Source organism: Pieris napi, chromosome 20 (assembly GCF_905475465.1).
Source record: "Pieris napi chromosome 20, ilPieNapi1.2, whole genome shotgun sequence".
Lineage (NCBI taxonomy): Eukaryota > Metazoa > Arthropoda > Insecta > Lepidoptera > Pieridae > Pieris > Pieris napi.
Window position 1 is genome coordinate 1,709,335 of NC_062253.1, and position 135,171 is coordinate 1,844,505.

The 135,171-nt window shown below is 34.6% G+C and overlaps 7 protein-coding genes, 1 long non-coding RNA gene and 1 other non-coding gene across 14 annotated transcripts; 7 read left to right on the forward strand and 2 right to left on the reverse strand.

Annotated features, from left to right (window-relative positions):
- The first annotated feature begins 22,197 nt into the window (after window positions 1-22,197).
- LOC125059661 (zinc finger protein 433-like) lies at window positions 22,198-41,555 on the forward strand. Its single transcript, XM_047664180.1, has 15 exons — window positions 22,198-22,435; window positions 22,742-22,873; window positions 23,150-23,491; window positions 23,956-24,078; window positions 25,114-25,241; window positions 27,105-27,179; window positions 27,781-27,913; window positions 32,438-32,559; window positions 32,781-32,850; window positions 33,488-33,510; window positions 33,685-33,772; window positions 35,222-35,344; window positions 37,954-38,064; window positions 39,341-39,456; window positions 41,267-41,555. Exons 1-15 carry the CDS (start codon window positions 22,325-22,327, stop codon window positions 41,391-41,393), a joined length of 1,824 nt encoding a protein of 607 aa, XP_047520136.1. The 5' UTR covers window positions 22,198-22,324; the 3' UTR covers window positions 41,394-41,555.
- A 546-nt stretch (window positions 41,556-42,101) lies between these two features.
- On the reverse strand, window positions 42,102-45,715 carry LOC125059662 (PSME3-interacting protein). Its single transcript, XM_047664181.1, has 7 exons — window positions 45,486-45,715; window positions 45,130-45,228; window positions 44,867-44,987; window positions 44,053-44,167; window positions 43,376-43,461; window positions 43,035-43,155; window positions 42,102-42,599 (listed from the first exon to the last, which is right to left on the reverse strand). Exons 1-7 carry the CDS (start codon window positions 45,580-45,582, stop codon window positions 42,519-42,521), a joined length of 720 nt encoding a protein of 239 aa, XP_047520137.1. The 5' UTR covers window positions 45,583-45,715; the 3' UTR covers window positions 42,102-42,518.
- A 570-nt stretch (window positions 45,716-46,285) lies between these two features.
- On the reverse strand, window positions 46,286-46,939 carry LOC125059664. The gene is made up of 2 exons (XR_007118706.1): window positions 46,670-46,939; window positions 46,286-46,576 (listed from the first exon to the last, which is right to left on the reverse strand). It is a non-coding gene; the product is annotated as an uncharacterized LOC125059664 (long non-coding RNA).
- Window positions 46,940-47,068: 129 nt separating this feature from the next.
- LOC125059663 (guanine nucleotide exchange factor MSS4 homolog) lies at window positions 47,069-48,280 on the forward strand. Its single transcript, XM_047664182.1, has 2 exons — window positions 47,069-47,389; window positions 47,624-48,280. Exons 1-2 carry the CDS (start codon window positions 47,255-47,257, stop codon window positions 47,858-47,860), a joined length of 372 nt encoding a protein of 123 aa, XP_047520138.1. The 5' UTR covers window positions 47,069-47,254; the 3' UTR covers window positions 47,861-48,280.
- Window positions 48,281-48,827: 547 nt separating this feature from the next.
- Trnav-aac lies at window positions 48,828-48,900 on the forward strand. Its single transcript has one exon. It is a non-coding gene; the product is annotated as a tRNA-Val (tRNA).
- A 13,558-nt stretch (window positions 48,901-62,458) lies between these two features.
- On the forward strand, window positions 62,459-79,666 carry LOC125059914 (myosin tail region-interacting protein MTI1-like). 4 transcript variants are annotated; one of them, XM_047664608.1, is made up of 6 exons: window positions 62,459-62,540; window positions 62,736-62,771; window positions 75,749-75,824; window positions 76,689-76,715; window positions 77,529-77,615; window positions 77,853-79,666. In XM_047664608.1, exons 3-6 carry the CDS (start codon window positions 75,752-75,754, stop codon window positions 79,400-79,402), a joined length of 1,737 nt encoding a protein of 578 aa, XP_047520564.1. In that variant the 5' UTR covers window positions 62,459-62,540; window positions 62,736-62,771; window positions 75,749-75,751; the 3' UTR covers window positions 79,403-79,666. The 4 variants fall into 4 exon arrangements, with proteins under 4 accessions (XP_047520564.1, XP_047520567.1, XP_047520566.1 ...); XM_047664611.1 differs by lacking the exon at window positions 77,529-77,615 and having other exon boundaries at window positions 62,519-62,540; XM_047664610.1 differs by lacking the exon at window positions 76,689-76,715 and having other exon boundaries at window positions 62,526-62,540.
- Window positions 79,667-83,770: 4,104 nt separating this feature from the next.
- LOC125059864 (facilitated trehalose transporter Tret1-like) lies at window positions 83,771-90,632 on the forward strand. The gene is made up of 8 exons (XM_047664506.1): window positions 83,771-83,949; window positions 84,629-84,858; window positions 86,112-86,432; window positions 87,045-87,171; window positions 87,504-87,578; window positions 88,113-88,330; window positions 89,515-89,697; window positions 90,362-90,632. Exons 1-8 carry the CDS (start codon window positions 83,892-83,894, stop codon window positions 90,584-90,586), a joined length of 1,437 nt encoding a protein of 478 aa, XP_047520462.1. The 5' UTR covers window positions 83,771-83,891; the 3' UTR covers window positions 90,587-90,632.
- A 1,769-nt stretch (window positions 90,633-92,401) lies between these two features.
- On the forward strand, window positions 92,402-111,880 carry LOC125059863 (facilitated trehalose transporter Tret1-like). 3 transcript variants are annotated; one of them, XM_047664504.1, is made up of 11 exons: window positions 92,402-92,445; window positions 99,221-99,284; window positions 103,983-104,215; window positions 104,613-104,766; window positions 107,236-107,405; window positions 107,948-108,071; window positions 108,720-108,809; window positions 109,194-109,252; window positions 109,835-109,993; window positions 110,608-110,790; window positions 111,497-111,880. In XM_047664504.1, the coding sequence occupies exons 2-11, from the start codon at window positions 99,248-99,250 to the stop codon at window positions 111,725-111,727; spliced, it is 1,440 nt and encodes a 479-aa protein (XP_047520460.1). In that variant the 5' UTR covers window positions 92,402-92,445; window positions 99,221-99,247; the 3' UTR covers window positions 111,728-111,880. The 3 variants fall into 3 exon arrangements, with proteins under 3 accessions (XP_047520460.1, XP_047520461.1, XP_047520459.1); XM_047664505.1 differs by lacking the exon at window positions 92,402-92,445 and adding an exon at window positions 95,040-95,062; XM_047664503.1 differs by lacking the exon at window positions 92,402-92,445 and adding an exon at window positions 98,365-98,455.
- A 4,731-nt stretch (window positions 111,881-116,611) lies between these two features.
- LOC125059866 (facilitated trehalose transporter Tret1-like) lies at window positions 116,612-129,884 on the forward strand. The gene is made up of 10 exons (XM_047664507.1): window positions 116,612-116,738; window positions 120,569-120,801; window positions 121,828-121,981; window positions 123,169-123,338; window positions 124,253-124,373; window positions 125,277-125,363; window positions 126,353-126,411; window positions 126,957-127,115; window positions 128,687-128,869; window positions 129,641-129,884. Exons 1-10 carry the CDS (start codon window positions 116,702-116,704, stop codon window positions 129,869-129,871), a joined length of 1,434 nt encoding a protein of 477 aa, XP_047520463.1. The 5' UTR covers window positions 116,612-116,701; the 3' UTR covers window positions 129,872-129,884.
- Window positions 129,885-135,171: the final 5,287 nt, after the last annotated feature.

The following is a 135,171-nucleotide window of genomic DNA, read 5'->3' on the forward strand; positions in this document are numbered from 1 at the left end:
TTTAAATGTGTAAAGGTTATGTCAATCAAAGACAATACAATGTTGCTCAGTTCAACATTAACTTTTCAGAGTGTTATTTATCGCAAGGCTACACTATATTTTTCTTGCCGTGTATAATATAAAAACCGAAAATTTCGCTTCAAAATAGTGAAGATATTATACATTATTTATGTAATAGAAGCTACTAAGCTGAAAACGACTGGATGCGATGCGCATTTTACTACCGAAATTTCGTTTTAAATGTTAAAATTTAAATGGACGGATTTTCTTGGTTTTCGAATTGATGTATTTTTCTCCCAACCGAATAACCACTAAAATTAGAGACAATTTAGGAAAAAATCGAATAAAAGAAAAAACATCCAATTCATGTTTATGTGTTTCGTACATCTCAAAATGTAAAATGTTTATCGATACGGTATAATATATTAGAAAAGAATATGCTTTATATACCAGTGGAGCTACAACCTTTTTAGGCCTGGGCCTCAGATTTGTATCTGTTTTATGATGATTTGTCAATATAATAGGCAAGTAGGTGATCAGCCTTCTGTGCCTGACACACGCCGCGCCGTCGGTCTAAGGCAAGCTGGTTTCCTCACGATGTTCCCTTCACCGTTCGAGCGAATGTTAACTGCGCACATAGACAGAAAGTCCATTGGTGCACAGCCGGGGATCGAACCTACGACCTCAGGTATGAGAGTCACACGCTGAAGCCACTAGGCCAACACTGCTCATAATATACGGATAATTGCGCATTACATTTTAAAAATATAGAATAATGTGAGTAATGAAAAACGATTGACATAATATATATTGGTTGTGTAACTAAGGAAAATTTATCAAGCTACATAAATATACAACAAATTTGCTTGCAAATGCTTAAGAAAGCAGTAAACTTAATATTTATTTTGTATTAATTGTATTACTTTCATAAATTAAGTTCCGCTAATCTGTAACACAAGATTGACTTTTATGCGGTACGAAGTTCGCCGGTGCGGACGCTAATTTATTAGAGATACGAAAAAAATAAATTAATAAATTAATTAACTAATAACGAGAATTACGAGTATATGACCACGTGTATGTATAGAAAATTACTTACGTCATTACAATATATACTAATGATAAAAAAAAAAAAATTTTTCTTTGCTACTGAGGCGCAAACTAGCTGCTGTGGTCTCTGGCAGAATGACCAGCGCTGTGGAACTTTCTGCTCCTAAGCATAATGCTGAGCCAGGGCCAATAACAACCACAGTACACACACATTGCACACTTGAAGCGAACCGAATGGCAAAAGGGAATTTTTAATTTTTATTTTTTTTATTGTTTTTTATATGTCTTTTTTTATTTTTTCTTTGAGTATTGTTATTTTGTGTGTGTTGTCGTATGTAATAAATGTTATGTCTAAATGTCTGTCTAAAAATATGAAAAAAAAAAACAGTTTCGTTAATTTAATAATATAAGTTATAGTCCTTTTCATGAAAGAAGTCCCCCAGACGCGGCGCTGCAATCGCATAATGTAATGTTCCCATTTATGAGTAAAAAATTTACCAATTTTATTTACATTTAGCAGATTGAATTTATCAAAATATAATATTATTTGCTGCATACTTCGATGAAACAATATTTCTGTTATGTAAAAAGTATATTTTTATTTACTTATATTAGCGGTGTTCCAACTACTTACAGGGAAAAGATGAAAAAATAGGGTAAAGAAAAGCAATACAATTTTTTATTCAGTTTTATTGCATAATTGTTGGGTTACAATTTTTTTCGAAGTAGACGCCGCTATTATACCTTCGTTTGTAATTTTTGTTACAGTTTTCTCTGACACACCTGCAATTAAATTATGAACAATTAAAAATAATAGTAACTTTAAGTTTATAATGCTTATGTAATATGTAATATATGTTTTAATTTCAGTTACCTAGTTTCATCACGTTATGTATTTATTCAATTTTGTCGCAAAAACGAATTTATATCATAAAAGTCCCATCAATAAAGCAAAAAATTATTAAATGGCAACTCTAAAAAGTACCTCTTATGGCGGCAACTCTCTTCCGAACATTGTTTAGTGGTATTAAAACACCTTGATTCTTATGTTCCGCTTCACAGAACTCTTTCACCTTTAATATCATTTCTCGAGCCGAACTTTTTACAACTTTTGGCATAGTAATCAATCTTTAAAATGCACTAAGCTAGTTAAAAATTCACAAAAATCTACCACAACAAACGAACTTGATAACATCGACGAATGACAACATTGCCGACCTGTCAAATTTAGTTCCAAAAATCACCGCGGGACTTCTTTCATGAAAAGCACTATACATACGTAATGTGTATAAATGTCAAACAGCAACAGTAGCAATGTCAACTACAACAGATCAAAATAATTTCATAAAAATATAGAAATTAAGTGTAACTGCTTAATTAAAATTAATTACTCAGAATTCATATCTTAATGAAATTACAAAGTGAGATATTTATGGCGTCCATATTTCAGTGTTGAAATAATTTTATTAATTGTGAATGTTATAAATGGCTAAAGTTGTAGGATTGTATTGATTTTAAACAAATTTATTTCATTAAGGGAAACACAAATTATATTTATTATGCTTATTTTATTGTGTTTTATGTACAGCTTACGTTATGGTAGCTTAGTGGTTTAAGCGCACGACTTTCATCCCAGATGTCGTAGGTTCGAAGCCCGGCTGCGCAAATTTAACACTCGCACGTACGGTGAAGGATAACATTGTGAGGAAACCGGAATGCCTTAAACCCAATGTTCGTGTCTCAGGAGGCCGATCACCTACTTGCCTATGAACTGAATCACGAACAGCCTTGCGATTCTGCTGCTTGCGTAAATAACTGGTTTACGACTGATGTGAGCGCGACCGCCGCTGTGAAAACCGCTGTGAGTTCGAAAAGTGAGTTACAGAATCGCAAGGCTGATACAGAAATCTGAGAAACAGACCTAAAAGTTTGTAGTACTGTTTTTCTCTTGCGATTAAGGTTCTATTTTTGAGATGACATAACAAAACGAGTTGAGCATGACGTACATGCGAGGGGTACAGCAAGTTCCCCTGTACATCGAGAGCAAACAACGTAATGGCGAGAGAATATTGAAGTGTTTACTACAGCGGTTAATAAATGGACTACCCAGCCTAACGTTAACCAACCTAAAAAGTAAATTAAAATTTCTATGCATTTGTCACGCTCCTAAACAAGACTTCTATGGTTAAATTTATACAAACCACAGCGGTTTTCTAATGTAACATATCATGATTACAATATAGTAAATATTACTAGCTGATCCGGCAAACATCGTTTTGCCATGTATATTTTTTTGTAAAATAGGGGTTGATCGCAGAGGGGTGAAAAAAGTAGGGGTTGTATGTATTTTTTAATGCTGTATTATAAAAAAATAGAAATTAAAAATTTTGTCTAAAAAATATAAAAAAAAGTTTAGGGGTGGACTACCCCTAACATTTAGGGGGATGAAATGTGTTTTTTTAATATTTTTATTACTCTTTAATGTTAATATTCTACGGTTTCGATATTTGTAAATATGTGAGGAACATGTATACTAACTTTTTTAGTATAGTAGTTTATTCTAAGAGTACATTGTCTTCACATATAATTATTTAACAAATGTAACAAAATATTGTAAACCTATTTTAAAAGAGTAAGTGTGGAGTTTCTTGCCCATTCTTCTCCACACGAAACTACCTTTTGGAAGGGGCAACTAGAATCATCTTTATATTTTTTTTTTGACGTTCAAAAGTGCCATTTTAGATGGTCTAATTGAAATAAACGATTTGACTTTGACTTTGAAAAATAGATGTTGGCCGATTCTCATAGATACCGGATAAGCACAAAAAATTTCATCAAAATCGGTCAAGCCGTTTCGGAGGAGTATGGCAACGAAAACTGTGACACGAGAATTTTATATATATTAGATTCTGTACAATAAATAAATTAAAAAAATAATAATTTATTGAATTATTATTGTATCTAATAAAGCATAAAAGTTATGTTTCATCTATATAAAAATATGTTGAACTTAGAAGATAGCAAATTTAAATATAGTCCGCGCTGTGTGGGTGTAAAATTTTCATCGTTTCCTGATGTTATGGTAAAACTTAGATATTGCTATTTGTAGCTCAGAGCTATTTTATGAAGATAAACTTTGAAAGTGTAATATAACGTAATGAGTATTTGCATTCCTCATAGATGCTAGGATGGATTTTCGCCTTGTGCTTTTTTATTATGTAAAATATAAAATAATATTTTGTTCATTTAACATACATTACAATCAAATATACGTTTTTATAATTTTCTTAACCTTTTGCAGGTTAACATAGAGCGAGTTTGCTTATCTTGCCAAAGCCACAAATTATTTAAAGAGATCTATTAGGTATGAGGGTGTGCAATTGTTTAATCAGTTGCCGTCTAAGGTTCGTAACATTAGCGTGATTAATCAGTTCAAAAGGGCATTAAAGATACACATTAGAATGAACCCATTAGACTAAAATTGGGCTAGCTGATGGCGACGTGTATCTCGTTCGTATTTACTTAATATTAAATTTCTCATGTAAATAAAAAAAATATTTTTGTAATGAGAAATAAAGTTCTTTAAACATTAAACATTAACATATATTACTTTTTTTTTTAAATTATTTATTTATTCCAATCTCAATCAAAAGATGTCTGTAAATCCAATCCTCTTTACTAGCTATTTCCTTTTCATACCGAACAACTTAATCTACTCCCAGGTCTTCCCAAAGACATACCACCAACAGGTAAAAAGAGCTCACTTTTCCCTCAAAGTCCGGCAACGCATCTACTAGAAACGGCTGTCCATAGGTTACGGTTGCTGGCCGTTATGACTCGTAAGTTTGCCCCCGTGTCTTATAAACAAGACCAAGTTATTTGTCATTTAACTTCTGACTAAACCAGTGATTCCCAATGTGGTCGATATCGACCCCTAGGGGTCTATGACAACCTGCAAGGGGTCTACGTCAGCGAAAAAAAATTTGGGGGTCCATGAAATGAAAATGGGGGTCCACGATAGTGGATCTCAACACATACTGATAGTACCTATTTACTTACATCATACTATCTTATAATATCAAAACATATATATACATTACAAAGAAACAGATACACAATTTTATGTTGAGTAGTTTTAATTTAAATTCAATTATTAAATGTATAAATTAACATGTGTTTTTACTTTAAGTTTTTAACACTAAACTTCACTACAGTTAGAAATTTACAGGAAATCAATATCAGGTAAGTAAACATGGCAAGGGGTCTACGACACAAAAAAGTTTGGGGAACTCTGGACTAAACAAATGTTGCATCAATCTTGATGATCAGTTCCTGCATCTTATCATTGAAGACATGGATATATTATTGGAATGGAAAATGGCTTTAAAAGAAGTTGGCAGTTTTCCGTATACCGTACCTGTACATCGCTCTATGGTCATAAATAGAACCACAGAACCGTAAAACAGTTCATTTGCTACAAAGGAAATGTAGAATCGATCATATCGGCTTTGGCACAAAGTTCATCACACCTGGCTTGTTTCAGCTATTTTTCAGTCAATAAACATTTAAACACTTTGCATACATAGCTATAAACAAACAGTTTACTTAATAGAAGGAACAACACATAAAAAGAACAATAAAAACAATAACTAACCTTAACGTCTAATAACTATAATATATTATTAAAAAGAGTCTCTTTAGGCAAGGTTCCGAAGATACTGGCAGCGTTCCCCCTTTGAATAGCCAGACTAATTCTTTGTCCGAGGTAGCTGCCAGGTTTTTGGTCTCCCATGATGTCGACTAACCTTTTTGCTATTTCCTTAAAAAGCCTTATAGCGTTAAAACCCCACGGACCAAGGATCTAGACACCGAATGGGACAAAATGGGGCCATGTTTTCTCCGAATATGATTTAATTAATTATCGCGATTAAATAATTTGCATTAATCTCGTACAAGAGTTTTCTCAGAGTGTTACAGAAAATTAATAGTCATAGTATCAATAAAAATAAATAAATCAGTGTCGCTGCAACCTTTTTAGGTCTGGGTCTCAGATTTCTGTTTCATGATCACTTGTCAATCTAATCGGCCAATAAGATCAGCCTCCTGACAACAGCAGTCGACTTTTTGGGTCTAAAGCAAGCCGGTTTCCTAACGATGTTTTCCTTTAAAGTTTAAGCGAATTTTAAACACGCACTTAGATAGAAAGTCCATTGGTGCACAGCAGGGGCAGCATTCCTACAACAATTAATACGTTTATGTACTATTATTTTTGAGAGCTTTGCTTACTTTTGCTGACAAGAGTATGGCCGTTTCTCCACTGCTCCGGTCCGGCAAACGTTAATTACCGATCCGATTTAGAAACTCACAACAGTACTTACGTACTTCTCCACTACTCCGGCATCCGGTTTTTAACGATCCAATAACTTGCTAGATCGGAACGCGGTGTTTTATCGGTCCAAGTATCCAAGAGGTTATAAATTATTATTCACAGGTTTATTTATAGTTTGTTTTATTTGTAAGAATCTGGATAACCTGGACCAACCCAAATTATGTTGCTATTTATTTATATTTTTATACCATATTATTAGTGAACGATTTATTAATTAGATTATAATATTTTAAGATAGACAATATAAAAAAAGTAATAAACTTGCCAGGACAATAAAATATTCAGAATTTAGAACGTTTTATTAATAAATTAAGGTATATGGGTTTTAGTTAATATAAGTGTTGCATGATAAATATACAAGTATCGATTATTGTCGGATCGGATAGAGTGGAGAAGCGCAATCCGGCCTTCCGATATTTCTCTCGTGACTCATTCCGGTATCCGACGCCGGACCGCAGCAGTGGAGAAAGGGCCTAAGGGGGGGATAAATCTGCTTATGTAATACCTGAACGGCCCCATAGGCTAAAGATATTGTAAATGTGTGTATTATTTATAAGCAAGAAAACGAAAATTTCCAATTTATTATTTACAAAAATATTTTTTCAATTCCCTAGGGCAGCTACCCTCCTTAAACCCTCCGGCCACGCCCTTGCAAACTGTGTATCTAAGTTCGGTGTCTAAAAGAGGTAGAGTGCACAATAAACTACAGCAAACTTTTATAAAATATTTGACTCTGCAACTGTACTAAATCAAACTTAATGTCCATTACTTGCAAAGCTTTTTAAAATTGTTAACATTATTGCTGAAATATCGAGTTCATAACCCTCTCTTCCGTGAAAGCAATTTCTTTGGTTTTTATTGTTTTAAATGATTGCAGGTTCGTGCAGTTTTGTTTAGTTGTGTATATTAATACCGTTTTATTAAAGCATTAGCAGCTATTAGATTTAAATAAATGATCTTGAAACAAACTCCAGTTCAAAGAATTTGTATAACTCAAAACTTAGGGATTAAAAAGAGTGGCGGGAAGTTTTTTGCCAGTTCTTCTTGCCCGCTCTACGCCCTTGACTTGCGATCTGGAAGTAAATGTAAATTTTAAATTTCTTCTTTTTGACGTTCAAAGTGTACTTGGTTACCTATATGAATTAGGATATTTGAGTTTGAGTCTGATTAAGAAATCTTAGGCCCAGATCTAAAGAGGTTGTAGTGCCTTTTTAGGTCTTGGCCTCAGATGTTTGTATCTGTTTCATGATCATTTATTAATCTAATCGGCAAGCGATCAGCCTCCAGTACCTGACACATGCCGGGTCTAAGTTTACCGTTTGATCAAATGAAAGCGCACATAGAAAGAAAGTCCATTGGTGCACAGCCAAGGATCGAACCTACGACCTCAGGTATGAGAGTCGCACGCTGAAGCCACAAGGCCAACACTGCTCAGCGAATAAGTTAACCGATTTATAATTAATTGTTGTCGAATTTATGGTCCAAATACACGCCCACACTTTAAAGGCACCTTGCCTTTAAAAAGGCATTATATTTAAGAACCCATAAATAAGTTACAGGTTTTTGTTAGTCCAGCGTCGCAACCCTATTACCCCTAATGTTAAAAGCCGTTGTTTTAAACGATTAAAGACAGTTGACATTTAGTTTCATTGTATTTAATTTATTAAAACAGGCCTCCAACAATCGTCGAACTTACTCAAGCATTAAATTATTTTATCGTTGTAATTCAATAAAGTATCAAAAATAACTATGTAATCAAATTTTATTGAATAAAATTATTATTTTTGATACTTTATTCTAACAATTAAGGTACTTTTTACTAAGTATGAGAGCTTATAAGCTCAGACATGAATCATTAAACAAATTAAGCTTTTGTTTCCGTATCTCCAAATAAGTTGTTATCATTGTTATGAACAGATAGGATATCCAATTTATTACAATATTGCTTTGCAAGGTTAAATAAAGGATTTAGGAAATTTATTAATCAAAGCATGATGAAATGGGCTTTAATAGATTTGGGTTGATTTTGTAGTGTGAGATAATGGTGGAACCTATCTTCCTAATAGAAAACTAATACTAGATACCTAAACGACATTATACGCCGCTCTCTTGCCTCCGTCAATGTTCCAGCAATTTTGGAGCCAACAGGCATCGCAAGAGACGATGGCAAGCGGCCAGATGGAATGTCTTTGATCCCTTGGAAAATGGGACGGGCTTTAGTATGGGATGCTACCTGTGTAGACACCTTTGCCCCGTCTCATCTCCTTCGGACAAGCCAAAAAGCTGGCGCGGCCGCAGAGCAGGGAGAAAATAACAAACGGCACAAATATAAGAGTCTTTCCTCCAACTTCAATTTTGTTCCCTTTGGAGTAGAGACTCTTGGGCCGTGGGGTTCAAGTGCACAGGCGCTTATTAAAGATTTAAGTTGGCGCCTGGTAGATAGTACCGGTGACCGCAGAGCTGGCACTTTCTTGGCTCAAAGAATAAGTCTCGCAATACAGCGAGGAAATGCTGCCAGCGTTAAAGGTACACTGCCACAGGGACCGAACTTTTTAAATTTGTTTTAATTTTCATGTTATTTATTTTTAATTATTTTTATTATTACTTTATAGGTTATGAAAATTGTAAATACTGTATTTGTGTAAATAAATAAAATTATTAAAAGATATATACTAGATACCTACTTGTGGAATTTGATTCTCGGCGAAACTATATTAATGTTGAAAGAACTTTATTTCTTATTACAAAAATAATGTATTTTATTTACATGAGAAACTAAATATGTATAAACGAACGAGATACACGTCGCCATCAGCCATCGCAATTTTAGTCTAGGCTCATTCTGATATGTATCTTTAATGCCGTTTTGAATTGGTTAAACGCGCTAATATTACGAATTTTAGACGGTAATTGATTAAATAATTGCACACCCTCATACTCAAAAGACTTTTTCAAATAATTTGTACGCGACTTCGGCAAGTTAAGCAAACTCGCTCGACGAGTATTGCGTGTTTTTTTTTTTTAAATGATAACTTACTATGGATAGAGTTATTAAATTTTTTTTAATTAAGTTACAGTTTTTTTAATTAACATATAGTTGTTTAATCGTCATAATTTTGGTTTATTGGTAGATTTTAGACTGTGTATCAAAATATTGAAGAATTGTATCAAAATAGTACTTTTATTAATTTATTTTCTAGAGTTTGTATGTTAGAAATTTTGTTTTTGCATGCTGTACCCCGTATTTCAATTAGATATATGAAATGTGACTTGATTAATCAATTATAAATTAAATGACGTACAGATTGCGGAATGCATTTTGATATTGACCAAAATCTGCCTATTAGTGATTTTAGTTTAGTAATTATGTGTGATATTGATATATATATATATATATGTGATAATGATATTACTAAGTAATAAGCGTATATACAGATAGACAGTAGAAATAAACAGACAAACATAACAGTTGATTATGTATGCTAGTCAAAACTTAAACCATTTCCTGAATACAGTCCTCGAATCTAATACATTCCAGGGCCGTAATAATACTGGAGCGGACTTCTAAATACCACTTTCAATAATATTAAATTAGGGTCGCAGTGTTCAAACACCCACCTACCTTTTTTATATAACATACAAACGGGCAGGAGGCTCTCTGATGTTAAGTGAAACCGCCGCCCATAGACACTCTGAGGGATCACAAGTGCGTTTCTGGCTTTTATAGGCAACCAAATAGTCACGTAAATCTATTGATACGTCTGCTTTTGTTGAAGTTTACGTTTTAATTGCTTATAATGTACCTATGGATGGTGCTGGCCATTTAGCTGCGCTATCGCCGGCTATTGTTGTTTTCGCGCGACGCGAGTTCATATACGTAGTTATATAACTAAATATTAATTATTTACATTTTGAACTCTGCCACATGAAAAAGGTTTTATTTAAGTAATTTGAAGTCAAACATAGTTAGTTAGTAACAATAGTTTAGTTGAATAAGAACATTATATTAACAATCAAATATATAATTTTCTTCCACATTAAAAATTGTACTTTGTGTTTGTTTTTACCAATGTATCAGTGTGCAGAGCGTTGGCAAGCTTTTTCTTAATCAAAAAAAAAGTGTAATACTAATATATTTAACATAACCTTTTTGCTATACTCATACAAGACGGCGTTAGCAAGCTCCCGCTTACTCTCGCAGCTTAATAATTTACTCGACTGTTCGCCGGAAAGCGGCTTATTTCTGATGCGGTGGCAGTGTACATCAAAAGCTTATATAGAGATGGTTAATGTTTAGCAAGAAGTCTTTCCTTTAACATTAAATCCTTTGGTAATTCTCGACAATAAAGGTGATGGTTAAAATGAACACCTAAAGACGAAACGACGTATTTTGTTTGTTTGTGATTGGTCGCCTAGAACCAGAAACTATCGCATAAAAAAATCGTACGATATTCTGAAGGACTCTAAGTCGAATTTATGCGGAAATACGTAAGTTGGTTGCCGCGCACCACCGCTATGTCCACACACACGCTATGCCTTAACAAACGCACAGTTGTGGAACGACGGACGTCGAGGTGATGCGGGTGGTATTTCGTACTCTGCCGCGACGTCAAGGTGACACGGAGAAAGTCTTTTTCGAGCAGCAAGCTTCTTTATATTACAGGGGCCAACGGGCAGAAGGGTTAAGTGATAAGTGATACCGCCGCCCATGGACACTCACATTTCGAGAAAGCTCGCAAATACCGGCTTTTTTTTGGTATCTAGTGCGCGGCCGAAACTGCTTAAAAAATCGGTTGTCTGTAAAGTCGATTTACTGACGATAGTTGAACGTGACAACGTCATAAAAAAATATTGATGGGATGGTTGCATTTAAAAAAAAAATAAAAAAATTGTTTGATAGATATTTTGTATGGATATAGAGGAGGTAAATGGAAATCACAATTGAATTGATCAAGTTACATTTATTTGTACGCATAAATACAATTATGTCAATTTTAAATGGAACGCCTCAGAGCGAGGTAACGCCTCAGAGCGAGGTAACGCCTCAGAGCGAGGTAACGTCTCAGAGTGAGGTAACGCCTCAGAGCGAGGTAACGCCTCAGAGCGAGGTAACGCCTCAGAGCGAGGTAACGCCTCAGAGTGAGGTAACGCCTCAGAGCGAGGTAATGCCTCAGAGTGAGGTAACGCCGCATGAGACATGTTTTTTCGTGCGTGCAGCCGGCTCCATCGAATTATAAGACGTTGTCTCGTCAAAAACGGTCAATTGTGGAACAACGCACGTCGATTATATTACTCGTAACAATAATGATAACGTATCTTCTAAATTATTTAAGTCCGAGTCCCTATCTGTATAATAATGGTATGACATGAAATCACAGCGAAGTTGTGACATGAACTGTCGCATTTCCAATATTACAAGGTAATGTTGAAGATTAATATCTGCGTTAGTGAGAATTCTAAGAACATAGCATCGATAACTATGACGAAAATTTTTAGATCACTGTTTCCCAACGTTGGGCCGTCGCCCCACAGGGGGCTACTAGATCAACACTCCCCTAGGAGGCCCGCTATTATTACGGATCGAATAGGTCTATTATTTTTATTAGCCATATCACAAACAGACGTAACATACAAGACGACTTATTGGTCTAGTGGTTAGCACCCCTGACTGCGAATCCATGGGGCCGGGTTCGATCCCCGGTTGAGATGAACATCGATGTGATGAGCATTTTGGTGTTGTGCTTAGGTCCTGGGTGTTTAAATATGTATTTATATGTCTATCTATCTTTCTATATATATAAAAAGAAAATGGTGTTCGTTTGAGGCTCTTTCACGCTTAAACCACTGATCGTATCGACATGAAACTACCACCATTCGATGCGAAATTTTTCCTAGATGGTTTATGGCTATTTATTTTTTTAATTCCAACGTTCCTTCATTTTTTTATTTCAGTTTTACGTTTATGAAAATTTTTCCCGCTAATAAAAACAAAAGAGGCTTCCTAGAACCGCAAAACGTCAACATCTGTTAAAAACTCGATTTTCGAAATATTTCAATTTTCTTAGCGGGAAGTTAAAAAGAAGAATAATAAAAATATGAAAAAAAATAAAATAATGAAACATAAAATTTATTTTAATTCGTCTAGCAAAGCGGGCGCGAAACGGCTAGTCTATAATATATCCGTTGCCTAGTACCCATAACACAAGCTTCACCAGCTTAGCATGGGACTAGGTCAATTGGTGTGAATTGTCTTTTAAAAAAAAAATAAAAAAAATAGTAGACTTGTATCAGGGCTGTATCTAATCATACCTTTTTCACGTGACGCGTGAATCGTATTTCCTCTAAATGAGGTAGACATTTTGTTGAATCCATTAACATTTACATTACAGAGAAATAAAGGAATAATAAGAACACGCATTGCGACGGCCTCGAATAATAAGCTAATCAAAATACGGAATGTGGGCATTTTGTATGCCTTGATAAGTTTTTGCTGGATTCTTGTTCCTTGTGACAGCTCGTAACTATTATTAACATATTTGTGGAAATGTAATTTCAAAGGAAAGAAAGAAAGTTTTGCATACGGTAATTAAAATAGAGCAGTGTTGGCCTAGTCGCTTCAGCGTGCGACTCTCATACCTGAAGTCGTAGGTTCGATCCCCGATGTGTGCATTTAACATTCGCTCGAACGGTGAAGGAAAACATCGTGAGAAACCGACATGTCTTAGACCTAAAAAGTCGACGGCGTGTGTCAGGCACTGGAGGCTGATCACCTACTTGCCTATTAGATTTAAAAATGATCATGAAACAGATTCAGAAATCTGAGGCCAAGACTTAAAGAGGTTGTAGTGCCACTGATTTATTATTTATTTATTTAATTAAAATAGGCAGTTGTTATTATTTTTCAATCAACAATAAACTTGTAACTTAGGTATTTGTTGGTGTTACCAATTTATTATTTTTAGGTTGACGGAACATTTTAAATAACAAAGATACTTTTAAGAGGACATAAAACATCAATGCATCTAAATTCCTAACTAAGATAAGAGTTTCCACTTGTCTTCCAGTTGATAAATGTATTTTTATTCATATACATGACTTACACTTCACAAAAAAACCAAAGACAAAACATTCACAGACTAAGCTTGTAATTGAAATTATGATGTCCCATAGTCAACAGCAAAATGGCGTAATAATTGTTTGTTTCTGAAAAAATAACAGACTTGCAATTATGAAGTATTTCCGAACATCCAATTCTTAAGACACCGGCAACGCACTCGCGAGCATTGAGGCGCTGGCATTGAGAGTGTCTACGGGCGGAGCGGTACCACTTTACATCAGATGAGCCCGTGTTTCATAAAAAAAGCGTTTCGATTCTTAAAAAACTTGCACACCTTCTGGCAGTGAAGTATCCAAGGATATCAAATGAGCCTCTTGTCTAGTAGTCCCCTATTCTATAAAATAATCATTAGTTTAATTGGTACCTTATTTAAACCGCTTTACTGATTCTTTAATCAGCGTAAATAACTCCCAAATAATTGGGAAACTGGTTCCCTATTGATTAATCCCTTCTCGTCCTGCGGTTAGACCATTTCAATATAAATGAAGCACTATTCAAGTAAATAAATTTATTCTAAAATGCCATTCATGCTCTTCTTCATGGCAGCTGTTTTTTTTATTTGACAGAAAGAGACGAAAGAGTACTGAACGAACGAACTGAGACGAATGAAACGTGGCGGTAAAGTTTTTACGGATGAATATTAGCGTCACGAAGATATGCAGCGTTTTTCTCGAAGAAAAGGGAGAGAGCGATTGACACACAGTGAGAAAGGGCGAACGTAGCATGAAGCATATAGCTATGGAGCGAGAGTAGGGAGCAAGCAAGTTAGAAAGATCGAGAGAGAGAGTGAGATAGAGCGATCGTCGTATCACTGATACGTGCCGCGAAAGCCAGCATTATTTTACCGAAACTACGTTGCATATGGCGGGATCATTTTTATATTATGTAAATAATATACCGTTAATATATTGGTTGGATTTTTGAAATAGGCTTTAGAGTTTATTATTATTAAAATCACTTTTTATAATTCCATCCCCTTTCAAAGGGCCTTCAATTTTGAACGCCGACTGAACAATGACTTCTGAAGATTCTTCAAATTGCGGACGTTCCAAGGTACTGCTTAAGGTCTGCTAGGGTTTAATAATTGCCTCAGCCATAATGATATCCTGGGAAACAATAGCGGGTTTCCTTTGGCGTCCACAATATAGAAGTCACAGATTTAATAGCAATATTTAGACATGAAAAAGGGTTATTAGAGCCCTCTCCTACATTATATTCGCGTTAAATTGCGATCTTCGACCTTGGTTTTGAAAGCTTCCGGCCTTTGAGAAGTGGAGCGATATTGGCGTTTCAATGCTTATTCTATCCTAACTATACAAAGTTATTGTTTGACCTATAATTATAAGGAACACGCATATATAACATGTTGGTCTGTCTCTGTTTTGGTTTGTTTACATGTAAATAAACATTACATGTGTATGATCTCTATATATAAAAATGAAACCCGTTTTCCGTTGTCACGACATAACATGAAAACGGCTTGACCGATTTGTCTGATTCTTTTTTTATAATATTCCTTGAAGTACGAGGATGGTTCTTACAGAGAGAAAAATTAAAAAAAATTGAGTGAAAAAGTCTAAAAACAACACTTTTCTATATTCAAACAAATATTCATACAAAATATTCGTAATAATATTTAAAGGCAATTTGAACTTTAATACCACCTTATTATCATAAAGTTCAAGACGTGTTAGTGGAGGGGTTCCGGGAAGGTAAATTTTTATTTTTTGACATAATGTATTTGTTGTATTATCAACTTTCTTTTTTTTATCTTACTAGCTAGACCGTTGTCCCGAATAGCAGGATGAGTATTTAAAAAAAAAATCGAATGTTAGGCGGTACGATGTTTGCCAGGCCAGCTAGTCTAAAATAAAAATGTTATTACAAAAAAAAAAAACATATCAAAATCAAAAATATTCTCTGAAAATCTATCAAGACTTATATACCTATAATATATGAATGATTATGACCAAATTTTGTATTATGCCTCTTAGTTTGTTGTTTATGAATTCAAAGCATTGATGTGGATATTAGGTACTATTCAAATCTCTTAGATCAAATCCTAGTTTACCATATCATAAATATAAGAGTATTTTTGGGATATTAGGAGGTTTCGCAAGAGTTTCTGTATAAGACTTATATTCATTTTTTGAAACCATAGCAAACAAATCTAATAAATGAGATATGATTAAGCTATTTTGAGAATTTTAATCTACAATCGCAAATACGATAATGACGTTAATATGATTTTAAAATTAAATTCAGAATAAGTCCGCGGCCATATAAAATTGTAATCAAGCATGACTTGTTATTTTAGAGTTAATCAAGTAAAAAATACCTGAAGGAAATTAATTGGGTTTTGGCGTTGCGGCAACTCGATCAATGTCAGGTCTGAGTGCTAAGCTTTTGAAATTTATTGAAGTTCGTGCTAATTAATGAGGAACTTTAATTAGAATATCATCCACTCCGGTTATTTATTATTTCGGTGTACATTATTAATCTATTGTCTATGGAGATTTTTTGGCCGACTGCTAATGTAGTAGGTCTTTAGGTGAGCGTAACATTATTTTATAATAACAATAAGTAGTAGAATTAATTTTCACGATTCGTATCTTTAAGTTCATAATATGTATAATAACTTAAAAGATTGTTAAGAGAATATTTTATATTCTTCATTTCACGCCATCTGCTGGAACGTAAATAAATCAATAGGTATCTGGTCTAAATATGTAATTATAATATGTATATATTTTCATTCTAATATACACAAAAAGCGGCGAAAAAAACAAACTTTCTCTCCAATTTATATTTATTTTTTTTTTTTTTTTTTTTTTTTATATTATGGCAACAGCTTCAACTTTATGCCAGTTTCAAGTAAAAGGTTGGGAAACTACACGCGAAAAAAAAATAAACAAAGACATCAAAAGGAAATAAAGGGATAAGCTGGTTAAAAATAAAATATGTACATAAACATATTACATCTTAATATTATTATAGATTATGAAAGAAGATAATACATTATAATACAATAAAGGATAAAGCAAAAGGCAGGAGATTTTAGTCGGAAACGGAACATGAAGTGATTGTAAAGAATTCAGAAAGGAGGTACGGTCATATTGGGAACAAGAAAAGAAAATATGGTCAAGGTCACCAATATCTTCTCCACACTCACAAATATTACTATCAATAATACGAAGCCTTGCTAAATGATGAGGTGTACAAACATGTCCTAAACGCATTCTGGAAATGATAGAAGTGACAGTTTTAGAACTTTTAACCTCAAAGAACCATGGTCTACTGGGGATCCTGGGTTGAATTTCAGCATAATGTTTGCCTTTGAACTTGCTGCTTCTCAACCAAACATCATTCCATGACTCCCAAAGATGGGTTTTCGGAAGAGCAGCTAAATCATGACAATAATTAATGTATGGGACTATGTCTCCATCCTTTATAGCTTCTTTAGCAAGCTCATCGGCTTTCTCGTTTCCTTTAATTCCACTGTGACTTGGAATCCATGCAAAGATAACGGTGTAATTTCTTTGAGAACATATTAAAAGCTTATCACGTATTTCGCAAATAATAGGATAACAAAGTTTCATTTGGAAAGGAAATTTTTCAAGAGATTGTAGTGCACTTTTTGAGTCTGAAAATATGATTGTACTTTTAGATTTTAATAAAATAACTAGTTCTAAAGCTTTTAAAAGAGCAAAACACTCTCCAGTAAAAACCGAGGATTCAGGAGGAAGTTTAATCTTTTGAATTATTTTATGTTGCCAATGAATTAGACCAACTCCAACACAATCATCAACAGAGATTTTAGAGGCATCTGTAAAAATATAATCCCAACCTTCCCAATTTTGTTCCTCAACGCTACTCATGAAACGAATATTTGTTTCCAGAATATCTTGCTTACGGACGCCTATATTATATCTTATATCCGGATCAAGAATTAAAGAATTGAATTGTGTCATAAATATGGGTAATGATGGAGATCGATGAATGCGGCTGTGTAATGTTAAAAATTTACGAAAGCTTATTATTAGACATGGTAATGATTTGTGACGCCAGTAACGGGATGTATAAATAATATTGTTCAATTCATGCAGCCTTCCATGTAGAGGGTGGTTAGAAAACTGCATAGATTTGAACAAGAATCGATCACTTAAAAATTGCCTTCTTAATTTTAAAGGAGGATCGCAGCATTCTACTTGTAAAGCATTGGATGGGCTTGATTTCATTACTCCTGTCACAATTCGCAAAGCTTTTGACTGAATGACATCGAGTTTTTGACTTCCCAAGACACTTCCTCCATCTAAGAGAAATGTGCCATAATCTAAAACAGATCTTATAAGAGCGTTATACACAAGTTTCATAGAAAACGGATGAGCACCCCACCATACACCTGAAAGGCATTTCATGATGTTAAGCAGCTGTGCACATTTCATAACAACATGTTCATAATGGGCAAGTCCAGACAATTTTGAATCCAATATAACTCCTAAAAATTTAATTTTTGTTTGGAGTGGCAAAGATTGACCATTAAAGGTCACATTTATTATAGGAGTTGTGCGTTTTTTGGAAAATACGACTATAGAACTTTTGGAAACTGATAGATCTAGGTCATTTTTAACTAACCAGATATTAAGACAATTAAGTGAACTAGACATGGAATTGCAAGCATTAACCACAGATTTATCAACGGAATAAAAAAGAAGATCATCTGCATATTGTAGCACATTTATATGGGAATTTATAGATAATTCTAAATCATACGTGTAAATATTATATAAAAGTGGGCTTAGTACCGAACCTTGGGGAAGGCCTTTAAAAACTGTACGCTTTAACTCGGTAATATTACCATCTTTCTGAACGATTAATGATATGTATCTACATGATAGTAAATTGATGATAAAACGTATTAATAACGTAGGAACCTGTAGCTCTAATAATTTGCGTTGTAGAATAGAAATGTTCACATTATCATAGGCGGCAGAGATGTCCAAAAAGGCAGCAACAATATCTTCATCACGCGAAAAAGCTATGCGAATATCTGTGGTCAATATAGCTAAATTGTCTATTGTAGATTTTGACTTCCGAAAACCGTATTGACTATTGGCTATTAAATTATTGTTTTCTATAAACCATTCCAAACGATTCTTCACAAGATGTTCAGCAATTTTAGTTAAAACGGAGGACAACGCAATAGGCCTATATGAGGCAACATCATTGGTAGGTTTGTTAGGTTTTTTAATCGCTATAACTTCTTGAGACTTCCATGTTTCAGGAATATTACCTGTGACCATGACGGAGTTTATTAAATTTAAAAAATACATTAAGGCAGTATCACCAAGATGAGATAAAAATGAGTACATAATACCATCCTGACCAGGAGATGAATCTTTAACATGTGAAAGCACACCTTTCAATTCATGTAATGAAAAAGGAGAGTTTAAAGAGGAAGTGTCATCTATCAAAGACGATTCCAAAGGAAAGTAGATCGATTCAGCAGCTGATGGAGGAGCTAATCTGTCTAAAAAGGCATTTGTTAAAAAAGGGGGAAGTGAAGACGATGATAAAGATTCTTTGAAAGCAGATCGAAAACGTTTAATACTTGTCCAAACTTCTGAAGGGCACGTAGAAGGAGATAAAGAAGTACAAAAATTTTTCCAGCCTGCCTGCTTTTTATCTCTGAGGAATTTACGTGTGGTACTAATAACTTCATTGAGAATATCTAAATTTTCATTGGACATGTCCTCAGCATAGACTCTCTCAGCTTCCTTTCTTCTGCTTACAGCAACCATACATTCTCTATCCCACCATGGAGGAAAAGGAATCTTATTAGACGGATTTCGTTTGACAGAAAAAATCTGATCGGCAGATTCTATTAAACATGTAGCCAAAGCTTTAGAGGAATTGGTCTCACCACCGCTAACTAATTCAGGCAAATCATTTATTTTAGATTCGACCAGGATTTTAAATGCAAGCCAATCAGCATTATTTAATTTATATTTCACACGAGGTTGTCGTTTTTGATAAGGAGAGCGTCTAATAGGTGAGGATATGATAATCGGGAAATGATCACTGCCAAAAGTAGATGATGAAGTGTACCAAGAACGAGAAGAAGCAAGATCTGGAGTACAAATTGATAAGTCAACCGCGCTAAGCTTTTCATTAGGCTTTGTACGTCTGGTTGGTGAGCCAGTATTAAGTAAACACAAATTATGTAAATCTAATATTTCAACTAAACGTACACCATTGGAGTCAGTAGTGCCACAACCAAACATTTGGTGATGAGAGTTAAAGTCACCCAATAGAAGGAATGGACGACTAAGTGAAGAAAGTAAATTATTAACGCTATTGAGAATAACAAAAGAGGAACGAGCTAGGTAAATGGAAACTATAGAAATATTATCAATTTTTATGCCGACAATATTAATGGCATCATTAGAGATTAATGAAGAAAACGCTATTTCAGAAAAATTAATTGAGTTCCTGACAAGTAACGCTACGCCACCATGGCCATCAAATCTATCATCACGCAAGCAGGTATATCCTGGGATCCTTAATAGGTACCCTGGCTTCAACCACGTTTCAGATAACGCAACAACAACGGGAGAATGTTTATTTATCAAGTATATCAAATCATGTTTCTTTGGAACAACACTCCTGCAATTCCATTGAATTATCTTGGAATCCATTATTTTTAATAACATTAACTGATTTAATTTTTTCATTAATAGAGGCAACGTGGGACGGTTTCAATAAGTTTGAGTTTATTAAACTAGTTAATAATGCTAGTATCATTTCTAATACATCAGATTTTTCTTCTTCTTTATTTTTGTGTCCAACCAGAGCACTGCCATTTTTAGGCTCTGGAACTTGGAAATCTTTTAAAACATTATAATGAGCAACACGATCATAACCATGTTGTGGTTTACGAGGAGAGCGAGGTTTTAAGAATATTGTCTTTTTATTTGAGGCATTAGTAGAATTATTACGAGATACAGACTTCGCTGCGGAAGAATATACGGGTTTTGGTACTTCCGGAATTGTTGAACTTAATGCATCTGCGTATGAAGGCTTAATAGAAGAAAAATATTTACTGGCTTCGGCATAAGACATGCAGCTCTGAGCCATTTTAACTTTGATTTCTGTCTGTCTCACAAATTCTGGACATGACTTATCTATCGCTGAATGGGACCCTTCGACTTCACACATTACACAGTACAGAGGATCTTTATCTGACCTGTCACATGATACACCTGCATGTTGACCTCCACAGTTATAACATATTGGAGTCTTAGAACGACATTGAACTTTGGTATGACCATAACGGCAGCATTTATAGCATTGTATGGTAGGATAAATATATATTTCTACTGGAAGAGCATTATAGCACATGAAAACCCTTTTTGGTAAAACTTGCCCATCAAATGTTATTACAACTGATTCAGAGGGTTTCCAAGAAACCAAGTCATTAATTTTTACCTTGCGATTCAAACGTCTTATTTTAAGTATTTTGCCGCAGCCTATAGGTACGGATACATTTTGTTGAACTTCCTCTACACTCCAATCTACTGGGACCCCGCGAACTAGACCCATTCTTGTTACGCTGAAAGTGGGAATGAAGGCTTTTAACTTTTTCGTTTCCAAAAGATTGCAGTTAAGAAAATTATTGGCGTCTTTATAATCGGAAAAGCCAACTACGCACCTGTTTCTTCCTATACGCTTTACACTTCCGGGAATAATATTATTAAATTTGTTCTGCTTTAAAAAATTGCCAAATGTTATTGGATGGAGAATGGTCCCGTCGTCAGGTGAACTTTGAATACGTTGAACATGTATAAAATAAGGGGAAACATCGGTAGAAACATATTCAGTACGGCCAATCGAACGGGGGTCCGTATTGGTTACTGAAGTTGTGGTGTTGTTTGAATTTCCCGCGTTAGAGTCTTGAGAGATATTTGAATTTTCCGTGTAAGATGTTGATGGTCGAGAGGGTGTGCTATGTGAATTATTATTATTTTGCAAGTGTGGAGATGACGTGGATTGAGATATAGGTTTTGAAGTAACCTTTTTAATTAAAATTGACTCATCTTCTACATTGCATAAGCTTTCGCACTGACAGTAATCACCGCTAGAACCACTACCTTTCTTTTTCTTAATTTTCGTACATTGCCGACAAAGGCGCAAATAACGTGTTCGTTTACGACTTCCTTCACCTGTTTGAGATGATACCGAACAATCGGTATCCATTTTGTCAAATTCATCTTGTGAACCAACAGATACATTTGATCCCACAGGGAGATTCAAGCCAACAAGGCCATCATCCCCCCGACCTAGATCGGGGGGCTTGTTCATACAATATTTACAGAAATTACAAAAACTTACCGACTACACGATGACACTATACACAAATATGATATAAAGATTACATATAATACAAAAATTAAAACTACCAGCTTATCCTCTGCGTTTTAACTAGTAAAATTAAATTAAATATTCAACACCGTGAAAAATACGTCTACCATGAACGAAGTTTCCCGCGCTTTTCCATATTTATTTAATTTAACTATATTTGTTTCAAGTTTAATCGTTAACGTCAAACTGTGTCAATTGTCAAAATAAGCTTCAGCACTCAGCAGATTCGTGTTTTTGCGGTTGTTGAAAATGTTGTTTATTTTTATGGCTATCATTTGAATTATGTTTATAAATCTAGTTAAACAAACTATGGCATCATTCTGAGATTGTACATACAAATAAATAAAATGTCAGACACACCAATAATTTGCAGAATCTGTTTAAGTACAGATGTAAAAGTATACCATTACGATAAATTCAAATTAAAATCGTATTACGAAGAATTTTTAAGATTAAACGTAAGTAGCTATCATATGTCTTTTTAAACTATTTACTACTTTGATATTAAAGGTTAGCTTAGGGATTTTGTACCTAGAAAAAATTACTAAGAATATTAAGTTAATTTAGATATTAAGAATTATTAGTACTCAAAGTCTCTAAGTAAAATATAACTTATGAAATTTCTAATATTTCTATTTTTGCTTAAGATACTCATAAGTAATATAAGTGTACAAGTAATAAATGTTGTTGTTTATTTTCTAATTCCTATGTATATTTGTTTATTATCCACTGTCTTAATTTAAATATGTACTTTCTGTTTGCAGTCATATGATACAGATAGATTGCCACAATACTTTTGCTATGAATGTGCATCATTGTTGCACAAGTTTCACAAATTCAAAGAGAAATGCTTAACTGGAAGAAGAATTCTTCAAGAAATGTTGTGGAGAGATTCTGTAAGCCATTTCTGACCATTTGAGATGAAAAAATAATTTTAAATTGATTCATATTGATGAAGTTGTTTTTGAATAGCTAAAGAACTTTGAGTACTGTCAAAGAGTGTTTAAAGTAAATATTAATATTTTTGTTGTAACGGTTTGAAAACAAAATTAAATAATGTTGATTTTTAGGCATTAAGATAACATAAAATTATATTCTTTTTAATTAAAGCAATTTCAATAAAAATAAAAAAAACATTTACAGGTAATTAATATAGAACATTATTTTTTCAGATATCATATGACTCTGTTTTAAAAATAAATAGACAACTTTTACAACTTTCTTCTCCACTGCAAATATGTAGTGATACAAACATTTTAACATATATTTTCAATGAATTTGAAAATATTGAGGATAACAAAGACAATATAGAGAAAGTAATTGTAGATAAAATAGAGGATAACACAGATAATGAATTGGATTTCAACTATGATTTTACTACAGACTATGATAAAGATTTCACAGATGTCAAAAGCGAAGATGAAAAAGGGAAAAAGGAGGAAATTAAGAGGCTTAGGATTTATAATAATGTCAATTGGAAGTTAGTATCAATGTCTGAAGATGAAGCCATTAAGGTTTGTTAAATTTAATTGATTTTTTCATAACTTATTAATTTATATTTAATTACATCATAAACATACAAACTAATAAAGTTACATGCACAGGTTACAATAAAAAAGAAGAAAGGTCCTGAGTTATATTCTGGTCAATAGAATATTTGTTGTGTTAAGATCAATAAATTTGTCCTACTAATTCTTGTGAGAATTAATTTGGTCTAAATTTTGCCTACAAAAAATTTCTGCTAAAATAAGCTGTTTTTAGGTGTAATTAGATTCTTAGAAATCTGAATAGAAATCATCAGATTTTATATTTAGAGAACTTTATTTAATATATTACGAAGATATCCAATTAAAACATTTTTATATTTCTGTTTTTATTATTAATTAATTGCTTTCCAATGGAAACCAGTTGCACTGTGAAGATTTTGTTGTTTTATAATGTGCAATGAACTGCAAATAGAGAAACATTTAATTTGCAGGCATTTCATGCTCGGGGAAGTGATAAAAAATATCTAGCAGCACCGTTCAAGTGCAAAGATTGCTTTAAGGGTTTCTCTAAAGAGGAAATGATGAAGCGGCACCGACAACTCCGACATAATACGGTAGTAATGTTTATTTTTAGTTATGTACCTATATATTTTGTTCATCAATGTAATCTGTTTTGGCTTTGTATGTTGTCTGTGTGTTTTCTTTTATAATATGGATATGTGTTAGCTGTAAGATTACTAATAAATAATAATATTGATATAATAATAATTTTAAGGTAAATTCTTAACATTATTTATTTATTAAGAATAACCTTACAACTTATTTAAATCAAAATGCCAATTAAGGAATGGACCAGAAGGTTTGAAAAATATATTTTTAAACTTCTTCCAGCCTTTAATGAATAAGATGACTGTTCTATCTTATGATAGTAATAATAATAGTGAAGTTGTATAAATAAAGTAGTAAGTAGTTGTACATAAAAGTAAAAAATGCGAGTTGTTTCTTTTTTTTAATATTTTGATATAGAAATTTCGACATGGCATCCAAGGCTGATAAAATAAATAAATCAGTGGCGCTACGACATGTTTTAAGGCTGGGCCTCAGATTTCTGTATATGTTTCATAATCATTGTCAATCTAGTAGGCAAGCAAGAATAAGCTCCTGTGCCTGACACACGCCGTCGACTTTTTAGGTCTCTGGTAACCTCACCGTTAAATGCGCGCACAATAGTTCATTGGGGCACAGCCGGGGATCGAACGTACGATTTCAGTGATGAGAGTCTCACGCTGAAGCTACTAGGCCAACACTTCTTTAAGGCTAAGGCAACTTATAAAGAACAATTATCAGTTAAATATTAGTTTTTGAACGGATTAACTATAGTACAAAATACCATCCGTATCACCTCGACGTCCGTCGTTCCACAACTGAGCGTTTTTAAAGCAGTTTTTGCGCACCACCGCTATATACTATACCCAACTCAGAGATTCATACTCATAAGAACGAAATCCCGTCTCTTAACCACTGATCCGTCTCTTTTCATTACAATGCAACAGAAAGAGACGAAATACAATGATAACAGTGATTTTGTTTTTATTAATGGAGGGAATTGCTCGAAGTTTTTTCAAAATACTTTTTTAATTTAATTTCAGTCTAAAGGCAAGTTGGAATGTCGTTTTTGTCGTATGAACTTCAAATTTGGCTGTCACGTGCGACGGCATATGCGTGACCACCTCAATACATATGAGTGCTTGAGATGTCATCTCGTGTTTATGTCCGAGTGAGTATTAAAAATAATCACTTATTTTACATTATATATTTTAATTTTTTTTTTACAATTAAAAAAAAGCATTGCTTTGGGCCTATCTGATTAGGCTAATTCGCTGATGTGCTAGTTTTTGTAACATTTATTACCATAATTGTCATATTTTTAGAATAGATAGCGTGTGTACTGTAGATATAACATTATGTATACAGTTGTTGTAATACAGTCGTTGTTTGTAATTCTTCCTAGAAAGATATTAGAGCGACTCATGGCCACGTGTAATACCTTTTTAGAATCCCTATTAAATGCGCCAAAACTTGTAGTACAGGGTCACTTTTCGGTAGAGTAATTTTTTTTTACAGTGGGGTCCAAAGTAAAGAAAGTTTATGATTTGAAAAAATGTTATATCGTATCACTTAATATTATCTTGAACACACTCAATAAACAACTATAAATAGTATGTCTAACGCAAGAACTCATCAGTACCAATCTAGTGGATATTGTGAGAAAGATACAGGATGTAGATATTTTCGAATTTTAAGAAGAATTAGTAAAAAAAAGTCAATTTTCATATAAAAACCAAAAATAAATCATAACTCTGCAGGGGTTGACCTTAGAGACCTCCCGTAGAACAATTTTTTGCCGCTGATGACCTCATCTATCCCCTATTTGCGTTTGATCCACGACTTTTTGGCCACCCTGTATATGGTGAACTTTAATAAATATAAAAAGTGCGTGCGTATAAAGTACCTACACAATACACAACATGTCAGAAGTGAAACTTCTTTGGCAAACTAATTTTTAACTCTTGTTCATATTTATACAAATCTAAGAACTTTAGATTTCCGAGACTTAGAGGGAGGGAATAAGGAAAATATTGTTAGGAATTTGACTGTCATTAAATTATTAAAAGTGTCGAAAATGACTACCTACAAATTATAAATTTTAATTTTTTTAATTTTTTCTTCGATAATAAAATACGTGGCATTTTAATTTACAATTCGTCATTCCAGATTTCAATAAATTATTTTGCATAAAATATAATTTACTAATACATATTTCATAAATTCTCTTGACGGAATTTTAATTTTAAAAATAGAATTTCTATAACCACCCTTCTTAATCTCAATCGGTCTCTCCCTTTCGACAAAAACGCTGCACATCCCGTGACGTTCCGTAAAAATTTTATCCTCATGCGCCTAAAAAAGTTTCACTTCAATAATACGTATCTAAATATAATATATGAAGTCAAAGCGTACAATCTCTGCATGGTTTGCATGCACTCATGGTCATTTTTATGATCACTCGCGTGTACGGTGAAAAAAAATATTTATTTATTTATTTATTTATTGCATTTTAGGAAGATTTACAGTATTTTAACAGAAGGTAAATTATGATTACAATAAATTAAAGTCAGTACTAATTACAAATCTCCACCTATAGATAATCCATAAATACCTTAAGGAGATAGGAGGAATAAGATTAACATTTATGAATTTATAATACTATGAAACAATTAAAGAACTTAAGTAAATAAAAAATTAAAAATAATTAAGTATGAGTATTCTAATGGAAATAGCTGTATGTGAGTGTGCGTCTCACAGAGTCAATGGAAGAACAGAAAAGATCGATGTCAAACTGGGTTGAATATTGGTTGTAGGTCTGTACACTTCGAATCATGAATGTATTTTTCCTATAGTTGGTATTAAGTGGAGGAATTTTGAAAAGAGCGCGGTGTCTGAACCATAATATCCTGAGGGAACCGGCATTAGGCACAGAAGGCCTATCAAAAATATTACAAAAATGGGCTAAGTTGTAGCGCACACACACATGATTTTGTTTATTCAACTGCCGTAAATGCAAGAAATATGATTTCAGATCGTCTGCGTTACATCACGAAGGGTCTCATACTGGGAATATCAAGACCTGCACTCTCTGCGGGGAAGAATTCAAGTAAGTGATCAGAAAAAAAATCAGTGGCGCTGCCTTTTGAGGCCTGGGCCTCAGATTTCTGTATCTGTTTCATGATCATTTGTAATCGATCAGCCTCCTGTGCCTGACTCATGTCAACGTTTAATAGTTTCGAAAACACGAACACAGGAATCAAAAAGGTTTCAAAAAATATTTCGTAATTAATTTGACGGATGGTCATTTTACACACGGACTTTTGACATATGGATATTTGACAGACCGTTTTTTGACAACTTCTTAGAGTAACTAACTTCACTTCACGGTCATTTTCGATTATTTCAATAATTTCATATTATTCTAAGCAAAGCAAATAAATAAAGCTTTGATTTACAACCATAATCTTTATATATGTATATGTTATCTGTGTGTGTAAAAAACTACTCCTAAAAAACAGCCGGACCGATTTTGATGAAATGTATGTGTAAGTTAATTGGTTTAGATTTACAATTAGTTAATTCTTTTAAGTTTACATTGTTTTGTATTTAAAACAAGATAACGTCTGTCCTGTCAGCTATTTATAAAATGTCTAGTCTTTTAGTTAAATTTTATTTATGCATTTTGTATAGTTAATTATATTTTTCAGGCACCCATCGACGTATTACTCCCACTTGCGCACGCACAGGAGTCAACACATCTGTACGATATGCGGCTCTTCGTTTGTCAGTGAAATTGGTCTTCAACAACACAAGCGCGTGAAGCATTGGGCGGGGCATACTGTAAGTGATAAGTTATCACTGATAACGTTTATTTTCTATATGTAAGCGGGGTACGCGACCCTTTATTTTTGTCAGTTCTTGGCGATTTAAGAGTGGTGGATTGTTCTCTGACAGTTCTTGGCGATTTAAGAGTGGTGGATAGTTCTCTGAAAGTTCTTGGCGATTTAAGAGTGGTGGATAGTTCTCTGAAAGTTCTTGGCGATTTAAGAGTGGTGGATAGTTTTTTGACAGTTCTTGGCGATTTAAGAGTGGTGGATTGTTCTCTGACAGTTCTTGGCGATTTAAGAGTGGTCGATAGTTCTCTGACAGTTCTTGGCGATTTAAGAGTGGTCGATAGTTCTCTGACAGTTCTTGGCGATTTAAGAGTGGTGGATAGTTTTTTGACAGTTCTTGGCGATTTAAGAGTGGTCGATAGTTCTCTGACAGTTCTTGGCGATTTAAGAGTGGTCTATAGTTCTCTGACAGTTCTTGGCGATTTCAGAGTGGTGGATAGTTTTTTGACAGTTCTTGGCGATTTAAGAGTGGTGGATTGTTCTCTGACAGTTCTTGGCGATTTAAGAGTGGTCGATAGTTCTCTGACAGTTCTTGGCGATTTAAGAGTGGTGGATAGTTTTTTGACAGTTCTTGGCGATTTAAGAGTGATCGATAGTTCTCTGACAGTTCTTGGCGATTTAAGAGTGGTCGATAGTTCTCTGACAGTTCTTGGCGATTTAAGAGTGATCGATAGTTCTCTGACAGTTCTTGGCGATTTAAGAGTGGTCGATAGTTCTCTGACAGTTCTTGGCGATTTAAGAGTGGTGGATAGTTTTTTGACAGTTCTTGGCGATTTAAGAGTGGTCGATAGTTCTCTGACAGTTCTTGGCGATTTAAGAGTGGTCTATAGTTCTCTGACAGTTCTTGGCGATTTCAGAGTGGTGGATAGTTTTTTGACAGTTCTTGGCGATTTAAGAGTGGTGGATAGTTTTTTGACAGTTCTTGGCGATTTAAGAGTGGTGGATAGTTTTTTGACAGATCTTGGCGATTTAAGAGTGGTCAATAGTTCTCTGACAGTTCTTGGCGATTTAAGAGTGGTCGATAGTTCTCTGACAGTTCTTGGCGATTTAAGAGTGGTGGATAGTTCTCTGAAAGTTCTTGGCGATTTAAGAGTGGTCTATAGTTCTCTGACAGTTCTTGGCGATTTAAGAGTGGTGGATTGTTCTCTGACAGTTCTTGGCGATTTAAGAGTGGTCGATAGTTCTCTGACAGTTCTTGGCGATTTAAGAGTGGTGGATAGTTTTTTGACAGTTCTTGGCGATTTAAGAGTGATCGATAGTTCTCTGACAGTTCTTGGCGATTTAAGAGTGGTCGATAGTTCTCTGACAGTTCTTGGCGATTTAAGAGTGGTGGATAGTTTTTTGACAGTTCTTGGCGATTTAAGAGTGGTCGATAGTTCTCTGACAGTTCTTGGCGATTTAAGAGTGGTCTATAGTTCTCTGACAGTTCTTGGCGATTTCAGAGTGGTGGATAGTTTTTTGACAGTTCTTGGCGATTTAAGAGTGGTGGATAGTTTTTTGACAGATCTTGGCGATTTAAGAGTGGTCGATAGTTCTCTGACAGTTCTTGGCGATTTAAGAGTGGTCGATAGTTCTCTGACAGTTCTTGGCGATTTAAGAGTGGTGGATAGTTCTCTGAAAGTTCTTGGCGATTTAAGAGTGGTCTATAGTTCTCTGACAGTTCGTGGCGATTTAAGAGTGGTGGATAGTTTTTTGACAGATCTTGGCGATTTAAGAGTGGTCCATTATTTTTCTGACAGTTCTTGGTGATTTAAGAGTGGTGGATAGTTTTTTGACAGTTCTTGGCGATTTAAGAGTGGTCGATAGTTCTGACAGTTCGTGGCGATTTAAGAGTGGTGGATAGTTTTTAGACAGTTCTTGGCGATTTAAGAGTGGTGGATAGTTTTTTGACAGTTCTTGGCGATTTAAGAGTGGTCGATAGTTCTCTGACAGTTCTTGGCGATTTAAGAGTGGTCTATAGTTCTCTGACAGTTCTTGGCGAATTAAGAGTGGTCGATAGTTCTCTGACAGTTCTTGGCGATTTCAGAGTGGTGGATAGTTTTTTGACAGTTCTTGGCGATTTAAGAGTGGTGGATTGTTCTCTGACAGTTCTTGGCGATTTAAGAGTGGTCGATAGTTCTCTGACAGTTCTTGGCGATTTAAGAGTGGTGGATAGTTTTTTGACAGTTCTTGGCGATTTAAGAGTGATCGATAGTTCTCTGACAGTTCTTGGCGATTTAAGAGTGGTCGATAGTTCTCTGACAGTTCTTGGCGATTTAAGAGTGGTGGATAGTTTTTTGACAGTTCTTGGCGATTTAAGAGTGGTGGATTGTTCTCTGACAGTTCTTGGCGATTTAAGAGTGGTCGATAGTTCTCTGACAGTTCTTGGCGATTTCAGAGTGGTGGATAGTTTTTTGACAGTTCTTGGCGATTTAAGAGTGGTGGATTGTTCTCTGACAGTTCTTGGCGATTTAAGAGTGGTCGATAGTTCTCTGACAGTTCTTGGCGATTTAAGAGTGGTGGATAGTTTTTTGACAGTTCTTGGCGATTTAAGAGTGATCGATAGTTCTCTGACAGTTCTTGGCGATTTCAGAGTGGTGGATAGTTTTTTGACAGTTCTTGGCGATTTAAGAGTGGTGGATAGTTTTTTGACAGATCTTGGCGATTTAAGAGTGGTCGATAGTTCTCTGACAGTTCTTGGCGATTTAAGAGTGGTCGATAGTTCTCTGACAGTTCTTGGCGATTTAAGAGTGGTGGATAGTTCTCTGAAAGTTCTTGGCGATTTAAGAGTGGTCTATAGTTCTCTGACAGTTCGTGGCGATTTAAGAGTGGTGGATAGTTTTTTGACAGATCTTGGCGATTTAAGAGTGGTCCATTATTTTTTTGACAGTTCTTGGCGATTTAAGAGTGGTCGATAGTTCTCTGACAGTTCGTGGCGATTTAAGAGTGGTGGATAGTTTTTTGACAGTTCTTGGCGATTTAAGAGTGATCGATAGTTCTCTGACAGTTCTTGGCGATTTAAGAGTGGTCGATAGTTCTCTGACAGTTCTTGGCGATTTAAGAGTGGTGGATAGTTTTTTGACAGTTCTTGGCGATTTAAGAGTGGTGGATTGTTCTCTGACAGTTCTTGGCGATTTAAGAGTGGTCGATAGTTCTCTGACAGTTCTTGGCGATTTCAGAGTGGTGGATAGTTTTTTGACAGTTCTTGGCGATTTAAGAGTGGTGGATTGTTCTCTGACAGTTCTTGGCGATTTAAGAGTGGTCGATAGTTCTCTGACAGTTCTTGGCGATTTAAGAGTGGTGGATAGTTTTTTGACAGTTCTTGGCGATTTAAGAGTGATCGATAGTTCTCTGACAGTTCTTGGCGATTTCAGAGTGGTGGATAGTTTTTTGACAGTTCTTGGCGATTTAAGAGTGGTGGATAGTTTTTTGACAGATCTTGGCGATTTAAGAGTGGTCGATAGTTCTCTGACAGTTCTTGGCGATTTAAGAGTGGTCGATAGTTCTCTGACAGTTCTTGGCGATTTAAGAGTGGTGGATAGTTCTCTGAAAGTTCTTGGCGATTTAAGAGTGGTCTATAGTTCTCTGACAGTTCGTGGCGATTTAAGAGTGGTGGATAGTTTTTTGACAGATCTTGGCGATTTAAGAGTGGTCCATTATTTTTTTGACAGTTCTTGGCGATTTAAGAGTGGTCGATAGTTCTCTGACAGTTCGTGGCGATTTAAGAGTGGTGGATAGTTTTTTGACAGTTCTTGGCGATTTAAGAGTGGTGGATAGTTTTTTGACAGTTCTTGGCGATTTAAGAGTGGTGGATAGTTTTTTGACAGTTCTTGGCGATTTAAGAGTGGTCGATAGTTCTCTGACAGTTCTTGGCGATTTAAGAGTGGTGGATAGTTTTTTGACAGTTCTTGGCGATTTAAGAGTGGTGGATAGTTTTTTGACAGTTCTTGGCGATTTAAGAGTGGTGGATAGTTTTTTGACAGTTCTTGGCGATTTAAGAGTGGTCGATAGTTCTCTGACAGTTCTTGGCGATTTAAGAGTGGTGGATAGTTTTTTGACAGTTCTTGGCGATTTAAGAGTGGTCGATAGTTCTCTGACAGTTCTTGGCGATTTAAGAGTGGTGGATAGTTTTTTGACAGTTCTTGGCGATTTAAGAGTGGTCGATAGTTCTCTGACAGTTCTTGGCGATTTAAGAGTAGTCGATAGTCCTCTGACTGTTCTTGGCGATTTAAGAGTGGTGGATTGTTCTTTGACAGTTCTTGGCGATTTAAGAGTGGTGGATTGTTCTTTGACAGTTCTTGGCGATTTAAGAGTGGTGGATAGGTTTTTGACAGTTCTTGGCGATTTAAAATAGTGGCGGTGATTTACGTGTCAGTTTTTAAAGTTCATGCTACCTAAGAATAAATGAATAATAAACATTTCAGCTGAATAACATTTTAGTTGCTTCATTAAATAATTGAACTCACTAAATCGTTTTCTATGACAATTTTAGGAATCTCCAGAAGATGACGAATCCGCGAACACCTTCTGCGCGAAATGCAATAAGCATTTTGAAACGCGGATGGCTTTTGAAGAACACCTTTTCCACTCAGCCATGCATACGGATAGTCAGCAGTGAGTTCAGCTTTTGAGATGGTATAGTTTTAGAGTTATTAGTGTCTAGTGAATGCTGGTGAGCTCTCTGGGAGTGTCAAAAGTCAAAAATTATTTATTCATTTAGGTAACACTATGTACACTTATGAACGTTTAAAAACCTTGCTCAAAGTTAAGGAATATATGAAAATAATACTCGAATTGGTCCAGCAGTCTTGTATGTGCATATGTATGTCTTTCAGAAACGACGCGGAGAACAAAACAGAGGTTGGCTCAACAAGAAAAATACTCGGGAAGAAAATGCAGGCCAAGGTATTGTTTTATATTCTCAAAATCTTATGTTTTACATGGCATAGTCGTGGGACCATACACTGACTCTTTCACTCACAGGCAACCACACTGACTCTTTCACTCACAGGCAACCATACTCACTCATTCACTCACATGCACACATACACTGTCTCTTTCACTCACAGGCAACCACACTCACTCATTCCCTCACATGCATCCATACACTGACTCTTTCACTTACAGGCAACCACACTGGCTCTTTCACTCACAGGCAACCACACTCACTCCTTCACTCACATGCTCACATACACTGATTCTTTCACTCACAGGCAACCACACTCACTCTTTCACTCACATGCAACCACTCACAGGCATCTACACAGTCACCCACCCACTTACTTATTCGCTAATATGCATCCACACACGCAATCATTCTCTAATATGCACTCATGTCAGGCGCGTGAGCACGTGAGTAACTCACGTGTGTTAGGCGTGTTACGCGTCACGTAATGTTCTTGAAAAAAAAATTTTATTACAGGCATTCTTTACTTAAAAGGGTTCCCAAATCTTACACATATGAATAAACCTTTTTTTTTAAACCATAAGTCAAGTTCTTGTTACATATTGTATTATTTATCGGACTATATATTTTTTTCAGATTACGAGTCAATTAAAAAATCGGTAAGTCAGTAGAAGTAACTCGTTTGTAACATACAAACTATGTGTAAAAGCTTACGAAAGTATTTTCGTCTCTTTCTATCTTGTGTGTTTTCGCTGTATTGAAACAGAGATGAATTATAATCTTTGCTGACTGGTAACCATGGCAACTGCCCAATAAGGCCACACCTTTTACAGAAAACCGGATGAGATAAAATTTAAACCTATGAAGAGAAGATGGCGTCGGATGAGGAAACAGTTCAGAAAACCTACAACTTGTCATCAGGTGAGTTATTGGCGCTTTAATTTGGTTTAACTGTATATTGAATAATTAAAGGTATATATTCTATTTTTATATATTAAGGGCAAAAGTGCAGAAGGCTGATTTTAAGTGATACCGCCGCCCATACACTCACAATGCCAAAAGGATCGTAAGTGCGTTGCCGGTCTTTTAAGAATTGGCACGCTTTTCTTAGTCCAATTGGTTCGGAAATACTTCAAAGGGCAGCTGGTTACACATAGTGGTGGTGCTCGGCGAAAACTGCCTTAAATAACGCTCAGTTGTGAAAAGACGTCAAGGTGATACGTCCGTACGTACGTCCGATTATGACGTCAGCTGCAGGTATTAATCCGAACAACCCCTCTGCACATTCTTTGTGGTAAATATCCCGAAATTTCTAGAGGTATATGAGATATATCTCTCATCTTTGGATATCTCGATATCGGGTCTGTCAGTGGATATACTGGTCCAGGATCCTCCTTTTGAGTTGAAGGAAAGTACACCATCCTTCTTCCTCGTGTTGCTACAATCAGTACGAAGGCGTCTTACGCTGACACGCGCTATCGAAGTATTTCCCGCTGGGCATATATACATTTCTATACCTATTCGAACCAGTCGACCTCTAGCCGAGGTCCGAGTCTCGCAAGAGCCCTTGCACTAGTCGCGAGAAAAGAGCATTTCGGCAGAGCTACGCTCCCCAAAACAGCCCAAACTGAGCTGTCAACAGCGAGATTCCATTCCGAAGAAAAAAAATCATGTGTCCAATTCACACGTGGTAGAAGTGAAACCTTCAAAAACAAAGTTTTTATAATTAAAATATGTAAATTAGACTTTTTCTTTATCTAAATGTAGGATCTTTTCTTTAAAAAAAACATTTTTTAATGTTAAATTTTAATTTATAACTTTAATATCAATCTTTATTTGGTAAAAACTAAAATAATAAAAGTTTGAAATAAATTCACAAGATCCAACGTGGGAGAAAATGAGATAGGAAGCATTATACAGTGTATAAACTTTTAATTAAGTGTAGTACGAAGTTTTCACTTCAAAAAGTTTCTATAACTAATGATTTATAAATAAAATTGATAAATAATCTAATTTTATAATTAAACTACTTACTTGACTTACTTATTTAATTTTCATCAAATCTGTTTTTTTATTTCAGAAAATGTTAAAAATACACACTAATTTAAAGTTTATACACTGTATAATGCCTCCTATCTCACTCTCTCTCACGCCAAATCCTATTAATTTATGTGTCTGTCTCTTTTTACTGTCGCTGTTTCCGTTGCATCCGGTTTGAAATCACAACGATTCTAAAGAAGTTTCACTTCAAAAACAGTTAGTGCCCAATGATTAGACTGGTCGAGGGACCCTTTAGGTCGGAGTAACTGTTCACCATTTCTCCACGCTTTATTCATAAAAACTAATTCTAACTGCACTTTTTTCCCTTAGTGTGGAAAATATTTCGATTCCCAAATGGCGTGTATGAAGCATCATCTAGAAGAACACCCGCGTACATCGTTCTATGCGCCCAACGAACGACACATATGCGAGATCTGTGGCGCTTCTTTAGCGGTGAGTTAGTGACCATTTGATTGATGACATTTGACACGTTTCAATGACGTTACCTTTTAATGGCGGGATTATTTTTAGAACTGCACCTTTTCTTATTAATTTTTAATTACATATGAGAATATAAATTTACGATTAACTTTCACTTATAAACTATACTAAACAATTGATGTTCTAAAGAGAACTGGGGACAAAATGACTTTCCAACGCAAAACTAATTTGTATGAAAATGGTCATCTGTTAAAGCGTGACTGTTAATGTCATACAAATTCCTTTGGTAGGGATTTTGTCTATAGCCCCTGAATAAAATTTGCGAAATTTGTTTTAAAATAAGTGTTGATTGATGATTTGCTATTTTAAAAGAGTACCGAGAGTTTTCTACGCCAGTTTTTTCTCTCGGCCTACACCCTCTGTCTTCTTTGCCGATGAGTAGGGATGTCTACCGTTTCAAATTTAATGACGTGGAATAAGTGATACCTGTATCTTATGTTCCATAATAAACATATTTTATTTTTAACGTCAACAATGTTGTGTTAGTGAATGATGCTAAAACTGACAGATATAAACTGTCATCTATCAAATTAGCCTGACATATGTCATTCATGTTACTGAACTTTGGAAATTAGGGTGTTCAATGTAAATGATCAAGATTTAGATATCAATTATAAATAAAATAAAAAATAAAAAGCCTTATATTTCCCAATATAGTTAATTAATAAGGTACATTTCTTTATGTGGTTTTCTAAACCTTTGCAAAAACTTAACAAAATCTATTAGTAAATGAATAAATATTATGACTATATTTCTATCATGCTAAGTATTATTATTTACAGTTTTTGATATTCTTATTCTTGTATAGGAACCCCTCTTCAGGTGAAGGCCTCTTCCAGCTTTTGCAATTTTTCTCTAATTTTGCGCTATGTGCTGCCATTTGGGGCCAGCTATTTTTTAATATCTTCTTCCCAGCGTGCGAAAGGTCGCCCTCTGCAAGAGCTGGTTAATTAGATTGTTTTCTTCTGTTGATGAGTTGGTTTTTAATGGTGTTGCTGGAAGGTTTTGGTCGTACTCTTCCTCGGTGACCGGCCGTCTTGGAAGATGTGATGATTCATTTTTGTTAAGTTTATCTATGTTGTGTTTGTACACTGAGAGAGGCGTTGTTAGTTGCTATATGTTGTTGCTGTTTCTTTTATTTCCTTCGTCGCTCTGCATGTCTTTCTTGTTTACTAAAAAGTTAAGCATTCCTGGCTTAATCACTCCTTCTGAGATGCTGGAGGATCGTTGAGGTGTTATGCGACTTTGAACGGTTTTATTTTTCTTAGCTGTTTGTGTACTGGTACTTAGAGTATTTTTCTCGGCATTTTTCCTCTGTTGTGGAGAGATAGAAAGGTGCCTTTTTCTGTTGTCCGTGTGGTCGGCATCTGTTTTATTAGGTTTAATTACTACCAGCTTATCGTATTTTATGGTAGCTTTGTTCCCTTTTTCCTGCTCTATTTTGACTTGTTCCTGAAGAATCTTACTTTTCTCTAGGACGTGATATGGGTAATCATCTTTTAAATAGTAGCTGGTATCATTCAGAGCTTTCTTTTGTTGCATTACCTTTATCTTGTGACCTAGAGTGGCGAATGTGACCGCGATCGGACGGGGCTTGTCGCCTTTTTTCCCTATTCTTCTAGCAGCTTCTATGTCATGGCAGTTTATATTTAAAGAAAAATAATTATTCAGAAAATCAATTACATTGTTTTCTAGATGTGAATAAGAACGTTCATTTTCCTCCATACCAAAGAAAACAACGTTTCTTTGCCTTGTTTGTCTCTCCAACTGATTTAACCTGTGTTCTTGGTTTTCTATTTTTTCCTCGAGTTTTTCCTGATTTCTTTCCAAAGTTTTTAATTTTTGGTCTAATATTTTGTTTATATTTTTTGTTACTTTCTCCGTCACTTCATCTGCGCTTTTTGTAATAGCTGTTTTTTGTTCATCTAAGTCATTTTGAATTTTTCGAAGTGCTGCCATTACCTCTTCCATTTTGATTTTTATTTTTGTATTTTGAGTTGTTATTTTTAGCTTTTGCGACCTCTAGTATCGAGTAGTTGTTTACGTCGATTGGTACTGCAGTAGCTGTTCTTGAGATGATTTGGCTATTTGACGCTAGATGGTGTTGTTTATTGACTAAGCAAATTAGCAACGCATTTTAGGTTATTTTTTAAATTTTTTAAATAGAATGTTTAATTATTCTTGAGTTTGCATTGAATTGTCACGCACGTTCACTTCAGATTTGTTCCACTATTGACTTATTGTCCGGAAAAGCAACTTTTGCACGTAGATTTATGGTTGACCGTGTAAGCAATAGCACTATTTTATTGGTTTTATCCCTTTTTGGTGTTTATTTTTCACTTGTTATTTGTTCATTGGGTTTCTTGCACACTTATTTCAACGATTTTTCAGTATTATCGGAGTTTTTCTCACTTTATTATTTTTAAAGATCAAATTTATACAAAGCACCGTTTTAAGTTGTTATACGTGACACAGTCTACCCGCCTCTCTTAGATATCAATTAAAATTGTCTAAATAACCCACTACTTTTGAGTCATAATAATCTATCATTATCTCCACAGCCGGGTAGTGTACCGACACATCAAAATATGCACACAAAGGAGAAGGTACACTCGTGTGAGACTTGCGGACGGCAATTCGTCTCCAATGTGGGGTTGAAGCGACATAAATTGGTAAGATTTTGAAAATATCTTTAACTCATTAATGAAACCTTAAAAATCTCTGAGCAGTGTTGGCCTAGTGGCTACAGCGTGCGACTCTCATCCCTGAGGTCGTAGGTTCGATTCTAGGCTATACAAATACACTATCTGCGCATTTAACATTCGTTCGAACGGTGAAGGAAAACATCGAACCGCCTTAAACCCAAAAAGTCGAGGCGTGTGTCAAGCAAAGGATTGTCGCCTCTTTTTCTATTAGATTGACAAATTATCACAAAACAAATTCACAAATTTGAGGCCCAGACCTAAAAAATTTGTAGCGCCACTGTTTTTTTATTTTAAAATCTTTAAAGATTCATATTTATAAGTCTTAATGCCTTTTTTACTTGATTAAATTACTGTATTAAATATTATTTTATTATTTATATTAGTTGACACCTCGTCCCGAACTTCATTCGGTTTCTTTGAAGATAAAATGCTTTACAAGTTCGTTCAGGCGTTCAAGCGTGACTGTCCACTCGCAGAGTCGATGATCTATTATCCTTGTCTTCTTCATATCTTCTCCTCTCCCTTTCTCTCTCTTTTTAGGTATTTTAGTAACAGTTACCTGTTGTGCTCAACGTTTCCTCTCTGGACGACAAGCGTACCTATATTTGGTTCAAACCCCTGCCCCAGATAAAATATATCTTGAGCCGTGCACAAGAAACTGTCCAAAATCCAAAAGTGCATAGACTGAAACATAGATGGCGCTTTTAGCAGTAAATGAAATTAGTTAGCCCTAACCTACAAAAGACACGTGTATAAACTTGACAAGTGTCGTATTAGTTTGAGATATAGTATTTTGAGTGAAGGAACTTCTTTTTGTTTATTGAAGCCAAAACATAAACATTATTCGGACTCTGCACCAGGAAAACATTGAAAAGTGGTTTGCTGAGCATAAACGAGACGAAATGAGTAACGATACACGCAGTGGATGCCTCAAATAGCCTGTTACTGAAAACATGAAAATAATTATTAGTTTTTTTTTTTTACAACCCACGTCGTCCTGGAATGCGTGGTTGTTCCCAACGTACAGAAATCCTCGGAGCTAAAGGTCGCTCAGTTAAGCCTGCGAAATGCCCAGGAGACTGGAAGGAGTTAGGCTGGCATAGTTAACCAGGGTTTACGCACAACGGACCAAATGTGCGTCTAAGTGTGGTAATTGTGTTCACACTACTACTTCTACTACCACCTACTACTATTGTATGGAAACAGTTGTTTTTTTTTTTTTAATTTATTCATATATTTACAGACACACACAGGCGAAAAACCATACCAGTGCACATTATGCGATAAAAGATTCACTCAAAGCAATAGTATGAAATTGCATTACAAAACATTCCATCTGAAACAGCCTTATCCTAAAAGGTAGGTATTTCAGATATTTCTGATTTTTTATTTCTATATTAACAGTTAAGTACACAAATTTTTATTTCGAAAATTTGTAATTTTTGCATGAGTGAGCGACTTCAGTCTATTATTGTCCAAAGAATTAAAAAAAAAGAGTGCGTGTACTTATGTACGCGCGTAAGAAGTTATACTTCTTTGGCATTATTAAAAATGGTTTTTGATTGCATGCAAATAATTAATTACAATTAAATAATCAAAGACTGGAAAAGGAGTCATTATAGTCAATAAAGTTCAGTTTACATTTGAAAAATTAAATAAATAAATATTTATTATTATTCTCTTACATTAAGTGTAACATAAATTCTATTATTATTCGAATGTTGTTTTTAAATTATGTCCAATGCCGTAGCATCTTTCGTGGGCAACTTCATTCTGTTAATTTTGTGTCACGGTGCGCGCGCGTCGTAAAATTTCACTCTCATCAATTTTTCATAACGCGCCTAAAGAAGTATAACTTCAAAAAAACGTGTGCGTACTTTTGTACACGCGTTAGAATTTATATTTACTTCTTTGGCGTAACAATATAAAAATCTTTTCAAAAATTGTATCTTCGTTATAATAGACCACAAGCCCATGAACAAAAAATACCTGTGAAATGACCCAACGTGAATTACGCTTAGAAGGCTGTTACTATATCTGAAAATAGCTCTGAGCACTATGCCGTCATTTCTGAGCGGTACTTGTGAGTACGTGAGTGAATGGACTTTCTCAGGTACAATTGAGGAATTTCGACTAATTATTAATGTACGGCTTTGTTATAAGTGTATAGATGATTAAAAATAAATGTCGAAAAACCTAGTGCCGTACTAAAGTGATGGTGCCGGAAGTCGGTGCAAATTTTTAATTCGACGACAGTTGCAGAAGCAATATAGGTCATTTATTATTGTACGGCATTTGTGTGATTCCTTTTGGACACATATACAGATACTTTACCCGTAAACGCCGTACATATTTCCAGCGGAGCGGTCGAAAGCCAAGGGTCGGAACCCTACCCCTATACCCATATACCCTAAGGTCATTGTAAAATGTACGGCAACATGTTCAGAATATTATTTAACACGGACAATAATGTTTTATAATTATGCCGTCCAAATATTATAGTTAATATTTGTGTAAATAAATATTTATCGAAATTTCAGGATTTACCGAGTTATTACTGCTGTAAGATCAGAGAATAATGTACGGCAACTTGTTTTTTTAAATAATGTTACTAAATATTACCGTTGTACCTTATAGCCGTTCATTATAAATGGTAACAAATTAAAATATTATGATAAAAAATATATGAAATTTCCGAAATTTAGATGATTTTTCAAATATTCCTAGAGTAATATGAGGAGTAATATTTTCAAAGATTATTGTTATTTTATATATAACAAATATAAATAAACAAAAAAAACCAGATGCCGTACATTTTACTCCAGATTATTCTTTACAGCTGATAAAAACTTCGACGACGTTTGAGGTGACCCTTAAGGTCATAAAACTGTACGTATCTGAGTATACTACCATAAGGCTGTAAAGTATATTTACAGCCTTATCATACCAGCAGAGAGAGGTAAAGGAAAAATATTTTTTACCAAAAATAAAAATATAATACAGGGCGTCCCATTACAAAAATATAAAAGTTATATTTTTGATGGTACAATATTTGACTAAAACAATGTGTGCGACAGAGAGCGCTATACGATTCCGAAATTAGCCGATTGTCTCTTTCTAGCCTTTCTTCAATAGCGGTTATATTTTATTTCGGTATAATTTTTTACAGAAATCGAAAGAAGAAAGAAAAGGATGTTATCATGGAAACGGCAAGCGAAGAGTCGGATGCCACTAAAGAAGTTGATCAGCCGGGAGTTGAACCTGTAACTGAAGCTTTATATGGCTATATACCCTAATGTGACCGTGAGGCAGACATTTTTGTGTTTGACAAGTATTAATAATCTCAGTGTATTATTAGGTAACGGAGTTTTGTGTATTAACAATTTGTATAAATCAAATTTTTTGTCTGATTTTTGTATGTAATTATTTATTATAATATTAAATAAAAAAAATATTTATTTTCTACACTTTGACAGATGTCGAAAATGATATTTCAAAGATTATTACCATTTAAAAAAATATTCTTCAAATAGTTTTACGCAACTATATTCGGGTTATCTATATAAATAAAAATGAAACCCGTTTTCCGTTGTCACGACATAACATGAAAACGGCTTGACCGATTTGTCTGATTCTTTTTTTATAATATTCCTTGAAGTACGAGGATGGTTCGTACAGAGAGAAAAATTAAAAAATTGAGTGAAAAAGTCTAAAAACAACACTTTTCTATATTTCCATACAAAATATTCGTAATAATACTTAAAAGTCAATTTGAACTTTACTACCATATCGTAAAGTTCAAATGTTAGTGGAGGGGTTCCGGGATGGTAAATTTTTATTTTTTGACATAATGTATTTGTTTGTCTTATCAACTTTATTTTTTTATCTTACTAGCTAGATTCGGTGTCCCGAATAGCAGAATAAGTATTTAAAAAAAATAAAGAATCGACTGTGAGGCGGGACGATGTTCGCCAGGCCAGATAGTTATTTATAAAAGACACTCATAAATGTAAATCTTTATTACATTAAAAAATAACAATTCCAATTAGAAATTATGTACATCACAGAACAAAACAGCATTTTAAAATTAAATGTCAAGGTGCTGTGAACATACCTATGAAGATTGAACCATATAGTAAGTATTTTTCTAGGGTATATTCTGGGAGCTGCTATATTTAATAACTGCTATAAATAACAGCTTAGAAATAGCTACAAATCACTGTTACTGTAAAATAGTAGTGGATATTTATTACCCCATACAAAAATCATTAAAACCTACCAACTGCTATCATGTGAAATAATTGTGATATTCTATTACAGCCTCTTATACTAAAATCGGCGATCTCAATAAATACATCAAGATTGGTTTATCCGTTAGGTGGTTAGGCGCACTAGACCGCGACACTAAAATCTTAAAATGTTTAACATGAATCATCTTTTCTTTTATCTGCTACTTGCTCCGGTCTCCTTCCGAGTAGATCTCTTTTAACACATTTTTCATGCTGCGAAAACAAAATACAATATAATTTGATTATATTTATATATCTATCTCTTTTTATGACAGTTGAAACTAAATTTATCCTGTTTTTCAGGCATGTTCATCAACTATTCATAATATACTGACAAAAATTTATTTAAGGAGAACCCTTATCACGCTATTTTGCCAACATTGGGATTCAAATGATCTACAAGTTCAAAATCTTAAACCAAAAACAAAATTACAATTTTAAAATGTCCTTATAAACATAAATATGTATGGACCACAAAGTACAAATTGTTAAACCCATTCACGGCCCCATTACAAAACTAAAACATTTTATTAAATTTTAAAATGACCTTACATAGAGATCCGTATGTCAAAATCTTTAGCCAACAACAAAATGTTACCAGATTTCAAAACTATAAGAATTTCATGAATATTAAAAAACGTAACTAACCTCATCATCCGAAGAGTCGTCAGTGTCAGTGGATGTGTCCGTGTAATGTCCCAGACCGGGTAACACCGCAACAGACCTCATCGCTCCTAAGGTCTCCGACTCCACTACTATATTGCTTACACTGGAAAAAGCCATAAAAGGGTAATTATAATTAATTTTAGTCACCCGGAAATAACAAAACTAGTTTAGCTCTTTATCAAAGTTTAAAAAAAAAAAAAAAGTTTCCGCTGCTAAACTGCTGTCAAATGTGCTTTCTGGAAACAACTTGTTGCGACTATTAATCATAATTTGAATAAAGACCAAATAGTACGAAAATAATTAATATAGATTGGAGAAATCACCTATTATCATTTCCATTTTTCTGTGGTGGCGTGTCCTTGTCTTTTTCTCCTTCCATTTCACTTGCTTTCCTCTTTCTTACAACAACCTGAAATTATATTGAAATAAATTAGAATTTGAAACACATAGATAGATATATAAAACTGTGAAATAAAACAACTGTAAAATCTTTTATTATATAATAATAATCATAAGGATTTTTTTAAATATTAATTCTTATCAACAAGTTATTTCATAAGTAAAAAGGCTTACTATAAAGTTAACCATTAACTTGTTGATAAAAGGGCTTGGGACTAATGCTAGACAGGCTACTTCTAATTAATTTGCGATATTTTAAAATAAGTGATGTTTGATTTGCTATTTTAGATAATTTTTTATGCCGGCTTTTTCTCTCGGCCTACACCCTCTGTCTTCTTTGCCGATGAGTAGGGATGTCTACAGATTCAAATGTAATGGCGTGAATTAAGTGATACCTGTATCTTATGTTCCATAATAAACAATTTTTCTTTTATAAAATTATGGGCAAAAATATAAAGCTTCAACAAATTTCTGAAGACTTATTGAGTTTTGTGGCAGGGATATTATTAATATGCTTTGTTATTCAAAATCTGTTAAATTTTTACTATAACTGTTTGTATAATTTTTTTAGTTCAACATTCAGCTGGTAAATAATACTTACACCCTGCAATTTATTCTTCTGTTTTTGAGCTGCGGCAGGTGTAGTCCTTGCGGGTGCTAGTTGTGCACGGAGACGAATTATCTCCTCACTCTCTGCCAGGTTTGACACTCGCTCTCTGAAAATCCATTTAAATCCATTGGAAAAACGGGCAGGAAGCTCACCTGATGTTAAGTGATACTGCCGGTCATGGACACTCTCAATGCCAGAGGGCTCGCGAGTGCGTTGCCGGCCTTTTAAGAATTGGTACGCTCTTTTCTTGAAGAACCCTAAGTCGAATTGGCTCCACAAACTGCCTTGAAAAACGCTCAGTTGTGGAACGGCGGACGTCGAGTATTGCTGAAGTATCATTGAAATCCGAATATAATTAAAACAAAAAACATGATGCTTAGCTATTGCCTATGAGATATGTTCGTATATTGCACTGTTGATATGCACCAATTATTATTACACATTATTAAGGATTATTAATAAGATACTAAAACTAACATTAGCTTAAACCATCTTTCTCAACCATTTTTATGTTGTGACCCACGAAGAAGGTAAAAAGTTAAGTAAAACAGTCTTGCCACCCCTTCACTGTATCATTATAATATGTACATTAAAGGCACTATTTTTAATAAATCCTTTGTACCTATATTTCATTTGTATTTATTACTTTCAACACTCTGCAACCCCCTTTAAAACAAACTCAACCCCCCCACTTGAACAATGATGGCTTATACCAATTAGTAGTTCCTTGTTATTCAGCTCATTTTAACTCTATAAGCTGTGTTTCCTAACAGTCTATTATGATATATTGAAGTAAAACACTAACCTAAACTCCTGCATCTCTTTCTTCTCCTCAATACTGATCTGTTGTGCAACTTCTGCTTTTGTCCTCTCAACCAAGTCAAGGAAACCTACTTCATCATCATCAAGACCTCTTATCATGTTCTCTGAAAAATTATACCATTTCACAGATATTTTCTTTGTATTATTTTGTTATTCTTTCAACCTTCGAGCAGGATTAGACAACATAATATACTTTTTAATTTAATGGAATAAGCAACTAATAAGAATTAAAAATTAATGACTTACTAAGTTTGTGTGCCTCTTCAAATTCAGCTTCTTTTTTAAGCCTCTGTTCTTCCAAGCGTTGGTAGAGGGGTCGATTATCATAAGGCTCCTCCGGGGCCTCTGTTTAAACAATTATTTTCTATTGTTTATAGGTCTTTGATTAATATGGATAATAGTTCTTCCTTCAATATGCACACAAAAAAATAAGATATAAGATCATGATTGTTGACAGTGTTAGAACAGTTTCAGGAATTCGGGATGCTACTAAAGTTTACATAAACAGATATATAAAAAAGCATTTCACTAAATATACGATCATAAACAAAAAGTAGATAAATATTTGAGTAAAGTAGTAACATTAGCTTATTGTAATGAACCTTTAGGCTGATCTTCGGTGCGGACTTTTTCCCATTCTTCTTGTCGACGCCGCCGGGCCTCCAAGATTTCTGATTCCGATATAAATCCGGAACTCATGATGGATAAATTTTTAGTTTAAGTTGAAGCAGGTATGTACAGTTTTTAACCTCTGACAAGTTCTATGGAATGTTTTCAATTTTATTACAATTTCATATTTCAATGATCTCCGACCTCTCAAGTCTCAATTGTAAAACGTCACAGATTCCATTCTGTCAACTGTTAATGAAGTCACAGATAACAGACTTTGTTTTTTAATTAAGCATAACACATACTAACCCATTTTAATAAGGCTTCTGTTTTATCTATTTTTATGTCAATAAAAACTAAGGCATATATTATATACGTGATAAATAATTATTGTATCAAAAAAAATACTAATTACCGCTCGATTTATTTATTTAATAAAAACGTTGACAACAAACGATACTGGCCTGGAAGAGATAACTCTTAGTAACCAACGTAAATTAAAGCACCAAAAACGTCCTAAATAACATAAATCCTTTTTACGCATTAGGATGGCCTTAAAAAACAAATTTCTATGTTTATTTTTATTGTTATAGGTCTACCAGGATCTGATGGCAAATAGGGAAAAAAGAAATTGACGCTAGCAATACTGGGGAAATTGGAGTAAAACGTTTTGATACTTTTTTTTTTCTTATAGCGGCTGATTCTGTGTGTGATATATGCAAATTATATAAAAATTTATCCAATGATAATTTTTGAAAATGTGGCGAATGTGGGGTTTGAAATTTAGATGAAATTACTCTGTTCATGAGTTTATTAATTAATTAAGAACTTGAAAATGGTTTCAAATACTGCACATCCATAAAAAAGTCTTCAACGCAGTATTTATAATAAACCTTTCCTCCTGCATCTCAATTAACCGATCTTGTTCTATGAACTTATTTTCAATTTTTATTACATGTTCACAAGATTTTCGCTATTCATCGATCCCTATTTGAGAGAAAGAAACAGTGTAAAACTCATTTATCTTGTTTCTGATCAATTCTAAATCAAAACTATCCAAGTTTATTTGTGGTATAAGAAACCCCTGAAATAAACCAAAGTTTAGTATAAGTACATAATATAATACACACGAAGAATCCCATAAACCAAAGTATCAAGACGTGTCATGCCTACTAACCAGTCAACGCTTGCACATGGCTCAATATCGATGATTGTGTATGTTCTGCTTCTTGTTGATCAAGTATTCTTTGATAAACATTGAAAACAATATGTCTTGCTTGCGATCGAAGAGGTTTCTTCGACATTTTCATCACTTTTTAAAGGAAATTTGAAGCCAAACCAAAAACAATTCCTCGAAATTTTAGTTGACAGATGAAATTTTTCTTTTATTGCCATATGAAAATCGCTAATTTTTAAAAAAAAAATTTTACCATCAGATTCTGGTAGACCTATAGTTCAGTTTATATCATAGAGTACATTATACAAATATTGTATTTTAATTTTTAACTATAGAGAAAATTTGAAATATCTGTTGTCTGTCATCTGTGAATGTTTATAAAAAATAAAATGAAAAGCTAAATATTTAGACTAGAGTATTTTAATGTTAAAGAGTGGACAAATCAATATTATTTTGTTACTTGGTTGATATGTATAAGTAGAAAGTTTAAATTTATTTAAATTAAATTACTATCTACTTTACTTTAACAATACTGTTTTTAACAGTTAACCGTAATATCATTGTGGGAATAAATTATCAATTACGATGTCTGATGCCGACACAAAAGATGCAGTCGAAAACGAATATGTTGAGGATGGTTCTAATAAACTATTAGTAAAATGCAAATTTTGTGGTTCTAAAATTCTAGAACGGAATTCTGGAAAATTTGTCACAAAAGAGGTATGTTCATTTTCTTAGTTTAAAACCTAACCTATAATAATTAAAAAGGCTTTTGTCGTAAACGTATCACAGAATGTAGACTATACACTACAGTGTTATAGATTGTTGTGTTGTTAGGCATAATACTCCTTGTTTCACTTAATGTAAATAATATAATGTGCTTAACGTAAACAACAGACTACTAGTCTTAGACACATAAGCCAGACAAAAACTGAAGATAATTTATATTTACAGATTGATTTACCACTAATGGAACAAGATAAAAGAGCAGAGGCTAAAGTGCAATATGAAAAAATTAATCAATTTTTCTTTGTAGAAAACATGTATACTTTTGAAAACATAGGTTTTACACATACAATAGATAATTGTAAGTATTTAAGTTGTGCTGATTGTGATGCGGGGCCTGTTGGCTACTATAATATGGACACAAAACATAGTTATGTAGCATTGTCTAGAGTTAAACATGAATAAAATTAACATAATTATATTATAAAGTAAGAGTATCTCAAATTCAGCTTTCCTAATATGAATAAACTGGATATAAGCCTGAATACACAGTAAAAAACCTTTATTTTATATAATTATTTTACAAATGTTTTCAATATGAAAATTATGTTTTGGCAATTTCCAGAATGCATTGGACACATTTAAAAGAATTACTATATATTCTGATATTGTATAGATTTTTACTATTTTAAAACCTTTGCACACATTGTTGTTAATATAATGCTTTGAATTTATTAAAATATTTTTTATGTAAATTAGGTACATACTAAATACTTGGGTTGTCATTCCATGAGCATTTCACTTTTAATAATTTATGCTGAAATTAAATTACTTTTACTGTACTGTGCTTATTTATGTAAATAAATGTTATATAATAATTTGAAATCTGTTTTCATTTACCCTTTTATGCATTTCTACATAAAATTAGTAATGTGATATAATATATTATATCTACAGCTTTCTCTACAAAATTGTATCACACCATTGTAATTTCTCTTCAAAAAAGAACTATTTTAACTACTTTTCTTTATCTCAATAAATGACAATTGGTTTTATAATCCCAGCAAATAGATTCTTAGAGTTATATGTATTTCTTTACTGACAAGTCATAAGTGTACAATGTTACCTATATGATTAAATGATTTTTAAATTTTGGATTTTATGTAATATGTAGATTATAATCTCCCAATCATCAGAACATGAAATTATATCTCACCAATTTTGCCTCATATTAATGTTGACCAAGGTGCCCGGAGCGACATTATCATTATTTCATTGATACTAACTTTTATCAAGAAATATGTTATTCAGATGCTCAAACTTCGTCTTTCCGCATCTGTATTATCGATGTCCGTCGTAATATTTGGTTAAAGTAGTTTTCATTTAAAGTTTACCTTGTGATATAATCAAAAAATTCGAAAGTCCAGTATCGGTTTCCGTGGTGTAGCGGTTATCACATCTGCCTAACACGCAGAAGGCCCCCGGTTCGATCCCGGGCGGAAACATACTTTTTCATTTTTCATTGCCTTTTCTTAATGTGTGTAGTTTTACATTTCATATTAATAAAAAATATAACTAAAAGAGACACTATAAATAAATAGAACGCCCTTCTCTACCTTTTCATTTAGAATTGGTACTGTAATAAAAGTTAAGGTTTTAGAATTCCTATTAAGAAAATACAAGTCGATCTCACGGTTCAAAAGTCATGCATGCATAACACTTGCTTGCTTGTGGCTAGAAGATTAGCGTTACGATAAAAATTAGAACTTTTCTCAGTCCCCTCTTGTCACCATAACAGTTAAGTTACATATTGTTTATGCGTTATATTTAGTATCGAAAAATAATACTTTACATTGAGAGTTATAGATTCTCGACAGTTGACAGTTCACTTATGACACTTTATCAGATTAATGTAAATAAATAAATCTATACATCTAATCTAATAAAACTACCATTTTACATAAAGTGCTCATATATCTCACTCTTTTAATGGCGTAAACTTAGGGCCATATTCTGAAACGAGATTTAGTACGAGCTATATGATTTACGGAAGAAATAAATAACTATAAAACACGCCTTTAAAGCACATCAAACTAAAAAGGGAAAAATAATTCCTAATTTAGGCTGAAAATGGTAATGAACAAAAAATACTGGTATTATTGTGAAAAGCGTGGGGCGCTCTGTGCCATATTTTTCGTCTATCGAGCAACCCAACTATTGATGTGCTTTTAAAGCGTGTTTTATAGTTTTTTTAAACTATATTTATTTTCCACTTTTTAGTCCTAGCAGCAATACGTGTTATCTCACTTTAATCGTATTGCTTTGTGGACTTAAAAAAATTTCATTGTTTTTTTCGAGAAAAACCTATGAAATTATTATATATTGTCGCTGATTCTTTATAAATGTACAAAGTTTGAATTAAATCTGTCCGTTTAAAGTGGGTCAAAATGGAGTCCGAAGGAGTCGGTTACATACATACATACATACATACAGGTGAAGCTAATATAAAGCGTGTAAAAAGGTCCGTGCGTACAAAGTACACGTCACAAATGAAACTTCTTTGTAAATTAATTATTACTAAGGTAAAAGCCTTAATAGACGATCATGTATATGATCACTCCATGTATTTGTATATCTATATTCACACTCTTTACATACTGTATACGTGCTTATCATAATATAAATAAATCTGCGTTTACTGCACAAGACGTTATGGGACACAATTGCCATCTAAAGTTCTAATATGTAACTACTAAACGAATACATCAACCAATAGCGTGTATTTTTACTCGATCTCCCTTACTCTCTCTCAATCTTTCTCACTACAGCTCTCTCCCACCTCTCGCTCCATGGCACCGTGCGTGATGCGACGTTCGCTCTATCTCAATCGGTCTCCCTTTTCTTCGACAAAAACGCTGCACATCTTCGTGACGCTAATATTATTATTATTGCGTTTCATCCGTAAAAACTTAACCGCCTAAAGAAGTTTCACTTCAAAAATTAGATAAGGTGATTGCAAAACGTGCAAAACTACATAAGACATCATTAGACAAAAGTAATGGAACAAAGCTGATTACATTGCTTTGTTCCATTAATCATATTATGTAAACAATGAAACGGACAATTATAAAAAATAGGACACATGAAAAAGCCTTTTATTGGATCACCGCTTTTCTCGTAGCCTGTTAGAAAGCTGCTGACGTCAACACTCGTTACCTTCGTTACATAGAACGAGTCATCAGATTTATGCATCTCCGGAACTAGCAAGTAACGTGCCTACTGCCTACTGTTGAAGATTTTCTACAGATTGAATAATATTGTTTTCCTGTCCTTCTAATGGCTGCGAAATTGCCTGCTATTTTCCAATACTGTATACATAATTTGTAACATTCTTTACTATCAAGTAATGAGTTAGAATAAAAACATACTTTCCTTTAATATTTATATTATATATTAGGGGTATACAATCTTAAAATTAAAGCTATCGCGGAAAATGCTTAAGAAGAGTATCCATAGCGCTAAATCACGTTCACACCAACACATAACACAGCCGAATTAGGTATTACTTAGTTAGTGGTTACCTGGAAGACATTGCTCGAAAGCGATAAGGCCGCCAGTTGCACTCCTTTTTATTTAATTATGTCAATTGTATTAAATTACTGTATACACTAAACATGCAACGAAGTGTTAATATGTAATTGTATTTAATAATTGGTATTGTTTTTTTTCCTTTCGTAAGTGTTTGAACATTTTTGTATATGTATTCCATCTTTAGTATAATAGTTTTTGGTTATATATAATGCATGTTATCTGTAATACGAAATAAATGTCACTATAATAACTTTTAAAATACAAAATGTCTAGAAGCATTTAATCAACGCCTGCAAATATAATCTTTCTCATAAAAACAAAAATTATTTAAGTAGTAAGGAGTTATACTGTTAACCATAAACAATTTAGGTCACTCCCAATCTAGTGTGTCTACTACATATAGGAAATTGAATCGAACGTCTGAGAGGCATAGAGTTTCAAATATCCGCTGTGATAATAACTGTGACTTACGAGTAGTTCTCTTGTTTCAGCACGAATTATGTTTGAACGTTTGTAATTTCATATACGTTCCATGCGTTTCTAAAGATTTCCATAGAGTAATCTATCGTTACCATGGAGGATATTGTGTCCGTCGTTCAACCTAAAGTGAGGATCCTCAACCAGTCAAAACCCTGACCGGCCCTAAGACGGATAAGTTGTATATGTCACCGTAAAATTGTAAACACCGTTAGATTGTAATATATCTCGCGAGATTGTAAACTGTCGAAAGATTGTGAACCTCAACGAACTGCTTACAATTTAAGGTATTATAATTCGGTAGTTATATGAAATTGTTGGGAAGTAAAATTAATCTGTAATTGACCAAAGAAGTTTGAATGATAACTAAGTTAGTGTAGTACAATCTACCGAATAATACTACGTTAAATTGTAAGCAGTACGCTGAGGTTCACAATCTTTCGACAGTTTATAATCTCGCGAGATAGATTACAATCTAACGGTGTTTACAATTTTACGTTGACATATATATATCCTTCATCGTACTTATTCTTGCTGAATTTTATTTTATTGATAAAAGCTTGCCAACGCTCGGCACACTGCAACATTGGTAAAAGTACCACAATATACAAGGTTTAATGTGACAAGCACTTATAGGCGAGCATGACATACCTACTCGAAGAGATAATACAAAAACTAAACAAAATCGATCTTTAATCGATTCGATCGATCGATCGAGAGCAACTATGGATATCCAGATCTATCTCGCTTATCAGAATGCTCAATCTGGCCATCGGTGAACTTTGACCAAAACGCGTTCTGCGGAAAGGTATCTGGTATCTAGAGGGTACACGAAATTTAAATTTTAATAAAAGGTTGGCCAATCAACCTGGTTGTTAAATAGCTTTAATACAAACGATACATCAATTAATTTTCGAATGACAACATCTTAAAGTGTCCTAGCCTTGTTTCGTATAATGAAGATTGTAAGTGTCGCTACATTGTATACAGTCTATACCTGTTCAAGTATTTAAATATTATTACTATTATGCCTTATAAAACTAAAATGTTTACAACACAACAGAAAGTAATAACATTGCATTTAGATTGTATTACATTAAATAAAGTTTTGTGTTGGGTTGGAACTTTCAACTTTTGCTTGCTCACTACAGCTATGATATTATGCTCTGAACAGCGATTTTTAACTACATATTCGTCTTTTTCTGGAAAGTAGAGAAGTAGAAGAGAGTGCCCTAGAAAAGGGTGGATAGATAGTAGATATACATATAATCATTAAACTTTTTAAATTAAACTTTTTATCGACTTATGACATTTTCGGTACGTGTCGAGGCGAACGGGCAGGAGGCTCACCTGATTTTAAGTGATACTGTCACCCATGGACACTTTGCCAGAAGGCTCGCAAGTTCTCTCAAAGCCCGCGATAAAAGCAATAGCTTAAAAACCAGACCTCCATAAAACCAAAGAGGATAGTCATAAAATAAAGTATACAATTTTAAACCTGGCCGTTATATTATAACGCCATTAAATATAGAAAACGAATGTATATACATTTTTAATGGTATTAATAATATTCTCCATAGTCTTTGAACCGCGTAGTCATCAAAGGGATTGCATTATTAAGTCATATATAACTCTTAACGAAGCTACGTCCATCACCACTTGATAATTTGGTTTAATGAAACGATTATAAAGTGAATTATACATTATGTTAATTTCACGCAATTAGATATCTAATGTATATGAAGTATGTTATACAATGTTGACGTGAAATGGTTTTAGTTAGATTTTAAGCTGACTTTTACATATTTTTACTAGACTAGAACGAGAAAATCTTTGCTAGATTTTTATATAATGTTTTTAGAAACGCTTACAGACAATATTAAATATTGACAATTTGTTAGTCTCAAATGTTAAGGTCTCTGCCGTTAGGCTATGGAATTCACTTCCTGTCCCTATTCGCTTAGCCTCTTCTCTATCTTCCTTTAAATTTCTACTGTACAAACATTACCTCTCCATATCGCATCCTTAACATTCCCACCAATTACTACTACTAAAATCATCGTGATTCATGTGCAATTTTTATTTTTCATGTACCTATCCTTTTCTAGTTTAGTTTTTTTTGTTCCTGTTTAGTTTCGTCTTAATAACTACATATTATATGTATTATGTATTCTTGCTTACCTTATCTAATTTAATACATTTTTTTCAGGATAAAAGGCTTTTATTATTATTATTTACTTTCAAAATAGCTATTGGCTGAAGATCCTGAATATCCCTTTTTATTTTTTTATAGAACAGGGGGTAAACGTCCAGGAGTCTCCTGTCACCTGATGTTAAGTGACACCGCTATACCGCCCATGGACACTCACATTGTCAGAAGGCTCTCAAGTGCGTTGCTAATTTTTAAGAATTGGTTCGCTCTTTTCTTGAAGGACCCTAAGTCGAATTGATTCGAAAATACTTCAGTGGGCAGCTGGTTCCATAGTGGTGGTGCGCGGCAAAAACTGCCTTGAAAAACGCTCCGTTGTGGAACGACGGACGTTAAGATGATACAGGTGGAATTTAGTATTCTGCCTCGACGTCCGATGATGAAACTCAGCTGCAGGTATTAAAAAAGACCCTAAGACATCAAGGTGGCAATTGCAATAAATTGAGCCTCTATTCTACACAGTATTGTACACACGACGGAATTAAAGAAATGAGCGTATTTCTCCCTTAAATGGCGGCAATACCAGCGCTAACAAAATGGGTTTCCGTGTACTGTATCTACTTTTTAGATTTAAATACTAGCTGACCTGGCAAACGTCGTTTTGCCATGTACCTATATCATTTATAATAAAAAATAGGGGTTGATCGTAGAGGGGCGAAAATTAGGTGTTGTATGTATTTTTTAATGCTGTATCATAAAAAAATAATAAACATTTTTTTATCTACAATTTAAAAAAAAAATTAGGGGACTACCTTTAACATTTAGGGGGATGAAAAAAGTTAGATGTTGTCCGATTCTCAGACATCCAACATCCACACAAAATTTCATGAGAATCGGTCAAGCCGTTTCGGAGGAGTTTAACTACAAACACCGCGACACGAGAATTTTATATACTAGATTATAGGATGTATTTTGGCGGTACTTTTGATTTTATGTGACGGTAATATTTTATTTATATATTTGTACAAAATACAATGTAGCTTTTGTAGCCTTTTTTGTTGTATTCGATAAACGAAAGCGCAGTCATTTGCTAAAGTTTACAATTATGTCATAGGTGAGGTTTACACAATAATCGCCGGAACATATGAATGTTACGTGAACGTCATAAAATATTATACGATACCAGATATGTGTAACTTATATACAATATCTTAGAGTTTCAAAGTCGATGAGAAGCGCGAATTCTGACAATTGTCTGTCAAAATCCAATACACTTTTGACGTGCGTGAGTCTGACTTAGCGCTGAGTCGTTTCTGAACCGCTACCATTCCCAAATCCAATCCAGATCCAAAAAAAAGCATATCAGTTTACCCGTATGTTGGAATGGGATTATAATTCTGGCTTCCAAGCACGCGTTATGGATTCCATAATAATTGTCTATAAACAAATTTCTCGGAAACTAAGCCATCTCAAGGTCATTAAACTCAAGTATACCTATTAAAATTTAAGCAACTGTCGATGATTAATCGCTTCTGTACTTTATGTACGGGTACCTATTGCAGGGGCTTTCGATAGGCGTGACCAGGGTGTGACCAGGGTGAAAGTAAATGTCTGCTGGCCCAAAACCTATCTACATATGCAGAAAAGTACCTAGTAATAATATAGATTCAGCTGTGAGCTACTCTTCCAAACGTGGACGTTTACGAAAAGAGTCAAATCGAAGATAACTAGCGTCTAGAGAGCAATGGAGTGGAGCATCCTAGAAAAAAAAACAAAAAATTCGAAGTGTCACATCAGGTTGAAAACTAAGATCACCGACGCGCTAACCCGCGCCTTACAGCTTAAATGGAAATGGGCATATTATAAGGTGCACAGATAAAAGATGGAGCGCCGAAGCCACCCGCTGAAGAGGTCTTGCAGGGAAAAAAACGTGAGAGAACCACAAAAGCGATGGGCTGTCAACATGGTTAAGGTTTCTGAGGTGAAATGGATGGAAGAAGAACAGATCCAAATGTAAAGTTCAGGAGGAGTCCTTATACCCAAAAGGGGTTAATACTACAGAACACAAAGAAACGGAAATAACAATAACTAACGTACCTAATATAAAATTACAATTTTAATAGAAACAATTTCTATGAACCTGAAGGACCTTCTATATTTAACAAAAATCTTGTAAATACATTTTGATTAACCTTTAATCATAATAACATTGACCTTAATTTAAGATTTTACATAATCAATACAAAAATTGTAAATATTGCATAAGTTTATCATTGGTAATTTTAAGATGTATAAAGTCAACCGCAACATCATGGCCGCTATTATGACAAACTTAAAACACATACTTAGTCTGTGGGCCATGGTAAAGATAATAAATGTATTTTATTTTTATTTTTAATTGTCTTTGACCGTTGGTAGAGATGTCAAATGACTTGCCTTAGTATTTTTTTAAATACAGTTACTTAGAACGCATTTTATACGTTTACCAATCATAGTAAAAATAATTCAATTATACGAGTATATAATGTAAAAAAATGGGGTGCGTACAAAGTACACATGTCAGAAGTGAAACTTCTATGGCAAACTAATTTTTAACTCTTGTTCATATTTATTCAAATCTAAAACTTTAGTTTTCCGAGACTTAGAGGGAAGGAAAAAGGAAGATATGTTAGGAATTTAATTGTCATTAAAATATTAAAAGTGTCTAAACTTAATACAAATAATAAATTTAATTTTTTGAAATTTATTTCTTCGATAAAAAAACACTTGGCACAATATTTCATAAATTCTCTGTGCGAAATTTATAAATAGTATTTCTATAAGGTAATTCACCCTTCTCACTCTCTCTTAATCGGTCTCAATCACTCTTTCCTTTTTCTTCGACAAAAACGCTGCACGTCTTCGTGACGTTCCGTAAAATTTTATCCTCATGCGCCGAAAGAAGTTTCACTTCAAATATATAACAAAAAAACACATAAACGCCATCATAGCGTGCCTTTAGTATAAAACATTAATAATCGTGGTCATTCTAACATGTCATATAAAGATTTTGAAGATTAACGTCAATTTATATTAAAAATATGAATAGTTTTTCTATTATTAAAAAAAAGTTTTACAAACAAATTCAAGAGCATACAAGCTAAATACAGACAAGCGCAGTGTGTGTATTACATCAAATAATATAGATAATATTTAATAACAAAGTCTCACTTTACAGACATTTATTTATCTAAGGAAAGTATTTAAGAATTTAAATTAATTTAAATATGCTTATTAGTTTTCTCTTTTCGCACTTTTAGTATATTTATAAGAAAGTATTCATCAGAGCATAAACAATGACGTCAATTATGCTTGAATCCTAATATATCTAAAAATTAATTATCTGTTAGCTTGTACAAATACAGACTATGAGTTTCTATAGTGGATTTCCGTCGTTACGGGCAAAAACTTTAATGTAGATAAGACGCCGTATAGTCTGAAGGACATGATAAAGAAGAACATATACTATTTTACGATTACACACAAAAATATTTCATATAAGTTTATAAGCGCGATTGTATGTGACAACTTCACAAGCTAGTATCACAAAAATGTTAACTAAATTATGTATACCGGGAATAGCAGTTTTGTATGACATTGTCCCAGTTAAGTTCCAGGACTGCCTTGCGATTCTGTAACTCACTTTTCGAACTCACACAGCGGTTTTCACAGCGGCGGTCGCGCTCAAACCAGTCGTGAAGCAGTCATTTTACGATTTGGCATTCCGCGACCGCAACTGCGAAAACCGCTGTGTGAGTTCGAGATGTGAGTTACAGAATCGCAAGGCTGTACTCGGCGAAGTTAATTCTGTGAAAATTGTCTTAATAATTCTGAAGAACACTGACAGAAAAGAAATGTTTTACTAGATACATTAGGTTTTTTATTAATGTATAGAAAGCTGCCAATTTAATTAACATATAAATGAATTTGTTAAATTAAATAAAGGTGTAAATGTAATTAAAATATAATTCAGTGTAAAATAGTAGAAAGTAATTATGATTAAAATTATATCTACATATATCTATATTAATATTATAAACAGGAAAGATTTGTATGTTTGTATGTTTGTAACGAGTTGGCTCAAAAAGTACTGGACCGATTTTAAAAATTCTTTGACGATTTGAATGTTACATTATCACTGATTAATATAGGCTATTTTAATTGCAAGAAATAAATAAGGATCCCTACTAAAACTACAATAATGTTACCTAAGGTGTAAAAAAATGCCTATAAAATATCTTTCATCGCATGCGCTGCGAAAACTATGGATGATAGAACAAAAAAATGTTCCACAATATTACGCGGAGGACGCCTTTACGTAAAGGGGTTCCACTGACCCAATGGACAATGTTACAGAACGAAGTAAGGATATTGAGTAATAAGAAAAAATTTATATAAGTATGTTTATAATTTATATATATATATATCACCCAGAAGACCTATAGATTCTGTGACTCTTGATTAAGTGAAGAGTCTTTCCTGTCTTGAATATAGTCCAAATCCACGCGAGGAAATCTGCTGTTTTTTTTTTAGGAATCTAAGGTTTGGTTTCCAGGATGAACCTCAAGGTGCAGGTGGAGCGGAAGAAGACTATACAAACATTCCATAAGTGCGTTACCTCTTAAAATTAGCACCCTCTCTTCTTTTATAATTGTAACACCTAGTTCTTACGAGAGATGTCTACTGAGCAAATAAATGTGCTCCCTAATAGGATATCGCCTCAAAAAGCGAGAAGCAAAAGCGGCTGAATAACCGTGGAGATGGAATCTAAATAAAATGGCTCGGGTAGGTCTGGGCCTCAAATTTTTGTATCGATTTCATGATCATTTTTCAATCTAATAGGCATGCCAGTTTCCTCACGATGTATTACTTCACCGTTCGAGCGAATATTAAATTCGCACATAGAAAGAAAGTCCATTGGTGCGAAGCCGGCGATCGAACCTACGACCTCAGGGTTGAGAATCGCACGCTGTAGTCGCTAAGCCAACATTGCTCTAATTGTCTATAGGTTATCTAAATCTGTATATTTTCGTAATTGGTTTAATTTCTATTATATTTTTTATATGTAGCGTACTGCTACAATATGCCTTATGCCCAGACGTCGCGCGTCGGTCGTAACATTTTCCTAGTAAGGAATCAGTTGTTTTTAGTTTATAAACCTAAATATTAACTGAGGATTACCTTACATTTTAATATACGACCGCTGGGCAACAGTTAACACTTTCATTTATAAGCCAAAGAACAAAGATGATAGCGAAATTCATAAGACATTTATTTCTATTAAAATAAATATGCAATGAATAGTTTTGCAGTTAAAATTTGTTTCCTGGTAATTTGTTCCATCGTTTGATTATTCTGACGATAAGACAAATTCACCCAAGTAATTAACCGGCATTAATATTGTAATTTTTGTTATGCAATTTGTGTTTTATGCGCGTTTAAATTTCTAGGTCAACGACAATTTGTGAAGAGTAATGCGTACAGAGGTCTTTGAAAGATGTGAAAAGAGCGGGAAATGTAATTTTGCTACAGTATAGAAAAGGTCATAGATTATTTACGTAAAGGTATACATTTAAAAAAGATGTGTATATGTTACTGCAAAAGCTCGAACTGCAGTAAATCCTAAGATATTCCAGTAAAACCTAAGATCTACTAATTGCTAATGGTAAATGACCCAAAAGGTTTGCTATTCGAACTCTTACCACCATTCCGTTGGTAAATCTTAGGATTTACATTAATGGCACGGTAAATGTTGAAAAACAAAACATGACTAGCTTATGTAAGCATTATATTTGTATTTCGTTGTTAAATTCCAAATAGAGAACTACTGATCCAGTTAAATAGATATGATAGAGATTGAGATATTCAGAGACATACGTTAGGTGTTTTTTCAAAATAATTTAAATAAGTTGGTATTAGTTTGTACTTATTACTATCATATGATACCTTTCTAATACTATGTACTTGTTTTGTCTAATAGTTGATTAAAGTAAATAATTAAGAATTACTCATTGTTTTATTCCTAAAACCAACATTTACCAGCTGACAGTGGTAAAACCTAGCATATACTGAATTCAAATGGTAAAAGCTCGAAAAAATCGTCGTATTTTCAGAAATACTTACATTTACCAACTCGGTACGGTAAATCCTAAGACTTACACTTAAATCTTAAGATTAACCGTAGTTCGAGCTTTTACAGTAACATATAGATTTGACAATTGTCAATAATTACACAGATTATGGAGTTGTCAACTACAAAATATTAGATGTCTTCTTTTGATTTCCAATATCGATTTTATGAAAACTAAAGGAGATAACATACGACGCTGTGTTTTTGCGTATGTTCAAACATAGCTAAATGGACCAATTAAACTTATTTATGTTTTTTAAATGTAGTGATTTAAGCTAATATTTTCCTAATTCCGTCTGCAAAAACTTACCTTGAAGTTCAGGTACCTGTCATTGGAATTCTTCGCGAACAGATTACCTATCTAGATGACATATTTGGTAGTGGGCTAATCAATAAAAAAAAGTATTGTTAAGTGCCTATCTAATACCCAATCTGCATTATTAAGTAAAAATTACACTACTGAATGGTTATAAAAAAAATACGCCAGAGTTTTGGGTTCGATTATCGGCGAAATTCGTGCTTTCCAATAAAAATATTAATAAATCAGTACGTACGTACTCTTGCGCAATTAGGTGCAATCTAATCACGTGTAGGTAATTATATAACTCCTTTTTGAGCAGTCGCGTAAAAAGCTCAAGACGTCAATATTGCAACATTGATTGTCGAAGTGATAACATTTATTAACTTGTCTTTTGTTTAGCCGACATAATTCTAAATTGTTCTGAAACCAAATGGGTCTCTCTACATCTAATCTACTTTAAAAATTAAACATTTACTTACTTATAAAGAAACAGTTAAACATTTGACAGTGATAATTTTTACTAAAATTTAATCTTAAGGCAATTGGAGTTCTATTGAATAAATGGCTAAGCATACCTCAAACCTCAAGAAGTCCGTTTGAACTCTGGCTGCTGTGTGTATGCATGTCTTACTTGTAAATAAAAATGCTAAATGAAAAAGATTTGGAAATATGAGGTCAACCTTTAAACGGTTGTTGTGTTATTATTTAATATAGGAGTATTAGATGGTTCAAATTAAAATCTTAAATGAAGGTTTGACTTCCACTTGTTCCCACGAGAATGTAAGTGCGTGCTCCTATTTCACCATGCCTACCGCTGATAGAGGATTTTTTTTTTCTTTTTATTATTAATTAATTATTAATTACTTAAAGATGTTATGTGGAACGAAAACATTGCGAAGAATCCTTATACTCAAAAAAGTTGGCACAGATGGTTCGTTAGCCTCAAAAAATCTGAGGCACATGCCTAAAAGGTTGTAGAGCCATTGGTATATACATTTTGTGGAATGAACTCAGCATGTCCTCATTAGATGTCTTAATTAAAGTAAAAATAATTGAATTGCATGATTTATTAAAGCACTGTGATCCAGTTCGTTCAATAAAAAGAAACATAATTTGTTTAAGGAGTCCCTTTTGACTCGAAGCTAGCCTTCGTATGTTTCTCAACACTCAGAGCTTTTTTATTAATTAAGATCTTTGTTTTTTACACAATTGTTATACTCTTTATTGTCTAGGACTGAATTAAAAATACAATTTTATATAATTGTTATGTTTAAGGCTTCAAAGATGATTTACTCTGAACGCTGATAATCGAAATTGTCATCGATTCTAGTCTATGATGCCATAAACTACAAAGTCATATGTCATATGTCACACTTCAAATGTATTACACCGTCCTTTTTATACAGAGTTTTATGAATGTGTGAAAAGTGAATACTTTCGCTTATATTTGTGTGGGATTGTTACAATATTTTTATAATTTTCAAGGACATTTTTGTTTATTTGCTTATAATATACTAGTTGACTCGGCCAAGCGTTGCTGTGGCTAAGATTTTTGTTAGTAAACTATTCAAGAGAAATGGCAGGAGAACACCAATTCACCATGCTTTTTTGGTGGTTATGCCATTAAATTGTAACTTATGTGAAACGTTGGTATTTATTTTGATAAGGATCAATACCTAGGTACGAATAAAGAGCCTTTTCGTAACTATAAAAGATAGAGACATGCTGTCGCGACATTTTTTATAGATAGTGATGTGTCCAAAAAATTGTAATACATCATTTTGTTCTATCATTAATAGTTTTCGCAGCGCACACGATTGAAGGAAGTTTTTTGTTTATTTTTTTACACCTTGGGTTAGATTATTCAAGTTTTAGTATGGATCCCTATTTTTTTTGAAACATAGCCTACGTCACTCGGGAATAGTGTAGCTTGCTTACGGTGAAAGAATTTTTGAAATCGGTCCAGTAGTCTCGGAGGCTATTCATTTCAAACAAACAAAATATCAAATCAAATCTTTATAATATTAGTATAGATAACAATACTATAAAAATGACATATATAGAATTCAATCATTGCATTGGTGGCGTTAATATGTGTTAATTACATGTAAGCTGTTTTAAGTGAGATTTTTATTAAGAAACAATAGGTACATAAAAATACAATTAGTAATTTATCTTAAATTATGGTATTAAAATAGTTAGGATTAGGTAATTGTACCTAATCCTAACTATTTTAATAGGCGACCTTAAAAGTTGAATAACCTTCAATCATTTAGCATTAATCAAGACAAATTAGTTGAAAATCAAAAGTCTAAAACTATTATATCCCAGATAAAGAGAGTTACAAAATGGAGGTCGGTTTAGAATGGTGGTAGTGTCACCCAAGAGGTTAAAAGCGTGCACTATGATCCACTCGCGTACATTCTGCGCATACGATTGCCATTTGCGCGTTGAAACGGTCAGTTCATATAAAACCTTATTTAACAAAACCTCATTTCAACTTAAAATAAAAAATAAACCTATGTATAAATAGACTTCAAATTTAATTTAATTTAAAAATTTAAAAAAGCGCTAATTTGAAAGTAGAATCGCTGGAGCTTTGCATGGATTCGTAGTGTAGTGCTGTGGTTTTAATTGTTTTACTTTTTTTTAGGCTGTGGTGCTTTGTGATTGGAAATAAATATTTGTGGTAAGTTTTCTTTAAATATTTACGTACTAATTATTCATGTTTACAAAGTTGTTATCATAGACATATCATAATATTCGCTGTAATAAAAAAAACCTAGTATATATGTATATACTACTATGAAAATATATTAATAAATAGTTATTAATATTTTTTACTTAATGCGTGGAAATACATTCATAACAAATTACTAACTTTGGTTGAAATCGTAACACGACTAGTTTAAAGGAAACTAATTCCATAATTAAATTTAAAAAAAAAACACTCACATTAAAAAAAACAAAACATTTAAACCGCTTGTTTTGGCCCGCGGACAGAAACTGAATAAATCATTCCTAATTTAAATTTATTGAGGATTCTGTTTTTGAAAATTTCGATAGGGCGACTGTCCAAAGGGCTTGTATCCATAATTGACTAATACAAAAATTAGTAAGTAGGTGATTTGTGATCTGTTTAAAGGATATATATATTTGCCATTATCTGTGTATAAGGAAATCGTAAAATTACCCAAAAGTCGTAATCTTTCGTCTTAGATCTTTTACGCTTAAAAACCTTAAATAAGCTATTGTTACATTACATAATAGTTGTGATCAGATGTATTATGGGAACTGTGCCAACGGTCGACATACTATACGCCATTGCACTCATGACATTTTTTGCGATATAATTTATGATGTAGAATTTTCATTACACAAATTATGTATACTATTTTTGAATTCTATCTATCGTAATTAAATAGAGTTACTTTTATAATAATAATCTTTTAATTGCCACGAATGATGCAATTTCGAAAGCACGAAACAAGTCAGACATTTAAAAGCAAAATTGTAATATAACCTTTCAACTCATAACAATGACATTTCAAAGAGTTCTAAATTCGATTTTTAAAAATGAAACTGAAGTTTTGCATAATGTAGACAGTTTCTATAATCATTCTCTAGTCTATGATTACCGAAGCATGGTTACTTCACAGGTCATAATGCCGAAAGTGATATGTGGAGAAAGCATATAATTTATAATAATTGCTGTGAATAATTAAACTTATTTTGAGCCTATCATTGCGTCATGTGTCTTATGTCAATGCCTCACAGCGGGCAAAGACTCAGCTGATGTTGAGGGATACCGCCCATGGACTCTAAATCCCAGAGTTACCGGCCTTTTATGAATTGGTAGGCTCTTTAGAGGGACCCTAGGTCGTATTGGTTAGGCAACTGTCAGCTGATTCCATATAGAAACTAAATTCCATAAGAACGAACGAAGTATCCAAACATCTCTGAACTCTTGCGAATAGCGATGTAGCGATTCAATCGTAAATACGCGATCCTATATAATATATAAATAGTGACTTCAGCAGTAGGTACAGTTTTTAAAATATATTTTGAAATTGGGTTCAAAAACTTTGGAAACGCTTTTTAGTTATACAAAGTACTTACGGTACATTTGGTTTGTTGGTTTCACCGTTGTGTAGCGTCCCATATACAATTAGATACGTTATGACATAACCTGTATTTCATGTCATTACCAATTTATTTTGAAATGTCATTTCAAGAATGAAAAGAAATCACTATTGGTTTTACCGTTGTGTAGCGTCCCATATACAATTAAAATAACAAAAAATCAATGGCGCTGTAACCTTTTTAGGTCTGGGCCTCAGATTTCTCTATCTGTTTCATGATCATTTTTTAAACTAATGGGCAAGTAGGTGATCAGGCTTCTGTGCCTGACGCACGCCGTTGACTTTTTGGGTCTAAGGCAAGCCGGTTTCCACATGTTTTCTCCACCGTTCGAGCGAATGTTAAATGCGCACATCCATTGGTGCACAGCCGGGGATCGAACCTACGACCTCAGGGATGAGAGTCGCACGCTGAATCCACTAGGCCAACACTGCTACTATATACAATAAGATACGTTATAACCTAACCTGTATTTAATGTGATGATAAAATTATTTTGCAATGTCATTTCAAAATTCAATAATGAGAGAGCGACTTTAAGATGCACTTATTGGTATTAAGTGCATTACAAATGAGTTCGCATATTTATGTTTCGTAATAGGGCAAAAGCATTGAAGATTCTAGTAGAGCAGTTGAACACTTAATCTAAAGATCGTGAATTCCAATCACGGCGCATCATAGATTAGTTTTTTGTGTGCAATCAATCACTCGGATACAGAAATATATCAAATAATTGCTGACCAAGACCTATATAAAGTGTTGTTACTTACGGATGACATACATAAAAATAAGAAATATTTTTTTATCTGTGATATAGACTATAGAAAATATTTATGCGTATAAATTCACTGATATATTGAGGAATTCGTAATTTAAATAAAGAACGCGTTCGTTTTAATTTACCACGTCTTTTTTACAATATTGATAATTTAAATTTTATAATTTCTAATCGATAAACTTTTAAGTGTTTTTAGACAAATTAAGTGGTGAATAGGTATACAATTGATAAATTTTTACAGAAGTAAAAAAAATACAAAAGACAATAAATATATTTATCTGTGATATAGACTATAGAAAATATTAATGAAAAAAATAATCATTAAAAGATTTTAGACTTCGCAATTTAAATAAAGAACATTTATGTTTGTTATGAATTTACCACGCCTTTTTAACACCACTTAATTTCGACTTGAAATAATTGTAATATAGACTATAGAAAATATTTATGCCAATAAAAAACAGAATAGATTTTAAAATTCTTAATTTAAATAAAGAACATTTCTGTTCGTCATGAATTTACCACGCCTTTTTAACACCTGTATATTTATATTTAAATTTTGAACATCTTAGTTTATTTTGAACTGTCATTATCATTTTGAACGATATATAAAATCGTGGCATGCAATTTGACTCAGTAATTTAACTATACAATTGATGCAATCGCCGCAGTAAACATTACTCTTATAATACATTCAAGCTAATATGAAAGGCCTCCAAGGTTTCATATGGAAAATTTATAAGAAAATCACTAAAAAATTTATAAGTTGTATATCATCACAAAATGTGTTTTATTATGGAGTGGACTGGGACTGACCTGCTATTAACTACATGTCATTTATAGGCAATTGTTTGTATATACAAAATATAACAATAACTTAAGACGAGTGTTGGCCTTGTGGCTTCAGAGTGCGACTCTCGTCCCTGAGGTCGTAGGTTCGAACCCCGGCTGTGCACCAATGTACTTTTGTGTACGCATTTAACATTCGCTCGCAAGGAAAACATCGTGAGGAAATGCTTGCCTTAGACCCAAATATTCGACGGCGTGGCACAGGAGGCTGATCACCTACTTGCCTATTAGATTGACAAATGATCATGAAACAGATACAGTAATCTGAGGCCCAGACCTAAATAGGTTGTAGCGCTACTGTCTTTTTTAACTATTACTTATAAAGGACTAAATATTTAATCAAAGTAAATAGAAGAAGCTTAGAAAATATTTGTGTTAGAACCCTAAAATAATTGTCTGTTTCATGTTTAACTATTACTTATACAGATATTCTTTGGTCGGATACCGATACTAGAACCCCCAAGTGCCTCAATAAGGCGTTTTAATTTATATGAAAAATAAATTAAATAATTTATTTGCTGTCGTTATCCGTTTTTGCTGTCGTTAACAAAATGCATAATTCACTATTATAAGGAATTATACAATGTTTCATTAATTATCATTAAAAATAATGATCATTAACACTGTCAAATTTTTGCAATGTTCCATTGAATACGATAATTTATCATTTTGACAAAACTGAGTTTTAAATGATATATTAAAGACTCCTTTAATTTACACAAAAATATCTATGAACCAGATATTATGTAACAATTGAAGTAGCTTGTGGAGGCGTGGTAAATTGAAACGAACACGTTCTTTATTTAAATTACGAATTCTAAAATCTATCAGTGAGTTTATACGCATCAATATTGTCTATGGTCTATATCACAGATTAAAAATATTTCTTATTTTTGTCGACATTTATGTCATCCGTAAGTAACACTTTAACTTTCCCATTGACCCTCAAACCATTTTGCCGGGAATGGGAGCTTGGCATATTTTTAATATTATAAAAATTAATATTGTACCTCAAAGATCGGTTCGGTGGCCGTTGTTACACAATTTTATTTTAAAATAATAAGCCCTGAGTACATACCTCGTTTCGATATTTCAACAAGAAAGGTACCCGATTGTCGTATAAGGGGAAAAATAGTATGGGAATAATGAGAAGTTAGACTGCTTATATTTCACACGAATACAACTCACTTAAATAAATTTAAAAAAATCAATGGCGCTACAACGTTTTTAGGTCTTGGCCTAAGATTTATAAATCTGTTACATAATCATTTTTAAATCTAATAGGAAAGTAGGTGATCAGCCTCCAGTGCCTGACACACGCCGTCGATTTTTGGGTCTAAGACATGTCAGTTTCCTCACGATGTTTTCCTTCACCGTTCGAGCAAATGTTAAAATATGCGCACATAGAAAGAAAGTCCATTGGTGCACAGCCGGGATCGAACCTACGACCTCTGGTATGAGAGTCGCACGCTGGGCACACCACTCACTTAGAAATTATAAAGTTGAGGACGTAACTAATAAATAAAATTAGCGAAAATATATTCAAATTCAAAGTGCGTCTAGCATAATCCAAGCGAAACAAAAACGCAAGAATATGTGACGATCGGCCAAGTATATGATGGATATTTTTTTTTATATACTTATCTTTATATATATAATTCTTCTGTGAGTGTGTATGTCACTGAACTTCTCTCAAACGACTGGACCGATTTTGATGAAATTTTTTGTGTGTGTTCAAGGGGATCTGGGAATGGTTTAGATTCACAAATCAGCCCGCCAGATGGCGCTGCAGTCGGTACTTTCATACTTTGCTTTACTAATTGCTTGAAATATCATGCAGGACAACGTCTGTCGGGTCCACTAGTGTTCTAATATAATTGATGTGTACGTGTATTAAATTTGTGATGTCATATTTTCTTCTATTTTTTAGACATTGTTTTAGAACGTATTAAAAATATCAAAATTAATAAAATAAAAATATGTATTTTAAAATAATATTTTTAAAATAAATAGGCGTGAAATCCCGTTCTTAATATTTAAAATTCCTATAGTAAATTTACCTCAAGGCTTAGAGATGCCGCGTACAGGTAATTTCTCACAGCGACAGGGTCAGAGGTGAGCTTCGAACCCGAGACTTGTATCTAACCTAGACTTTCCACGATGACCTTAAATGGTTCTCTCAGTTTCACTTAGGGCTAATGAGAGCCAATCATTTGGCGAAAACATTAACCAACAATACAGGCAATATAATGCAAAATTTAATAGATAATTCTTAATAGAAAAATGGGAAGTAGAAATGAAATCTCTATTAAAATTCTCGTGTCACAATGTTCGTTCCCATACTCCTCCGAATCGACCGATTCATATGAAATTTTTAATGCATTTTCAGTAAGTCTGAGAATCGGCTACTATCTATCTTTCAAACCCCTAAGTGATAATTTTCTTTTTATTACTTACCTAGATTTTTTTTTTGTTTTTTTGATACAGCATACAAAAATACATACAACCCCTAATTTTCACTCCTCTACGATCAACCCCTATTTTTTATTATAGTAGATAGTTATTTTTATTGAACTAAAAAATGTTTCCAAGAAATAATATAATGGCAAAACAACGATGTCGATGTCGATGAACGGGTCAGTTAGTTTTTAAATAAAAAAGGGGTAGGGTATACATTTTTTCAAGTTCAAGCAAAAGCTCCCTTGTCTGTGGACTGATCTCTATGGTGGAGGTGTCAACTGACAGCGAATTAAACTAATATTTTAACATTTTAAATAAACTAATTAACATTTCATCCTCTTCACGCGGCCAATCAAAACAAATAAGAAATATTGTTATTAGCTTTTGGAGTCTGTCACAAGGTGGAAAGGTCCACCAGAGAAAAGAAAGAGAGGTCGTCCTTTTGCAAGATAGATAGAGATGCCTTAATCTTTAAAAGAGTTACTTGAAAAAATACATAATTGTTTCTGTATAAAGTGTGAATATCTTTTGTTTAGATGAATGTTTCAGAGAATAAATGAGGCTTAATTATTATTATTTTTTAATCGAATAACTTAGATTTGATTACAGTTTAATGGTCAGTGCCGTTTGACCGCATAAGTTGCCAGCAACAAAGCCTTGGAAATCTAAGTGAAGGGTGTCATCAATAAGTTACGAATCTTTAAGGCCAATTTTAGTGTACTTAGTGTTGCAACACTGCCTTGACTCAGGTGTTAATTTAGAATTCGTATAAAACATCTTCCATAATAAATTGCTGCAAAAGTCTATTGAAGAAAATAATATGTAATTATTTGTGTATACAATTTTAAGTGTGTGTATCTTCTGTAAAGATGAATGAATGTTTTAAGGTATAAATGAAGCTTAATTATTATAAAACATCTTCATAAGCTTTTTTGAATTTTAACTTCTATTTACAAAGAGAATTAAGCTCGGGCCAACTTTGAACTTCTTTGCCATCCTTACATATAATAAAGTGCAGTGAGTAGTGACCAGTGATGGCCTAATGGTTTCTTCATACCATTTTCATACACAATAAATTTTGGCAAATTTGGCCAATTTTGCTGAAGGCCAATGGCAGCAGCATGGCACTCCAACAAGGAATAGGGGGTTTTGCTTGGGTGTACTCTCTCTCTCTCTCTCTCTCTACCTGTTTTTGGGATGAATATGATTTTGACTTCCCCCCATTTCTGATGAGCTATGCAGGCTCTGATAATTTTCGTGGCCTTTCTTTCAACCCTGTCAAGTTTTTTATTTTCCTTTATGAAAATAGGATCCCAAATGCTGTATACTCTAATAGTGGTCTAATGTAACATTTATGTATATATCTTTAAGAGGCCACGAGAATAGAATCTACGTAGGTATTACATTGTTATATTTTTAACCTTTATATAACAAAGAAATAAATAACAGAAAAACAACTAACCTTAAAATATAATAACTAAAATATATTATTAAAAGGAGTCCCTGTAGGAAAGGTTCCGAAGATACTGGCAGCGTTCCCTCTTTGAATAGCTAGACTAATTCTTTGTTCAGCTCTTCGTTCTCCTGTTATATCTACTAACCGTTCTGCTATTTCCTTAAAAAAGCCTTATAGCGCTAGGACCCCACGGACCAAGGCTCTCGACACCGAATGGGTGTCTCTGTTGTTGGTTCATTGTAGATGGGAAGGGATTCTTTAAGAGTGACCCATATGCATGTGCATCAATATTTTTCGTTTTCTTAATTATAAAACTACGAATTACAACAGCGATATTAATCGGATGATTAATGTTCAATCGAAAAAAGATATTAATGAATCTAGTATCGTGTTTCCCACAGCGTTGTGTGAACTTTTGCGTTATTACTCCCATTGTAATGATAGAAAAATCTAATAATTGGTTTATGGTTAATGTTTCTAAAACCAGTCACTCACGGCTCTGCGACCCATAAAGTGTCTTTGAGTGACATCCAGCTGCAGCAGGTCCTCTTAAAACAAACCTGGACTATTATAGATTAATTTTTAAAAATCCGGAATGGAGCCGGCAGGTGGAGCGCTCTTTCCTGCTGTTTCTGCAAATTGTTGGCTTTCAGCTGGAGCAGAACCTCTTCCATTCTGTCGGTCTTAAACAAACCTAGACTATTATAGATTTTTTTTTAATTTGGGCACCGGCACAATAAAGGCATTGAGCCTTTTAGATCCCCGGCTGTGCACCAATGGAGTTTCTGTGTGCAAATCGAACGGTGAAAGAAAACATCGCGAGGAAACCGGGTTGCCTTAGACCCAAAAAGTCGACAGCGTGTGTCTGGCACAGGAGTCTGATCACCTACTTGCCTATTACATTGACAAATGATAATGACAGAAATCTAAGGCCCAGACCTAAAAAGGTTGTTGCGCCACTTAATTTTTATTTTTTTAATCTTAAATCTTCTTATTTTTAATTTTTGTCATCTAAAATATTAAAATATTATATTTAAAATGTCAAAAAAAATGTTTCATTACTTAGCGGTAAAAAATAGTTATATATTGTCTGTAAATATATATTAACATATAACATAGAAGGTTTGAATTTAAGAAACAGATATTTACATAAACGATGATAATGAATGTGCAAATCAGTGTTAGTTTGTCTCTGTCTGACCCCAAAACAGCGGAGCGTAAAACTGAACGTATTGCGTAATTTTTAAACATTACAACATTTTATTGTTTTCTTTGGATCGTGATTAATATAGCTATCTAATGCAATAGGACATCCGAGGCTTAGTGGTTGACGTATTGAGTGCTTTGCCTCAAGGCTCACTTTTATTCAAACCGAAAAATTCTGAACAAAACATATTCTGTAGTATTGGCACACATGACACAATATTGTATGAAAATAACGAACTGCATAGATTAACATATATAATAATACTAGCGGCGTTTTATCATTTTTAGGTCTGAGACTCAGATTTCTGTATCTATATCATGATCATTTGTCAATCTAATACCCAAATACCCTTCTATGCCTTTTTGGGTCTAAGCCAAGTTCGCTCACTGTTTCCTTCACCGTTCGAGCGTGTTAAATGCGCATAGAAAAAATTCCAATGGAGAAGCCGGGATTCGAACCTACGACCTCAGGGATGAAACTCGCACACTGAGGCCACTAGGCCTACACAGCTCTGCCTAATATATATTTATAAATAGGCAGAAGAGAAATGCTCAAAAATATTCTTAAATAAATTTAAAACTCGTTTCATATCAAGAGGAAAGGAGTTCCAAAGCAGGATCAAAGTGAGAGTGAGAGTGAGCAAAGTGCTCAGTAAAGAGGGAGAATTCAGTTATTATTAACATTCTTTCGTAATCAGGAAGTATTTGTAATCGAATTTGAACCAATTTCCAAATGGATATTGTGCGAATTGACGATTCATCTTAGAGTTACATCATTTGGTCTCGATTCATGACAATACATCGTAAAGTTATGTACTAAGTATGTTATAAGTTTTGCTAGTTTAGATCTGATTAATAGGAATACAAATCGTATAAGAATAAGAATAAGAATAATTTTTATTTTCTCCAAAAACAATAAGATAACAATTGAATTGAAAAGGTATTGGGGGACTGGTTTCCAAACTAGGCAAGAACCTGTGATATGGATAACCAGGCTTATATATATATGGTATATCTTCTTTATATATATATAATTATGCTGTACTTGTGTGTGACCGATTTGAATGAACTTTGTATGCTGGATGGTTTAGATTCACAAAACAGCCTGCAGGTCAGTCGGTATCTAGGTTATTTATCTATACAAATAAACAGCTGGTATTTATATATATATATATATAATTCTTCTGTGCGTGTTCGTAATTAAACTCCTAAACGGCAGGATAGATTTTGATGAAACTTTTTGTGCGTTGAAGAGTTCAGAATGATTTCCATTATTAGATTCTTTTTTGATGTCTGTCGGATCTCGTTAGCTAGTAAATCTATATAAATGAAACTATATTTTGTACCTTAGGGTTCAAGAACAAATCAGAAACCATTGAACCAGAAATTGGAGAGAAAATTAGGAAAATTACACGAAAAAACCTAATCTTTTTATAGAATGAAAATTTTATACACTTAGTATTTGTCTTTTATTGACATAACTTGTACACATTAAAAGAAAACACTTTCTTACCGGAATGAAGTTATGTATTATTATACATTTACAATTATTTTACATTATTTAACACAGTAAAAAAGTGTTTTCTTTGATACACTTGTTTATTCTGAAAATTTTATTTATTCTTACATAACTACTAATATCGTATTTGAAAAAAATACTTTTATTTAGTTTGGTTTTTATTCCGGAAAAAGATTTCTATATTCCTACGAACTTGTCACCCTAATTCAGACTGTATTAGGTGGGCTATTAATAGAACGACTCTCTGTTCTTGTACTACTTCTCCACTTACCACTATTAAACACTTAAGACTCACGTGCACAGTACATAATAGCGGAAGATGTTGCATAAAGTGATAATAAATACATAGAAATCTTCTCCTGACCTAAAGATGCAAGTTGCTTACATTTCGTGACTACAGTGAAAGCGAAAACAGAATGTGAAGAACAGTTGTAATCATTCTAAAATTGTGTTTGGTTCTTACCGGTATGAGTTTCGTGAATTGTATTAGTTAGTTTTTGTGTTATAAACCAGGAGGCAAACGGGCAGCAGGCTCATCAAGTGATACGCGAGTGCGTTGCCGGCCTTTTTTTAATTGGTAGTTAATTAATTATATGTTTTTACAAATAGGTGATCAGCCGTCACACACAGGGAATTCCTTGGATCCTGACATATTGATTTTTTGTAATAACTCCTTTTTTTTTACAATTGTCCTTCAAGTGTTAATGGTACACGTTTAGTTTTAGTCTTAAAAGGCCGGCAACGTACTCGCGAGCTCTCATTGAGAGTATCCATCACTTAACCTCAGGAGAACCTGCTGTACGATCTCCCAGGGAAAACCCCCCACTGGGAGTTGATTCCACTGTTAGTCCGCAAAAGAAAATGTCAGTGGAAAACTTCTAGCCATCAAGGGGGAATCCATTCAATTGTGTAAAGAAAGACTAAAATCTCTCGTTGGTTTTAAAGTTTATCCCTACGAATAAATTATATTTTGTTTTTTAGTTTTAAATGTTATAATACATTCACTATGAAGCGTGTTGTTTTACCAACTGTTTTAGTTCTGTTACTAAGGTCAACGCATAATAACATCTTAGTTGCATATTTTGTCTGACGAACTCGTGTTACATTTACTATTTCATAATTGTTTTGAAACCAGCTAAATTGGCATAATTGGTGAATATTAATTGCTCAAAGTGATCACTCACATGAGTGATATATAATAATAGACGTCGATAACTGTTTCGGGTTGGCAAAGAATGTTAATCTTGCGCATTGTGATATTTAAATCATCCTTCTATTAGCTGGCTTATATTTTTTTTTGAAGTGAAACTTCTTAAGGCGTATGAGGGTAACATTTTTACGGAATGTCACGAAGATGTGCAGCGTTTTTTGTCGAAGAAAAGGGAGAGAGCAATTGAGACCGATTGAGAGAAAGTGAGAAGGGTGAATTACTTTATAGAAATTCTATTTTTAAAATTAAAATTTCGTAAAGAGAATTTATGAAATATTAGTATTTTATATTTTATGCAAAATAATTTATTGAAATCTCAAATGACGAATTGTAAATTAAAATGCCACGTGATTTTTTATTATTATTGAAAAATAAATTGAAAAAATTAAATTCATTATTTAATTTAATATTAAATTCCTAACATATCTTTTTCCCTCCCTCTACGTCTCGGAAATCTAGAGTTTTAGATTTGTATAAATATAAACAAGACTAGAGTTACTATTTATATCAGATATTTACAATATTAAATCGGAAGCGATTGCGGAAGCGCCATAAACTACGCCACGCTATTATTCTTATATGTTGAATCAAAGTAAAAATTTCTCTATAGTTGGTCAATAGATAAAGGTCAAAATGATGATATAATGACACTATACATCTTTGTATTATGTAATTATTTGTAAACGGGCGTTTCAACCGTTGAATTTGTATGAATCAAAACTTGGCGATTAAAAAGAGTGACGGAGGATTTCTTGCCATTTCTTCTTGCCCGCTCTACGCCCTTGACTTGCGAACAGGAACTAGGAAACGAGAATTACAATTTATGAGGTAAAAACTAAAGGGCTCATTTTGGCTTCAAGTGTGCGATGATTGTTTACATTTTAAAATATTAATATGTAACTGAACTAAAGTTAGGTTACATAACTCGTCAGTGGTTTGTTTTTTTTTACATTTCACATGTCATAGTGATTAATTGATTTACAAGCTGCGCAATTCGTCTGACCGTAACTATTGTCCATTGTAGGTTCGATTCCCAGCGGTTGATGTATCGTTCTTAGAACAATAGGTAATCTTTATAACACTCGTGAGCCTTGACTTTATCTTTAAACAATTTGTTATGTTTTATTGGGGTAGTACATTTGGCCTACAAACAGTGTTGGCTTAGTTTCAACATGCGATTCTCATCCCTGGGGTCGGAAGTTAGACTCTATGTGCAAATTTAATCGTACGAAGGAAAACATCGTGGGGAAACCTGCATGTACTCCAAGAACGGAGACACACAGAAGGTCACCTTCTTGCCAATTAAAATTATAGAAGATATTGATGTGAAATATGGATAGAGAAATCTGAGGGCCAGACCTAAAATGTTGTAGCGCCATTGGTATATATTACACAATTATTTTACGTACTAATTAGACTAGACACTCTTTAAAAAAATTGGATAATGTACTCGAATATAGGCTATTTTTATATGTAATATAAACGGCTATCTCTGTATATTTTCTATATCTTTATATATTATTAGCTGTTCCCTGCCACGCTTCGCTGTTGCACATTGTGATTGAATGGTTGAGAAATGAGAAACTAAACAAAGAAAACATTTCATATAAGTTTAATTTTGCAATACTTGTGTGTGTACAAAAAAATTGATAATAATAAATAGATAAAAACAATCCTTGATGCGGATTATATATATCATGTTAAAATTTCAGCTCGATCGGTGCAGAACTTTTTGAGTTTCCGAAGCGTACACAAACCAACATAACATTTTTAAACATATAGATATACGACTGTAGGTATGTCTCTTAACTTCTCTTAAACGGCTGGATTTCAATGAATTTTTTTGTATGCATTTGAGTGGCGCCCTGGATGGTTTAGATTCACAAATCAGCCTGACAGATGGCGCTTCAGTACTATCATACTTTGTTTAATATCCTTATCGCTGGAATTATCATGCAGGACAACGTTTGTTGGGTGCGCTAGTATTTATATATATACTTGCTAATTTATTTTTGCTTCAATCTGAGTAATTTTTTTTATTCTTTTCAGAACATGAGGTGGTGCTTACTTCTTGCGCTTTGCGCGCTCGTATGCGCCGACGCAGCGGAAACACACTCTCGCTTCCGTAAGTATTTCTATTTCCATTATATTTAATTGTGCTTGTATGTTTGATGTGATTTGTGTATTATATAACCAATATTTTTGTAAATTCCAAATCAGATGTTTAGGAAAAACAATTCGTGTGTTTCTGTTGAATTTCAATGTCATTTGGGAGGTCCTAGACTCGATTTTTGATATAATAATGATTCTTTCAGGCGTAAGGCTATTTAAAAAAAAAGGAATGTGTTCTCAATATGTTAAAGCCTACTTTATTTGTATAGTTATTATTGTATGTTATAAGTATTAAAATGTCTAAGTTATTTGTGTTGTAACATCTAATACTGTCTATTACAAATTTCATCATAGAAGATAGTCCTTTATTGACTCTCAACATACAACTACCTATTTAACACAAAGAACATTAGATATGAAATTGACGAAATCATTTTAAATGCGGGATTAATTCATGGTGAAACGATACCTAATCGAAGCCCGTTGTATTAAACTTATCCGATATAAAGATGGAACTACACGCCATTTTGACACATATTTAACTGTCAAAATCAGATTTCTGTATTTGTTTCATGATCATTTTTCTATCTAATGGGCAAGTAGGTAATCAGCCTCCTGTGCTTGACACACGCCGTCGACGTTTTGGGTCTTAAAGCCGTAAAGCTCGTAAAGCCTCACGATGTTTACCTTCACCGTTCGAAGGTTAAATGCGCACATAGAAAGAAAGTCGATCGGTGCATAGCCGAGGATAGAACCTACGATCTCAGTGATGAAAGTCGCACGCTGAAGCCACTAGGCTGACACTATTTAACTGTTACTAACTATATGTTATTATGTAGTTGTATATAACCTGATGTAACTAATATTATTTTTACAGAACCGAAAAGACAAAGGTCTAGAAATGGTATGTTCAAGGAGGGATTACTTTTTTACGCCTGAACGCATTTTTCGCTTGCATATTTGATAAAAAGATATGTTTCATCATTGATTAAAATACGAAATCAATTGTGAAATATACGCGCTTTAAGCACTGGTTAAAGGACACCACAAGTCATAGCAGAGAGAGTTTAAATATGCTAAAGTAACTTGTGCTTTAATTGCCAAACCAAATTTGTTTCTTGACGTATTCAAACACGTCGTAAATGTTTCTTGTGACTGGGTCTATCTGTCAAAGTCAAATCATTTATTTCAATTAGACCTATTTAAAAGGCACCTTTGAAAGTCAAAATTACAAGTTAATATTAATAAAAAAAATTACTATAGTATGTATAGAGTATATAGTATTTAGTATAGTAAAATAAAATAGGCACATGGTGTTATAAATAATGCAGCAGTTAACTAAATTATTATGTTGATACATGGTGCTCACATATTCACAAATATTGCAACTGTAGATTTTACAATTTTGTTTTTGGCTGGGTTTCTTCTTCTTTTTTTGTTCTTCTTTGTTTCTTATATACCAAAACTTTCGCAACTCTTATAACTTTGAAAACTGGTGTCTCGGTAATTTGATTGTTGTTTCAAGCATTTTACTTATCTGTCTTTTGTTTCTTCTTTTAACTCAATTTCTTCTACTTCCATTCATTAATCATCTATATTCCAACATTATTCTGCTTTTCCACGATTTGTTCCTTCTTACGTCTTCTCTCCTCTGAGATTTGTCTTTGGTGGTGGAATGATTCTCATAGACCTGCTTGACTTTGAGGCAATTTTACAGCCGACCAACTCGGAGATACTACAGATGAAATGATTGGTCAACTTTTGCAGTGGATTCAAGGGCTAACTCAACAACGTAGCCGTAAAGGTCTGTCTTAAGATCCATCATTCGAAATTTATTCCTCCCACAGTTATATATGTTTTTTCTAAATTCTTTGGAACACGCTTACATTATACATATCGGTTTTTAAGTAGGGTTTTCTAGTCTATTAAGAAGAGTAACTCACCTAGCACTGTTATGCACAGCTTAGCTACAACACAGTGCACATTGCAAGTTAACTATCAATAAAAATAAAAAATTTAAATGCTATATTCTAAATTTCAGCTCGTCAGTACTTTGGAGGAAAACCAGAGAAACCAAGGCCGTTTGAACCAGCATCGTACCTCCCACCTGCAACTGGTTATCCTGCAGCCGGTTCTCGACCGACACCAGCCTACAGTGAAGGACCATCACCAACTTACCCTCCATTCCAACCTAGCGGACCGTTCCAGCCATCACCAGAACAACCAGCTCAACCTCCTTACACAACAAACTATCAACCCAACCAGCCAACTGTCCCATCTTACCAGCCTTCACCAACCCCCAACCAACCCTCAGAAACTCCATTCCAACCCAGCCCTACATATTTCCCCAATCAACCAAGTCAACCAAACACAAATGAGCCAGACACAGATGAGCCTACCAATGGATTCATTCCCAGTCAAACATCTCCCGCGGAACCCAGTCAACCAGACAGAACTGATGAAACGTCTGCTCCATCCGATGGAGCACAGCAAACCGTAGAACCCGAAAAACCTCAAAATAACGGTCCACAAATAACACCAGTGGCACCAGACGATGATGAAGATCGTCACCCACCTCATATTCACGCCATTGCTGTCGATTGTGGTAAAGAAATGATGACAATTAACATTGAATTTAACAAACCATATAACGGGATTATTTACTCTCAAGATCACTTTAAGGATCAGGATTGTATCTACGTCAGGGAAAACTCTAATCAAGCGAAATATTCCTTCACTGTCAGCCTAAACACATGTGGGACAAGATTTTTCAGCGATTTCGAGAATGAAGGTCAAGCGTATCTGGAGAATGTATTGGTGCTGCAAAACGAGCCTGGAATTCAGGAGGTTTGGGATCATATTCGCAGAGTGAGATGTCTTTGGGAGGGTAATTTGACTAAGCAGTTAGTGTCATCGTTGAGTGTCGGAATGCTAAACCAGATAACGAGCAACTTTAGCGGAGACACGGCTATGGCACGTTTGGATATTCAGGCTGGAAGAGGTCCTTTTGCGCCAGAAGCCGATGGTTTAATCAAGATCGGAGAAACTATGACCCTCGTTGTATCTGTCACAGGAGATGCTGGCTTTGACATATTTGTTAGAGAATGCATAGCCCGTGATGCTGATAACAATTACGTTGTACCATTGACTGACTCCAACGGCTGCGTGCTTAAGCCAAAACTGTTCGGAGCCTTCCAAAAAACAAGAGAAACTGGAAACACAGGCGCATCAATCATTGCATACGCATTCTTCAAGGCATTCAAGTTCCCTGATGAAATGGACCTGATCATTCAATGCGAGGTTGAACTGTGCAAGACAGACTGTGAAGCGTGCACTAACCCTGGAAGCATAGAGCCCAGAAGGAAGCGTAGAGACGTCATCCACATTGGTAACCAAACTATGGAACCAGTAACGATTGGTAAAGGTTTAAGGGTAGTTTTCGCTGAAGACTTGCCAGTTGAACCAGATTTCTGTATGTCACCAACCACAGCCATGTGGGGCTCAGTCTTGGTTCTAGCTGCGTCATTGTTAAGCAGTATAACTGTCTCTTATTGCTGGCAAAAATCGCGAGGTATAGTCAAGTTCTCGTAAGCGAAAACAGTTTATTAAGAATACTCAAAAATACAAAAAACTTATTATTATGTAAATACATGAAGGTAGTTCAAATTAGAAATAAATTTAGATTTTGTAGTTTTTAGGTTTACTGCTTATAATTGTTATTGAACACTGCCAATAAAAATCACTAATTTAATAGTATTCTGTTAGTCAATTAGACTTTATGGTTATCTAATTCATTAATTTATGTTGTATGTTTGTAAATAGTATTTTTATTTGTATTAAAACGTTTAAGTAATTTATAATGTTTTATTTTATACTCCAAAAACCAAAATTTAGAGGGCCAACTTCTTCCTTTCGACCGAATTCAGCGAAGGGCTTGTAGAATTCTCTCTACGCAGAGACATTTCTGTAGAGAGTGTTCTGAAGAGTTTTTTGGGTTGATCCCTCCTGCCTTGTTGCATTACGAGCCGTATGATTCCAAAATTTCATCCGCGTTACACTGATGGCTGGAAGTCTTCCACGCTTCTCTAAACATTTTCTTTAGCGAACTGTAGAATCGACTCCTGGTGGGGGTATTCTGGGAGGATTCTAATTATTAAGCCTTTATTGAGAGCCTTTAACGCCAGCAATATCCCCACTAAAATGGGCTGCGACAACTGCCCGGGACAACGCTACGAAATTGCCCTATCCTAAAAAAACGGCAGAGTCCGAGACAGACAGAGACTATAGAGATATAGGTATAATGAGGCATTAAGCCTTCAATATTTCGTATTCATGAATATTCAAACCCAGATAGTACATTCCTTCTCATAGTTTACTCCATTGATCTACTCTGAACGACCTTGTCGTTTAAGTAATCAGAAAATTGATAATTTTCATTTTATGTCTCTTAATAGTTTTAAGTAGCTACCAACCTGAAACTAATATGTTTTCATTAATAGAACATAGTATTAGTTAGCACCAAAGATTAGAACGTGTAGGTACTTTAGACTTTTAAAATCTACTGCGAGTAGGTTAGTAACAAGTCCGTTCCGCACGAAGTCTCGAAATAAAAGTGAGTCAACGCCGGTGTTGCTACGCGTAATATAGGTTTCTGCTACAAGATGGCGTTAGTCCGCTAACAATAGTATAAACGCTCTATTACATACCTAAAAATCACAACAATTACCTTATTTTTCGGTCTATATGCCGGGTTTTTTCACGATGCTTCTCCTATATTTACTCGCTCCACTACCTCTGCGACTCAAAAATCTCTTGATCACCGAAATGAGAACCTTCCAACCAGTCCTGTGCAACTTTCCGCCAATTTCTAGCTTTCAGCTGCAGCAAGTCCTCTGTTGATCCAGCGGTACCTAGGCCGACGTACGAAAACGTAAATAAATCAATAAGCTTTTTCTAAATTTGACGATTATTTAAATGATCCTAATTCATTGAATTGATTTGCTCCAGTTGAAACTATTTGTATGACTCAAAACTTGGAGTTTCTTGCCAGTTCTTCTCGCCCGCTCTACGCCCTTGACTTGCGAACTGGTATTAAATGTAAATATAGAAACAATTGAAAATCTTTTCTGTCGACGTTCATATGTGTCCTACCTATATGAACAAAGTATTTGGAGTTTGAGTTTGACCTACTCTCCGACCAATAGGCTGACTTGGGTTAGCCTCCTTCACCGCCCGAATATGGCCCATGCGTTGAAGATGTGGAGCCAACGTAGTCGATGGGCTGCATCTTCACCACTAGCATGTGTTTATTGCGCAGATAGAAAGAGACATTCCTTAATACATCGGCGGCTCTCAAACGCACAACCAACCCAGTGATTAACACTGTATCTACTATTCAGGTTTTACACGTATTAGCTAATGTTAATTCATGCGGTAACATTATCAGATAAAATGGCGCATTTTATTAATTCACGAAAATTATATATATTTATGCTGTATCAAGTTACGGTTCATTACTCAATTATTAATGTTATTATTTATAATAAGATAATTTACCATGGCTACGACCTGGAATGTCCCGCCTTTCTTCAGTATGTTACCAAAAGATGAGACTCAGTGATCGGCACTGAGCCGCCGCCCATTGGCACTCTCAATGCCAAAGGGCTCGCGAGTACGTTGTCGGCCTTCTCAGAATTGGTACGCTCTTTTCTTGAAGGACCCTAAGTCGAATTGGTTCGGAAACACTTCAGCTACCCACACAGAGATGCGTGGCAAAAACTGCCTTAAAAAATCTTAATTGTGGAAAAAATTTAGAAGGGACCAACACGACCTTCAGTGAATTAGAACGCGACTAAAGAAGATCTCAAATCCCACGACTACACGACTCTTTCCGCTATAATTGTGAGGAAAACTCGAGAAATATATTATCGTATTCTGACGACTTAACATAATCGTAAAGTTCTTATTATATACTCATTGCGGTGCACTACCATGACATAACAGTAATAAACACAGTAATTAGTAAATTATAGAAATGGTTTGAGATTAGGAGTTGTTTCTGCCACGTTGTCGTTTTACACGTTGGATGGTGTAGTACAGTCAGCAAACAGTGATATGACATCTTTATATAGGTACTATAAATTTTTAATACAACCTTTTTTTTATGGAACAGCAAACAAGGAGAGTTAAGTGATACCGCCCATGGACACTCTCAATGTCAGAGTGCTCGCGAGTGCGTTGCCGACCGTTTGAGAATTGGTACACTCTATTCTTGAAGGACACTAAGTCGAATTGGCTCGGAAATACATCGGTATTGAAGTGTAAGTAAATCATATGTACAAATATCCAACCATAATATTATATTAGATGGGCTGAATAGTTCATAGGTTGACCCATAGATGGCGCTACTAGTATTAAGAAGTCTTCTTCAAATTTATACACGTGTCTTAAAAAGACACGTGTATAAATTTGATAAGTATCGTACTATTAGTTTGTGAGAAAGGAATTTTGAGTATATGAATATTTCCCTTTTCATAACACTGAATGTTGCGGTTTTGCACATATTTTTCATCAGGCGATACTTTTTCGGTCGGTGTTAGGTTGGATGACGTGCGTTACATACAATTATTGCACTTCAGCAACGAAAAGTCACTATGAAAAGAAGTTTTAGATTTTAATTTATACCGGCCCAGTCATTCATAAAAAATGAAAACCATCTAAGTGACAAATAATTTCTATTTTAACTACAGGCTAATTTTATTATTAAAAAATTAGTTGTGAAAATCACTCGAAAATTGAAACGATGTAAATAAAAGCGTTATCAATACAACCCAAAAAATCGTGAACAAATTAGAAAAATTGATCGCAAAAATAATTTTGTCGTTTTGATTTTTTGAAGACATCCACTGTACTATAGATATAAAATTATTCTGCTAACGCTTCAGACAATAAATATTTGACTACCGTCTATTTACACGAGATAAAATACTACTCGGTATACTATTTGATCTCGAATTTGTTTTGTTTTACTTTAAATAGCAAGTTTAATCTTTAAAAAAATGGAACCTCATATCGAAGTAAAAAATCAAATAAAATTAAAAAAATATTTAATTTCCTTTCAATAATTGTAATACTTATTAGTTGAGACATAAGTGTGACGGCGTACTATAAAGAATGACTTCAAAACTTTTTTACATTTAAGACTTCTGTTTCATTGAATTATAAGTACATATTTTCTACCTTACCTAGTTAGGAACAGATTTTCATTGAGGTTTAACAATAAACGTGTAAATGGGCCTTAGATTTCTGTACCTGATTCATTAATCATCATGATCATTATGATCATCATGGTCATGATCATTATCATTTATCAATCTAATAGGCAAATACGCGATCAGCTTTCCGCCCTGCGATTCTGTAACTCACTTTTCAATCTCACACAGCGGTTTTCGCATCGGCGGTCGTTCTCAAATCAGTCGTGAAGCAGTCATTTTATGATTTGGCATTCTGATAAACAATAAACTACAAGCTCCCACATTTTCAGAATGCCAAATCATAAAATGACTGCTTCACGATTGATTTGAGAGCGACCGCCGATGCGAAAACCGCTGTGAGATTGAATTGAAAAGTGAGTTACAGAATCGCAGGGCTGTGCTTGACTCATGTCGACTTTTTGTAAAGCCAAGCCACGCTCTCGATGTTTTCCTTCACCGTGCGAGCGAATGTTAAATGCGCATATAGAAGTCAATTGCTGGCTGGTGCACAGCCGGTGATGAGAGTAGCAGTCGCTGAAACTACTAGGCCACCACTACTCTGACTGTATACACAATATAACAATTCCATGAATAAAATATTGTAATAAAAGGAAACTGGAAGCAAAGCATTGTTAAGATAACTTTAGAGCATCATAAAATTCCTAATCCTATGTAATAAACTATAGATATTATTTATTATACAAGAATGTTGCATCGTAATTAAAGTACAGTTTCACCACAAACAAGTTCTTGTAATATCTTGAAAATACAATGTTTTATAAATCGTGAAGATTTTTGTTTCATGGTGGGTTAAAAAACAAGTGAAAATGAGTGAAAAAGTGAAGACTTCAGCACTTTTGGTTCAAACACTTGCTACTTTCAGCAGTTTGTATTTTTTATTATTACAATGCAGTGCTGTAAAATTCCTCTATTTCTGGAAGTTAATGCACCAAAGTTCTTTTTATGTTCTTCGTTTGTAGGTACACATTTACAAATAAAATAAATAAATCAGTGGCGCTACAACCTCTTTAGGTCTGGCCTCAGATTTCTTAATCTGTTTCATGATCATTTTTAAATCTAATAGGCAAGTAGGGGATCAGCCTCCAGTGCCTGACAAACACCATCGAGCTTTTGGGTCTAAGACATGTCGGTTTCCTCACGATGTTTTCCTTCACCGGTCGTGCGAATGTTAAATGCGCACTTAGAAAGAAAAGTCCATTGGTCCGGGGATCGAACCTACGACCTCAGGGATGAGAGTCACACACTGAAGCCACTAAGCCAACACTGCTCCAATGTCATATATATTTTTCATCCGTAATTTTGGGTACATAATATAACTATCTATGTATAATATGTATGTATATCCGTTGCCTAGTACCGATAACACAAGCTTCACCAGCTTAGCATGGGACTAGGTCAATTGGTGTGAATTGTCCAATCATTAAAAAAAAATGCTTGCCTTAGACTCAAACATTCGACTGCGTGGCACAGGAGGCTGATCACCTACTTGGATGTTAGAAAAAACAAATGACTACAATCTTTAACTCCTCTTTATTTTTACTAGTCGCGTATCTCACCGGACTCACTGGCTTCATTTACGCCTGGCCGTCATACACTTATGAGACCTTCACATCGAACAAGACAGTATTATCTGCCCCTCTCACTCCAACACAAATGTCTGTACTGGGGAGCTTGACAAACATTGGGGGACTGATAGGAACCCCCCTATGTGCTTTGGTGATTGACAGAATCGGGAGACGATATTCTGCTATGCTGTTTGGGCTGCCATATGTGGTATGTTATAGTATCTCATAAACATATTTACTATATGTATAGCTATATGTATAGGTTGAATTATAAAGATTGTAGTCTCCTTTATCTTTAGATTATACAGCTTCTATCTTTGCAATATTATATTGTTATTACAAAATCTTCTTACACAAGTACGTACCGATTTTCAAGGGCAAGGTCGAAGTAGATACTAAGAATGGGAAATTATAAATAAATTAAAAAAAACGGGTTGCACTCCGGGAGTGCCGGCAGAAGTGAAAACTTGAATATTAACGGTGTGAATTTTTGGAATGGTTAGGGAATAGTTTTGCACGAATTGCTTTAATTATCAGTATAAAAGTACTATCATTTATGTGTGTGTGTTATTTATTGTGCTATCGTACACAAACATAACAATTTATATTACATTAAATACGCCGCGCCAGCTGTCTACTCTCCATCCGTCTTACGAATTTTCGATCAGATCACGTGTCCTGACGCGAGTTTAATATTTTTTTACCCATTCCAAAAAAAGTATACAACGTCGCTAAAGAAGTTTTCACTTCAAAAATTATACGACTGTCCACAGTGACGCCTTTATTATAACATCATTGCTTAAACGATGTTATTATGTTCATTAGTGTCTAAGACCACGTGGTTTGAGTCCAATAATTATGACCAATAACGAACTTATTTTTAATACAAGTAGTCAAATCATTCAATTAGTTAAACCTTCTGATGGGTTTCTTACGCCTAGGAGTTATTATTATGATCTTAAATTTTAGTTCATTATTAAATTTCCCTTTAATAATGTATTATAAGGTATCTGTTGTGCATGCTTATTATTAGGTGGCTTGTGTAAGGGAAAATTTCTATCCTCGGAGAAGGCCAGCCCTGCGATTCTGTAACTCACTTTTCGAACTCACACAGCGGTTTTCCCATCGGCGGTCGTTCTCAAATCAGTCGTGAAGCAGTCATTTCATGGTTTGGCATTCTGAAAAGGTGGGAGCTTGTAGTTTATTGTTTATCAGAATGCCAAATCGAAAAGTGAGTTACAGAATCGCAAGGCTGTACCTGTGAAGAGGCTACTACTAAAGTTGTTTGCAATTTTTTTTTGTATAATTCATTATATTTCATTATTGTTTATCTTAGTAGGAAATTAAAGGTTTATTTTATTTATTTATTCACTTTGAATCAATGCATGTTTTGTGTTTTTTAGAGTTATATTTTCCCTGTATTTGTTTGTGTATTGTGTCTTATTACATGATTAATTTCAGATATGCTGGGCAATTATATCAATGACAACTTCCATTAATCTCGTCATGTTCGCGATTGGGTTTGCTGGATTAGGCGCAGGTGGGCAAGCCATATCGACCGTCTACATATCCGAGATATCGGAGGACTCTATAAGGGGTGCCCTCACATCTTCAACCGTGTCCGCGTATTTCATAGGCCTCCTACTCTCGTACCTTCTAGGAGGGCAACTGGCATATCAGCATGTTTTATATGTCCACTTGGCAATGTCTGTGCTGTATATTCTGCTGCTTATGCTGTTAAAGGAGTCTCCAGTGTTTCTGATCCAACAAGGGAAAGAAAAGGTGATTATTCATGGTTATTACAGGGTTATACATGATTATTAATTTAATAATTTTTGAAGGAAAATACTGCGCCGACACACCGAGGAATCGGTTGTCTCTTAACGAAGCTTGTCTTGAGTTATTGCCAACAGTAAAAAATACTATAAATCATTTTTAAATACCCTGCTAAATGGACTAAATAAAAAACTTTTGGTGGTTTATGTAACGACGTCACATTTATAGTGATTAATTTGGTAATTGAAATTATTACGAGCAAATTGTATGTTATTACATAGAACTTTTAATGATGTTTCATTGACACAGAACTTGTATTTTTATTATTTTTAGGTCGTTAAAATATTTAACGCCTGCAGAAATATAAAGGCAATTTGTGTCTTGTGTTTGTGTGAGATATATTTTAATAATTTATCGAGATCTAGCTCATGCGTCAATCTAACCAATACATAATCAAATTTAAATACGAATTGATAGTTGGCGTACCTAACAATAATAGTCCGTGTAGAATATATACAGGAATAGTTTTACTAACTAACAATTGCTAATCCAAGTGCAGCCAATTTCCTAACATAATGCAAGGCTTATTACATTATACGTTACAATATATATTTTCAGGAAGCTGCCGAATCCATAGCCTTTTATAGACGCGTGGGAGTTGAGTCAAAGGAAGTTGAAATAGAAATAAATAAAATAAAAATGCAGCTTGATCCCCGATTTGAGCTGATGCTTCAATCTAACGAAGGTATCAAATTTAAATACAAATTAATTCTAGCCTTACCTACAGTATGCGTCTGTGTAGAAATTGCTTGTTAATTAGTATTATATATACTGTATACATAACGGTAACTGCTAGTTTATACTGGGATTTTTGTAATGAAATTCTTGTAATTTTCACACTTGTTTATTTTTCTAACATATTTTCATAAGTATTTGATTGTCCTTATTTTGGAATGTGTGATGTTTGATAAAATTACACACATCACATCATATGCAGTTAGTTACCCATGTAAAGGCAATCCAGTCTTCCCGCTTTTACCGCCAGCGTGCTTTCAGGGCTCCATTTATTGATTCCAGATCCCAATGCGGCGAAGAACTTGTTAGAAAAACCAATGGAAAATAGTAAGAAAGAGCCATCTTGGAAATTTTTAAGTGAGTACATAGTCTTTAGATTGTTTGGGACAACCCTGCTTTATTGTTTTTAGTCAATATTATTGCCAATATAATTAGTAATTTTCAGAAAATACAAGTTTTTAGTTTTTGCGTCGTAACAGTAATCTCGTAAGCGACACTGGATGAGAATCAGAAGCTGAGAGCATCAGTTTGTCAAAATCCAATACATTTTTGACGTACGGGAGTCATTACCGCTAATATTGTTTCATTTACAATTTTTTTCACTTACACACTCATTCACTCGCTCACTCACTCATTCACTCATTCACTCACAGGCACCCAGACACTCATTAAAAAACAAAATTGATAAAAAAACGATATAAATAAATTATAATATTTAAATATTTTTTATGGAATTTGCTATTAAGGCTGATCTCCTACTTGCCTATTAGATAAACAAATGCTCATGAAACAGATACAGAAATCTGAGGCCCAGACCTAAAAAGGTTGTAGCGCCACTGTTTTATATTAACACTGCTTTCATATAAAATTATTTGTTAATATTATTTACAGTGAAATCCGAATCATCCAAGGGAGCTCTCTTCGCTGTCCTCTTTTGTATGGGAATAAACATATTGATGGGTCCTATAGTACTGCAAGTATATGCTGAGCCGCTCTTCAAGGAGGCTGTACCTACGATGCACCCTAATCTATGCTCTATACTATTGGCTGTAGATTATCTAGCTGCTGCGTTAGTCTGTGCTTTTGTCATAGACAAGTTTGGGAGGAAGGTATTTATGAAAAAATCATGTAATTTTTGTTTCGATATCAAATGATTAATAATAAACTCTAAACAGAAGGCGATATATATGTTTTTACATTTTTTTAAAGAATAAACAAACGGGCAGGAGTTAAGTGATACACCGCCCATGGGCACTGACATTACCAGAGAGCTCGCAAGTGCGTTGTCGGGCTTTTAAGAATTAATACGCACCTTACTTGAAGTCGATTTGATTCGGAAGTACTTCAGTGGACAGCTGGTACCACATAGTGCGCGGAAAAAACTGCCTTAAAAAACGCACAGTGGACCGTTGGACGTCGAGGTGATACGGATGGTATTTCGTATTCTGTCGTCCGATTATAAAACTTAGCTGCAGCTAGGTTAGCTTAGCTTAGCTAATTACAACAATGTAGTGTTAGATACTTATCCAAATATATGTTATACATTTATTGGATATTTTGCTTTATAGTACATAATTAAAATTAATGTGTAGATATACAGGGTGGCCAAAAAGTTGAGAGGGGTTGAGCTTAGAGACTTGCCGTAGAACAATTTTTTGCAGCTGATGACCTAATCTATCCCCTATTTGTGTTTGATCCACGACTTTTTGGCCACCCTGTATATAATTAATTTAAGGCTGAATTTAGTCTCACGCTCACCGTCAGCGCTCATAGATCAGCGCGTAGTTCGTCAGCGCTGACGCTCAGCGTGGTTCGTTTTAGTATCGTACTGACCGCCTTATTCGACCTGTATCCAATTCGCGATTTGCCATGTCTGTACACGCTGACGACGCCCGTTCGACACTACAACGTTCACTGAAAGCAGAGGCGCTCTAGCGATCGTCAGCGCTGACAGCTACGCGGCGCCGACGCGCGATGCCTACGGCCGCGCAGCCATCGGCGCTGACCACCGTGCGCGCTGATAGCTACGCGTCATTCAAAAACGCTTCCTAGAAGTTCATATATCTCGACCATCAGCGCCGACGGTGCGCGTGCGTTGGGCGTGACACTAAATTCAGCCTTAATGTAAGGTACTGTGGGCCTCGGCCGTTAGCTACAGATTTTATCTATATGAGAGAACTATATCTTGCATACAAACACGTGGTATCTTGGACTTGCTATGGGACCAGCACCCATAAGGGCCCATATATTAGCACTATATCGTAAACTGCTCATTAACTATGTGTGTTTCTAGAGTCTGATGACAGTCACATCAGTAGCATCAGGTTTCTTCAACATCCTCTTGGGCAGTCAGCTGCAGTTCCACTGGGCTCCTCATTGGTTCACGGCATTTGTGATATACGCTTATAGCTTCGTTTTTAACCTTGGAGCTGCTGTAGTACCCTTCGTTTTAACAGCAGAAGTATTTTTGCCAGAGGTAAGATTATGAAGAGTTACTGTAACTAGTTAATCAATAGATATCTTAATGTATATGTCACCGTAAAATTGTAAACACCGTTAGATTATAATCTATCTCGCGAGATTGTAAGCTGTCGAAAGATTGTGAACCTCAACGAACTGCTTACAATTTAACGTATTATTATTTGGTAGATTGTAATCTATCGAAATGAAACCGTCAAATTGTGAAACGGACATTTTCTACGTTTCTATTGGTACGTCACGTTGTTTGCCTGCTATGGACTCCTAAACTACTTAAACGTTTACAATCAAATTTGCACACAGTGTGCAGTTTGATCTAACTTAAAAGATAGGATAGCTTACATATTTATATATTTTATACTGTACGTGTGCATGTCACTGAACTCCTCTTAAACGGCTGGACCGATTAGAATGATTTTTTTGTATACGTTTGGGTGACACACTGGATGGTTTAGATTCATAAATCAGCCCAACAGATGGCGCTGCAGTCGGTACTTTCATACTTTGTTTAATATCCTAATCGCTTGAAATATCATGCAGGACAACGTCTGTCGGGTCCGCTAGTACTGTCGTACTGTATAAATCTTGTCGATTCAAAACCTTTAATTTGAGATCTAATTGGATTATTTTAAGTAATTTTGAAGGCAGTTATTTGCTTACAGGTCCGAGGTATATGCAGCAGCCTGTCTATGGTATGTATGTGGGTAATGAACTTCGTCACACTGATAATTTTCAATCCACTGGTGGATCAGCTTGGCCTGGGACCAACGTTTTATTTCTTTTCGATAATTTGCTTCATCGGAGGTACGTATAGCCACCTGTGGCTTCCAGAGACGAAAGGATTGTCTGCTGACCAGATACAGCCTTTGTTTATGAAGAAGAAGTAAATTAGGTTAAGTTGTATTGAAGTTAGATAAAGAAAGTTTTTCACATTAAAATGTACGATTTTTTAATTAATTATTTTGAATTCCTAACACAATGGAAATGGGCGGGCCACATCGCTCGCATGAACAATGGCAGGTGGGCAAACAGGGTAACGAGGTAGAAAGAGCCACCAGGGAAAAGATAGATCTTAAAGAAGTTGATGAGATAGAGAGAGATGGAGCCTATACTGTATATAAGGTTTTAAAAAATATATATTTCTGTATAAAATTTTAAGTATGCGTATCTTTTGTCAAGATGTATAAATGTTTCAAGGAGTAAGTGAGGCTTGAGGCTATCATTATAATTTTTTATCTATACAGCGTTAGCCTATATACATATAAATTTTTAATACATATGTATTTGGGTTATTTTTTTAATGCAAAACCTAGTGCTAATATGCGGCCTAATGCTGCGTGTTTAGGGGGTATCTATATCCCTTTACACGTACCGGTTACACGTACGAAAAAGCATGACTCTGTCCCGTTACGCTCATTGTACGCTTGCGCCGCATCTATCTCTCTTCCACTCGATTGTCCTATGCATCCGAGGATTCACTGTTTTGTATCTATACAAAATAGTGATAATTCAATTTTATTCATAAAATATGCAATCTTTTATTATGACGTTGTCACGTTTAACTATCGTCCGTAAACCGACTTTATGGACAACCATTGTTCATTTGCTAATTTAATTACAACATATACAAATTTTTCATTATATAAACCACAACAAATTTTAATTGCATGTAGATAAACCAGCCACTGATAACAGGAATTCGGTGTGGAAACATACTCCACATATGCAAATATAACAACTGATTAATATATTTAAATTTAGATAATGACTACGGAAATACCTCATTATTTATTTTGGTAATTCCATGAAGTGTTCACATATAGGAAGAGTTATTACTTCAACAGCGTCAATGGCTGTGTAATTGTCTAGAATGAGCCAAGTCCGTTGAGGTTTGCCACAAGCATAAAGAAAACAGTATTCAGAAAGAAAAAACACACCAACTCTAGGACTTCCTGTGTCGTGGGCAGCCTTCCATTTGACATGTGGTGGTACTAATTGTCAATAATTTATACATAACACTTATCTATAGTAATACTAGCTGACCCAACAGAGGTTGTCCTGTCTTAACTATGTAACTATTCTTTGTTTGGTTTTCTGGACATCTGTTCCTTCATTAAGACTATTGTATTCTTCTTCTTTATAACCAAGTATACCAAGTGTTATGTTAGTAACGTTATGTCTATCCAAATGTACCAAAACGCCATGTTTAATTGAACTTTTAATATTAGGCGTGAACAAGTGACTTTCACGAGTATAATACTCGAAACAGAACCAATATAAGCGTACGACCATCCAGGCTCCAGAAGATAAACCACTCCTTATATAGAAATTGTATTCGTTTTTACAAGAAACGCCGAGGCGAAATTAGAGGATTATCACTGAATAAATTCATAGCTCTCGTTAAACGTAATTTAATCAATAAATCTTTTTATAAGTGTACTTGTTTACCTATATGAATACAGTTATTTTGAGTTGGAGTTTATTTAGTTTTAGTTTTTACTTGTGTGTTATTTTTGCTAGTTTGAATTTTTTCATCGTTTATTGATGCCCAGCGCGAAAGACCATATCGCTGAAAAGGAACTTGACCTAAAAATAATTACCACAGTTTTTTTCAAAATTCAAAAAACTCGGCGAATATACTTCGCTATGTAAAAATTCCATCAGTTTTATTCGCTCATTTGCCTGTGTCACTTGTGTCATATAAAAATGTAGATAATTAGTGTGTGTGTTTGTGTCTTAACAACTGGTGGGTAATTTAATTTATATTGGTGCTTTTATTGACGAACATGCGTATCTATGAATTCCAACTGTACTTCTACACAAACAATATTGATCTATTGAAATATAGATTAACCTAAACCAGCCAATGTCTAGATAGCTATTGTTCATTAGGCGCTATACTAGACCTGCGTTTTTACATTTTAATGTTTGTTTTCTCTGAGAATGATAAAATTATTTATATAATTAATTTAATTAAAAAGGCCGGCAACGCAATCGCGAGCCCTCTGGAATTGAGCATGTCCATGGGTGGCGGTAACATATAACATTAGATGAGCCTTCTAACTTATTTTTGTATTTAATGTTTGTTTGTTCTGAGTATAATAATATTCTTTATATAATAAATATAATAAAAGGCCGGCAACGCAATCGCGAGCTCTCTGGCATTGAGAATGTCATGGTATCGCATAAGATCAGATGTGCCTTCAACCCATTTGCACCCTGTTTTGTAAAAAAAAATAGAGGGAATAAACGATTTTTTGTCACAGTTAAATTTATAAACGCATTTTGCGGCTCAAATCTTAAAACTTAAAAAAATATAATTACCTGTAAAGTACTTTAAAATATGAATCTTTTTTTACAAAAGAAAATCAATCCTTACAAAAGAAAATATCTGTTGATGACCCCAAAAGCCTCAAAAACTTTTCGTACTGGAATCAATTAATACGCAAATTTTGAATATTTCAGTAAATAAATACATTATTTATGTAGCTTATCTCTGAGATAAGCTTATACAAAATATTATTATAATTTCGCCTTAATATGGTTTTTCCTTAGCCTACCTTTTTAGTAGCTTCGTACCAACAAATAGAACATTTTGTTAGCTAAACTTCGTTTTTCTGGAATAAAAACTGGTTCTTAGGGGTTTCCCTGTAATTTTTCTCTTCATAAAAACCTTCCTCAAAGTTCAAGGAATAAATAAAAAACAACTCGAATTGCTCTAGCAGTCTTCGAGTTTTGAGCTGCGGTTTATATTTGTATATAAATATATTATACACAGCTAAAGTTAATGAGACGGAAAGATCATTCTAAACGCATACTTTTGCGTTTATCTGTATCTCATCTTTTTACATTGGAGCCTTATCAAAGACATCAGTAATACGAGTCGTAGTCTTTACTGCTGGTGTTTTTTTCTGAATAAATATGAGTAGATTAGATCAGGATTTTTAAATACTACTCTTTAGATGTTGATGATTGCCTTGCGATTCTGTAACTCACGTAAGAAGGGAGCTTGTAGTTTATTGTTTATCAGAATACCAAATCATAAAATGACTTCTTTACGACTGATTTGAGCGCGACCGCCGCTGTGAAAACCGCTGTGTGAGTTCGAAAAGTGAGTTACAGAATCGCAAGGCAGCCAGTGTGCAACTAAATATATCCATCTCACATGCAATAATATTCAGGGTGCGCAAGACACGCGTATATCGCAATGACACAAATATTTAGATATTTTTTAATCGTATAGTGTTTTGTATGGTGAATTCATTTTCTTAGTACTGAAATGCAATTTCTTTCATATAGAGGCAATTTTATTGGACTAAAGAGTCACCCCTGGGTCAATCTGCAACCGTATTTTCTTATACGGTTCTTAACAGATTTGATACGTCAAGTATATGATTTTTATATTAAATGACAGTAGCACGATATACATAGGCTGCACTAAAAGTATCGGGAATGGAATAATACCACTGTTCCTGTCATATTTAAATCTTTTTAATTGAAAACTCCCTTTTTTAAATCGAATACCATTTTTTTTTTTTTAAAAAGATTCTCGGTCTTTTCACAAAGTTTTGTCAAACTTGTTTAGTCGTTGAGAAAATGGAATTGACTGGAGAAAATTCAAGAGCGATGATTTATTATGACTTTCGAAGTGGTTTATCACAAAACAGTGTGTTGACCGGATGATTTCTGCATTTGGTGATGAAGCCCCATCCAAAACCACAATTTATCGCTGGTTTGCTGAATTTCAACGTGGACGTGTCAAGCTCAGTGATGATCCCCGTCAAGGTCGTCCAAAAACTGCAGTCACCCAAGAAAACGTTGATGCTGTAAAATAAAATAAAATAAAATATGTTTATTATGGAACATAAGATACATGTATCACTTATTCCACGTCATTAAATTTCAATTTGTAGGCATCCCTACTCATCGGCAGACAGAGGGTGTAGGCCGAGAGAAAAAGCCGGCGTAAAAATAGCGGCTGTGCGTAAGCTGATTGAGGAAGATCGACATGTGGCATACCGCGAAATTCAGGCAACTTTAGACATTGGCATGAGTCAAATACTTCTTCAAATAGTCAATACTTCGAAAAGCAGCAAATACATTTTTAAATAGTAATGTTGTGTCACTTCCTTGATTCCCGATATTTTTACTCGTATTTGCCAATTATGCGCGACTTGCAAAATCAGTTCTTGGTGCCCCAAAGGCCGGTGAGATTAGATCAAAGGCCGAAGGTAGATGAGATTAGATATGTAAGAAGAAATTTTATATCACTTGACAATATATTCATTGTGAAAATTTTTCATTTGTATATTTAAAGACGTGCTATTCGTTGGTGTTTACAAGTTTTTCCTCATTTTTCTCAGGTAATGTTTTTACTAACACTTTCCTGAATACTAAAGTTCCGCTTATGTTTTCAAATTAAATTCATTTATTCATATAGGTAACACAATGTACACTTATGAACTTCAAAAAAGAAAAACTTATTAAATGCTTCTAATTTTACATTTACTGCCAGTTCCCAAATCAAGGGCGTAGAACGGATGAGAAGAATTGGCAATAAACGCCACTCTTTTTAATCGCCAAATTTTTTGTTTTACACAACAAGTTTTGCTTTATGTTTGTCAACCATGGTGTAACCATTACACCATGTTCCACATGACATCTTAAATAATTAATAGTTAATTAATAATAAATTAAAAATATTAACCATTCAAACAATTCTAGCGCTTCGAATCTTAAAACTTAGAAGAAACGTGCTTAAGTTAATTACAGCGCCATTGTTACTTTATTGGTCATAACAGCCCTGCGATTCTGTAACTCACTTTTCGAACTCACACAGCGGTTTTTCGCATCGGCGGTCGCTCTCAAATCAGTCGTGAAGCAGTCATTTTATGATTTGGCATTCTGATAAACAATAAACTACAAGCTCCCACCTTTTCAGAATGCCAAATCATAAAATGACTGCTTCACGACTGATTTGAGAGCGACCGCCGATGCGAAAAACGCTGTGTGAGTTCGAAAAGTGAGTTACAGAATCCCAGGGTAGAATTTAAAATGTTGAATATCAAATCGACCTAACTATTAGGACTGTTTTAATATTTCTCAACCTCATTCCTGGGTTATGTACTATATAATAACTATAAGTTTTTTCAGAATATAGGTAAAACAAGTATTATAAAAAGCACGAGGATGTCTTTACGCTACGCAAATTATTTTGTGCACAATGTTAGTACCTAATACTCGTTTACTTAATTTTATTATCCTGAACGCTATCACAACAACGCTATAGCAATCACAATAAAGTTATAGTTTAGATTGTAATTCTCCCAATTAAAAGTTAATGCGACATTTTAAAAACAAATAAAGAGAATCTATAAGAATAAAATAATATTCGAATTGATTACCCAGCAACAATCATTTATAATATGAAAGTGTAAATTTTACGTTTTATCTTGAAAGATTTTTTATCTCGCAAGATAAATCTCTGTGGTTTTGTATTTTGCTTGCAAAATCTAATTTCTCGACCAATTCTTATGAAATTTTTTATGATTATAGGAAATGTTAAGGGTGGTCCCCCCTTTTTTTTATGATACCGCATACAGAAATACATACTACTCTTAATTTTTACTCCTCTACGATCATCCCCTATGTTTTATTTGTTAATTAAAATCTTATGACTTGAACTCTGAGGCTTATTTACAGAAAAATTCACAGAATAACCTAAAAAGTTTTCATTCTAGAAAACCGAACATTCTGGGGTAGCATAGCAAAATGTTCCATGTTGGTATGTACTAAAAAGGTAGGCTAAGTAAAACCACATTAAGGAGAAACGAAGTTCGCGGGGGCAGCTAGTATATATATGAATATAGTTTATTTGGGTCCTGGGCATCACTAACCCGTGGTATGATGGTCGTGGTACCAATTCCAGCCTTGCGATTCTGTAACTCACTTTTCGAACTCACGTTAGTTCGACAAGTGAGTTACAGAATCGCAAGGCAGGTTTGATGTAGTTGTTGCAATACCCGAAGTGTTCCGAAGTAAGAAAATCTAATTTATCATCACTATGGATACATGGTAGCCTTACTATTTCCAATATATATTGTATGACTCGATGTTGTATCAGTGTATATTCATCATTTTAATAAACATATTTCGCACTGCAATTGGACCGCAAACTCACCGCAAGTGTATCGCGTTATGATGTGTCCACGGCGGGGTAACGGTTTGGTTAAGAATTTCGATTAACCTCTATTATTAATCAGCATTCGCCAATATTTAAACATACCATAATTAATTACTTTAACTGTAATCCAGTTAATAAAATTGAATGCCAATTAAACCAATTGTACAAACAAAACGCAGTCATGTTTATTTTAATTATGAATAAAACTAAGTATGAGACAATAAAATCATTTGTGGTTTACACATATTTAAATTATTTTGAAAATTGAAAAATTCTTTAAAATCTTGGTGGCCGTGCAAATACTGTACGTCTGTGAAGGTGATGAAGGTAACTGTAAACTTATTGATAATATTTTGACTTTTTTTAAAATATATAATAGGGGGGCAAACGAGCTTGCGGGACGACCAAAAAGGGCAGAACATAAGAATTTATATATTTATATGTAATGTATATGCAATACACAAATCTGCAGTATTTACAATTTCCTTAACTTATATAGTAATAATAATAATAATTAATAAATAGTACATTAAAACAAATTTAAATAGTTTGGTCCTTGTGGCACCTTTAACGCTGGCAGCATTTCCTCGCTGTATTGCAATACTTATTCGTTGAGCGAGGAAAGCACCAGCTCTGGGGTCACCCGTACCAGGCGCCAACTTAGTGACATGAGAAATAATACAACGAACGTCTACTTAAAAATAAGTTAAAATAAACAATCTTTAGTCATTTATTAAAAATTATGTATATTCAGACTATTTTTTGAACAGTGTTGTTTGCCTAGCTTCACCATGTGCCTCTCATCCCTGAGGTCCGTTCTATGTGGGCATTTAACATTCGCTCGAAAGGTGAAGGAAAACATCGTGAGGAAACCGGCATGTCTTAGACCCAAGAAGTTGACGGCGTGTGTCAGGCAAAGGAGGCTGATCACCTACTTGCCTATTACATTGACTAATTATCATAAAACAGGAACAGAAATCTGAGGCCCAGATCTAAAATGGTTGTAGCGCCATTGATTTATTTTTAACAACTTGGTACACAGGGATATTTGTACTGTCCAAACGTAACACACAAGCATATGTCAAATTATTCAAATGTCAATAAATTTTGACATATCCTCTATATGTCTATATCTCACACGAATATTGATGATTTGCTATTTTAAAAGAGTACCGAGAGTTTTTTACGCCGGCTTTTTCTCTCGGCCTACACCATATTCTGTCTTCTTTGTCGATGAGTAGGGATGCCTACAAATTCAAATTTAATGACGTGGAATAAGGGATACATGTATCTTATGTTCCATAATAAACATATATTTTTTTTTTTAATAACGACCACATAGTCGACCACAATTAGCTAGAAAATATATATAAAAAAGGAGTCATACACTTCTAAGTACAGTTTTCAATATTCAATGAACACAATTCAGTACAATATACTTTTATAGATTTATCACGCAACGAAAATTATTTGAGATATTTCATATTAAATAATATCACACTACGCACAATTGGTCTCTGCTCATTTTAATATGTCATTTGGTTGCGTTCACTTGTCTTGGATATATTTTAAGGTAATATTTTTGTTACACACAGTTTATCTTTATTGTACAATATTTTAATTAAACATCAAAATAGTGGTGACATTGTCATTTGTTTATTTGAAATCTGTTTCCCGCGTAAATGCGTGACAGAGGAACGCTTATTTTTGACAATTTACAAATTGTCTTTTGTTTACGCGAGCGTTTACGTTTCAAGAATTTTGATTTTATTATTTATATCGAGTTTATTAAATTAATTCGTCATTATAAATGCTGTTTCGTTATTTATTTATTTCGAATGGAATTTCTCACACACACACTTAATAATTGAATTTAAGTTTTTGACTTGTTTATCGTCAAAATATAAAAGTACATATTACAGCCAGTATATTCAATACAGTGAAAGCAAGATATTTATGTTCATATCATGCTATTATTATATAATATATAATAATCATTTATCTAATAGGCAAGTAGGTGATCAGCTTCCTGTGCCCGATACACGCTGTCGACTTTTTGGTTTGGTCGCGATGTTCTCCTTCACCGTTCCAGCGAATATTAAATGTGTACATAGAAAGTCCATTGGTGCACAGCTGGGGATCGAACCTACGACCTCAGGGATGAGAGTCGCACGCTAAAGCCACTAGGCCAACACTACTCATCGAAATGTGACTCAAGTAATTGGATATTCCATAAGTTTTGACATACAGAAATCATACTCTGCGCTTAAGGGAATTTCACAGTCAGCAGTGAGAAATGATAATAAAAACAAATATAAATTGGTGATTTTTGTTACAGTTTTGCGTGTAAATGTGAAGAAACAAAATGGGGTATCTGCGACAGTATCAAGTTACATTGGCATGTGAGTAAATTTTATAAATCATTGATGTTGTCGACTTATGAATGGTCGAAAAGGTCTTTGAGTATTTTGAATAATGTATACGTATGTGACAGCTCTGTAAACGCAATATTTAATCTGTGTACTGCCAATAACTGTCAAACAAATTCGTAGATAATAACATTTTATTTTTAAACTTATTTCTAAACATTTGGTCAAAATTGACCTCATTTTATTTACAAACAAATATAACACCAAAACAATGTTATCATTCACGTGTACCTAATGTATAGTATATATAATGTATAGCAGGATATAAGCACCGCAAGCAAGTATAAAGCGCAACGCGTGATTAAAAACAAAATATTTTAAAACAATAAACCTGTAATAAAATAACAAATTGTAGTATTTTGGTCACTCAGGCTTTCTTACTTTTATAAGCGATTATCTAAATCGTCGGAGTTACGCCCCAAGAGTACAGCCAGAGCCACTCTCTTCAATGTTAAGGCCGATTTACATTATCTTAGTGTTTAGGAGAGTGCTTTAGGATAGTACTTTAGTTGAAACATGTAAACGCTACTTGCTTTAGTAAACGCTACGCTAAAGAACTTGCATTTCAAGTTGTACTAAAGCACTCTCCTAAACACTAAGATAATGTAAATCGGCCTTTACATTGCCTTCATTCGTTACATAGCAATTAACATTTCATTATTTAGACATAGATCATTTATTACAAACAAATCACAGACACATAAACATAACATTAATCAAAGAAAACAAAATTAAATAAAAGATATAATGAGAGATATATAATATCATTTTTTTTCCTTTTCCTATTCCGTTCGTTTCAAGTATGTAATGCGTGTATCCTGTGGCTGTAATTGGCCCTGGCTCAGCATTATGCTGTGTAGCAGACGTGTTCCACAGCGCTGGTCATTCTGCCAGAGACCATATCACGCTATTACGCTTATAGTCTATTTTTGTACGCGAGTGGTTAATATAGAGTGAAAATAAAATCCTCTATTATTTAAAGCACCCCGATGACCCAGGAACTATATTTTTTTTTTTTTTTTTATACGAGGTGAAAATGCGCTTACGCAGGCCCGCATCAAGGATATCGAGCTTGACGCGGGGACTGTGGGGCTGGGTCTACACTCAAAACCCTCTGCTAAAGATGTTGAATTACTGACCACTTGTAATTGCCATCCTCGGCCTAGAGCGTATTGCTACGTTCTAAACCTACACAGTCTCCTTTCTTAGGTAGCATACTCACTGCTTGCCTTAGAAATTCAACCGTGCCCTCCATGTACGGTTTAAGCACTCGCCCGGTACCGCACAACCCTCCCAAAGGCCGAGAACAAATTTAAATTAAATTAAAACTTGCCCTCGAACCGGGAATCGAACCCGGTACCCCTCACCTAGCTGCCACTTAATAAGACCGCTAGGCTATGAGGCCCTTAAACCCAGGAACTATATGTTGTATGTCGCTTCATTACGTACTATATGTCATAACTCACAAAACCCTCTTGTCAAGCGCGAAAGCCCGGCCGTAGAGGAAGCAAAAAACAATGTTTCTTCTGGGGTAGAGACTCTGTGGTCGTTCAGGTACACAGGCGCTGTTTAAATATTTAAGTTGGTATATAATGTCGGTGACCCCAGAGCTGAAGCTCTCCTCGCTCAGGGAATAAGTATCGCAATATAGCGAGAAAATGTGGCGTTAAAGGTGCAATGGAACCTAACCTTACCTATCCAAACATTTGAAATTTATTATTTTGTCCTTTTATATTTTTATTACCTAGATATATCAACTAATAAAATATACTTTAATTTGAATAAGTTACAGTAAAACCTATGTTTCTTATAAATATGGCACTTACTAAAATTTTCATGTATCCTTTATTAGTTTAGTTTTATTTTCTTAATATATGTAATATGTATTTTTGCACTTCTTGCCTACCTCATTTAATTTATTACATTTTTCTTTCTCACAGTGGTTGCCTGGAAGACATCGCTCGACAGCGATAAGGCCGCCAGTTGCCCTCCTTTATTATCCTATATTATTCCCTAATTATGTTAAATTTTTATATTGTGATGCAACGAAGTGTAAATTAAAAAATAATAAACAAAATTCCCTACCTACCTACCTTCATATCAAATAGTGAATCTATTTAAAGAAATATCTGAGTAAATGTACAAGATAACACATGTTAAGCCCCATCCACATGCTTGACAAACAATGGCAAACAGCCTACAGCAAACAGCAAACACGGACGTGTGGATGGGTGTTTGTCGTTGTTTGCCTGTTTGTGTTTGTGTTGGGCAGTGTTCGGCATCGGTGTCGGTTTATCTTGCCAGATCAAAGGATGTTTGGCAAACAGTTTGCTACGTATCCACACGTTTGGCAGCGATCAGTATGCGCGCGAGCTTGCGGGAGGCGGACGTATTTACTTGATATACTTTTTCTATTAAAGCCCAAATAATAGGTCTAAAGCAGTACCTTGTACGATTTCTATGTATTTTAATCATCCACCATCGTCTTTGCTTTCTTCTCTTTTTCCTTTTTTCTTTCTCTTGCTTTAATTTATAATAAAAATATGTCAACCCGAAAGTAATAGCTGCCACAAGCTCGTCGTCCGCCATGTTTGCCGATTCGGAATGTTATGAAGGTTCGCCAAGCATGTGGATGGCTGTTTGTGTTGGGTGATTGTGGTTGGTGTTTGGGACTTCGTTTGCTGTTTGCGGTGTTTGTGACAAACAGCCAGCGTGTGGATGCCCCATTACATATTTAGACAAACGCAGCTAAATAGCTGTCATAAGTTCATTGCCCTCGTTAAGTTCGCTGGCGGTTGTTGCAGATATGTTCAAATATGTTAAATGAGTTTGTTTGAAGCTGGGCTGAACTGACTTTAATCATTTAATTGGGCTTATTGGGGTTCATAAATCTAAGTGATACTTCAATATAAGTATAGTCGAACTTTTTGGACATTATCGGAAACAAAAATGTTGTATTATAATTTATGAGTGTGGATAAAACTAAAGGGCTCAATTTGGCTTCAAGTGTGCTATGATTTTTTACATTTTGTTTACGCTTCTAACTATTAACTAAACACCAACCAATCAATTTTGTACCAATTCTTTAAAGGCCGGCAACGCACTCGCGAGCCCTCTGGCATTGAGAGTGTCCATCGACGGCGGTATCACTTAACATCAGGTGAGCCTGCTGCCCGTTTTGCCCCCTATTCTATTAATATATATATATATGTAAATTATTTAACGTTAGGTTACATAACTCCCTTTTTAATGTTTAATTTTACAACTAAAATAATAATGTGACTGTATCCTATCTTATAGCCAACGTAACAGTTTTGGGTGCAGTTTTGTTCTTCAATCCCTATCCGTACTAATTCTTACAAGGCAGTGCACTCACGAGCCTTCTGGCATTGAGTGTCCATTTTTTTTTTTATATAATAGGGGGGCAAACGAGCTTGCGGGACGACCAAAAAGTGCAGTTTTCGCAGCCCATAGACACCCATTTTTAGTGGGTCCGTTGCCGGCCTTTGAGGGAGGAGTACACTCGTCGTATCTCTGAGGGAAGACCCCCACCGGGAGTCGATTCCACAGTTCGCTAGTTCGCAAAAGAAAATGCCATATCACTTAACATCAGATGAGCCTCCTTACCGCTTGGCTGTTATCTATAAAAAGCGCTGGTATCGATTTTTTTTAATACCTACGGGAACCTGGTTTCAAGAACAAGGAAGCTACCGAAGCGCCTTTAGGGTAATTTTTCTTATATCAAGCGATAAGATTCGTTGTTTGGAGAATGTTATCTAACTCTTGACATCACGTGCGGTGACTTCAGTGTTATCAGTTATTAAGAGGCGTTGTATGAATAGTACAATGCTAAACACACAAATGCTATATTGTATTCTATTATCTTATTGCAATGTTCTAGGGGCAAGAATTATCTAGTGGTGATAAAGCAGGACCAATTGATGCATCTGCCCTTTGCCCTCTGAGACATACAGACATTTTTATGTCTAAGACATGCCTATTTGCTAAGGCAAACCAGGAATCGAATACACGACCACTGCGTTAAGTATCGCTGACCTTTTAGGAATGTTACGCTGTTTGAAGGACCCTAAGTTGAATTGGTTCGATAATTTTTCGATGGAAATTTCCACATAATGGAGGGAAAGACACACACCGAAAGCGCTTCATCTTTAGGTTTACGAAATTTTTTACATTTTTAGGAACACTTCAAGTATGCCGAAGTATTTCCGAACCAATTACACTTAGAGTCCTTCAAGAAAAGGTCGTAGCAATTCTTTAAATAACGCAACGCACTTGCGAGCTCTATCACTTAACAGATAAGGCTCTTGCCCCCATTACATATTAAAACATATATATTTCAGAGATTAGGTTATAATAGAACACGGTGTAATTTGTTTGATTACAATGGCAACACCACGCAATATCATAGACATCTACAGGTTGTAAAGTATCAATGTGTCAATTGTAAAAGTCAATTTGTCAGTAGTGCGTAGAATCGGTCGTGAAGAGCTAGAGTTCAGAGTTGCTTTCCGATCGGCGCCTGCGCCGGACGTGCGCATTGACTGTGTTTAAATATTAAGTAATAATGTCGGACGACGGTAGTGATACCAACTTTGTTATTATAAATCGCGTTGAATCTCCGACATATATAATATATATATATTTTTACAGGTTCCCTCGGCAACTTCATCATAGGCATCATTTTTGTCTGGCCATCTTATACTTTAAAACTATATACATCTGCTAATACAACCTTGCTTGATGAACCGCTGTCAGACATGCAGAGTGCGCTGGTGGGCAGTTTACCAAGCCTAGGGGCTATGGTCAGTACCATGTTTGCTGGAGTTATGCTGAACACTCTTGGAAGGCAGAAAGTTGTCTTGTGCGTTGCTATGCCCTTCTTGGTACGTAATTACCACGTTTCTAAGTTTCCACCACCACCAAGTTTCTAATTTCAAAAATAGAGAATGGTAAGTAGTTTAAAAATCTATAAAGATTTCAGAAGACTTTTTACTTTTATTTATCTTTCAATGAGTACCCTCAACTTATGTTGGATTAACATTTTATGAGGGTAGATGCAAATATTTGTAATTTGACTTGAAATATCGGAAAAAATTGTTGGTGTTAGACATGCTTTGGGTTTTTTTTTGTTCAGAAGCATTATTCTACTTATTTGCTATGTGTTTAATTTAAGAATCGAAATCTAATCATTATTTTGTATTGGTCGAAACTTGTTTTAAAAGTGAAAGCTATTAATGGCGCTGTATAGGACTTCAATAATATCTCTTGTTAATTTTCTAGCTCTCGTGGTTATTGATCGACCTCAGTTCGTCGGCTACATTGCTACTCCTGGGCAGATTTCTATCAGGCCTGGCATGTGGAGTATGTTTTGTCCTAGCCCCTGTGTTCATATCCGAAATCGCTGATCAATCGATTCGGGGATCGCTCGCTGCTGGTAGGTTATTTAAAATTCATCCAATCGCCGTTCAGTTGCTTGCCTTTCAATCCACAGATTGCACTCCGAAGAATGCTTATTGGAGCTACACAACCTAATTCCGTCATCCTCTTTCAAACAACGCTCATCTAGAAGCACGCTGGAGTTTCACCAGCTCGTTGTTGACATCCCCAGTAGCCGCACTTCACGATAAAAATCGTCGTTTCTTGTTAAAACAGCAAAGGAGTAGAACTCCATGCTCCCTTCTATCATCTCTAGTAAATTAATATGAGTTAAATAGGCATCTCCTGGACAGGCGCTCCAATAGGCCGCATCTCATTTAACATCAATTTGGATTGTGGCTGTCCAGGGGGTTTAGTCATGAGGCCTTAAAATGACAGTTCATGTCGACAAATTTTCATATAAATGTACTAGTTGATTTTAGTTTATGTTAAGTTTAGTTATTTATTTCAATGTATATTATTTTATTATTATATTTTATCGAGATATATTGTATAACATGTTCTCTCTAGAATTTCATATACATACTGATTCGATGAACTCGGATTGTTCTCTGATGTAGAGAGCAGGAATATACTATATTTAATTGAGTCTTTCTACATACACTACTGTGAAGGCATTTTGACTAAACCCCCAGTTCTGTATAAAACAGATTAACATAATCATAAGAATATGAATTAAAATTTACCCATATTACATAATTGTATCAATAAACGACCGAATTCTTAACCAAATGCTTTGAAATTGAGATGTTTTTTAGTATAAAAGCCTGCTTCAATGATTTACTGTATATTTAGTGGTAGGGGAGCCCACGATGCTAAATGGGGATTTACTCGAGCGTCGTAGAGACCTATTGGGATGCAAAGCTTAGATAATAAGAAGAAAAAAATGTTATATGATATATACCTTTTCATCGGTGGGGGAAGCGGCTATAGATTGTTAAATATGTAAAAAAAAACTGTTGCATGGACATCCTCGAGCGCGTCAGATATTGATAGCATCAATGCCCTACGTATTTTTAATAATGTACGTATGTTAATCTGATCGTTTGCATGATGCGGGTGGTTGTATTTAAGGGTTGAAAATGAAAAAAAAATAAAAATTATCGAGCGCGTCAGATTTTTCTAAGGGAGTGTTAAGTGCACCAAAAAAAAGCTCTCATTCACTAATCTGACGATTTCGATGGGACGCAAACCCACGGCCATTTTCATAATTTGCAAAAAAAATCGCAATTTTGAAATACTCAAGCGCGTCAGATTAAGATATATGTGGTTCATCTTTATGTTCTAAACGTACTGTCTCATAATCTGACAATTATCTAGAGGGATTCGCCTGATCTGACAAATTTATTTTAGAAAAACGGTTCACCTAAAGGGCCATCCCTGCAACTTCCCGCTAATTCCATTCCTGGGCGCTTAAAATTGATATTTTGAGCTCGCTGAGTTCAAAGAAATAACATTTCTATGCATTTGAGCTCTCCCAGCTCGAAAGTCTGATAGAAGTTTCATAGAACACTATTTTTGGAATTTTCAAACCGCAATAACTTTTGAATGGATCAAGCAATTTTCACGCGGTTGGCGGCTTTCGACGCAGTTTTATCATCCTCATAAGTAATTAATTAATTTTAATTTATCGAACCACAAATTTCGGAGTAATCCCGAAAAAACACTTTTTCGGGTTTCTTTCGTTCACGATATCTCTCGAACGAATCAACCGCTTTTGACCAGCTTGGTGGCGATCGACGTGGTTTTTCAAGCTCAAAGGCGGATTCGTTTTTGAAGTTGATCGAAAAAGATACCACTTTAAAAAAAAATATTTCTTATTTTTTTAAGATTTTTCAAAATTTCTCAAAATCTATCGGTCCGAATCGGTTCAAATTCACAGGAAATGTAATTTTGAGGGAAATATTTAGAACGCCGTTTAGTAGATTCCGATCGGTTTAAGGAAATGTAGGCATCACGCAGCTGCACGCATTTAACTTTATCGACGAATTTTTGTTATTTCGGCTTGCGGAAATCGTCAGATTATATATTTTTCATTATTCTTTAATTATTTCCTTCAAAATAAAAAAAAATTAGCTACGCTCGAGAATGTCGAGATGACGTTTTTTTTTTACAACTTTGTTGCCCTCCCCTTTTTTTCCGTCACTCTCAAATTGTCAGATTAATGGAATATACACTTTTTAGGATGTAATTAACTCACCCTACCTTAATCTGACGCGCTCGGGAATTTCTGATGGTCAATTTTTTTTTACTAATCTGATTCTCTCTCCTTCACGGGCGGCCTTACATATGGGCCTCATATTTTGTGGAGGTACTTAACCGGGTACAAGGTATCCCCCTATATATTAAACTGCCGCGCTTTAGTAAATCCCGAAATCCCCTCTTGGGCTCCCCTACCATAGTGGGAAATGTTGTACATTGTGAAATACTGTGCTTAATAACTTTGCGATTTTTTATAATATTGCAGCACCTACAGCATTCTACTGTTTCGGAGTATTAATGTCATTTGTGATGGGCTGGACGCTGTCATTCAAGTACATAATTTGGACAAATATATTCATCTGTGTGCTTTATGCTGCTCTTTTACTATCGGTGAAAGAGAGCCCCGTGTTTTTACTGATGAAAAATAATGAAGAGGTAACTATTTTTTTTTAACTTTTAATGGCGCCACAATCCTATATTTATTTAGAATATAATTCATATATGAATTATTAATAATTTTCTCCGTTTGTAGACAAGTTAGCACTGGTCATGGAGTTTTTAAATCTCAGACTCAAGGAACTGAGTTTCCTCTATGTAGTATCTTTGGTAAATTTGTGGAATCACCGCACAACCTTAAAACAGCTCCAATTTTTTTTCTACATATTTTCATCACTCTGCAACGGTACCATGCAATAATGTAGTGGCGTATGCTCTAACCCCATAGAAATTAATTAAAAAATCATGATTTGTGTGATACCTTTTTAACCTAACCTAACCTAACCAAACGTGATCAAAAACGCCACTTAGAATAAAGAAATTAAATAACCTAACCTATCTAAGTGGTTAAAGAAAGAAATGATTCTATAACCATAAGTCATAAGATGATAAGAGTCGTAAAGTCTTTACTCTGAATGAACCCAAGACATGACAGTTTCCTCAGCAGTTAAAATTTTTAATAAATTTAAAATTATTTTCAGGAGGCAAGGAAGTCTATAGCCTATTACAAAGGAATGTTCGTGGACTCAAAACCAGTGTTGGCAGAATTGTCGAGACTAAAACAACAATTGATGCCAGCCTTTGAGCTTATGACTGTAACAGCTGGTATGATCCTATAATAATAAAGAAATTTGTGGGTAGGCGTAATTTTTTCTTACGAAAAATGTATACGATTTGTACCCTCCACCGAAACTGATCGGATTTTTGTGAAATTTGTGTATATTTGTTAGACCGTAAACTAAGTTTATACCCCGTAGGGTTATCCCCGTAGTGGATAGCCCGAAAACATTTTTTTTTTAAATGATAACCATCTTTTTTAATAGCGATATTAGTTCTGTAATAATCTTTGTGTGTACGTCTATATGAGTTGTGTGCTGCGATATTACGGGCTCCTGAAGAAGTTGCATGGATCTGGTTCTCATGTTATACACGTGTAAATTTTGACGTGACAACGTCTAATAAATCGATGAACGCCAGCTGCACGCACAAAAATGTATGACTGATTGTCCCGTTATGCTTATTGTCCCATTACGCTCATTGTACGCATGCACCGTTTTTTTCTAACATGTTTTAATAAGTATTTTATATTTTCTCTCTTCTCTTTTTAAAATCAATTAATGGATTCAATGGCTCTTTATTGTTTTTTTCTTTCTGAAACTGAAAATGGTAGGATACTCAAATCAAAAAAGCAATATTAAAGTTTGTAGTTTCTGCTAATGCTAGTTAATAACAAGCACCTTCATATCCTTACAGATGGGAAAATAGATGAAGCAGAAAAGGAAAAGCTCAATCCAGACCAAGCTGATGTTAACACAGAGAAAATATCGCCCTTCAAGATGTTGTGTAAGTATTTTTTTAAATTTAAGAATACATAAAGGTAACTATTTTGTGCCTGTCTCTATGCCAAATAGGCCGGCACTTCCTAGCCTTATGGCAATGTGATGTCTATGGGTGGCAGTATCACTTATGTGAGCCTCCTACCTCACTCTCAATCAGTTCTATCTCGTGGTAGGTGATTAAAATGGAAATGTGTCACTCCTGCGCCGATATAAATTATTCTAATCTAACGATTAAAAGGCCGGCAACGCACTTGCGAGCTTTCTGGAATTGTTAGTGTCCACGGTATCACTGCACATCAGGTTAACCTTCTGCCTGTTTGTCCTGTTATATAAAAGTAAAAGATCTTGCAGAAAAGTTGGTTCTTATTTAAGTTTTTGTATGTTCCAGTATTTTCGGCGACATCAAGACGTGCGTTTACCGTTGTGGCAATCACAATTTCATTTCAAGTAAGTATAAAATGTTACCGCAGATAATAAATGATCCACGAAAAATTCAAGTAGAGTCAAGCGTTAACGATAAATAAATAAAAGTACTTGTTTTTAAAAGCGGTGAAAAAGGTGGAGAATAAAAAGAGTGACACTGTCCAAATGTAGGACACTAATAGATGAAGAGGTGATTGGATAATTCGTAAAAGTTTTGTCCAAAAACTGTGCACTTATAGCTATAGAAATAAATCATTATTAGTACTAGGTTATGCCCTTGTATTTTCTATCTTCCTCCGTGGATAATCTTAGCCCGAGAATGGATTCTTTTGAAATGGAGTGAATATTATAGGTATTCTCTAAAATATGTAAATCAGTTTTTAGGTTAGGTTTTACAAGTACTTGTGACATAATCCCCTTTCGACCAGCGTGATCCACCAACGCTAAATGACATTAGCTTCCCTTTGTCACGTGACCATATCATACAAGTTTGTTTGGCGTGAGTGAGTCACGCCTGACGTGAAGTGATCTTAAACCCCAGTGCCCAAATTTAGTTGCTGATCCATTACTAAACAAGTGTGTTTATATTTTTTTTAATGCCTTCAGGTTATGATGGGTATGGTGGCAGTCCAAGTGTACGCGGCGGAAATCTTTCAGCGTGCAGCTCCAAGTCTCTCTTCGGACATGTGCTCTGTCCTCTTCGCTCTTGTACTGTTGTCCGGTTGTCTCTCTTGCGCATTTTTCTCCGATAAATTTGGAAGAAAGGTAAGGTGTTTTAAAGTATCAGAATTTCTAACAGTTACGTCAAAACCCATACTATAATCGTGGACTGCCATTGATAATCACGAATTCTCTAGTGACAAAGAAATATGCACTTCTTACATTAGGTATGATATTTGAGAGTGTTATGATTTTTATTTTATTTTAGTTTTGCTCTCAAACATCACAAATCTTACAAGGAGGACAATCAGATACTTATGAATACTGTATGGAAGAAGTCGCATGGGTCCGCCAAACATCCGCGAATATTCAATCTAAATCTTAAATTCATTATTATGTAGGAATAAAGAAATCAATAATAATAGCAAATAATTAACACAACAAGGTTTCTAAAAGGCCTCTGATGGAGTTGCTGAAAAGTCCACTGAGTAATTTTTCATCACAGTTTTGTTGTAAGGTAATTGTAGGCCAACCGGAACCGCTTACACTCAAAGCTTTAAGTCCACACGGAGTACTGTTCTCACCTTTGGGAAGGAGCTCCCCAGTACCAGCTTCAACCACTTCACCGTATTCAACGAAAAGCGTAGTTGTAGAGATGTAGGATCTCTCTGCATCTTCAACCGCAATTACGGAGAGTTCTCATGCTTAATACATTCTAGCCCCTCATCATTGGATCTTCCGTGGGCGTGACGCTGTGCCTCCTTAGCATGGCCTTCTTGATGCAGACCAACATCGGACCAGCTTGGGTTGTTGCAGTATTGATCCTGGTCTTCTGTTTCTCATTCATGTTTGGAGCTGGCTCGGTGCCTTATGTTCTGCTGGCGGAGGTCTTTTTACCAGAGGTATGTATTTATATACTTTGAGTAAGTTGGGTAAGGGTCGACGTGCCGCTAAGTATGACTCCTGTATAGTCTATGTGTAATACCGTAATGGACTTGACATACTCAGTCTAGACTCGGGATTATGCCCTGACTATTGTGGTAAATGTAGAGATATTAGAGAGAGAGAGAGAGAGAGAGAGAGTATGTAATTCATATAATTTCATTTTAAATTTCGTATAATATTCATATGCAAGAGAATGATAAAATCATAAAAGTTGGTGACAATTGACACATTTACTTTTGTTGAAACTCTTGTCACTTCTATCATACCGAACTACATACATTTATTTGTATTTTCTTACTATAAATGCCTGTTGTTGCCTACTGTTGGTTGTGTAGCAAGGTGTAATAGTTGCAATTATCGTATAAAAAAAGTAGGAAATATTGTTTAAAAAAAATGTTGAATTATTTTGATACGGAAGAGCTGGAAACCCTGACACAGGTTTTCAATTAAAAGAGTTCCCAAATTTTACACATTATAAAATATTATGATAATTAAACACATTATTATTTTTTAAAAAATCGGCGATTAGAAATTCTGGCAGAGAGTTTCTTTTGTCGCATCTGTTCTACGCCCTTATTTTGTATGCTGGCAGTAAATTTAGCATCACTTTTTGACATTCATAACTGTAGTTACCAAAATTTTGACTTAATTCACGTCTTTCAGGTACAAAACCTCGCATCAATGCTTCTACTGGAACTTGTCTGGCTGCTAAACTTCGGTCTGGTTGGAGTTTTCCCCTTCATGATCAAGTTCTTAGGCATCCACGGTTCCTTCTACTTCTTTGCCGTTTTTGGAGTATTGGACGTCCTGGCTGGAATCTTTTTGGTCCCGGAGACAAAAGGACTATCGCGAGAACAAATACAAAAGGCTTTGCAGGGGAGAAGAAAAACGTAATTTATTAATTTTCCGCCCCAGTTGGTTTTGTGATTTTTAAGTTAGAATTTTTTGCTAGAGGAATACTTCCGAACAATATCACATAAAATACAGTAGAACTCAAACATCAATGGAGACGCCAAGAAACACCTTGATGGCTGGAAGTCTTCCGTGATCAGTTTCACCAGACATTTTCTTTTGCGAACTCTGGAACTGTGGAATCGACTCCCGGTGGGGATCTTTACGTATTATAACAGTCTGCTAATACTTTCGTGTCGTTCCGATTCGTTGATGGACTCTTTCGTCACTCTCTGGATCCAGCTGATGCAAAGCATGCGACGGCAATACCACATCTCAAAAGCTTCGAGGCTTCTTGTGTCTTCTTCAATCGTCTATTGGACAGATGTAAGAGTGTAAGAGTCGAACCCTCAGTTTGATACTCATGTGGTGACACATAGTTCTTCAGTTTATGAAAAGATGAAGTTGAGCGCGTCTCATACGACTTAGGTGTTTCACTGGAACTATTTCCATGGTTTTTGATTAATTAATTTATTTATTGAAGTTTACCACATCATACATAATACTATATTTACGGTATATGTTACATAGTCTCATACAGAGTTTAGGTAAAGATAAATGTTACAAAAAAAAAAGAATTTAAAATGTTTAATTGTATGAGTACTACATGAAATGTATTGGAGAAAATAACGAATAATAGATAGACAATCTAGATAACGATTTTAAATTTGTGCTAATTATAATATACACAACTTGAACAGTGACTATTGCTTAAAGAAATATTTATGTACATGACGAGAAAAGAAGAATCCTACTTCCACGATATTGGTGCCATGATGAAATAGTTTGTTTTAATATTTTGACGGTTATAATGTATACGTTTTAGAATTGAACATCTTTAACTGCCCTGCGATTCTGTAACTCACTTTTCGAACTCACACAGCGGTTTTCGCATCGGTGGTCGCTGTGTGAGTTCGAAAAGTGAGTTACAGAATCGCAAGGCTGGATAAAAACATGATTAGTTGACAACAAACAATAATGTGTTAAGGGTATAACTAAAATAATAATTTATGTTTTCTATCAGAGTGTTTACATTATGAATAGGTACGGAGTTAGATTTTATTTGTAAAATCATGATAAACTTATTTTATATAAGAATTTACAATTTAAACCAAATTAATTTATTTGGTCATTAAGTAAGCGAAATAAATATTATTTATGGCTTTAATTATGTGCCTTATACTTAGATATAGACATAACATTTATTTCTATCGAAACACACACAGAAACACTTGAAATAATAATAATAAAAAAGAACAAAATATTTTTTTTTTCTTTTAAGGAACAAGGTACGTTATAAGTGTGTAATGTGTGTGTTGTGGTTGTAACTGGCCCTGGCTCAGCATTATGCTGAGTAGCAGACGTGTTCCACAGCGCTGGTCATTCTGCCAGAGACCATAACAGCTAGTTTGCGCCTCAGTCATAAAAAAAGAAAAAGAATAAGCGTGACGTATTTTTTGTTGTGTTACGTTCATTGAAAATAAGATGTCTTCACTTATTAGCAGGCGTATTCTAAAACATTTATAGTTTTAGTATTGTCTCTATTTTAATATAAGCATATGTCCCTTACTATCAAATTGTGTTTACGCTGTGATAAAATGAGATGGGAATTATTTTCATAGGTAAATATTATGGTACTTTAAAGGTCGGCAACGCACTCGGGAGCCCTCTGGCATTAAGACTGTCCCTAGGCTGCAATATGATTTAACATCAGCCTGTGAGCCTTGGTGAGCCTCCAAGCCGTTTGCCCTCTATTCTATAAAAAAAACAGATGTTTTTTTCTCACACCTAATAGATTATTAACGATTGATTTGTACGGAAAGAAATACAAAAAAAAATCTATAAATTGACGTTAGCTGCCAGTTCTTAGAGGCATAAAACGGAACGAGAAGAACTGGCAATAACTGTTGAGGAGGCAACGTTGCCTGTTTGAAGCAATTAATAAAAATGCTTTTGTTAACCATAGTTCGTAGTAGATAAGACTTATAACATTACATTTTTGCATTTATAAGATTAAGTTGTGAATGTAAAGGCATTTCCTTACACTTTATTAATAGAAAAGAAAAGCTAAGTCAAATAAAGAGATTTATAAGCAGCCAGGCTTTCATTTCAAACTAAAGGTTTTGTAAGACTTAGGATCCTTCAAGTAGAAAGAGCGTACCAATTCCTATCTGAAATATATCTAAATATCTAAATATCTGAAATAAAATGCTATTATTAATATTATCTGCAGTACTAGACGGCATGAAAACTACGAAAGTCATATAAAGCATGTGAGAGAAAGATATACAAATTACACATGTTGCTATACAAATAATGTGGCAAATATTTCCTTTTTAATATTAATTAGTTTTGCGTCTTATGTACTTCTGTGTTGCACTAACGTCATTAAATTTTGATCCTGAAAAGGTCCCTGGAAGAGATCGCTCAAAAGCAATAAGGCCACCCGTTACTTAACTATTTAAGGGCCTGTTTCACAATGTACAGATAAGTTCTACATAAGTTCCAAATTTGCTATTTATTACTTATTGGTAGGATATACACTATTGTTGCGTTTCACAACTGTCAGATAGCGCTATTCGTCACATAAAGTCCATCATAAGTTATGAGTCCGATGAATGTCAAATAGTACAATTTATCTTCCAAATAATTTATGTGTTGCATATCTATTTGGTACTTTATCCATACATTGTGAAACAGACCCTAAATGTTATAATTTGTACTGATGTTTGCAATGACTAATAAAATAAATAAAATACCCATACCTGAACAATGTTTTAATAAAAACAAATGATAAACATTTTAATTAATAATAAAAATATCTACTCCTGTGAAATCAGCTAGAGTGAAACAGCAATACACAGCAGTGCAAAAACAACTTTATGCCATAACAGTTTATAGTAGCAGATGCAGCATAGCGGAGGTGCAGGATTTAGCATGAGATCAAGAAACGAGACCAGCGATCTATGACTCCTGCAATATCATGTTAATCACGTACGGTAGTCAGAGAGTCTATAAGCAATAATAGCCTACCCATTTATTCCTATTTCACTTGTTGCTAACACTTCTAATAACCGAATTGGGTTTGGATTCTTTACGACATCGATATCGCGGAAATTTAGACCATATTAACATTGCTAAAATCTTCGTATAAAGTAGAAAACAATTGACGGTTGCAAAAATTGAATACGAATTTTGTCTACATGAAAGTGTAAATAAGAAAGAAAGAGATTTGTTATAGAGGAAAAATTACTTTGAACTACCCGTCGCGATACTATCAGTACGATAACGTCCATGAGTCGCGCAAAGTAATTTAAGTTAGCCAATAGGACCCCTTCTTGACAAGAAAGGCCCGTAGGTTTTTACGGATCCGAATGATCCAATCACCGTAGCCAATGACAAATTAAAAGCCGCAAAGGAAAATCAATGTCAGATTAGGGTAAAACCCCGCCTTCACCGAGGAACCCCGTACTTCGTACTTTCAAAATTCAAAATTCAAAAATCATTTATTCACGTAGGTAACACAATGTACACTTGTGATTCGTCATTAAAGAAATACATATTAATGCTTCTAATTTTACATTTACTGCCAGTTCTCAAATCAAGGGCGTAGAACGGAAGAGAAGAACTGGCAATAAACTCTCCGCCACTCTTTTTAATCGCCATGTTTTTTTTTTCTTCGCTCACTCCAGTGAGCTTCCGTCCTGCCATTCAGGCGATTGAACACCTCGCGATGCCCAAAAGGTTCCTCACGATTCCTTCACCATAGGAGATTGTGTTACATTCGCACATAGAGATACAAGTTTTGGGTTGGGAATCGCGATCCCCAGGTCTTAGGTAGTATAGCGCCACTGATTTATTTATATTTTATCAGATAGATTATAGTATCTATAGGCCGATTTACATTATCTTAGTGTTTAGGAGAGTGCTTTAGTACAACTGGAAAGGCAAGTTCTTTAGCGTAGCGTTTACTAAAGCAAGTAGCGTTTACATGTTTCAACTAAAGTACTATCCTAAAACACTCTCCTAAACACTAAGATAATGTAAATCGGCCATAAATCTTTAGTCTAGAAAGACAGTCTGCATTTCGTCTAACACTTAAACAAACTATTTATTTCTATTTCCAACCCGGTGAGTAAATAGCTTTGAGGATATTACTTTATTATTTTATTTAAATTTTGAAAAGCACGTCTTGTAATGGGATAAATGCAAGAATAAGATATTTAATACTTTTTTAATGCATTTTGAATTATTTTTTTATGGAATTTATAGTGTTGTTGATTGGAAAGTTATCTCAATAATCTAGATTCGAGTTCTACAAATTTTCAGTTCTAAGCTAGCAATTAAGCTAAATAACATAGAAATTTATGTCATGTATATTTTTATGGCGACTCTCATCTCATCGTAGGTCCGAACCCCGGCTGTGCACCACATGAGCTTTATTTCTTTGTGCGCCGTTAACATTCGCTGGAACGGTGAAGGAAAACATCGTGAGGAAACCGGCTTGCCTTAGACCCAAAATGTCGACGTGTGTCAGACACAGGAGGCTGATCACCTGCCTATTGGCAAATGATCATGGAACAGATACATAAATCTGAGGTCCAGACCTAAAAACCGATTGTAGCGCCACAGATTTATTTTTTATTTTATGAGGAATTTTAAGCTTTCTGGTTTGTGTACTTTTCATTTAAAAATTAATTTGTAATATTAATATATCATAAAAAAATATGTGATTGTTAACCTTCAAAATAACGTTGAGTTTATTTAGTATTTGCTACTGTTATGTGCAGAGTTTTATCATTATATAAATATTACATCTTGATGAATGTATAAATTAGATTTAAGACATATAGTAGTTGACTAAGGACAGTGGTGTTTCTAAGTAACAAAATTATTTAGTGAAATCAAGGAATTAAAATGGGAAAACTACAACAGTGTTATACAACCTTAGCGTGTATGTATTTATTTCGTATACAACAGCTTACATAAATATTTATTAAAAAACAATCATACTGAAGAGGCATAGATGGAATACATATGTATATACAAAAGGGTTCATTTAAAAAGGAAAAAATCAATAAAAAATATTAAATTATGAAATTAATACCTACTTTTGAGCAGTGTTGGCCTAGTGGCTTCAGCGTGCGACTCTCATACCTGAGGTCGTATGTTCGATCCCCGGCTGTGCACCAATGGACTTTCTTTCTATGTGCGCATTTAACATTTGCTCGAACGGTGAAGGAAAACATCGTGAGGAAACCGACATGTCTTAGACCCAAAAAGTCGACAGCGTGTGTTAGGCACTGGAGGCTGATCACCTACACGCCTCTTAGATTTAAAAAATGATCATAAAAGAGATTCAGAAATCTGAGGCCAAGGCCTAAAAAGGTTGTAGCGCCACTGATTTATTTATATTTTATCAGATAGATTATAGTTTCTTAGTCTTTAGTCTAGAAAGACAGTCTGCATTTCGTGTAACACTTAAACAAACTATTTATTTATATTTCCAACCCGGTGAGTAAATACCTTTCAGGATATTACTTTATTATTTTATTTAAATTTTGAAAAGCACGTCTTGTAATGGGATAAATGCAAGAATAAAATATATAATACTCTTTGAATTATTTTTTTATGGAAATTATTGTGTTGTTGATTGGAAAGTTATCTCAATAAACTAGATTCGAGTTCTAAAAATTTTCAGTTCTATCAAATATAACTATTGATGCGGTGATGGCCTAGTGGTTTCAGCGTGCGACTCTCATCCCTGAGGTCGTAAGTTCGATCCCCGGCTGTGCCAATGATCTTTTTATGTACGTGTCTAACTCAAGGGTTGATAAGTATATGTCTTTAAAATCAAATGTTCAATCTGAGGCCATGACCCTTATACGGTTGTAGCGTCACTGGACTATTATTGTTATCAATTATTGACTCTTACCATGGAGAGTGTTCAGAGGAGTTGTTCGGATTAATACCTGCAGCTGATTTTCATCATCGGACGTCGAGGCAGAATACGAAATTCCACCCGTATCACCTCGACGTCCGCCGTTCCACAACTGAGCGTTTTTCAAGGCAGTTTTTGCCGCGCACCACCACTTTGTGGAATCAGCTGCCCATTAAAGTATTTCCGAACCAATTCGACTTAGGGTCCTTCAAGAAAAGAGCGTACCAATTCTTAAAAGGCCGGCAACGCACTCGCGAGCCCTCTGGCATTGAGAGTGTCCATGGGCGGCGGTATCACTTAACATCAGCTGAGCCTCCTGCCCGTTTGCCCCCCGTTCTATTTAAAAAACATAATTACATATTTATTAATGACATACAATTAGGGAGTTACAGAAATCAGTATTGATTTAATTTCAGTTTTAATAATATTTAATAAATAAATCAGTAACGCTACAACCTTCTTAGTTCTGGGCTTCAGATTTCTGTATCTGTTTCATAATCATTTGCCAATCTAATAGGCAAGTGGGTGATCAGTCACCTGTAGCTGACACACGCCGTCGACATTTTGGATAAGACAAGCCGGTTTTCTCACGATCTTTTCCTCGACGGTTCGAGAAGAATGTTATGCGCATGCGTTCAGTAATAATTAGAGAATACAAAATTCAAATTTGGAATTTAAATTAAATAATAGTTTAAAAAAACTAAAAAACACGCTTTTAAAGCACATCAAACTAAAAAGTTAAAAATAATTCCTAATTTAGGCTGAAAATGGTAATGATCAAAAAATACTGGTATTATTGTGAAAAAGCGTGTTTTTTAGTTTTTTTTTAAACTATTATTTGTTTTTTATTTTTTTTTCGGATTATTGCATTGTCATCGATCTTTGACAGGTGCGCAAAATTTGAATAAAATCTGTCCGTTTAAAGTGGGTCAAAATCGAGTCCGAAGGAGTCGGTTACATACATACATACATACATACATACAGGTGAAGCTAATATAAAGCGTGTAAAATAGGTAAAGCCTCCACATTGTTTGATTTATTAGGTGCAATGACACCAGGATTAGAGAATTTTCATCAGACTCAAAGGGATCAATATTCATACATTGTTATCATTAGGTAAATTTACAATGTGAACAATACGAGCTAACATTATTATCATAATATTATGCCAAAATAAATACTATTGTGTAACGAAAATAGCTTTATCAATTTTTTCTCGGATCTTGAAGCTTATATGTTTTACATATTATTTTATCAAAGGACAGTAATCTGTCCTAGCTAATGCTTAATAATAGACTACAAAGTACATACAATAATTTAAAAAGGATTTGAAATACGGGAGTCGCACGGAGTCTTGACTGGAAATTTGAACTTGAAGTAGTTTATATATTTACAGATACAGTAGTTTTTTATTTTCTATCTACTTTATGGCCATGGGGAAAATTCTTCTGTGGGCGTCCCCTATACTGGTAAGAACGACCAGAGACTATAGAGTTTGGGTAGTGGTTACTTGGACAGGTAACAGGTATAATTGTACCATATATCCAGTCCACTTCCATTTCAGTTTTCATATTTTTTGTAACACGGCACTACCGTTTGTTTTTTTTTTCTTATTTTTGAAGTTGTCCATCGATTCCGTAGTCTTTCTTATATTAAGCATGCTTCTTTCCACGCTGCGTTGACAAACTACTAGTTTTTGGCTGTTTGTGCCCATCGCAGGCCAAGTTTAACATCCATATTATATATATGTTTACTATACTATGGAACATAAGATACATGTATCACTTATTCCACGTCATTAAATTTGAATTTGTTAAGTATGACATGGATGTGTTATATAATTTGCTTTTCATTGCCATATGAATTGTTTCAGTTTGTTAAGTTACTGGATTTTTAATAATACACCACTTATTATAGCATAGATCACTTATAAGCAAGATTTTGGGAAAAAAATTCCCTAAATCAATTATATTGAGGTCCTAAATATTGTTACGAAGACGGGTCGACTGCAATGTTTTTAGATTTTTCCACTACTTAGTGAACTTTTCAGCTGGCTGAGATGTGATTTCTGACCGTTTCAGGGGAGGGTCAATCACATATTAGAAAATCGTAATTTACAGAATGTTACCCTACTTTTCAGGAGGCTGAAACATTTTTTCAGGCCGTTTTAGAACAAGTGTAGTCAAGTGGTAAACCTACCACCTTTTACATTTATGACGTTTCTATCCGATCCCCTAGCTCGTAAAAATATACGTCGACTCTCGATAATTTGAAACTCAGGGGACCAGAGGTAAATTTCAAATTATCAAGAGTTCAAAATAACAAGTGTTTGAATAACCACGGGGCGACTGAAGGAAATAAGAATTTGATCAACATTTGTTACTTATTATTTCTATATTCTTATTATGTATTAACAATTATTCACAAATTTTTATTTCGAAAAGAAGTAGTGTAATCGTTTTTTGAGTGAGCGACTTCAGTTTATCATTGTCCAAAGAATTTTCGATAGTGGTGAGAGCTGCAATTCAAAGTAATCGTCACTTGTGTCGGTTCCAAGGGCGTAGAAGCGTAGAACAATTGACAAGTCCGTGCATGATAAACGCTTCAAATTATAGAGAGTAGGGAAGACCGGATTTAAAATTATCGCATGTTGGCGAGCAAGATAATACTTTTTCAACTTCAAATTACCGAAGGGACCAATTATCATTGATTTTATTCAATTTATCGAGTATTTTTCAAGGGACCGGAAAAAAAATCAAATTATCGAGAGATTCAAATTAACGAGTGTCAAATTATCGAGAGTCGACTGTATATAAATCTGTAAATCTGTTAATCTGTTACAGGTGTCTTCGGTTCGTTAATATCAGCTTCATTATCAGTATGGCCATCGTACACTCTCGCGGAATTCACCTCAAACAGCACGACAGTTCTGTCAGCGCCTATGTCTACCTTTGAAGCCTCTCTCTTGGGCAGTCTGCCCGCCCTAGGAGCTATGGTAGGAACGATGATGGCTGGCATGATCATTGACGGACTTGGAAGAAAGAATGGTGGACTTGTTATTGCTATGCCGTATTTGGTAAGTTCTGTTAAAATATGAGAAAGAAATACATTTATTAGCACACAAATAGTGTATCACAAGTTACGAAACCTATATTCTTCAGGCTTACTCTTCACTTTTGAAGGGCGTGTTAGTGGTGCCGCAAAACTTCCTCCACTCTCTCCTGTCTGTAGCCTTTGCTTCTGGGTGGTGGTAAGACCTGTAAGAGCCTTTACTTGAACGGTACAGCGAATCTGCTTGGAGGTCTGGTGTCCTCTGCAAGTCACGATGAGTTTTTTGGATTGAAGTTTTCTGGATCTCTGCGTGTAATATGTCCAAAAAAACTCAAGATGCGTTGGTTGCAAAGTGTCGAAAGACGAGTTTTGAAGTAAAAACTTCTTTAGAATCCTTGTGATTTGAAAGTTGACGAAATGAAAAAACGACAGACAAAACAGACAGACACATAAATTCATAAGATTTAACGTGGGAGAAAATGAGATACGAAGCATTTCACAGTGTTTAAACTTATGAATTTGTGTCTGTCTCTTTTTACTGTCGCTTTTTCGTTTCATGAACTTTCAAACTTTAATTATTTTAGTTTTTATCAAAAAGTAAAGATTGATAGTAAACTTGACCTCGAAACATAGCGGTCCGAAGTTGGACGCAAGAAGCACTAAATAGATTGTGATATCCATTGATGATGATGAATTGACTAAAAATGGTAAATTAAATAGACTCAGAAATGTGTAGGTTGTTAAATAATTGGTATCACACAGATATCTTTAACTGATAATCATACCTTTGACCACCTATGTTGAATACCTAACATAAAACCAGTGGCATTAAAACTAACAATTTCGTTAGAGGACAGATTTCAACCATCCATTTCGACCGGGGGCAAAAAAACGTACCAGTTCTTAAAAGGCCGTCAACGCGAGCCTTCTGGCATTGTGAGTGCGGCCGTATCACTAACCATCAGATGAGTCTCCTGCCCAATTCTCCGCTGTTAAATTAAAAAATCTATTTCTAAAACACAAACATTTTAATACAATTTTTACCTTTCAGCTCTCCTGGATTGTAATAGATTTGACGTCATCTTCCCTGGTGGTACTGATCTGCCGGTTCGCCGCGGGCATCTCTACCGGTGCTACATCAGTCCATGCTCCAATTTTCATATCTGAAGTCGCCGAGGAGTCTATTAGAGGGATGTTAAGCTCAGGTAGAGAAATAGATCGAACAAAAAATGTTTTATGTTTTGATTTTGTATCCGTGAACCGACGTTGGATAGTCAAATAGCTTGGTTTAGTTGCATGGTGTTGCTTAAACCTTAAAAGAAGATCCTTAACTAGCTTAACCACTGTTTCCCTGATCCAAAGGCCCCAGAGGTCAAAATGTAGTATTATTCTGGGTTAACGCAGAATCTTGGAGGTTATAAAAGGCCGGCAACGCACTCACGAGTCCTCTGGCATTGGGATTCATGGGCGGTGGAAACACATCACGCGAGACACCTGCCCGTTTGCCCAGTTATATTAAAAAATGTTACTACAGAACGAAATATTAGCACAAAATCAAATTTCAATTCGATGCCACAGAAACACCTGACAGTATGTTATCATGTGTAAGATACAAGGAAGGAATAAGATATCAAGTAGCCACATCTTCCTTGCCTCTTTATCTTTCAGTGTAACACAATTGTTTAGCTTATAAGCTTATCAAATCACAAACGACACTTATAATTAATAATAAAGACTGTATATGTTAACGTAAAATTGTAAAAACCGTTAGATTGTAATCTATCTCGCGAGATTATAAACTGTCGAAACATTGTGAACCTCAGCCTACTGCTTACAATTTAACGTATTATTATTCGGTAGATTGTAATCTATCGAAGTGAAACCGTCAAATTGTGAAACGGCCATTTTCTACTTTTCTATTGGTTATAAGAGATGTGACATTCTCGTTTTCTATTGGTTATAAGTGATGTGACAATCTGTATAAATTAATCGAATCGATTATTTCCACATTTGTTAATTTTAAAGTTGAACCTAATTTAAGCATGACTTGTCAAATGTACAGACATTACATTAACTTCATGTTTCAATTAGTGTAGGGTTCCGAAAATTTTTAAATTATTCAAAAATAAAAAATGGCCGTTTCACAATTTGACGCTTTCACTTCGATAGATTACAATCTAACGAATAATAATACGTTAAATTGTAAGCAGTACGCTGAGGTTCACAATCTTTCGACAGTTTATAATCTCGCGAGATAGATTACAATCTAACGGTTTTTACAATTTTACGTTAACATATATATCGAATAGCCTGGATGATTCATTTTTGATCTGAGAGTCACACTCAGAAGCCACTAGGCCAACACTGCTCCAATACTCTATTTTTTTTCCAGGTCCAATTGCAGCTTATTGCATCGGTGCCATGTTTTCGTATGTAATGGGCTGGACATTGACGTATCAGTACATAAACTGGTGTAATATGGCGTTATGTATTACGTATATTATTCTTTTGACTTCTGTAAGGGAGAGTCCTGTGTATCTGATGAGGAAGAATAGAGAAGAGGTTAGTTCTTTATTTAGCAGGAGAGTTTATTATATATTTATTACACATTTAAACACACATTTTTGTGTAAACCAATGTTAGGATGTGAATTTTGATCGCTGATAAAACACTAAAAACTGATTCAATAATTTTTCTACTACATTATTGGTGACACCAAGAAAGGTTTACCAAGTACAATGATAATCAAAAGAAGAAAAGCGTTAGCACTTGCAAGTAAGCAATATCAATTTAAACACACACGTCTAGGATTCAAACAAAGTTTCGTTCGCTTAAAAAAATATTTAATTGTTTTTCTACTATATTAGTCCTGATCCGAAGAAAAGTCTGCCAAGTATTTATATTCAAAAGAAAACAGCATAATTTGTCAGCAAGCAGCTATTTTGTAAGTTTAGTGTCAATAACATTTTATTTCATGACCTTAATTATCGATTAATAACCGAATTCTAGGTTTCGTGTTTTAAAGCCTTCTCATCCTAAATGTTGTATAATATTGTAAAAAACTCTGGTACGAAACATTTTGGAATATGGCGCTCTAGTCTGATCTATCTACAGAACTCACATTAGCAGGAGTTCAAAGGAAATTTTTATCAACTTTGTGTGGCCGTCTTTTACTTAAAAGATTCGCTTTAAACCTACGAATCTTGATTTAAAAGATTTGACCTTGTTTCATCTGAATTGTGCCTAGTGTATCAACACACACAACATACACAATGTATAAGATAATGCATACGGAATTGGTTGCTAAAATCCCTATCCACTGCAGGGAAAGGGGGTATTTGATTCTAGCCATCCGTGTGGCTAGAATCAAATACCCCCTTTCTCCCGTTTAATAGTCATGTTAACAGATGTAATAATTTTGATAAATTTGGTGGCGCCATCTATCCGCCAATTGCTAATATGTATTAAATCATCAGGATGCCCGTCAAGCCATAGCTCACTACAGAGGAGGCTCTGCTGATTCAAAGGCTGTGATGGAGGAGCTTTCTCTGCTTAAGCAGCGAGTGCAGCCAGCCCGCGAGATGTTACCTATTAATGGTGCGTAAAAATTAATATTTTACCTACATACTACATACTCGGCGTCAAAAATTCGCACCTTTCCTAAAATTCGTGTCAAGCGATAATAACTTCTAAGATCCTTCCTGTACCCTTTTTAAAATCTCAATTAATAAGCTTTCAAAAAACTAATCATTTCTTTACGGAAAATCAAATACCACAAATCGCCAGAGCACTTTGATTAAAAAGTGGCGATGTACGCGTTTGGAGGCTCACTAATTGTACCACCATGGACACGTATAAAAGAGGGGGGGGGGGGGGTAAAAGTCAATTAGGGGTCATTCGCTATCCAGACGACACAAAGGTCACACCTGAAGAGCTCCGACAAGAAAAACCCAGTGAAAGTGGATACCACAGCAGAAGAAGCAGCTTCAGAGGTGGCCCTACTGCAAACTGGCGTAGTCCGGTTGAAGTTTCTCGGCAACCGAACATCGGCCGATTGCGAGTGCAACGGGTATGCCGACGGTTCCAAGAGACTGGAGGTTACTTAAGAAGACATGGATCCGGGAGACGTCGCTGTACTACGTGTGTCTGTGTTTTTGCGGAACCGCTTCTTCAACCCTGTGGAGCTGCAGCACCGGCTTCGAGCTACTCGAAGGACAGCAGTCAGCGTCTCCACTATAAGAAGAAGGCTGCGAGAGAAGACACAGCGGTCTTACTGCTAAAAGTAGTTTCTTCTAGCAACCCGAACATAACTTAAAACCGAGCTTTAAACTACTCAGTGTACAAATAAACACATAGGCTATATACACATACACAAATTACCTATATAGTAATAATTTGAAAAATAGAAAAGTAGCTCTGAAAATGTCGCATAAAATTACATGAAAAAGTGTGTCTAGTTTTTTTATAATTAAAATTATTCGGAATAACTTTGGTTTTCAGACACTGAAGTGGAAAAAGCTGAGAAGGAAATGTTAACCGACCAAGATATAGATGGGAAGAAGAAAATGCCATCATACAAAATGTTGAGTAAGTATTTATAACAACTATCAAAATAAAAATTATAGAAAAATATCTTTTCTAAAGTACTGCGCGTATCATCATAAAGGGAAACATAATATTTGATATTAACCAATAAATGAGGCGCCACTTTTCACAGTTATTAATTCCTACATTAATTACTGTAAAAAGTGTCTGTATTCACTTATGAAGTTGAATACAAAAAGTAATTCCAAAAAAATATTTTAAAAATCCAAATTCTTGTCATATAAAACAACCAATTCAATTTAATAGAACAAATATACGTAGTCAGAGATTGAAGAACAGGCCTTTAAATCTCCAGTCTACTGAGTACTTAATGTAATTAGAAATACAGTGTCAACTCTTTATAACGTCTTTCGTTATAATGTAACACTCTCTATAACGTAAACAAGAGTTAAATGTATTTAGTGTAACCCAATACCCCCTAAGAGAACCCTTGCTTTAGCAGAATCTTTCTATAACGAATACAATGCTCGGTCCCATGCAATATGTTATAAAGAGATTACACTGTATTAATGATAAAAACTTTATTCATGACAGAAATATGGTTGTGACAAAATTGATCTAACGCTAGGAAGCACTTGTGTTGTAATAATAATAATTTATTTGCAAGAATATGTTTAAGAACAAAAATTAAAGTTACATGACCTGCCAATTTGTCTTAAAAGGTAGAAAAGAAGTTATTTGATTCATATTATAGTCAATACTTATACTGTTTTATCACTACATCATCACATTATTAAAGTATATTATTACTTTATCAAACAACTCAAATAATCATAAATAGGACAATACATTTTTTCCAAAAATTTGTATATTAAGTCGATTTCTAAAAACTCTAGTAAGAAGATTTTTGAATGTTTTTAGTAAATTATTATAAACCTTGATTGCATTGCATTTCCGTGGTATATGGTATATGTTTAAAACAACAAGAAAAAGTCGTAAATGGAACTCTGTTTTATAAAACTTGTTTCCAGTGGTATCACCATCATCGCGGCGCGCGTTCATCGTAGTTGGTGCTGTAATATCCACACAGGTACTGTACGATTCAAGGATGTCCATTTTGCTCACACAGGTTCTCTTATAAGCGCAGGCTAGACGTAGGTCGTAGGTTCGATCCCCGGCTGTGCACCAATGGACTTTCTTTCTATGTGCGCATTTAACATTCGCTCGAACGGTGAAGGAAAACATCGTGAGGAATCCGGCTTGCCTTACACTCAAAAAGTCGACGCCGTGTGTCAGGAGGCTGATCACCTACTTGCCTATTAGATTGACAAATGACCATGAAATAGGTACAGAAATCTGAGGCCCAGATGCCAGATGTCATTGGTTTATTTTACTTTTGTATATGAGTGATATCGAGTGAAAATAACATCCTGTGTTACAGCATCCTCTTAATCCAAAACAGATATATTAATTATTAGGTATCTATCTCTTTCATTTCAATTGCGATAAATAGAGACGTCATTAACAATATAATAAGTGTCAAAGAATGTTGTTTGCAAGTTTCTTAATCGATAAGTTCAAAGTAGGAATTACTGTTAATTGTAATGATTTTATTCTTACTTCACTCTTTTCTAGGTTATGATGGGTATGGTCCCAGTCCAGGTGTATGCAAAAGATATCTTTACCCAAGCAGCTCCCAGCCTTTCGTCTCACCTCTGTTCTGTCCTCTTTGCGCTTGTCCTGATGGGAGGAAGTATGTCCAGTGCGTTATTCTCCGATAAATTGGGGAGAAAGGTATGGATTTTTATTAGTAACGCGTTAGATATAATTATGTAATGAGACGATGAGAGCTTAGAGAAACTAATCGTGGTTGGTGACAAAGAAGGTAAATGTGGCCTGTCACCAACCATATGGACCGATCAAGTGAAAGACTCATCGTTCTCAAAACTGTACACTGTGAGAGAGGCGTTGGACTGAAACCGGTAATTACAGCCGGTTAAACAGAAATTAGATTATCCGATCCAGATGTTTCCTTGCTGACAATGAGCTACCGACTGAAGAGAGAGATAAAGCTTTGCTATGTTGATAAGTTTCTGGACCAATTTTGAAAAGAGAGCATTCTTCTTTCATTAACAGAAATTTTAAAATAAATTTTTGAGCGTAAATGTTTTGATTGTAATGTTCTCTTTCACACAAAAACTGCCCTGCGATTCTGTAACTCACTTCACGAACTCACACAGCGGTTTTCGCATCGGCGGTCGCTCTCAAATCAGTCGTGAAGCAGTCATTTTATGATTTGGCATTCTGATAAACAATAAACTACAAGCTCCCGCCTTTTCAGAAGCCAAATCATAAAATGACTGCTTCACGACTGATTTGAGAGCGACCGCCGATGCGAAAACCGCTGTGTGAGTTCGTGAAGTGAGTTACAGAATCGCAGGGCTGATCTAATTTTAGATATAACCAGAATTTTAAAATAGCTGTTGATGTAAATTGCTTTTCTGACTGTTGAATATTAATGCTCCAAGATCCCACTGCTCCATTCTGCAACTGTTAAATGAATGATGTATTAAACAATGCATTAGCAACACACATAATTCATATGGTTTCCATGAATTATTATAATATAGTTCTCTAATCTCTAATCCCCACATTAGGGAGTCACTGTGTTGTGGGTAACTAAATAACAATTATTCCGTGGTACATGTTTAAAATATCTTTTTTGAGAAAAAGTAGGTAAGACATTCAGTATGCGTGAAGTATATGAATGGGTGTGTGTCTGTAGCTGAGAGTTGCTATAAGCGTGCGCTGTGTGTATGTTAGTTTTTGGAACCTCAGAGTCATGCCAAGATACGTAGGACTGCTTCTGTAGATTTGAGATTTTAAATAAAACTATAATTTTGAAAAATAATTAACGTGAGCTGGCATGCATTTTTTAAAATTATTTACATAATTTCCTTACGACTTAGACTTCCTCCAAGATAACAGCGTACCAAGTCTTAAAAGGCCGGCAACGCACTTGCCAACCTTCTGGCAATGTGAGTATCCATGGGCGGTATCACTTAACATCAGCTGGGCCTCATGCCCGTTTCTCACCTATAACATAAAGAATAACGTGTAATTTATTTAAAAGATATATATTTGTATTTTATTATATATTATTATTGCAAATTAATTATACGATGATTATTTGCAGGTGAGCGGCGAATTTTTTATAGGCAACCTATCGTTTATGCAAACTCCCTCAATATTTATTTAAAATGAATTAATAGAGCAGAGATGCCGAATCGAATATCAGCATTTAATCCGGGGAATGAGCTAACACAGCCTTTGAACTAATATAATTTTTGGTGTATGTGTTTCAGCCCCTACTTTTAGCATCAGCCATCACAGTGGGAATCTGCCTGGTGGCAATGGGCTTCTTCATGCAGACCAACATAGCACCACCTGCTGTATCAGCGATTCTCATTTTGTTCTACTGTTTTGCTTTCATGCTCGGAGCAGGCACGGTACCTTACATATTGTTGGCTGAAGGTTTCGTAGCAGAGGTAATTTTTTAAAATTAATATTAGGTAGAGAGAGAATGATATTTTTATATAGAACAGAGACCTCTGCAGCAACATAGTGAAATGTGTCACTTACTGCAACAAGAGTGAAGCGGAGGCGAGAAGACGGGCCTATGAATATAGAATAGGCATAGTAATATATATAAATTAGGAAATTTCTTAATATATATATGGGGATCACAATGTATGGAAGGTTGCGTAGTTAAGATATCATAAATTTTCAAATTTTGCCAAAATAAACTAATGCAGTTAATATGTACAGTGTAAAGTCTTTATAACGAATTTCAAAGGACCGAGCATGTTTTTTCGTTATACGGCAGGAAGGAAAAAAAAAAATTTAACTTATTACAATAATGATATGTATAATAGATAGGTGACGATGGTGCGTTTAGTAACTGAGACCAAAATTTCCCACAGGCAATGTAATCTAGGAATAATGGCACACGTGCTAATACAATTAACAATAACAAAGGTGAGAAGGCTGTTTATGATCTCAGGTGCCTTTCTTAGAAATTTCGGCACCGCCAAATGTTAGTTTTGTAAGCTGATTATAAAAACAATTACACTTTAGTATGTTGTTGATGTCTAAATATGAAAATATTTCTTCGTAAAAGAGAACGGATGTTGTCGTTATAAAGAATGAATTAATGTATGGGTTTTGTGTTAAACCAAATAAATTTCACACATTTTTACGTTTTAGAGAGTTTTTCGTAACGAATATAATATTTAAAATAATTATTATATTAATTTCAGGTGCAAAGCTTAGCTTCAATGATACTAATGGAGTGGGTATGGCTGCTCAACTTTTTGATACTGGCAATATTCCCGTACATGGTGCAATTCTTTGGCGTGCACGGATCTTTCTATTGCTTTGCCGTGTTCGCTGTGGTGGACGTACTGATTGCTGTTTTCATGGTACCAGAGACAAAGGGACTGACGAAGGAGCAGATACAGCTAGCGTTTTTGGAGAGGCGGAAAAAATAAAATATATTAACACAATTTTTTTTTTTTTAAATTGTTACAAATTGTACCTATGTAATACCGTACAATGGCGGCTCCAAGTTTGCGACAGTAACGCAACGGATCTTGAGAGAATTACTTTTGTCTAGTGAATGTTTATTCTTTTTTTAAGAACAGCCTTGCGATTCTGTACATTCAATAAAATTCAATAATTATGTGATAAACAATAAACTACAAGCTCCCACCTTTTCAGAATGCCAAATCATAAAATGACTGCTTCACGACTGATTTGAGAGCGACCGCCGATGCGAAAACCGCTGTGTGAGTTCGAATAGTGAGTTACAGAATCGCAGGGCAGGGGGCAAACGGGTAGGAGGCTCACCTGATGTTAAGTGATATCACCGCCCATAGACACTCTTAATGCCACTCGCGAGTGCATTGCCGTTTCATTTTTACGGATGAAGCAACCCTAATCCGTGAAGGTCGTGCGTTTGAATCACAGCTGTGCAATGGAGTTGTCAAAAATAAAAACCGGCATGTCTTAAATACAAAAATTGACGACATGTCTCTGACAGAAGGCAGATTGTCTATAAAATGGTGGAACGCTTTCAATCTGAGACCGATACAAGACCGGACAAGGGCTGTAGCGCCACTGGTATATTACATGGAAATGAGGGTTTATTACGTCATTAAAGTTCTAAGAGAAAATCTGTTGAAAAATGTCTTATAATGTTTTATAAATCAAAACATTTCATCTAGTATAATAATCAAATCGTCACTGTATAATGATAACCTCGTAATATGTCAAAAAACCATTTATTTTTTATTCTTAGACTCTTGTGTCATTTAACTGGTATATAAGGACTTATTTATGTTATTAATAATTAAGTCCTTTTTACCATCTAAAACTATGGACTAAAAACACATTATAATATTATAACGAACATTGATGAAATGAAACATTTTTTCGTTTCCTGTAATGTTTGGTTCTCTGGACATACGAGGTTATCATTCTACAGCGACGATATTACAAAGAGTTTGGTTTGCTGCAATTGAAGTGTGTGAAATTTTTTCGTGTTAGACATTGAGAAAAAGGAGATTATTCGATAGCCATGGAGAGATTCGGCTAAGATCTAATTGAGCTGAGAGTTTGTTCTCAAGAGTGTGAGTCAAAGAATATTGCTATATCATATGAATTTCTATAAAGTAATCAATCAGTCTCAAATAGGTTTGTCGCAGATTTTGCTAATATTTTCTGCAGGCGTTATGGTTTAATATGCGTCTAAGCCTCAGTAGAACCCCTTGTATGTATTACTTGAATGAAGTTAGTATCGTTGTTGCCATGGTTACGATGTGATGATACAAAAATAATGGTAACCATAGTAACAAATGATCTTGTGATAGGACCCATTGCGTTCACATGTATAGAAAAAACAGTGCCTGCCAAGATTTTTGCAGCAATGTTTTTTTGATTGCTGCTTCTAAGAATATAGAGTTAGAATGAATTGAAAAATATTTCTTTCAAAAAGCTGAGTTTTATCATCAGACGTCGAGGCAGAATACGAAATTCAACCCGTATTACCTCCGTCGTTTTAAGACAGTTTCTGCCGCGCATCACCACTATAAGGAATCTGCACCGTCACCTATATTACGTCATCGTGTGTTAGGTTTATTTTCGTTACGGAATTTCTTGATTCGGTCGCCGCGTTCAAAACTCGCGATCTATGCAATGGCTTAGTAAAACTTAAAATAATTAAAACTAATAAAATGTTAAAACGTGTTTGTGTTCTCAACAAACTGTTGAGTAGGAAATAAATCTTACAAACGATTTTTATGTTTGCGCTGACACAAATCGTTCCGAATTCTTGTGCACACAATGCAAGCCTTTCACCTTAAACATCACAAATACACGCAAAATCATATAAGCTTTTGTTAACAGTAAATCTGTGAGGTTATAAAATATTTAACCTAAATAAGCAACACTCGGGTTTTACTTAACAGCTGGGCCGAAAAATTCGTAGGCTATCATAGAAAAAACCTTTTTTTTATAGTTTCCATAGACATAACATTTATTACTAACAAAACACACACAGAGAAACACACAAAATAACAATAATCAAAAAAATATAAAAAAGAAAGAAATATATATTTTTTTTACTGAAAAAAGCTTATTTATTACGAGCGATAAGTACACTGGTTGGATCTAGACTAGCGAACACGAAAACATTACAAACAAGGCAAACGGTTATAACTACCAACAATATGACGTCACTACAATATTATCAAGCCTTTTTCCCGAAGGAGTAGGCAGAGACCGTGGACCTCCAGTTCCTACGGTCCTGACATACCTCTCTTGCTTAATCCACTCATGACATTCACCATGCATGCTCGTCTGTTATGGTTATTTACCTTGTCCCTTCAGCCCTGCGATTCTGTAACTCACTTTTCGAACTCACACAGTGGTTTTCGCATCGGCGGTCGCTCTCAAATCAGTCGTGAAGCAGTCATTTTATAATTTGGCATTCTAATAAACAATAAACTACAAGCTCCCTCCTTTTCAGAATTACAGAATCGCAGGGCTGGAATTGGTTCTTGTGTGTACTACAAGGCCTATCCAACCGATTTAACAAATGTATTTACTCCCATATCCAATTCCTTGTTGAAGTTATACTTCTTTTGGCGCGTTAGAGGAAAATGATGAGAGTAAATTTTTACGATGCGCGCGCACACCGTCACAAAACACCGACACCCTGAAGTTAGCATAGTCAACATTTTAAAATAAAAAATGTCCATTTCTTTAATTATGTAGATTTTTTTGTGATATTTAAATAAATTTGTGAGATAATGCGTTATAATAAAACATTCAATGCATTAAATACCTTTTTTCCACACACACGTTTCATGTACTAAATGTTTGTGTACTAAACTTAGTAATTTGCAGAGCGGTATGTTTATTGTTTAAGTTAGAGAACACAGATTAGTTAACCGCAAGCTGATCGCAGCTGTTTGAACTATTCAGTTAAACTTGTTGACGGTTCAGCTAAATTCGATTAAACTTAACCAAACTAATTGTGTGAGGTTCAACATAGAGCCTTCACAGACAACCTGCGGTTTTAATTCATTTTTGATTATTTCATTTGAAATACAATAATTACTTAAATAATCTCAAAATTAAAATGTCGTTCGCATTTATTATGATTATGTATTTTATCGTTTATTAAAACCTAAACATAATAATGAAATATACAGTATATACAATTTTCTTAATGTCAGCTAGAGCACAGGTCAGCAGTGTTGGCCTAGTGGCTTCAGCGTGCCTCTCTCATCCCTGAGGACGTAGGTTCGATCCCCGGCTGTGCCCCAATGGACTTGTTTCTATGTGCGCATTTAACATTCGCTCGAACCGTATAAATTAAAGTATAAAATCGTGTGGAAACCGGCTTGCATTAGACTCAAAATGTTGACGGCGTGTCAGGCACAGAAGGCTGACCTACTTGCCTATTAGATTACCAATGGATCATGAAACAGATACAGCAATCTGAGGCCCAGACCTAAAAAGGTTGTAGCGACATTGATTTATTTATTTTTTTAAAGTTTTAAACAGCAGAAGCGGTCTATCGTGGAACATTATAGACCATTCTAATCCGGCAGAAACTTTAAATATCCGCAAATAATTAGATTAGATTCACATCACAGACACAATTAAACTACGCGACTCCCGCGCATGACTCGGTTAACGAGTGATCAGAAAGTTCGTTATGCGACTTTCATTGCTCGGGCGCATCTAATGATGTTCGTTTATGGTCTCACTCTCTCCAAACACACGAAAAAGGCAATTAGTGTATAATCAATGTTATTTGTATGTTGCCAGGAACTTTCGTTATTATATAAAATAATAAATTTATAGTTAAAAAAATTCAGTGGCGCTACAACCTCTTTAGGTCTTGGCCTAATCTTTGCGATACCTACTATATCGAGTTGAGTTCCAATATAATATGTTAAATGAAACTCTTTGTTTGAATCTGGGTGTCAACTTTTCAAAAAGCTTTTATTGTTTAAAATATGAACTTATAACTAACATAAAATTAGGGGTTTTGTCGACTAACAAAAAACTAACTATACTTATTCCCTTAATTACCTTAATTAAATGTAAGTGACACTTATATTACCTACAAAGAATATAAGTGTAGTGGACGTTTTAGACATTACCGAAAACCAGAATGTTATGATACAGTTTATGAGTATGGGAAAAACTAAAGGGCGATAATTGTTAACATTTAGTTTGCGCTACTAATTAACTAAAATATAATTTAAGTTAAGGTACATAACTCTCGTTGAATTATTGTTAAAACATAGTCTTGTCTTTTATTGACATAACCTTTACACATTTAAAGAAAAAACTTTTTGACCGGATTAAAGTTATGTATTATTATAAATTTACAATTATTTAACATAATTTTAAATTTAACCGACGTTTCGCGTGCTTTACAGCGTGCGTGGGCACGGTGACTGAAGACAAAAGGTGTTGGATGTCAAAAGTATCACAAGTATCACAGTAGAAAAAGTTGCATTATCTGTTTTTATTTCCCCGGAGTTGGTATCGACTAAAAGATGGAGGGTTTTGACAGAAATGGTTCACGGTGTCCTCTATTTTCGCGAATTGTTTATCTTGAGATTGTAATTTGGATATTAAAAAAAATAATTATATTTATAGTTAAAGCTTTCGTGTCAACTAAATAATTTTTGTTCATAGCATGTATCATGGAGGTGGAGAGAGAGGAGAGGAATTGTAATCGTTTGTAATAATTCAAAGAAGACAAATCTTATTCAAAACTTCCACAACTATATTATTTACGATCGATCAATCTCTATTAATGACAGAAATCTAGTTTAAAGTACTGTTAAAACATATTTATAAAACTTCCAAGATTGTCTTTCGGATCCGATATAAAACTGGAATGAATGCTTTCAATTATTTAAAATACTTGGTCTTTAACCTTTAACTTAGAACGGAGCTTTTGGGTTTCGGGTAAATTGTTTTCAGCTACTTCAGGTCAAACTTGAATCTATAGGTACTAGAGGCCTGTCAAACCATACATACCATGGAGAGTGTTCAGAGGAGTTGTTCGGATTAATACCTGCAGCTGAGTTTCATCATCGGACGTCGAGGCAGAATACGAAATTCCACCCGTATCACCTCGATGTCCGCCGTTCCACAACTGAGAGTTTTAAGGCAATTTTTGCCGCGCACTACCACTACGTGGAACCAGCAGCTCACTGAACTATTTCCGAACCTATGCGACTGGGGTCCTTCAAGAAAAAAG

Bases quoted from the DNA above. Each gene is read 5' to 3' on its own strand.
- LOC125059866 (XM_047664507.1), top strand. From the start codon at position 116,702: ATGGGAAAACTACAACAGTGTTATACAACCTTAGCGT. The intron at 124,374-125,276 runs GTGCGTAAAAAT...TTTGGTTTTCAG, and splicing joins CGAGATGTTACCTATTAATG to ACACTGAAGTGGAAAAAGCT. The intron at 127,116-128,686 runs GTATGGATTTTT...TATGTGTTTCAG, and splicing joins CCGATAAATTGGGGAGAAAG to CCCCTACTTTTAGCATCAGC.
- LOC125059914 (XM_047664608.1), top strand. From the start codon at position 75,752: ATGAGGTGGTGCTTACTTCTTGCGCTTTGCGCGCTCGTATGCGCCGAC. The intron at 75,825-76,688 runs GTAAGTATTTCT...TTATTTTTACAG, and splicing joins GGAAACACACTCTCGCTTCC to AACCGAAAAGACAAAGGTCT. The intron at 76,716-77,528 runs GTATGTTCAAGG...GCAATTTTACAG, and splicing joins AAGACAAAGGTCTAGAAATG to CCGACCAACTCGGAGATACT.
- LOC125059863 (XM_047664504.1), top strand. From the start codon at position 99,248: ATGGGGTATCTGCGACAGTATCAAGTTACATTGGCAT. The intron at 107,406-107,947 runs GTAACTATTTTT...AATTATTTTCAG, and splicing joins TGATGAAAAATAATGAAGAG to GAGGCAAGGAAGTCTATAGC. The intron at 109,253-109,834 runs GTAAGTATAAAA...TAATGCCTTCAG, and splicing joins CAATCACAATTTCATTTCAA to GTTATGATGGGTATGGTGGC.
- LOC125059661 (XM_047664180.1), top strand. From the start codon at position 22,325: ATGTCAGACACACCAATAATTTGCAGAATCTGTTTAAGTACAGATGTA. The intron at 22,436-22,741 runs GTAAGTAGCTAT...TTCTGTTTGCAG, and splicing joins AAGAATTTTTAAGATTAAAC to TCATATGATACAGATAGATT. The intron at 35,345-37,953 runs GTGAGTTAGTGA...TTATCTCCACAG, and splicing joins TCTGTGGCGCTTCTTTAGCG to CCGGGTAGTGTACCGACACA.
- LOC125059663 (XM_047664182.1), top strand. From the start codon at position 47,255: ATGTCTGATGCCGACACAAAAGATGCAGTCGAAAACGAATATGTTGAG. The intron at 47,390-47,623 runs GTATGTTCATTT...TTATATTTACAG, and splicing joins GAAAATTTGTCACAAAAGAG to ATTGATTTACCACTAATGGA.
- LOC125059662 (XM_047664181.1), bottom strand. From the start codon at position 45,582: ATGAGTTCCGGATTTATATCGGAATCAGAAATCTTGGAGGCCCGGCGG. The intron at 43,156-43,375 runs GTGATTTCTCCA...GGCTTTTTCCAG, and splicing joins AAAAATGGAAATGATAATAG to TGTAAGCAATATAGTAGTGG. The intron at 42,600-43,034 runs GTTAGTTACGTT...TTGTTTTCGCAG, and splicing joins ACGACTCTTCGGATGATGAG to CATGAAAAATGTGTTAAAAG.
- LOC125059864 (XM_047664506.1), top strand. From the start codon at position 83,892: ATGAGTGAAAAAGTGAAGACTTCAGCACTTTTGGTTCAAACACTTGCT. The intron at 87,172-87,503 runs GTATCAAATTTA...TATTGATTCCAG, and splicing joins GATGCTTCAATCTAACGAAG to ATCCCAATGCGGCGAAGAAC. The intron at 89,698-90,361 runs GTAAGATTATGA...ATTTGCTTACAG, and splicing joins CAGAAGTATTTTTGCCAGAG to GTCCGAGGTATATGCAGCAG.